This window comes from Sylvia atricapilla, chromosome 7 (genome assembly GCF_009819655.1).
Source record: "Sylvia atricapilla isolate bSylAtr1 chromosome 7, bSylAtr1.pri, whole genome shotgun sequence".
Classification (NCBI taxonomy): domain Eukaryota; kingdom Metazoa; phylum Chordata; class Aves; order Passeriformes; family Sylviidae; genus Sylvia; species Sylvia atricapilla.
In genome coordinates this window covers 24,074,319-24,210,851 of record NC_089146.1, presented here as the reverse complement: position 1 = coordinate 24,210,851, position 136,533 = coordinate 24,074,319, and the positions used below count along the sequence as shown (strand labels likewise).

General features: G+C 45.6%; 1 protein-coding gene across 1 annotated transcript; it reads right to left on the bottom strand.

The window, feature by feature from the left end:
* Window positions 1–25,512: 25,512 nt before the first annotated feature.
* Window positions 25,513–117,990, bottom strand: MARCHF4 (membrane associated ring-CH-type finger 4). Its single transcript, XM_066323009.1, has 4 exons — window positions 117,532–117,990; window positions 53,716–53,871; window positions 44,810–45,002; window positions 25,513–26,385 (listed from the first exon to the last, which is right to left on the bottom strand). The coding sequence occupies exons 1-4, from the start codon at window positions 117,988–117,990 to the stop codon at window positions 26,024–26,026; spliced, it is 1,170 nt and encodes a 389-aa protein (XP_066179106.1). The 3' UTR covers window positions 25,513–26,023.
* Between the last annotated feature and the right edge of the window lie 18,543 nt (window positions 117,991–136,533).

The window sequence follows — 136,533 nt, the reverse complement described above, 5'->3', positions numbered from 1 at the left end:
TGACTAAGACATAGTAAAATTAATTCTGTTCTTTGTGATGTCTCCCCATTACAAGTCTCAGGAGTTGACCATCAAAAGTACCTCTTTTGCCAGCAACCTGAAATACAGTACTTTTTGCTGTTACCAAATAATGAATTATGCCCCACCACTAAAAAGTACTCAGATTTGGTCACATATATATTTACTGGTATATTAATTCTTATGACCCCTCCATATGCACCAAGTCAGCTGTATGGACTGCAATGAAAGTTTGGGGAATCTATAATGGAATTAGTAGGTTGACCATGGAAATTTATTCACTGTTGCTTTAAATATATCAAACCAAAGGATTGTTTTCCTCATGGTCTCACTGAGTTCCAACTCTGTCTCATTCTTTCTTCCTATTTTAACGTGCAATAATAGGCAGTAATAACTGTCATTTTCTTTTCCTCCAGAAGGGAGTGAATCTTGCAGCTTTCAAGGTATTAACAGAAAACAGAAATACCTCCAATATAGGGTATAACTAGAAACATTTTCTGTCTGCTGTCTGAGACAATGCATAAAGGGAGCACAAGCCCCTGAGGAGACCAACTGTGGTGCAGATATTTTTGCCTGAAGCATGTGGATCAGACATAATGCTAGAAAAAGAAAGGTAAAATAGCTGTTAGTACCTGATTGTTAGAGTTTTATATGACTGGGATGTATCAGAATGCCTTCTCCAGCCTGCTAATGCAAGTAGTCAAATGACAAATGTTCTCGCCCCATGGAGTGAGTACATCCACAATGTGAAGAAATGGCGCCTATGCTGACTTCTCACAAGAGGTACAGGACCTGTATCAGAATGCTTAGGGACCCTTTACTTACTGAGAATGGAGGGAGTGGGGTGGAGAGAATATTTTTCTTTAGTCCCAAGCAGGCCAGCATTGAAGGCCCTGATCTGAATGGGTGAAAGCCAGCCAAGAGCATTTTCCTGTCATGCCTTAATACTGCACCTGTGAGTCCTGTGTAAATTTGATTTTCTAGTCCACTGTTGTCCTGAATGCTGAGAAAATGTAATTTCTCCTTTCAAAGGATAAAAAACGGCTCAGCAAAGGTGAGTTGAGCAATCATGTGATCTTTGTCTGGTGATTGTGATGTAAATTCCTCCCCATTGCTCCTTGGGGACTTTGAGTGGTTACCACCTGTGGAATCTCTACATTTCAGTTTAACACCAAGGTTTAGAAGGCTGAATGCTCTCCAAGAAGAGCATAGCATAAGTGATAGTAATCCACCTTTCACAAAACTGTGCTGCGTACTGTACAAATTTGTATATCATCTTAATCCCACCTTTAACTAATGTGATCTTCTAGCAGCTCAACCTGCTGATTTACTTCATTCTCTTGGGCAGGCTGGGGGGAATTGATCAAAGATAACATCAGCCAGCAAGTATATCCTCTTTCTCCCTGAGTAAGAGGAATAAAGATTTTGGGAAGGAAAGTGGGTTTGGTGATGGGGAAATTACATGTTTAATGAACTTGCTTTTGTTTTATGTGCTATCACTTAAAGTACCAGGGCTGTCAGTGTGTTTTGTAGCTATTAAGCCATTGCTTAATAGCAACAGTAACATTATCTTTGGGCAATGCACTTACTGCAGAAATGTCTTGAAGAGGCAGAGAGAGGGAAGGTTTCTAGTACTTTTAGTTTAGTACTTTTGCTGGCTAACAAACAAAACTGGGGAGCACCTGCACTTACAGGGACCATAATAAGCATGACTAAGCTGGGTGAGTTTGCTGCAGGTTGTTTGTAAGGGGTCTGGCTTTCCCACAAGGAGTGGCTCAAAACTGTGAGATCTGGTGGTCAGGCTTCTTGGAAGATAAAGGAGGTACTCTAGAAGAGGTCAGTTCTATAATAAGTTCTATAATAATCCTCAATGATTCCATCTAAATCAACCTATACATTAAACACTCAGGGAAACAGGCAGTGTCCTCCAGAGCTGAATTAAAATTTTCTCACTGTTTTAAGGTTGTAAGAGAGCTAATATGCTTCACTTGTTGAGGACAGCAACAGTAGGGTTTTATTCCTAGTTCTGTTGAAGGCTTATTAAGGGCCATTTATTCACAGTTTCACAGAATAGTCTGAGTTGGAAGGGACACACAAGGATGATCCAGTCCAGCTTCTAAGTGAATGGCCCATACAGGCATTGAATCCACAACCTTGGTGTTGTTAGCACCATGCTCTGACCAAAAACATCTCTGCCTGTTGAATTATTCTCCCTCTGCAACTGGGGAAAGTTATTTACTTATGATGTCTTCCAAGGAAGGCAGATGAAAGATTTTGATGGACTTTGGTTGGTTGAGAGTTCATTTACAGAGGGTATGTCAGTGCAGAAGTTTTATGACAAAAGATTTGGGGGGATGGGAATAAATGAAGAAAAAAATGCAAGTTACTGTGATGTTCCCTGGGCATGAGGAGAACACGATCATTAGTCTTGAGGAGAAATGGAATGGTGGGAGTTCCATTAAGTGTCCCACAGGCACCAGGAATGTATAAGAGGCTGACATTAAACAGACAAAGACTGAGGTATTCTGGAGAAATGGAGAAGCAGTTATTCCACTTAATGACTTTGAAAGGCAAGGAGAGGAAACAGATGAGGTTCCAAAGCTTATTATTGGAAAGAACAGCCTTTCTATATCTCTTTTCACATTCCAGAAAGAATGATCTGTTTTACATAATGAGCATTTACTTACAGTTCTCCTAGACACACACACTGACCTATTTAAAAATGCAAATGGTTGTGAAGTTCCCTTCGGGCAGCAGTGACAAAATCAATGTAGAAGGAATAGGGTTAGTCCAGCAAGACAATGTGTAATTGGGTTGTAGCTTGTCTGCAAGAGATTTCTCCGCAGTCCTCAGGAAATGGGAGCAATATAGGCTTTAGCATTCGAATGACTCACAGCTCGAGGTTTACACATGAGATTGTGTATAATCCCTGTTCACCTAAAGCTGATGATGATTCAGAAGTAAGAACTGTGATGAGACAGAGGACATGTGAAAAAGAACAAACATGGTGAGAGAAAAACATGCAGAAATGACCTTTTGCTACCAACAGGTCACTGTAACTTAAAATACAAGAATGACACATACCCAAAGGGCCCACTGGAAATCAAGGGAACCACATTATGGATATATGCACAGATTGAATGTGTGCTGGAAGGCAGGACCAGCTTTACCTTCTAGACAGCTGTGTACTCCTCAAGGGAAGATTATTCTGCAGAATCTAGTTATTCACAGAAGAGCTGTGGGCAGTTTCAGAGATTTGGGGTAGAGGGAATTGAAACGCCAAGTTGCAACTACGTAGAGAAAACATGTTATCCAAAGCAAAATAATTTCCTTCTCTGTAGTTTAACTGGTTTTGTGCAGGTATTTCCTTGTGATGGAATCTGGCTTTTAGGTTGCCAGTATCTGGTCTTAAAAAAGTACTCTCGGCCAGGCTGCAAATGATTTGTAACTGGTACAAAAACTCATCCTACGGGATGAGCAATACTGAGGAAAGTACAGTTCTATCATTCACTCAGTAGCTGCAAAATGGCAGGAATTGCTGGGATGTAATTCTATATTTTGTTAGGCTTTAAGTAATAGAATAGCTGTGGGTGGAAGGGCCCTTGAAAAGTCATCTAGTCCAGCCCCTCTACAGTGTTTCTTTAAAGAAACAATCAACCCCGCTTTCCAATTCCTACAAGAGCAAATGCATCTGAAGATAATGTACCCTTGGCTATAGTCAAAAAATTCCCAAAGTCTCTGAGGATTTCCTGTGTGCTTTCAGAGATAGCATGAAACCAGCCAGTGGGACAGAAGTTTGATGTCTTCATTGCACAGTTTTCCTCTGGGTCGCGTTGACTGCACAGATGATACTGAGGCAAAATCCCCAGGTACACCTAGAACTGGCAGCCTGGTTGATCAGGTTCTAAATGCTCTGGTGGCAGCTTGCACAACTGCTGTGAATGCTCTTCCTCTATGCTCTTTTGGGGATTTGTTTGGTACCCAACAAGCCAGGCATGCTTGTGGAGCACGAATTGTTCCCTGTATGAATTAAAGGCATCAAGGGAGCTGAGAAAGGAAAAGATGGGAAAGATAACTCAGCATATACAGTTTGAAGTCAGATATTAGCTGAAAAAACAGTTCTGCTAGGTTGCATCTCCAAGCCATGTGATTCCCCCTCCAGCCAGTTTTGCAGGTATCCTTCATTCCCAGGTCTTACCTTCATATAAAATCAGCAATGTGTGCTGCACTTCCAGCTTTGGGACTAAAAAACATTAATTGCAGGAAATTGCCATCTGATTCTGACTCTTGGGGATTGGAATGGGACCCCTCAAATCCTGTCTTAATGGCTTTTCAAAAGTCACCTCTCCAGAAGGGTACCAAGGCACCATTCTCTGGGGATATAACTATTTCTCCAATGCTGCATGATAGAGTTCTTGTCAATGAGTTGTACTAGGCTGCTCCATTATAGTTTTTCATCTTGTTCCTGCTGTACAACTAATCTCTGCTCTCTGATGCCAGTGTCAACCTGATGACCTATAATTATCTCTCCCTGAGTTTTCTTGTGATTACTAGTTCCTGAAAATCATTTTGGATGATAAGGTGAGAAAAACTCACATTGTGGTGCTGCTATATGAGCAGTTATGGTGTTAATCATATGTATTTAATTGATGTCCAGAAACTTCTCTGAGTAATGAACCAACATTCTAGTTTCCCTGCTGCTGAATTTCTAGCATGTACAGGTGGTAGGGGTTTTTTCAGTGAGAATCTGCTAAAAAGATTTCAGGACTTTTTGTGTTTATTAATAACTTAATGGCACAGAGAGTGCTGTAACAGCTTACTTTCATCCTGAAGTTTTCAAAAGAACATTAGGTGTTGCTCCTGTTTTTCAGCTGAGTGGTTTGTAATGTAGAGAGGCAGTATGCACACAGATAGGTCAGTATTGGTAGAAATGCAGATAGAAGCAGAGCAAGATTGTTCTTGTGGAGGATTTTGAAGATACCCATTTTGGGCTGGGGCACAGTCAGTGGCAAAGGCTGTGCTCTGCCTGCGTATTCTGTGTGCATGTTACAGTGTCCCAAGGCTTCATTGATTTCGTTGCAAAATTAACAAAGAAGCTGTTCTTTACCCACAGGCCTTGAGGGTAGGTGTCCTCAGATGATGTCTGCAAAAATAGGTTAGATTTGAAAAAAATCCAGTGGAGGCAAACTGGTTGTGCTGTTCCCTTAGCCCCTTTTTGTCTGTTCTACTCAAGAGGCTAAAGCATTTTCTAGCAATAACAGAGTTTCAAATTGAAATCCTTCGTCTACCTGATTCCTCTTGGCTGTTAGTATCTAGTCTGTGTCTTTATCACTGAAGTTCTGCTCTTGTATAAAGGTATATTCACAGGGTGACCAGCTGGAAGCTGCATCTGTGTGGTGACTCTGAAGTACTAATCTAGAGCTGCATTTTGTGGGACACTCTCAGCCTCCTTTGCAGGCCTCATCCCCTCTGGGCCACCAGCTGCTTAGAAAAAGAGGCCCTTTGCTCCAAGGACAGTTTCTGTTTGACCACACTTTATAAATAAACAAACCCTGTGTTTTGCACTTCAGGAGGGATATGTAGTAGGAAGGTGGAAGGAGGTGGACTAAATAAAGCAGGGCATTATTTTACAGTAAAAGAGAGCTAAGCTCTGCTCTGGGTTCTGCCACAGATACTCTGCACCTTACATTCACTGTACTCCTCATTTCCTCCCTGTACCTGATTGTAGAATGCCCATTTATCTGTGCGGTGGACGAATCCTCCATCTGAATCATGTAAGAAGTGCTGTGTTTATTTAGTGACAGCTCCTCTTCCAGCTGCTCTTTGGAGCTGAACTCTGCTCCGTGGGTTACAGTGAGTCATCTAGCTTGATGGCAGTTTTGACCATACAGTTTGTATGACAAAAGAGTTATTTTTATAGCTCAAATAAGACCAAGCATAGATGATCTTCTAATGAAGTGATCTTTGTGCCTGATTGCATTAACATCAGAGGGAGACAAATGAACCTGAGCAGCAAAGAGCCCCCCTGCAGCTATAATTAGATTAATAAAGAGGTTCATATTGATCTATACATTGGCATGAGGAAGGAAAGAGCATCACCCATATATGCTTTCAAGACCAAAAGCTGGTGCAGGCTGCAGAGATATCAACTTAAAATTGTGATCCTAAAGCAAAAGTTTCAACCTGCTTGTGTGACACTTCTTCACCTACTCTGCAAAAGCGATGGCCTGGAGCAGAGTCTGTCCCACTGGAACTTTTGGAGTCACTGTTGCCTGGGAGGAGCTGTGTTTTGTGTAGTGCAACTAAAAGAGGAGCTGCACTTGGTTGATCTAGCAATGAGCAAGATGGTCTGGTATCCTAAGAAAACCCATTGCAGGATTTTCTTTCTTTATTGGCACCAAGTTGGTTTGTGCACTACTCAGTGCCCAGTAGTTCCTGAGCACTGATCAGCACCTTCTGGCCAATTCCCCCAGTTTATATAATGAGCATGAGGTTCTGTGGTATGGAATATCCCTTCTGTCAGTTTGGGTCAGCTGTTCTGGCCATGCTTTCTCCTGGCTTCTTGTGCACCTGCTCGCTGGCAGAGCACCAGAAACTAAAAAGTCCTTGATTTAGGGTAAGTGCTACTTAGCAACAACTAAGACATCAGTGAGTTCTAAACATTATTCTTACAGTAAATCCAAAACACAGCCATGTACCAGCTACTAAGAAGAAAGTTAACTCTCTCCCAGCCAAAAGCAGGACACTGCTGTAGCCCAGTATGTAGGTGTTTGCTGTCTCATGCAGCTGCCTGAGCTGCTCACTCCAAAAGGAACATAATCCCTTTCAAGGGAGCCTTAACTCTCTTGATTGCTTTCTAAAATGTCTAAAAAACATTTTCAAAACTATCAAAGGAATTCAATAATCTGTTTATGTTTAATTCCTTGTGAGCTTTCAAGAGGGTTCCTGATATAATTGCTTCAATGCGGGGGGCTGTTCATGCACTCTCCTGTCTGCTGCGGTGTGGCTGATGGAGGAGAATGCAGGAATGTGTCATTGGAGTTGGTGTTGCTCTCTGCTTGGCAAAACAAAGCATATAAAAGCATTTCAAAGATCTTATGTGCTAGCAAATGTATTTTATGTTCTGATGGCTAATTGGTGATACTTGTGATTAAGGCTTATGGGATTTAGTTGTAATTTTGCTGAGTTTTCCCCTCAGGGAGGTGATTCAGGTCAATTCTCTGAGCAGAGCTTTGAACAGGACTTTTACATCAGTTTTCAGCGCTGCTCATCACATAAAATCGTCTTTCAGTGCTGGTACACCCTTTCGCTTGCTCAGTTTTTGTGCTGGAGGGACAATGCACTTTCAGTGCACTTTTGTTTGAGAGCAACTTACTGGACAGTTCTTGAAACCTTTGGTAGATTCAACAGATCTTTGACAGTTTCTTGGACAGCCATCCTTCCCCCTTCTGTGCCTCAGAAGGCATACCTGGCTCAGAGGCCTCCTGTGAAGGAACTGTGAAAATGCAGTGTTAAGTACATGAGATGGAAAGGGATGAGAAAAGTGTAATAATTTTATTAGAGAAGAAGATATTAAAAGCTGTATTATATACATGAGTGAGGGGGAAATCAGGTCAAGTTAGAGGCGAGCTTGAATCAAAATTTATTATCTTTAATTCGTTCAAATCTAAATGGTGTTTTTGTGTCTTCAATGGAGTTTTATCAGCTGAACCAGACCAAACTGCTCAACTCCAGCCATATGTGAATGGTCTGAGACATCATCTGTGATTGAAGATCTCAGATCAAGATAAAAATGCTAGAAGCGATGTCTTGCAGTTTGATTTTATTTTTGGTGGTTTGCATACCAATACAGTTTCATTGATTTCATCAGAGAGATGCTTGTTTTGTATATTCTTGTGAATAAAGTAAGTCACTCTGCATGTCCAGATGGATCTATGACAAAAATAAGGCAGCTACACTGCAGTAACTACGTAGTCAAGAACTACATTAATACTAGTAGTTAGTAGTTAGTCATTACTACATCAGAGAAGAGCTGGTTTTGTTTTCTCCTCTTCCTCCTCACACAGCTTCTAAAGATACAAATGAGACATTTTCCTGACATTGAGAACTGACAATGCAATTAACAAGTGTCTATTGTGCCAGTCTAATTAGTGCTTCTCTTGACTGTCCATGACAACAATGCTATGTAACTGGAGGTATTAACTGATTTATAAAACACGATTTAGAAAGTGAATTTTAATTTTTTTATTATTCTTCTACTACATGACTGCTTGTGGAAGAACAGGACAGAAGTGTAGTAGAGAATCACTAATTCGATATGACACTTGTTTTGCAGTGTGGCAGGTTACACCAAGTTCTTCTGTAGCACCTGGTCTATACAGTGGATAAAAATAACGTTGGGGCTTACCTCAAACTGACAGTGGTAAGTAAGAAATTTTAAGCTAATGTTATACTCACATCCCCATCTTACCTTGTAATGGCCAAATGCTTCAGGGAGCCTGGAACGATAGTTCTCCTTGCAGGGTGTGGTAAGGTTTTAATGTTGTTGTGAAAAGGTGTTTCTTCTAACATGATTTTTTTGGGGGGAACTAAAACTTTAACATTTAAAGTCAATGTGTGAAGTGGGCTTAAACCTAAAACTGGGACAAAGAAAAAAAATCACTGTCCTTGGAACATGGTTTCTCATACTTTTCCTGAATGTGCATACTTTTGGGACTGGACAACAAGGAAAGGGCTCTTGGAGAATTCGATGAGTTAAATATATAGTACTTGGAAGAGTTAGAAAGCAAAAAGATGTGAAAAACCCAAATCCCTGCCCCATCCTTCTCTTTGGTTTTTGGAGTGGTCTTTAGTTGAGCTGCAGGTGGAGTCAGAAAATCTGACCCAAATCTTAGGTTGAGTAATGGATTCAGTCCACGGTGGATGCACATGTCTGTACCTATCTGTCACGTCAGCTGATCTGCAGAGACATGCCACATTATCTGCTTCCTGAAGATGGCTTAAAATGCACTGGTGGAAGATTAACCTCCTCCTGCCCTTTGGGCTCGGGGGAGCACAGTGTTCTGAGGAGATACTTGCATAGCTCTGACCTAGCTGAGATGCCTAAGGCACTTCTGCATGCTTCTGTTCTGCATGATACAGACATACCTTGAGGCAGCTGGGGCTCACCTGAGCAAAAACAGCTCCTTGTGTGTTTCAGTTACTCTTCAGAAATTTTAATCCTTGAACATCTGGTCTGTTCTAGTTTCTCTTCCATTCTTCTCCTGAGAAATAGAGGTATGTATGTGGCATCTGTCTCTCACCCTCCTTTGCTTAGATAGAGATAAAGTGTTATTACTATTTGCAAATGGCCACAGCATCTGTTGGAAAGTGTCTTCTCCATTTCAGATCTGTTTCTTTCCTTGACTGTTTTCCTTTTTCTGTAACTGGAAAAGGGGCCTCTTGATACTCTACTTGTATGTTAGAAGTTCCTTTCTATATTGAAACCTTTTGAAAAACTGTAAGGACCAGGTACTGTAATTTGTCCTCTGCTAACCAGATTGTGTCTTACCCCTTGATACATGATTCCTTTTCAATTACTGAACTAAAGACCCAGCAGTAAGCATGAGCCATGCACCCTGGGTATAACCACCCTCTCTCTAATAGGGGGGTGGTGAGTCACTGGAACAGGTTGCCTCTTGTGGATGCCCCAACCCTTGGAAGGCAGGAAGGTTGAAACAAGATGATCTTTAAGGTGTCTTCCAACTCAAACTGTTCTATGATAATAAAGCAGTAGTCTCTGTATTTACTTCAGCATGTCTAAACTTGCTGTTTCTTGTGCCATTCCAGCCTGGGAAGCTATGGGAAGTTGCAGCTGCATCACGCTGAGCTGAACTGGTGCTGCAGAGGACTCTTGTCCTCAGGAGTGAGGCAATGTTTAATGAGAGCAGCTATCATGATCCAATGCACTGATGCCTCCAATTGACTGGCAGGCAGTGGGACTGTTGCCTTATGGCCATATTAACTAATCACTGCTGGTAATTGTTATTAAGCATTGTCTTGGATCTGTAGTATGAAAAAGCTTTAGCTCCTCAATTGTTACTGTTCCAGGTGAAATGCAAGAACTGCTTAACAATGCGAAAGTAGGATAAAAATGGAAGGGAAGGCTTTTTCTCTTCATCTCAGGGAAAAAGCAGTACCTTTTGCAAGGTGTCCAAACCACATGTGTGAGCTCTACTGGCTTTGAAGATGATGTGGTACCCTCTAGCTCTGTTTATTGCACAAGTGGTCTTTTGTGGTGTTCCCTCAAAATTCCATTGCGTTGTACTTGTGCTTAGTTTGTAAAACTTCTGCGCAGACAGAAGGCAAAAAGGGAAAAGCACTAATTCCTCCCCTCTGGCTGTGGGCATTTTCTCTGCAGTAGAGTGACACCTTCTTTTGGGTTTAATTGGTTGTGCATTAGGGCTTTCCTCTTTTCCCTTCTTTGAAAAGTGGTTCTGTAGTCTAGGATTTCTCACAATAGAAAGTACCTTGATCAGCTTCATCCTGTTGGATGAATGATCCTTATGGCTCTCTTCCATCTCAGGATGTTCTGTGGTTCTTTCATGCCCTGTCTTTGCTCTGATGTAATCAAGGCACATACTTTGTATCTGGTTTCTCAGATTTTCCTTGACCTGCCCACAGGTGCTCAGTTTACCCCCACTTTCTGAGCAACTGTTGCTGATTGTTGGCATTCTTTGATTGAGGAATACAGGAAGAATTGGAAGAGTTTGGCTTCCCATTGCATTTCTAAAATCCCTCTTTGTCAGGACTGGTTACAACTAGTCCAAGGAGAACAGACACTCAAGAGCAAAAAATGTAACCCACTCATTACAGCTTGGAGAATCTGGACAAAGGACAAAAAGGGCCAAAGCCCTTAATTTCCTCAGCAGTTCATGTCCTTTACTGGGACTGCCCCTTCTGATGTTCAGAGGAAATAAAAGGTGATTGAACAAGAAGTTGAAATTACTAGGCCCCAGCTCCCAGCGACACCGGAAGATTAATGTATGATATTGGGGATGCTTCAAACTCCATGATATGCTCTCCTGCCTGTGTTCTGGGACTGTTCAAAGTGGACTCTTCTGCCAGTTCAGTTAGTGATGCTGTTAGATTTATTGAGGACTTTGGCAATTAATTGCTTTCAGACCTGAGAAGGGCCTCATTGTTGTCCATCAGAGTTTTAATTAATCAAAGCGGCAGATGGGCAGTATCAGCCTCAGATGCTGGTGTAATTAACTCATTCATTATCATGTTCCCTGGCTCTGTGACGGTTTATAAAGGACATCTTTAATCTAGCTGTCATGATCCTGTCCCCATAGTAGGAGTTAAATGATTTTCATCAGTCTTTACCATAATTACCCTCTGTCCAGGATACCATTAGGGAAAATGCTGATTTTTGCCAATAAATATGGAGGCCCCCCTTGGCTTCAGACAGGTGAGTAGAATTTGACCTGCAAAGATGAGCAGGGCTGGTGAAATCAGAGATCCCTTTGAAAGTCTCTGGAATACACATTTTAGGCCCTCAAAACTGCATGTGCAAATTGCTTCAGGTGGGTTTTTTTTGCAGCTGACCCAGTCCCTGCTGGGATATAGTGCCAGTCTGGGAGGAGTTTCTTGGATCTTTCTGAATATGCCCTACCAAGGTCATTTGAGACATGTCCTCATCACAAATGGATGCCTAGGAAACACTCCCAGGCTCATCTTGGTAAGTTATTAACACAGCTTTTGACATGCTTTTGGCCCAAGCTGTCAGCATTAGGGTATCCATCAAAATTCAGGAGCAATAGACAGTTTGGATGTGGCCACCCTTTGGACTTTTTTGCCCTGAGGAATAAGAGTTTGGATTTGGCTGAGTCTGTACCAATTGACATTGGCACCAGAAAAAGGTTCTGAGCACACTAGAGTAAGTGTTGCTATAGATGTACTTATCATGCATGAAATGAAGGGTTTGAAGTAGAACCAGAAGCAAAAGAACAGAAAACTTAAAATTCTGTGTATCTGAAATATAACCAGTACTCCTCCTAAATCATTGTGAGATGCCTGAGAGGATTTCTGACTGTCTTGTGGCAGCAGCTGCTTCAGAAACTTTGGAGTGATCTGCACAACTGTCTGTACCCAAATGGCTGCTTGCAGCCTGATAGGGCTGAAATGGTATTTCCCAGATTGCCTGAAAGGTGGTGAAAAATCAGAGACTTTGGCCTACTGAGGAAACATTTGTCCTGGATGCTCTTCCTAAGAACTGGAGGGAAGGTCACAGCTTTATCTCAACTGTGGCCTCTTACATGAGGATGGAGGCAGCAGCCACTCCACAGCACTGTCCATCCCAGCTGTGAAGCCAGTGCTTCTCTCCAGCACTGAGGCATCTTAAATAGTGGGAGCATTCACCTTTAATGTGGCATCAAGAAGGCAAAGTAAAGAGTTCATATCTCTGACTGTTGTGTGAAGATTTTACTGCTTCCTGCATTGTTGCTTTCAAAACATTTGTTAGGAACAAAAAAGCCATTAAAATTTAGATAAAAATCCCCAGCCAAACCAATACTGTGACTTTATTAAGCACAAGGTTTTGGAAAAGAACAGCTTGGCTGTTCTTAATTAAGGTTGTCTTTCCCTGGCAGATTAATTACCCAGAATTCACTGCAGATTCCTGGCACCATGGATGTTATTGATCCAGTCAGGCTGATAGTTTGTGCTTGCAGGGATCTGTCTGTGATCCTCCTTCCATGGGAATTTGGGGAGAGAGAGAAGGAGGGAGCTGGCTGGTAGTTATTAATAGAATTTGGAGCAGGTTTTTTCCCCATGCTGATTAAATCAAAATGCTAGACAGTTGCATAATCTCGTGCATCTCAGTAACAGCAGCAATTACCACCACCACCACAGGGCAGAGAAAAGTGTGGAAGAAGTGTAGAGACAGATGCCAAAGGAAACAGTAGATTTTTTTTTTTTTCTGGAGAGGTAAAGTAATGGGATTTTTTAATATGTGTTCAGAAACAGAGTGCTGAGAGTGTATTATTAATGTTTCAAATACTTACTGGGCTGTAGTTTTAATGGAGTATGATGTGTTCAAATAAGTCCATGGCAAAGAAGAGGGTTGCTGGTACCCTTTGATGTGCAGGTCAGGGCTGATCCCACCAGTGCTTATGAGCTCAGCCTAAGCCCACTTGGTGGGGACAGGAAGTCAGTGACATCTGCTCCTGCCCTGCAGGAGAACAGCATGCCTTGGCTTTCCAGAATGGGAGGCTGAGACAAGCTGCAGGTCAAGTGATAAGAGAGGAGCATTGCTGTTTGGGTAGCTGAGAAAAGGAATGTCTCCTGGGTACAGAGCTCTCCCTGAAAACATCAGTTCTTTATTGTGTGAGATCATGACTGATTCCCTTTCATAGATTTGTTACTTTGGAAAATTTAATGGGCACTAGCAGTTGACTGGTTGAGCCTCTGATCTCCTTCAACCATGCAAATAGTATTTCAAAGCCTCAAAACACCTCCATGTGCCTCTTGTTTTCTTTGGCTGTCAGACAAATGCCTTAGTTGAACATTTTCAGGCATGGTTTCTAATCCCGAGGCTGTCCTTTAGCATGAGGCTCTGCTTTCCATCAGGCCAATTTGTTGGCTATGGTGGCTTTATTTGCTCCATTTTGTCTGGTACTCAGCCTCTTTCTACCTTTCCTTTTTTGTTTTCTCGGGATTTTTTGCAAGCTTTAAACAAGAAAAAAAAACTATTTTTTTGCAGGCATTAAACAAGAAAACAAACTATTCCCCAAAGCTCTGGAAGATGCTTCTGTTACAGGATGTGCTGTAATGATGAGAGTCACAAATGGTGACATAGGCATAGGACTAGCTGCCTTGCTGCTTAGAGAACCACTTTTTGCCAGGCTTCATCCACAGCCTTGAAGAATTTGCTGTTTAAAATATCCTGCATTTCCTCTGAGTGTTTAGAAATTCTGGCCTGAATTTTCAGGAGGTAACAGTAATTTGGGGCGCTAAATTGCCCTAGAAAGTGGTTCTTTTAGGAAAAGCTGAACAGCATTTTACTTTATGCTTTTTGTGAATTCAGTACCAAAGTTGAGAATAGGAAGCAGGTTTCAAGCAATAGATGCAATGATCTGTAGACCCTAAGCACAATTAACTGCAGGGCTGAGAGGTTTGGTAGTTGAAGTCTCATGCTGACTGTGGACAGTAGGAGAACCTTACAGTTGCCATAGGTTCCTTCTCCATTTTTCAGTAAGTGAAGAAACAATTGCTTTGGGGACCACATTTTATATTCAGCCAGGGCAGCCAAACTTGCTTTCTCTGATTAATGAAGTCAGGGAAAGATGACAGATGCAACTGCTGGATACATGGTATATGCAAAAGAGTGATGGGTGCTTTTTTCCTAATTTTACAGATAGGTGTCAATTTAAAATTGAGACAATGGAGGCCAGTCAAGTATCTCAAATCATACTAGACAACTGTGTGGGCAGTTTGGTGCTGAATACAATTGAGATGAATAATTCCTAGGAGGCACCTATTTTTCTCTGATGATTACTAAGGAAGCTTAGAATTTGACAAGTGGCCTTTAGATGTATAAATTTGGGTGAGCTGTAGCTGTGGATGACTGCATTAAATATGTACAAAGGCAGGTGGAAATAGATGGCCTTAAGCATTGCTCAGCTTGCAGAGGTGGTTTACTGGAGACTGAGGACAGAGAGGACTTCAAGGGTCACTCCACGTGCTGTGTGCAGACACAGCTCCAGATCTGGCATCTTTGACTACCAAGAAATCTTATCTGAATGGAAAAGACATGGATTGTATGTGAAAGTGGCATGCTAGTAAAATGACTTTTTCCTCCCCATACACCAGTTATAGATCTGACCTGAGACTACTCCAAAGTTTGATAAGGCTTTAGTGATGCAATAAAGTTGACAGTTGTCACAAGAGAAGGTTGGGCATTAAAAAAATAGTACATAAAATAAGTGAGTTTAGGGATGTCTGTTGTTATTTAATGCATTAAATAACCAGGGCACTGTTTACATTAAGTAATCAGTGCTTGTTGCTCCCAGCTAAACCTGAAATGACAGTGAATGAAATACTTTTATGATTCTCTGTAAGGTGTGCAACTCTGTCTTGCCTGGATGCATAGGGCTACTTTTGGCTCTTTCTAAGGATGGGAGGCCTCGTTTACAAACGTAACTGACCATTGTAAGAACTCGGAATATTTCAGCTCTGATCTACCACATCTGCCTGTGAACAGGCTCCTTCCCCCTGCAGGTACAGGTACCTAACTATGTTTCCACTTTGGCTGATGCCAGTTCATGGGGCAGTAAGACAATGCATGCCAGGAGTCATCACACTGACTTTGTGTGCTCCTGAGCAGTGCCACCTCACACAGGCACATATTTACACATGTAGGCATGACTGGATGTAGCTGTGTAGCTTCACACGAGGTTTTTTGCAAACATGATGCTTTAAAATTAAAGACTATTAATTCAATGGGAGACATGGTGGCGGGGAGGGGTGTGGAAGGGATTGGGGGCTGTGTGGTTAAAAAAGTAATTTTTTGAAATCCTGCAGCAAGACAAGCTCAGTTGACCTCACAGTGCTGGTCCACTTACTGCTCTCCTGTGCTCTTGCTTAAGGATTGCAAAACCAAAAAAGTACTGGGGAGCTGGGAGAACAAAATGCCCCAAGGGCACAGCCCTGATCTTATGTGCCCACTCAAGCCTGAGGAAAAATCCTGGTGATTTCAGTCAGGTTTATGTCAGCCCCTGAGGTGATCACATTCAAAATTAATGAACTGGTTGTCTGATAGACTTATATTACATTGGGAATTTTACCACTGTAATTGCAGACAGTTGTTTGCCATCTTCGTTAGAGAAGGACATCCTCTAGCCATTGAGTGGACAGCTGTTACATTGCCTTTAGAAGTGGCCAGTAACTTCTGGATGGGAGGCACTGACTTGCTGCTTGAAATTCTCAAACTAGATTATATTCCCTTTAAAATTCAGGTAAATATATTCCCATTCAGATTATACCTACATTCATTGTAGTTTAGGCTTTGAGATTTCCTCTCATTTCTAAACCAAAATACTTTTGTGTTTCCAGGGGTTAAAACATCTTCCTGCCACCACATTTGCCTCTAAAGCTTTTTACTCTCGAGCCTGTGATTTTTGCAATTCTGTGAATTTTGCAGCTTGAGCTCAGATCCCAATGTTTTGGCAACACTCCTTTCTGTGAGGGAATCCAGGCTGCAATATCACTCAAAACTCCTAGTTGTATAGACTATCTTACATCTCTGTAGAGCAACCCTATGTTTCAGTTCTCTTGAAATCCACTGGGGTGGCAAAGACCACAGTGTGTTACAGCTGCTACTATTCAGCAGAGCTGTGGTTAGCTGATGTAGGAAATTACTTTTGGTCTGAGCAGGTGCAGGGCACATGATGATTTTTAGCAATGGAGCTGTGTGCACTGAATAAAACTAGTCCTCGGAGGCCACCTTGAATTAGGAATAATACATTCTATAAAGAATAACTGGGTTAGAGGTATGATGATGTGTGCAGTAATTTGTGTTTGTCTAGCCTGGGTGATGCAGGTTTTTGTTAATCAGGGAAGAAGCAAGAAGTTTGTCAGGCTGCAGTCTGTGAAAGAACCAGTTTTGGTACTGGACTCATAGAAAGGCATTGGAAAGGGCTCCTTGAAGACAATTTGTCCATGTTTCATGGCTCCTTCCTCATTTCCCTGAGAACCCTCTAGGACCTCATCCTCTTTATTCCAAACCATCAGTGTTATCACTGCAGTACTTAATAGTTGCCACCAGCCTCTTCACCTATCTTCCTTCTCTCTACCTATCTTCTCTCTTCCCTCTCTGCTCCCATGTCATAGTCCTTCTTCTTTGTCCCTCATTTCTGATTAGCACAGCTTTTTCTTTATGGGCACCTCCTTGTCCTGCCTATTTCCTTTTCTCTATTTGTTCCTTTCTCCCCCTCTGTCTCTCTCTGCATTTCAATTGACTTACTGGAATAGACCTTTATTAAAACAACAACAACAGAAACAACAACAACCAAACCACAAACAAACACACACAAAGGGAGAGAAGAAAAGGACTTATCTGCTTCCAGGGGATGGATGAGGAACAGACTGCCTAACTATACAGAGAAGTATCCTCACATGTGCAAGCATGGGAAGATCTTTTGGCAGAAGTAGAGTTTTCAGAGCTCCTTGTGACCATCTTCTGGTGAAACGCTGCCCTTGCTTTTCTCCTGAGATAGGAAGGCTTGTGGCTGATGGCACTGGGCTTCTAGGCACATCACCTTGACAAGTGATGCTATAGGCATTCTGCAGGCACCTCAGAAACAAGGAGCAGCCTCAGAAGATGTCCTGGGGTACAGCTTGTCTGCCATGTGCACTCAGGAGAGGAGCTGTGGATCTAGCCCAGTTCTTTACCATCCCCTTCCAAACATGTCATTGGTGATTGCTTCCATTGTCCCCCCTTTCCCTGTGCATGCTTGCTCTGAGCATTCCCTGTGCCTTGGTGTTTCCACAGCAATCTGTGGAAGACACAGCCCTGGAGTAGAGGTTGACTCCAGCACTACTTGGACAGGAGATGTTTTCTGTTGAGGGCAGAACTGGGAAGGACACAGCACATCAGAGTGGGTACTCTGAAAATAGCTGCATGTACTTACCGTGACTGCCTGAAGCTTCTCTCTTCAACATAGGGAGAACACTACACAGGAGCCTTATGATGTGATGTTTGCTAAACAATTTTTGCTGTTTAACACCATAAATAAATGATAAGTCAGAGTGCTAACAAATTGTGCAATGCATGCTGAGTACTGTCCCTTTGTTCAAATCTGCTTATGTGAAGTCTTGGCCTCTGATGTGTAAAGAGAAGATAAAAGTTTACTGTGTAAGAAGGTCCTGAGTGGATTGTGATCAGAAAGAAAGAGTTTTTATTACAGCAAACAAATGAGAAAGGAGGTGAATTTCACAATGTGTTACAGGTGAAGAGAGGAAAGGAAAAGATTACCAAGAGTCATTAATTTTCTTTTTTATTATGTATATTTTCATTAGAAAACAATCTTGAACACCCAGGAATAGTTTTCTAATAAACGTAAGCTCATGAAGAGCACTTGGAAGTTTCCATTCTGGGTTCCGGAGAATGACAGGACAGTAACACAGTCGACATGGTCATTCCTCTTAGTCAGCCCCTCCCTTGTGGCTGATTTTTCCTCACACTGCAGCCTTCCCTTCCCCGTGCTTCCTGCCCTGGACAAAACCACCCCCTCCCTCCCAAACCCACAGACATCTCTGTAGTAGTCTCAAAGAGAGTATTTCTGCATGGACACACCATTGACTGACCTCAACCCTCAGTGAACATAGTGATTTCTTGCAGGCTTGAATGAGGATCCCAGCAACAGACCTGGGGGATCCATGCAGAGACACTGCTTTCTCTCCTGGGCAGACCCTGTAGTAGTGAAGAAGGCCTTAGGAGTGATATCAAAGGGGACTCACATGTAGAGATGCAAAATTTGCCCACTGGGGATGAAGATCCAGGGAAGTGTTCTTGCCAGCCCTGCTAGCTACCTCCATTCCTGCACTCAGCCTCTCAGGGGCAAAAGTCCTGAAAGGATTGATGCATAGCTATGGGCTGGTTGTGCTTCTGGAATGAAGAAGATTTCCTCCCTAGGCCTGGCCTGCATTGCCTACAAAAGGGTTTGTTTATAATGGAGAGCTGATGTAAATGAGCTAAAAACACAAGGGAACAAGGCCATTTTGATTTGCTACTGTATAAAGCTGACAAAGATTCTTGCTCTCCTGTCATCAGAACAAGCTTCACCCAGGTTTACCACCACCTAAAACAGAAGTGCTTTGTCCTTTGTTTTTGGCTCAGGTACATCATCCACTGTAGTTACCCTGAGGCTAAGAAAAAAAGATTCCCCATGCCATTATCCCACAGCAGTGAAGGAGATGCTCGAAAGCGGTTGCTCTTCTGGATCAAGAAGCGAAATTCCATGAAAAAGGGTTCTGCTGGCCGCATTAGTCTAGAGGGATGGGAGGAAGGTTTGTGTGCCTGTTAGCAAGGAGTAGAAGGGCTGTCCAGACTCCCATCTCAGAGAAGTGTTCTACCATTTGGTAGCAAAGAAATCACCCCTTTTCAAAGGAAAGTGAAGATTATGGAGTGGTGAGTGAAAGGGGAGGGGGAATATAATATCATAAGAACATAGGTACTGAGATGAGCTGGTCAGAGAACACTAATTTTGTCTCTCTAGCTGGAAAATAAGATCAGGTCGGTTAGAAGTCTGTTCATCCTTACAGGAAAAAGAATCTCTATAAAGTGTAGTAGAAAAGCTCCAAGAGAAGTGTGGCAGGCTGGATTTTTAAGGAAGGCTCTCCTGTGATGAAGACCAAAGAGCAGAGTAGCTCTCACCAAACTTGAGCTGTGACAGGATGAGACAGGTCACTTGCAGGGGCACGGTGGGCATGTGCAACTTCTGTGATTATTAACATCATAACCTGTATCAGTGGATTGAAACTGCCCAACAGTGATTTGCTAACAACAAATGGTGATCCTGCCTCAGGAGAGTGCAGCTAGAGGCAAACAGCCTGATACCACCTATCCTATCCAGATGGGAGCTCTGGGCCTCTGGAGAAGGCTACACTCTATGAAGTCTCCTTGAGCAAACTCGGTCACTGAGACTTTGAGCAATCAGGGAACTGAATGTGATGTCCTAATTCTGTTTGGCAAAGCACATCTTGATGCATTAAAATAGCATATAAAGGAGCATCTTCTCTTAGCACCTCTTCTCTACTGTTTCTTGCTTAAGACTTGGATATCAGAACCCTCCTTTTATTTTTTCCCCCTTTTTCAGTAAGAAATATGGGAAAAATACTGACAATGTGGCTTGGAAAAGAATTTTTGAGTTCTTGTCCCATTTAGAAATCCATCTCTCTTCAAGCAGTTGTGATGGCAGCTGTTTGTGCTTTTGCATCATTGTGCTTGTTTGAGTATGGCTCAAATAAGTTTGAGGGGCCTTTAGTCCATTTCCTGCTGCTGGAGCTGAGTGTCTGTTTTCCACATATTGTCTTAAATAAACGCTATACAATACTAAGCATGAACAACAGATAGGACAAGAGTACCATAAAAGTACCTCCCTCTTATGTCTTCTCTTTGCCTGAAGTCAAACCTTATGTCACATTTTTCACACAGCAGCTCCCTAGCTCCTGTCAAGACTTATTAAAAAATCAAGTATTGTTTTAGGTTTATTAAGGTTTTCTTATGTTTTCAGGATAACGTTTATTAATATATATGTATATGTTTAAGTATAGATTATCTTGCATTCCAGTTCTGGAAGTGAAAACATCATTCTTTCATCAAAGAAGAAGTTCACCCACTGACCTGGAGGTAATTTTAATAATGAACTAAGATAGTTTTTGATGTTTGTGTAAACAGCACAGAACTGTCAGATTCTGCTCTCTTTTTATCCGACATGATAGATGTGAGATCAAAGACTGCTGGCAGTAACTGCTGCATGTCAGACTTGCATTATTGAGGGAAATATTCCTAAAGCCACTGGTCCATTGCTGCCAAATGGAGGAAACCAATTGGTGTTTTCACCATATTTCCTTCAGCATGTAAGAAATGGTGAAGGTCAATGCAATAGGCTCCTACACTTGCCTGTCCTCTCATGATTCGAATGTCATTGTTTATCAATTGAATGAATTTGCCTGTCTGCAAACACGAAGGATGTAGAAGACTTAAAAACCAGTCTAGGAGGAATTCTGTGTCTGCTCATGAGATCTTCAGGGCTAGAGTATAGGGATGGCAGAGGGGATGAGGCATCTGTTGCCTCAGGAATAAGAAGGAGCAGTCACAGGGGAGGTGACAGTAGAGGGGAGATTGGGATGCTCAGCCAGTAGTCACTAAGGAAATTGTACTGCTGACTGTTTTCCTCCAAGTGCTTGACTCAAAAGAGTAAGAGGAAGGAGCAGCTCTTCTGACCATGCATTCTCACAAGGAGATGGGCAGGAATTCTGGTAGATGTACCACAGATTAGAAGTGCTAATGGTGCACCCTTATCCTACACTGAAGAGCATTAGTGCTTTCCTTAGTCAAAATAATTTTTCTCTCAAGGAAATTGAAGAGAGGATGCTTGAATGACTGACCACTAGATGTGGACAGAGGATGGTCTTTAGAACTGGAAAGTCTTCAGAAAGGTCCTCCAGCTAGAGCCACTGGCTCTAGTGTTTTACTTCTTCCAGATCAAGGGCTTTGAGAAGGGCCAGAGATCTGGCAGGCATGACTAGTATTTTCCTGTTTCCCTGAGTGAAAACAGGACAGCCGACACGTCTCTTGACTCAAATCTAAGCTGCTGACTTCCTCTTTCCTTGGGTTGCCCATTCCATCATAGTAAGGCAAAACAAGAACCTCTTCACCACCTTGCTTGGGAAACTACAACAGGGAACACCACCAGATTTGTTTGAAAAACAGCCCATAGTTTTTTACATTTACAATTGGAAATCAAGTATTAGGTGGGTATATGAGTTTGTTGCCAGCATTAGTAGCAACCAATTAACAGCAGGCACTGAGACTGGCAAAGTAAATATATATCAGACTGATGGTTATAGAGTTTGACTTATTGATACAGACTCTGAACAGTCCCTGTGTTCTCTGGTAACCCTTGTGTTAGTGCATGTGCTTTAACCCTTGCAGGCACAGAGGAAGAGGGTTTGAACTTGGCAGTGAGTATTTACCAAGAGATCAAATGGCAAGAATGGAAGAGCTGTGGAAACTGGAGGCCAGCACTGATGTTTCAGTAGGCAAGAACAGCATTGGCAACTGACACAGAGCAAAACACCTCTGAAGAGCATAACCAGAAAAGCATTACCAGAAAGACTTGTTAAAGCTGACAGAAAATCAGGGGACTGGCAGAAATCACAAGATTGAGCAGGACCATACACACACGATTTCTGATGATGGCTGAACACAGTCCTCCACACTGACCACCCCCAAACAATGCTGGAGGACCACAAAGCCCAAGAACTGAGGGGTCTCCACAGTGATAAGACCCAGAATTTTCTCCATTGGGAGAAACAGCTGCCAAACTCTGCAAGCTTTGTTTGTCAGTGGAAGGTGATCTGACAGCTTTGTAACAAAGTACAGGAAACTTCTCTTCAGGGACCCAGCAGACAAGACTAGAAGAAAGACATGGGAAAGAAGAGATGCCTCAGTAGCATAGCTCTGCCCCATCTTGTCTTATCTGCTAAAATCACCCAATACACAACTTATTTTTCATGTCTCAGGAGCGTACTGTCTCCATTTGCACCTTTGAAAGTCCTGCATAGTAGCACAAAGGGGGCGGCACAAGGGAGGTGAGAGAACTGTGCTATGGAAGGAAGAGATCCTCATCAGTATTTCTGCCATCAAAACTTTGAGGAGGAAAGAAAAAGGGAATTCAAAACCCCAACCCCCACACTAAATTTGCACTTGTTCTCTCAGGCTGGCAGCCTAGAAGTTTGTAAACTCAGAAGTACCTTGTTCTGGAGGAAACCGTTCTGAAAACAGTTTCCAATGGCTTCCCCCGAGTTTGCTTTGCTGGTGGCAGCCCTTCGGCTCCATGCTGGCACATGTATGAAGCTCTTTGAACAAGTTTTGACCTTCCTTTAGCCCCTCTGCCCATCAAGCCAGCTAATGACATGCTTTGTATTGCACAGAACACATACAATTGACAAATTCATAGTGTTGTTTAAATATTAAACAGTCTAGACAGGCTTTTGAGTCTTATGCCACTGTGAAAAGGCTCAGACCATGCCCATCTCTGAAACTGGGCTGCGGGATCATTTGCACAGTAAGACAGACAATAAGACTTGTATACATTGCCATGCAACAGAATAGACCCCAAACCGCCAGCCCTAAGTGGAAAGTTTATTTCTAAGCACAATATATGGAAAAAAACAAACCAACAAACCCCACAGATATAGAAAACGTTGTAGCAAATCCCTGGTCAAGTAGGACTTCATGTCTGTCACTACCCTGGCACCTCACAGCCGCTTAAAATGTCATGCAATGGAGGAGAGGGCACTCGGACGACAGCCCCCGCTTCAGGTCAAGGAGGGTCTCCCAGCAGGAGAAGGCCGGCGGGACTCCCGCTGTGGTTCAGACTGTAACCAGCAAAAGGGCAGCGCTGCTCACCCCCACCACACACCTCGTGACTACCGGGGGTAGACTTAGCACTTCAACAGGCTTTACCAACGTGGATTCTCACAACACCCCTGTGAGGTAGGTACGTATTGTTATTCCCCCTTTGGGTGGAGGGGGCACTGAGCCAAACAGCCCAAGGCTACAGAGTCAGTGGCAGAGCTGGAGTGAGAGTATGCAGAGTCCTGTGTGCTCAGAGTACACCACTCTTTCACAGCAAGTTGTGCTTCTGACCTCATCAAATTTTATCTGTTACCCAAATTAAAGGAATTTGACTTCTCCATATTAAATGAGTGGAGGGCAGGGAGGGAAATAACATCATGGGTAACAGCCGTCCCTTCACCTGTGTATGCTTCCCCCTTCCCAAAACCACTACAATTGCTCATCTCTTGGAATGAGGACAACTTCCAGAACAGGCATAGGGCTGAGAGGCTGCTGCATTTGCTTGCTTTGGCCAGGTTTCTCTCTACTGAAGCAGTTCTTCCAGAGATCATTCATTTCAACACCTTCCTTCTGGGGGATAGCTACTTTCAGAGATGATTGAAATTGCCCCTTCCCTCTCCCTCTGCCCACCACCTTCTTTTCTCTCCTCTGCCAAAAGCACTCTTTGGTAGATAGTAAATCTGGTCAGACAAAGGTACACTGGCCTCAGAAACCATGCTGTTTCACACTGGTCCTCAGTAAGCTGGCTTTCTTGGATGGTGTTCCACCTCCCACATTCTCTGCCAGAGAAGTAAGTACCTGTTCTGTTGCATTCTGATATTTAAAGGGACACTGTCAAGTAATCGAGGTGAAAAATAGGATCTTGCCATAAGCTGCTAATCTCCATCTTCAGTGTTGCAGAATGGCTGCTGTGTTCAAACACAGAGGCTGAAGTCTGACACCTTCTTCAGTCCAGAAACACCTGACCTTTGACAACCTGGCTGCCAAAGGAGCTCGTAGCCCACATTTGCCCTGTCTCCACAGAAGGTGTGAGAGGTGCTGGTATGGTGATGGAGGGCAGCTGCATTCAGCCATCGTGCAACCTTGCTTGGCACTGCTGCTAAATGGATGCAGTCTGGCTGAAGACATTATCTTGATTTTGGAGGGAGCTGGGTTCAGGCTTGATCTCTATAGGGTCATTGTTTTGTGATAGCTTTTGCTCCTCAGTTAGCTAATCTCTGTATTTTTAGGATTCCTGTTCTTATGCTTCCTCTGTGGCAGCTGCAAAATAACTCAGCCCTGTAGAGTTGAGACATACCCTCCACAGAATGAGGAAATCAGAAATATGGATTTCCTCCTGTTGCAGAAGAAAGGTGGGGAGGAGAAGGACAGGGATGGTGAAAGGAATGCGGTGAGTGGAGAGAACCATACATGCCCAAATGGAAAAGGACAAAATCATTAGGGAAAGAAATTTTATTTTCAAGCTTGTAAGAGAATATTACAAACAATGGAGAGTAAAAAAAGCCCAAACCCTAAAAACTATTTAAAAAGTACTTGACAGTGTCCCTTTAATATCCACAAATGATTCAGCCATTGTGCATTGAAAGAGAATGTTCCTGAAGAGCGACCAATACCTTCGAGGATATATCCCAGAGAAGGAGACTTATTAGATGTGCTACACAGTCAGTCAGCAACTGTGCTCCCTCTTCAGACTAACTCTCTTTTGGATGATTGAATGGAATAGACTGTAATAAACTAACAGACTGGATGTGAAAGGATCAGCCTACAAGACTGAGTGAGACTGTTGCAAATTGAGCAGCAGAGATACAGACACCAAAAAAAAAAAAGTACATCTCTAATGCATGAGTGTCTGAATCAGCAAGGGAGCAGAAACCCACCAGAGATGGGTCAGCTTCTTGTGATTAGAGTAAAATGGAAGGAAATTAACCTGGAATGTCTGCATGGCAAATGATGTGTGTGGGTGGCAAGGTCTGGATGCTGGATTTGGGGTTATGAAGGCATGAATCACACCAGTACTTGTGCTTGAAACACCTGCGGAACGTTTGTACAAAATTTGCCAAAAATGCCTATACGTCAAATAAAGGTCATGGAGCGCCCTCCCCCCTCCCAGTTCTACCCTCACAAACCCCTTGTCAGGAACATTATGAAAAAAACAGGCTTCTTGGTGAAATTTGGGTATGCCTGGATTTTGTTAAGATTTTCTTAGTGAGATGATTCAATCTCTCTTCTGTAAATCAATACTGAAAAATCCCCAGCTATTTCACTTCAGGTACCCCACTGTAAATCAAACAAGGCTCCAGTGACCCATGAAACAAAAACAACTCATAGCCCTGGTTAACTGGAGTCTGGAAAATAAAAACACTCCAAATATTTCATTCCCTTCCATGTTTTTATAAATCTCACACTACATGTGTGTTTGTGTGCGCGTGCGTGTGTGTACGGGGGCTGTGCACAGAGCGTTACCTATTCCAGGTAATAGGATTTGTAAGACATGCTAAACTGTCTGTTCCTCTGCTTCCCCAGAACTCTGCCTACTCAGTTTGTAGTCTGTATTGCACTTGTTTTGTTGGTTTTTTTTGTGATTTGTGTTATTCTTTTTTTTCTTTTTTTCTTTTTTTTTTTTCCTTTTTTTTAAACAGGCTGGAAAACATTAACCTCTTTAGCATGAGTGTGCAGCTCTCCCTCCACCTGCTTTTTTCCTTAGCTGGCCAGGTGCCGCCTCTTATATCTTGTGCAGTTACTGAAAGAAGAAAAGGAGAGAAGGAAAAAAAAAGAAAAAAGAAAAGGAAAGAGAAAGAAAAAGGCACACCATGCTCCTCTGCTTTACGAGTTCTTTGTCTCCTCCGCTTCGTGTTAAGGCCTCCTGAATTCCTCGGCTCAGACCGTCGTGACCCTCATGACGAGCTCTCTGTTACTACTAGACTGACTCCTCTGTTCGTGAGGCCTCAGGTGGCTGAGTATATGCAGGATGGTATAAGCACAGTGGTGGTCAGAGAGGGTGCCTGTGGCATGGCCGGCAGCCCGTGCCCCGCTGTCGGCTGGAGCGGAGTTAGTGGCTGTACCACCAGTGGAGGACGAGTGGGTGTTTTGGGAGGAGGGGCGCTGATTTGTCCTGGTCCCTGTTTTTTGCTCCTCCACGTCCTTTGTTTTGTCATAGTTCAGCACTTTCCACTGCTGATTGACCGCCTGCCACCGTTTAAAAATCCGGTAAACCGAGGGCCCTTCGTGTATTATTAGACCTGGAGGGAAGGTGGAAAGAAATAAACATAAAACACAAACAAAACTTTAGAAAGAACCATAAACCTTCCCCAGCACCTTCCCCCAGTTAGCTGGTTAAGCTCAGCTCTCCAGCCAGTCCTTTCTCAATGATAAATCCTGCATTTTAATTACCGACTGGTGATCCTCCTCTGCTGGATCCCTTTTCCCCCCTGAATTAAAGGGATTACAGTTTTATCTCAGCCATCAATAAACGGATAGTAAATGGAGTAAGTGTAAGAGTTATGCTCTTACAGCAAAAGAGTATCTGTTTACCAACAAATGCCCAAGGTTTATCTCTCACTGGGCTAATTTTGCATGCTGCATAGGCATGATTCACCAAGCTCAGGCGTGTGTTTGGAGGGGGTGTAACTGCAGCTGACGTGTCAATGACGGCTGCTGCACCACCGCCGTGTGTGTGCACAGCCCGTGTCTCTCCCCACACACACAGCAGCAGAGCAGACACACCTGTGGAGGCCAGAGGCAGCAACTGAGTCAAAAAAGAGGTCTGTCTATACCCATAAGTAGTTTGTTATCCAAGGCAAAGTTTTGCTCATCTGCAGAGCTGTACCTCGTTGAACGTCACCGCCTCCTTTCAAGGGGGAGCTCAGCACGCTTGACAAAAAGGGCAGAGGAGCTCCCAGTGTGTGCAGAGCATGCAGACAGTGCCTGTGTCCTGCTGCCCACCCACACACACAGGGCTGATGTCTGGGGATGGCTCTGGTCTGTAGGACCCCACACTGCTAATGGTCTCTGTGTTCATAAGAGAAGGAGCAGCTCAGGACCCTCAATAACCCAGCAGTTATCCCATCTCCCAGCTGTCTGCACCATCCTCCCCACCCTTGCATGAGGACTAAGGAATTAAATAATTTTAGTTACTTGAATGATGACAGTATTGAGTATTAAGCTCTGCTATTATTATGGAAGTTGCCAGACACTGATTAGACCCTGCGGAAGCATTAGGTCTAGCAGTCGCTGCAACACAGGTCTTCTTCTCCACTGAAACTGGAGGAAGCGGCAACATCTCCTGCAGACTGGCTTAGCTGGCACACTGTACTATATCTCACAAGCTTTGCTAGAGAATGGGATTTATATGGAATGAGGGGAGTCTGAGTGTCCCTGCTTTGAAGCCATCTGTCTCGTAGGAAAGTGCCTTTGTGTCCCAGGTAACTGAAGCCAGACCAGCAGGCAGGACCGGGTGAGTTAGCACATCGATGGCTTCATTGTCCTTGATGACGAAGGCTTCACCGTTCTGGGCCAGGATCAAGATTATCAAAAACCTTTCTAAGAAGAGTAGCTCTCTTGCCTTCCTGTTGCAAGCATAAAAATACAAGAACAAGACTCACAAGAATCAAACTCATGCCTAAACAAAGGGGCTGACTTGACCAACAATGTGTAGACAGATGATGGGTATCACAGAATAAAGTGGTTTGCAGCTATTCATGATTAATCAAATGTTACAGCTATACCCACTAACTACCTTTTCCAGATAGTTCTAGTTTGTGATCCACATCAGACCCCAAAATATCTGAAAGTCATCTTACCCTTAGGGCTGATCTCCCCATTACTCACTGATGGGATACATCCACTTGGTTTCTTAGATCTGATGTTAGAGAATTTAAATCACTGCTTCAGTACAGACTGAGTTTCTAGCCTCCCTGGTTCTAAGCATAACTAGGAGCCCTGCTGACTTGATCACATTAGTTTCAGGGGGACTGACATTCATTGAAATGGGATGCTGAGCCTCCTCACTGTACAAATCACTCCATTGGATAGCTTGTATGCAGATCTGGTTATTTTGGGACTGGGAATTGTGTAGGGCACTACAGTATGAGAGAGCTCTACCCTCTGGTTCCCACATGCCACTGAGATTGCACAGCCATAACGCTGCAGTGCTGCTGGCTTCTTATAACTAAACCCCATGATGTCATAACAGAAATATGTGGGGTTTCCTCCCTGCTTTGAAACATGGTTGAGAATTCTGACGTGGTTTGATCAAAGCATCAACCATAAAAAGCAGGACTTAGAGAAAGCCTGCAGATTTAACCAAGGAGACAGAGCTTTGAAGCATGCCTGAAGTGGATCAGCCCATGACAAGGGACATTAGACATACATTTAAATGAGCTGTCTGATCTCTAATGAATGAAATTCCACTCTGATCAATGTTTCTCAGTGTTTCTCAGAGACCACTTTAAGCCTGGGATAAAAGAGCCAAAATCAAATGTTTTCTCTTTGGCTGTAGAACATTCTCCATAGAATCAAATCCATTCTACAAAGTATTAAACACCGAGCCAGGATTGTAAATCTATTCTTAATTACCTTATCACAAATATTTAATGCGCAGCCTGATTCAAGAGGGCTGTTTATAAAATTCTTGTTTGTTTGCCTTCTAATTATAAATGTTTATGATCTTATGCAATTAACTGTGTGATACTGATGGATGGGTTGCTGAGTCAACTGAGCAGCTGTTTTCTTAGATAGTTTTGGTTTCCAAATATTTATAAAAGTACAAAATAACTTGTTTTCATCTGTATTTACTGGGCTCTAAATTACTTATCGATTTCCCAGTGTCAAGCTCAGGAAGCTGTAAAATTAAGAAGGAACCAAGTGGAGGGGTGGGCATGAAAGCGGAAGTAACAGTGATTCATTTACAAGAGGAAGTGCCAAGAGTAAGCTAGAGTCTGCCAGTTAATATCAAGCTGCAAGATGCTTAATGCTCTCATTGAAACAAACTTCGTCTGCCTCAGATAAATTAGGATTGGAATTCCTACACTGAGCTCTGTGCATCCCTTAACAAAAACTTCTCTCCCTCAATAATACTGACAGAGTGAAACATTCGATTTAAAGACCAGAATTCAGTGGGAAGTCCTTTAGGAAGGACTGTATTCAACTTGAGGTGTCCATTTAGAAGCAATTATTCCATAAGCCAAATTCTCTGTGTGTGTGAGACTGCAGGTCGGTGTAAATGTCTCTCTTTGTGCAGTTCTCAACACAGAAATGTCTATATCAGAGTTTCAGGTGGTTTCTGGTCCTTTTCTATTCCTCATTTTATCTTGCTCTCTTCTGCTTCACAAAATCTGTTCTCAGTGGATCCTCTGTGAAAACCAGCCTCTTTAGAAGGAAAATTTCTGTGAGTTGTACACAAAACTTGTTAGTCCAGATTGTTGCCTACATCATGAAATCCCTAGTTTGTAGTGCTGGTGAAGCGGAAGTCCCATGGAATGTGGGCACTCATGATGTGCTCCTCTCATTCCCGTTTTCTCATGTAGAGACCTGGCTGGACCAGCATTGGATGGAATTCCTTGTTCTAAAAACTGTTGAAAGCTGGACTCTCTTGGGATTAGATGAGACAGAGGTGCATTGGGTCAGTGGGCTTGTAAGAAAACTGATCAAGAGAAAGGTCCTCAGCCCAAGAGCCAGAAGGGCTGCTGGAAGAAGACTGGCAGATGTAACAAGGGAATTGTGTTTGTGTCTCTAGATGGGAAGTGGAGATCAGTTGCTGTACTACCATCCTGTGAGATTAACCCAGAGGGTTGTGAACCTCCAATTTAAAGTAACTTTGGAGCAGCAATTTCCCAGGAATGACATGCAGTGAACACTTGAAACATGGTCAGCCTCTGCCACCAAGTAATATTTTTCCCAGAACTTTCAGCCTCTAATTAACCTTCCTCTTATTCCAACACTTGCCATGCATTTTCTAGAAAGAAGCAGGTACATTTCAAGAAGCTTCTTGAAAGAAGCAGGGAGCAGGAACTGTTTCACCTGTTTGCCAGTAAAGAAAATCACCAAAACAGGGCTTCTGCTGACAGTGGGTGGCACATCGCCCCTGCACTGACACTCATATTATCTATAGGAGGAAAAATCACAGTCCATTCCAGCCAGTCATTTTCTCAAAAAGGCCCTGTCCTGTCACCTCTTGTTTCTACCTTCAGCAGGACTTTGCCTTTTTGTTTTCCTTTTCAAATGCAATTTCATCTCAGCTAGACAGCTGCCATGGTTCAGCCTGTTTCTGTTGCTTTCATTATTGGGTGTCAGGGGAAGATTATGGCAGCTGTGATCAAAGCTTAATGTTTGCCTCCACAGCAGTCATGACTCAGGCCAAGGTAAACCAAGATTTCTGGGAGATAACACTTTATTTGCCAGGTTTTCTCTCTACTGACATCATTGCATATACAAACCCTTCCCTGCCTTTCTGCGAATTCTTTAATCTTTTGTGACAATCTCAAATTTCTGCACTTTTGTTTCCAAAGCTCCACCAGCTGAGCCCTCACTTATCTTTTTGCCTTAATCTTGTCCTATTTGCTCTGTCCTTAGTTGCCTTTTATCTTGACCTAAGAACAGGAAAGAGGCTGATGATAAACCAGGGAAAGAGAGCCAGAAGGATCTGTTGCAGGAAATACAGGCTTGGAAAGGGGTATGAAGTATCTGGCATCCCTCACCATTGTGCCCAGGTCAGTTCCAGCTGAATACTGCAAGTTCTCTGAACAGCCTGGCATACTTAGATGCTCCTGTGGCTGATACTCAAGGCTGCAGAGCTGCGCTCTTCAGAAAACGGGGAAGAGGGTGAACCGAGGACCACGACAGGAGTTTTGTAAACAATGTCATGGCATCAATGTGACTCTGCACTTGGGCTGATTTGGAGGAGAGCTGTGAACCTTGGAGTTGACCAGGCTGGGAATGGGTTAATGTCCTTCTCCTCAATTCTGTTCATCGTCTGCAGGACCTCTTCATTTCATCCCCCTTTTTCTGCAAGTGAACTCTCCAGCAGGGTGCAGTCCCCAGAGCAGAGAGGGGCAGAATCAGTACTGTAACACCCTACCTGCCTTTCTATTCCCTGGTGAAATAAACTGGCATGTCACTGTCTTCAGCAGTGTGACTGGTCCAGCTTGCGTTTGGGATTCTGATTTCTCATTCCTAAGGGTAATGCTTTGCACTTCTCTTTATTCAATTACATCTTGTAGATTCCTCCAATTTTCCAAGATAATTTCAAATTTCGAGTGCTGATCTGATCCTCCAAAGTGCTTGCAGCCTTTCCAAGTTTGATGTCATCTGTGAATTTTATAACAGCACTATTTAATTATCTAAGTCATTAATAAAAATATTGAAGAGAGCAGAGTCCAAAAGACTCTCTACTTGAAATGTGTTTCCAGTTTACAGCACATCACTGAGAACTACTGAGGAAGCAGTTTCTCCATTGGCTGTACACCTGCATGATAGTTATTTAATCTAGAGCATGCTTCTCTGGTAGGAGAATCCAAAGGCAAAGCACCAGGAGCATTGCCCAAGTCGGAGCATATTAAACTAATGGCTTCCTCCTTAGCCACTAGTACAATTACCCTTCCAAATTACATCTGGTTATACTCCTGTGCTCACCAATTGGTTAGCTAAAAAATATTCAGTATCTTTCTGTGAATCAGTTAAGCTGATTTGCCCTTCATTTCCTTGATCCTCAGTGCCTACCTTCATTATCCAGTAGAGATTATATTTAAAGCTAGGTACTCTGCTTGCATTTCCCCAGCTGCCTGGCACCTCCTGCATCCTCCTCAACTTCCTGATGATGAAATGCTCATGGGTCAGCCACTGTTCCTGCAGCTTCCTCTGAAGTTCATTAGGACATGCTGGCAAGGACAGAGCTAACTCATTTGAATATGTTTGAGGCTGTTCTTTTCTGATTCTGCCCTGGGCTCCTTTCTCCTCATTAAAATTATTTTAGTTAAGTTTTGAGGACTGAAACAAAGGCAACATTTAACTATTTGGCCCTTTGTTATCAAATAGTTTTTGAGGTCTTAGACTTGCCTTGTTCTTCATGTATGCTTATGGATCCAGTTCTTTTTGCCTTTTGAATCTTGGGATGGTCATCTTGGGGCTCGACTCCAACAGCTCCCCAAGCCTGTGTGATTTCTAGAGACTTTTCATTAGTTGAAGGTTATTCTTTCTGCCTTTTGTGTGATTGCAGCTTCTGATTTTGGGTCCTCAAAGAGTTCCTGATGCAGCCTCTGTGCTCTCTTCCCACGCTTCTGAGCTTCCCCCTGCACAGGCACAGTTTGCTGCTGTGCCTTTAGTATCATCCCTTTTGGCAGCTGTGAGCTGTTCACAGCTCTTTTATCCTTCAGATTCTCTTCCCAAGAGACACTCGCTGCTCTGCTCCCCTGGGGCGGCTGCTGCTGCTTTTCTGGAGTCCATTATCCTCACATCTTACTTTTTTTCAGTTCTGGACTGCTTTCATTAAACAGTTGCTTCCCATACAAACTACTGATATATTCAAATTTTCACAGAGTCTTTGCTTTCTGGGGAAATCGAATAGGTAGTATAGATTCCTTCATTACTGTTACCTCACTCTCCAAAATAGATCTTTTGTCACAGAATGTTTCAAGAGCTGAACAGTCTACCATGCATACAGGAGTAGTTCATAATGGTTAGCCTGGAACATATGGTGCTGTCTTTTAGACATTTCTGGAAGCTGCAAGACACAGGACCAGGGATCAGGACTTCTCTAGTCCACATGACTTCTAGCAAAGGTCTGCTCTGAATAATGTTGGAACTGTACTAGAGGGTGAGAAACTTAGCAACTGCCAGCATTGAATGAGATAAACTGAAAATGTATTCATAATGATTAGAGCTTCAGCGAATGCTTAACATATGGAAAAATAATTAGCTGATTATAATCAGGCATTTTCTTATCAATCATTCTCAATGCACCTTTTTTTTTTAATGTCTAAAGAACTGACTATGTATGAATCTGAACTGTGTTTTGGCTCAGTGGAACAGGGATGTGTGCATGGCTGGAGTCCTGCTGAGTGCTGTTATCACTGGATGACATGGCCATCACAGAACCCATGGATCTGGGGAAGACAAAACAGTGCATTGACTGTAGTGAGGTTTCACTGTCACACAGCTTTCCCAGCAGTGGATGCCATGCTTGGATCTCCTAGGCCACAGGGCCATGACTCCAGCAAAACTCAATTGAGCCCCTCAGAGACTGATACTTCCATGGCCATGGAAGAGCTCCCACCAGTGTACACAGAGAAGCTGTTCCCATTCTTGAGGAAATATTTTATGGAGTTTTGGACTCTTCCGTTTTGGGTCACTACAGCAAAAACAAGCTGGCCCATAACCTTCAACTGCTACTAACCAGAAGACCTTGTGTTTATTACAGCTCATTTCTCCTCGTTCAAAGGCTGCTGTGCCTCAGCAGTTCCTTAGCCCTTGGTGGGCCAGGGCCTTCACCCCATCCCCCAAGTGCAGTGACAGCCCTTCTCCTTCCCTGCTTCTCCTAGTCCATCTGGCAGAGCCACGGGAGCAGCAGATCCCATTTGGGCAGGTCACTCTGCTGCATGCCAAGCTCTCTGCAGCCATTAACACCCAGCCCCAGAGGCAGCATGAGCGCTGCCAGGTGGGACATGGATCCAGTGTGCTGGCACCTCAGAGAGCCCCCACAGCTGCTCCACCAGCTGAGTGATCCTGGGGCAGTATGGGGGGCTGGGGAGAGGAGGCAGCTCTTTTATTACTGCTAGGAGTGCCTGGTGTGGCAGCTGGCAGCATCCCTCCCCCAGGAAGCACTGTGATTTTGCAGGATGCGGCTGAGCGACATGGCAAGAAACAATTTCCAGATTGTGACACTGCAGCATGTCACGAGTTCATGTGACACAAGTATGCGGCAGTGATTCCTGTGTGCACAGGGTGCCACAGCTTCCTCTTGGAAGTGGGAGCTGTCCACCCCACAGACATGGATTTGTAACTGTGGGAGGAGGAAGGCTTTATCCAGCAGGATGAATTGAGTTGACAGGTAGGACTGCCTGTCATGGAGCTTGTGGAGCTGGGGGCAGGGTGTTGTAGAAGCATTTGGGGAGCTTTTATGGCTGCAAAGTAATGCATCTTCTCTGTGAGGTGCTGTCTCCATCCCAGGGCAGCCCTGTTCAGCCATGCTCTCCACAACACATAGGCTGGACTCTGTAGGGCCAAGCTGGTAAGACCTAAAATGAGGAAACGCTGGCAAAACTAAGGAGCTGAGAAGAGGTGTCCACTGGAAAGGAAATTTCATTTTGTTCAGCACTCCCACATGGTTTGTTTGCAATGGGAAAATAACACCAGCTGTCCTGCAGAGATGTGACAGAGGAGCTGGGCTGACTGCTGGAGCTGCACACAGCAACACCATGGCCCTGGAGATGCCACAGTACTTCCAGCTGTAAACATACAACCTACCAACCACCACAACTTCCTCCTCCTGCACTGCCCAGACCAATACTTTTTTATCCCTTGCCTCAGAACAGTGATAAAAAACACCCTAAACCAAAACAAGAAATAACAGTGAAAATAGGTAAAATGATACCCAAAGAAATCCTTGCTCAGGCAAAGTACTGATACAAACCAAAGTACTCCTATAAACTCAGCTGGCTGTGGACAGCTACAGCAAAGTGGATGTTGTGCCCTAAAGGGCTCTCATTACTCCTGTGGTATTTAATTCACAGGGCATGATAAAGCAGAGGATTAAAGGGCAGTCTGTAGTTATGCAGTCAGCAATAAATGAGACTCTTCTTGGAAAAAGCAAATAAATAAACAGAGATGGGAGCTCCACCAACAGAACAACCCCTTACTTCTGAATCATGCCTCTCCAGCACCATTCCCCACTTATGTGTCTACCCATAACCATGCCAAAATAGGGCTTGGAGGCAGTAATCATAATACCCTCTTGCTCTCAAAGTTTCCCCTCCTTGCTTTGTAGCTAGGACCGTGTAGATCCTCTTGGAAACATTTTTTCCCTCGGAATTTAAAAAGGATGTAACAGCAACACCTCACATCTGGAAAAGGCATTGTTCAAGAGGTGAAAGACACTCATTCTGTGCATGACAGATACTGCAAGGAGTAAAAGAAGGGAGTAAATAATAATTTCAAGCTAGGTTGAACAGAGCACTGGTCTCTAGGTGATTTTATGGGTCTTTCCTACCTTCAGATTCCCAGATATTCCCTACAGAAGTCCCTGGAGCTCAATATTCATGGTGAGGAGAGAACAAGCATGTGGCTTCCACTTCATTCTGTTTGCACAATGGAAACCATTCCTCCATGTCTGGATCCTGAACCTTCCTATGCTATAGCTAATGTTACTCTGACCAAAGCACTGCCTGTGCAGTCGTGCTGATCCTCAGACATTCCAGGGACACTCCTTTAAAAGGAAAGCTGGACAACACCACTGTGCTGTGCAGGGCTTGGCAATCTGCCTTCACACTTGCTTGGAGTGAGACCTGAAAAAATCATATTGTTCCCCAGAATGGAAGAACACACGTGTATTTGCAGACAGGTTAAAATGTTTCATTTGGAATTGATTTTTTTTAAATGTTGTATTCCAAATTCTGACACTGAATTTGAAATACTCAGCATGAGCAGTCATCTCTAAATGTTAAAGCAAAATGCTTTGTTCAAGAATGATCAAAACATGACATTTGCTTATTGAAAGTAGAACTAATGCCTCCCTCTCTGCTTTTATTAGCAAATGAAATTCTGTAAGGAAAAATGAGAATAGCTTCACAATTTTTTCATATTCTAAGGGATGCAGGTCCTGTCTGAGCCAAATTCCTCCAGACTATTCCAGTTACCTTCCAATTGCTCTTTCACTAAGAGAAATACAAACCAATTAGGAGAGACACAAAGATGAGTACAGATCACCCTTGCCATCCCCCAGTGTAACTTAGGGCACATGAGCTGAGATGCCTCTGATGTCACCTGCTGGCATGTGCATTGTGATTGCTTCTACTGCCTCACTGGAATGAGGTGTGGGCATCTTTCCCCTTCAACATGCAGGGAGGCATCCCAAGGATGTAAGGCAGAAGGTGTTCATGATGCAATTCGGCCAGCCTTTTGTTGGGATAAATGTGTTCCTGGGACACACAACATATCCTGTGCAACCATATCCTGTGCTGCTTTGTTCTCCACAGCCATGAGAAGAAACAATCTTTCATTGCAAACCCAGGATTTCTGTGAGATTTCCAAGAGCCTTTCACCTTGGGTGCTGCAGCCTCTCTCTGCTCCCTGATGATGTCCCCACAGGTCTCGCCCCACCTTCTCCCCTGCAAAGGTCTTCACCTCTCCCACAGAAGCACTATTCAAAATTAATGAAGGTGGTAGAAGCCAAGAGGACATGGGTCTGTCGTTTCTGATCAGTTACTAGCTAAGATGTCTAGGAAGGCAAAACATGTTCCTTGCTTCTCTGCATATATAAGGGTCTTCCATCAGAGCTGAAGAACTTAATGGCTGCAATATCCAGATGAGTGAATGCTGACAGAGGCTGAGGGGCAGGTAAGGATTTACCTGCACCTTTGGGATGTGCCAATGCTGAGCTCATGAGTATGATAGCAGTGAAAGCAGCTGAGTGTGGCTAAACCTGCAGCAAAGAAGAGCTGGAGAAGAGCTTTGGAGAACACAGAAAGCAGAGTGAGTTGCCCCACCTGGTATAGGATGGATACTGTGGATCCAATCCTGCCATGGGGCAGAGGGGCTCAGGCTGTGGCTGTCATTTGTGGGCCCTGGTGCAGAAGAAAAGCACTGCTTCAGGGAGTAACTTTCAGGAAGAATTAAATTTAGCAAATTAGCCCATATGCCTGTTTGCAATAGTCTTCATTACAGCCTGTTGTATCTGGGTTGAAAGATGACTCTGCTGGTAGGTAGCTATCATCAATCAATCTCCAAGAGGTGATCCCAGAGCTTGATTAATGTGGCTTCATATGAATCTCTGCTTACCTCTGCTTCTGGCTCCCCACTGAGCTGGGGACACACCAGAAGCAGCCTCATCCACTGTGCATGGGGGGGTGACACGGTCTCATCTTTGACCATAGTGTTGAATTCTCTTGCTACAGCCACAACAGCTTGCCATGGACCACAGCTTCCACCTCCAGAAGTAATGTGTCTGGGGGATGCAGGCTGTAGTAGGAGGAGCGACAGGACAGAAGGCAGTTGGAAAAACACAGCCTGGCACAGAACTGAGGACTTTTTTCATCCCTTACTAGATAGCACAGTTTGTGCAGCTGGCATGGGAGATCCTCCCAGCTGCCTACAAGGGAATTTCCCGCCATAGTGAAGAGGTTGTGACAGGCAGGTGAGTGCTCCTGCCTCTGCCCACGGATGGAAACTTAACCCAGGAACACCAGGCACTTGATTTTGTCAAGGAGTTTAGTGACAGGAAAGCACCATTCTCATTGTAATGTATCACACTTGAAAGCACAAGATGCAGTTCACAAGGCAAAAGAATTCCTTTCTTCCTTCAAAAATGTTAATTATGTTGCCCTCATTAAATGCTAAACACATTGATCCACCGGAGCAGAGAGCACCATATGGTTATTCACGATAAGATACAACTCTGGAGCCCTGTTGCAACAGTGGGACCCTGCTGGAGATGGATGTGGGGAAGGAGCATGGAGCTGAATGCACACGTGGGAAAGCCCAGGTGCTGCTCAGATTGTGCTGGAAGCCAAGTTTGTTCCCTGCAAAGAGGGAGAGGGTTCAGAGCCAGGTCCAAAGCTGTGTCTCTTTGCTCAGCAGCGACGTGCTGGCTCTGTGGAGAGTGGCTGGAGCTCTGCTGGAGTCCTGTGGGCACACGGAGCCCCTGCAGCCCTGCCCACTGCTGGCAGCACACAATGCACACGTGCCGGCTGCCCTCTGCTCTCTTATGGAACAATCAATGCAACAGTGGATAAAAATAGGTCCCTTCTTTCAGGGGCAGAGGAGTGGCTTGTCTTGATTTTGCCTAGCAGCCACTGTTCCTGGATAGCAGCCAAGGAGTTGGTGGGCAGATCAGCTTTGCAGCGTTGCTTCTCCTGATGCTGGCCCAGCTACAGGGCCCACAGTGATGGCTCCCCAGAAAGGCCCTGCCCAGCTGGATTGAGAGCCCCATAACATGCCCTGTGGGGACTGTTCCTGTCTACACAGCCTTTGTACAGCTGGTAGATCAATGATTTGCTCAGTGGTTTTTAAAGCATGCACACTGTGGCTGAATGTATCCGAACTGGGGTTCATGGTGAAGAAAAGGTAACTTTGCTGCCTAGCTTTATCCCAACTGCCTGCTCTGAAAGTAGGATATGGATCTGCCACTCCAATTAGCTCCTGATAACTCCAGTTTACACGCAAATTGGGTAAGAAATACATGAAGAGCATGGCAAGCAGTGCATCAAGCTGAAAGGCACAAAAGACTTTGGTATATTCTTGGAGATCTCTTCCAGGTATGCCAAAGCTACACACATTTGCTGTGTGGGCTGCTGTCAGGTCTCTCCTCCAAAGACATTTGCTGAACTTCTCTGCCTTGTGCTCTGCCTTTAGGGTGTCATCAAGCCAACATGCAGGTTTGGTGCTTTCTCAAAACTGAGGAAGTAGTGATTCTTCCAGCTTTGTACCTTGGGGGACTGTGTAGACCTGAATGAAAACATCTGCTTGCCTTTTGAGAATGGGATTGATACAGATGAAGACCAAGATCCTGAAGACACCTCATTTCTCAGTTTCTTTTTATTTCATTGTGACTTTGACTCCTAAATCCTTTGAATGCTGAGGGCCCAAGGGACCTGGCTAGATAACACCCCAAGGCTACCTCAGCCCGGCAATTCCTCTAGAAAGCAAAGCTCATTTAAAACAAAACCCCATTAGTCTTGGCAGAAAGCTTGAATTGTCATTGTTTCAAGGAAGCTCCATTAATTACTGTTCCCACTGCACTATGAAAGATCAAATGCTGTGGATCAGTTTTAATTGGCTATTGATTTCTTATGTTATTACCTATGGTTGTGCTGAGATGCTGTCAGACGTACTGGATGCTTTTGATTATTCTTTCTGGCAGCTAGGATTAAAAACAGCAGGTAGACATTTCCTGATCTGTAATGGATTGCCATGGTGTGCCAACAAGAATCGTCAGCTGGATGAATGGTCCTCTGCCTATCCTGTGCTGCTGAACTGCAGTGCAGTTTTGAAGGCAAATACCATCAGGGACCAGCCAGGGTAACAGCAGGAAAAGCTTCAAAGAGCACAAGGATTTAGTGCTTGCAGAAGTACACTGCTGTCAGCACCAAGGCAGGGTGAGCCAGGGAGCAGGGCCTGGGCACAGACAAAGCAGAAGCGTCCATCAGTCAGTGATCCAGGGCAAGGCAGAGCAGATTACTTCTGCATTGCTGGGGATAACCCCTCAGCACACCAACCTCAGGGGCTGATCCCCCTGTGTGATCCCAAGCAGACCAGCCCACACAAAGTGTATCGCCACAGCCCTGTGCACACAGCCTGCTAATGGCCCTCCTGGGACACGCTTCTCCCTCAGAGCCCATCTGGGGATGCCTCAGCCTACTCTGTGACATGCTCTCATTAGCTGGCAGAGTTCCTCCTTGTTTAACAGGAGATGCTTTCCTGTCCTCCTGACCCCAAATGACACCTTATTCTACAAATGCCGGCTTCCCCTAATTGCACCTTGACAGAGAGAGAGGCAAACCCCTCCTTCCCCCACCAAGGACTGTCATTTAATTAACAGGCAGGTATCTCTCAAGACACACAGCCCAGCTCTAAGCTGCTACCCTCTCTACTCAGTAACTGAGGCCTGTGAAGGCTCATTCCATTTATCTGTGCATTTTGATAACTGCATTTCTGCTAATCTCTCGCTATGCCAGCTTCCTGGATTTACCTCTCATGGACCATGGAGAGAGCAGTTAGTCAAATGAACAGTCCCCATCTCACTGCTCATTCCTTTCCTGGTTCCTGATCTCAGACATCTGTGTTGTAGGTGACTTCATAGCAGAGCAATACCTATGCTGGCACCATCACCAGTTCCTATTTTAATCCAACTCTCATACCTGTCCTACAGACATGACCAGAGATAGAACAGATGAAAGAGAGATCAGAATCAAAGACATCGAGGCTGGCTGGATATCAAGAAGCATTTAATTTGTTCCTCCTTCACAAACTGGGATCATCTCTCTGCAACCTGTTCTTGACATATGTTTTCTAACAGGTTCTTAAAAAAAATCTAGTACTAGAGGTTCCCATAAATCCCAAGCAATCTTTTCCAGTGCTTCTTGCCCTCCTGTTAGATGTCTGAGAGCAAGGGGAGAAGAGTGTTGAAGGGCCATCTTGCACATCTTGCCCAAATTGACATAGCTTCTGGTGCTTGGAACCATACCATCTGTCCTGCTGGTCATAAGGAGCAGACTGGTTTTACTTTGGTTGTGGTTTGTGTTTTCATCATGGGTGTGGAGGCAGATGATGGTTCCTGTCCCTTCCAACTGTTTTTGTGGGGCCTGTTAGGATCTAGAAAGTCCGAAGAAAACTAGTATATTACTGAAGGTTAGTGACTGGGGGTCAAATCCAGACCCCTGAACTTTGTTCCATGGATCAACAGTCTCTGAGTAAACAGATGTATTTTTAAAGTTCAGCTTAGAGATGATCTGGCCATTTCAGAACAAATGGGGATAACAACAGCCAAATGATCTGTGCTGAGGGAGCTTATGTACAAGGAAGCACTCATGTCCTCACCTTTGACTCCACACTGGAAAGATCAATGCTGCCACGGGATTGCCCATGCAAATTGCCACAGATATCCCTACCTTGGCCAATTGCTACATAAATCCCTTACTCTCGTGGTAGAGAGGAGATCAAACAAAACAGCTGGGCAATTGCTGGCTGCCTGTCTGATTTTAGTCACACCTCTGCAGAGTTGGTGAAGCTGGACTTCTCCAGCTTTGAGACTCCACAGTGCCAGAGGAAGTGTCCTGCTGAGCACCTCCAGTGACAGGGTACATAAACTGGCCTCCTGGACGAGAGTCACTGGCTACCCAATGGATGAGCGACATCCAAGTACAACTGAAGTGGAAACTGGCAGGAACTACAAAGGAGTTCTGTTTCAGCATATCTGCTCTTCAGTAAGTACCTTGTCTTTCCAACCTCTGCTCCTCTGTTAGTGAAAGAAAAACTTGGGGGTCAAACTGGAGGAAGAAAGAACTGAAATTCATACAATTACTGTAAGACCTATGGTATCACATTCTGCTAGCTAAGGCTGCCCAGCCTGTTACAAAAAAATGTACAGACAGCAACTTACATTAGCTGGAAAAAACAAGATTGGTAGAACTCAGTGCACCTGATGTCCTGCCCTTTCCCCATGACTGAGAATTTCTTAAATTTCTTTCTTAAATCTTTCCTACCCACCCACAGGCTAGGTAACAAAAGAGGAAAAGGGCTCTATCACAAAGGAGGACGAGACTGAATTGCACAGACAACACTTCAGTATTTCAAGATCCATTGCCACTGTAATTATCCATGAGAGGTTTTATCCTGAACTTGCAGAAGTGGAACTAAAACCCAGGGATGAATAACGAGAGGCTCTGGCCCATGCTGGCAGTCAGGAGCAGAACTTTCAATCTCCAGAGCTGCCTTTGACCATTTGTGATCAAAACACCCCATATGAGGCAGCAAGGTTTGGAAGAAGGGGAGAAAAGCTGTTCCACAGTGAGGAACTCACTTCAAGCCTTCTAGGGAGACATTGCTGCATCCATCACAGTTGCACAAAGTTATAATGAATGAGGAATTCACCTCAGTTGGGGTGTTTATAGAATGGGTTGGGTTGGAAGGGACCTTAAAGATCATCTTGTTCCTACCTGTCTGCCTTTGGCAGGGGCACATCCCACTACTCCAGGTTTCTCAGAGCCCCATCCAGTGTGGCCTTGCACACTTCAGGGATTGGGCACCCACAACTTCTCTGCTCAAGTGCCTCACCACCCTCACAGTAAAGTATTTCTTGCTAATATCTAACCCTACTCTCTTTCAAATTAAATTAAATGGTCTTTCATGACCCATTTCCCATCACTACATGCCCCTGCCCTAAGTCCCTCTCCTGCTCTCTTGTAGGCCCCTTTACATACTGGAAAGCTGTATCCCCAGACCTTTCTCTTCTCCAGGCTGAAGATCATCTTGGCTTGTGTTCACAGGAAAGAATTCCCTTTGATCAGTCCCTTCCCCTGGCCTGACCTGGCCTTGCCTCCCAGTGGGGACAGACCTGCCTTTTGGCTAGTGCTAGTGCAGCCCCCTGAAATCTGCAGGGCTAAGGAGAAGTCACTGAGAAAAGAAAGATGACTACATCAACAGCCAGGGAGTCACAGCTCCTGCTGAAGATCTCATTTGTCACTGAGTTTGAACTGGGCAGAGGAGGAGGAGGAGGTGACAAGGAGAGTGAACACACACTCAGCTAGCACTGCTCAGAGCTCGTTTCTTCTCCACCACTGAGCTGGAAGCAGCAGCAGTTGCAACAGCTGCGATTGCAAAGAGAAAAAATGCACTATACAATCAAATTTTACACTGCAGGATGGCAGGAGCAGAGGGCTGGGAGCGTGCACATAGGAGCTTTTCTACAGGAATGGAGACAGAGCTCACGTGCTCCAGAACATCCCCTTTCCTGGATGAGCATGGGTGGGCTGCCTGGCAGCACAGGCAGACGTGCTGCACACAGCCCAAGTGGCGCCAGCTCTGGGTAGTTCCTGAGTGCTGGGCAAGGGAACCCACGTACAGACATGTTAACTCACTGCATCTGTAATGCTTCCCACTGGCTTTTGAGTCTGTGGGAAAGCCAGCATGCCTGGCACCCCAGGACTGCCAGCTGTGCAGGGAGGAACATGAGATAAGGGGATGCCACAAGTCACGACTCTGAAATGTTCCTGGGAATGGGATGTCTGCTTGCTCTTTGGCTGGAAAAAAAAAAATAAAAAAAAATCAAAGCTTCCAGCTTAGGGCATTATGCTTAACGGTGACATTAGTGGAGATGCAAATAAACTTATTTTTTCCTCAGAGAAGGTGGAAAAGAGAAATAGAGGCCAAAAAGAAAAATTAACAAAAACAAACACACAAACCAAAAAAAAAGAACCTAAAATCTGATCTGTCTGCCCAGTTCCCCTTCAGTTCAAGGCTAGCATGGTTTGTTCTCTGCTTATGTGGGAAGATTTAGTTCCTGTTAACAGATGAGCTAATCAGTTCCCCTCAGCTCTTGAAGCTTTATCAAAGCCAGTTAATCATGTTACTGATGTCTGCCCAGGCCAGAGCTCTCCACTTCTGTCCTCTGCCAACAAGGCAACACATGTGCACACCACACATGCATAGGGAAATTTCTTTTCCACTTTCAATTCCCCCAGCAAGAGGGCACCGCCTCTTGTGCCAACATATGGGTGCTGCCCATCTCTCTTTAACCCCCTTTGCCACACTTTGATCCTGGGGAGATGCGGTAGCTCCACCAGCATCTCATGAAGGAGCAGGATGATCTCTACAGAGCAAGCTCACATCTCACTGCTTGCACAGTGGTAGCAACAGTGAGAGGAACTGTCCTCAGCCTCAGCAGGCCCGAGTCCTGTGCTGGAAGGCTGCTGAGGCCAAGAGCCATCTGAATCTGGATATCAGGGTGTGCAGTCCAGCATTCTGTCCCTGCCACTGGGTCTGTTTTACTCCTGCACCCAAATTCCACCAGTTGCTGCTCTATCTTGCTTCTCCTGAGGGCTGGAACAGAGGGCTGTTCTTCTCTCTGGAATGGCTCTATTCACACATACAAGTATCCACCAAGTCAAGAGGACTGTCTTTCCCCATCCAGTTTAGGAGGTCGTCTTTTAACTTTATAACAGCAGGACCCAGACACGAAGAGCTCCTTTTTGCTTCCTATCAGGGTCACTTGAACTGACAAGTTGTCTCATGGCCTGTGCTTGGGTGGACACTGCTCAAGGATACATTTGGAGGTGGCCAGTGCTCACCAGAGTGTTTCAGGAGCTGCTGCAGGTATTGGCAGCTATGTCCCTCCATCCTGCAGACCAGCACTGGTCCCAGGTAGACTCTACTGGGGTCAGGCTGCCAGCAGCTGCTGTGCTCTCCAGGCTTGTGCAGGGTGAGTGAGGCAGCTGCATCCTCAAAGACCTGCTCTGTACCAGCTGCCTGACAAGGACCCCAGGCTGGCCCGGGACCTGGTTGGGACTCGCAGTTCCAAGGTGAGCCAAAGAAGGGAGAGCCACTCCTGCCTGGCAGAGAGACTGGGCTGGAGAGCCAAGGAGCTGCGTGTGGAGAAACCCTGCCATGCCCAGTGTGGGGCAGTCCCTAAATTAGCTATTCCAGGAGGAAGGGAGTTTCTCTAAAGCCTTACACTCCCCAGCCTCCCCCAGACCTCCCCACCCACTTCTTGTTCTGAAGAGACATCTGTTTCTCTCTGGCATTTTTGCAGGTCCCTCTGCCACCCCGGCCAAGGAAACACTCTGGGGCCGCCCAGATGAGCTGAGAGAACAGTGAAAAATGGGCCATAAAAGCAAAGAGGAGGAAAAGCTGTGGACACTCCACCCAAGCCACACTGCATGGCTGGCTCTCCACGCCATCTCCCACTCCTGTCCAAGGTGAGGAGCGGGCGGCTGTGGCGCGGTGTGCGAGGCGATCACCCACCTATACAGACAATGTCCATGAAGCCGTACATTCCATAGCAGATCTGGAAGAGCAGGTCCTGGCGCTGCCACTTGGCTGAAGGACTGAAGGTCGACCAGATGAGCCACGAGATACTGGCGATGAGGAAGAGGGAACCCAGGATGGCCGCTGCTATCTGAACCTTCTCAATGACTGTCAGAGAGATGGCCTGCCACTGTCCAGGGAGGGGACAAGAGGGAGGGAGGACAAAAGAGAAGAGATTAGTTACTTGGAGCATATCACTGTTTTACACCATTGTGGTGGCTTTGGAGATCTCAAAGGGCACCTATGGGCATAGGTGCTTTTACTCTGTCCAAATCTGGGATGGAGCATGGCCGTTGTTGAATAGCACCTTGGGTTTCTTGAGACCGCTGCTGAAGGAGCAATGGAAAGGAGTCCTGCACCTCACCAGCAAAGCACAGTGACCTGAACGAGGCAGGACAGATGAGGGCAAGACACCAAAAATAAGAACCCCACGACAGTAGATCTGTAATGGCCATCACAAACCAGCTTAATTGCTCCCTCAAATACAGGCCAGACAACATCCTCAGCCAGGGCATCCCAGTACCACAAGAGTAAGTATCTCAAAGAACCATGCTTTCTTTAGAAGGCCTCACATAAGCTGGCTCTGTGCCACTTTGTGAGACAGACATGATCACAACCCTAGGTAGGATCTCACAATGGCAATGCACAGAACTTGCTACAAACAACAAGTTGTTGTGGTCAGGACACCCTGCCTTTAGATGATGACATATGCAGGCTGTGTTCCAAGGTAAACATCAATGCTTCTTCCTCAGAAAAAAGAAAAAATAGAAATAACTCCTCCAAATTCATCCACTTTGTCAAATAGCTTTGTATAACCTATACTATAAATATTCTAAGCCTGGACTCCTCTCTGTCATCCAGCATAAAACCTCCCCACTCAGATTTACACTGCTGAGAGAACTCTCCTATAAAACCAAGAGCAGAAATTGGTGTCTTTAACAAGACTTGGGGATGTGGTCCATAGCATCCCCTGCAAATCAAAAGTCAAGTGTGTAAACAGGCTGAGGAGAGACAGTCTCTCCTGGCATTGAAGTATATAGGCCACCTCTAGCTGTGAGATACATGCCCTTGAAATCACATGGGACTGACAGGAGGATAAACAAAGATGGACTTCAACCTGACAGTCTTGTGAGATGTCAGTGCCCTGCATGCTTGTCAAGCATATCCTAGGACAGCAGGATCACCCAGAAAGCCTTGTCCCATCTTTCTGCAGTGCAAGAAGGGAGTTCAAGTACTGGATACCTCTTTAATGGCCAGGGAGTTAGCCAGGAGTTAATGTTTTTTGCACGGACTTTTGAAGGCTGACTGAAGGGCGAGAAGAACAAGAAAGGACTTGTGCTGGTACAGGCATGCATAGCACTGCTACCAGCCCAATGACCAAACCCCTGAACCTGCACTCCCCTGAAAAGACATTTGGAGAGAACAAATGAGAGCTTCAGCCGGAGGCTGAGGTCTGCAGGTTGCAACTGAAGGAGATTTCTCTGCCTCTGGCAGCCTTGCTCTTTGGCTTACATCCTGCAAGGGCAGACAGCCCTCAAATTGTCTACCATGGATGTGCAGCACCAGTGAGGTGGGCGGTACCAGCTTATTTGGTAGTTGGCCACAGAAATGGCCATAGAGCTGCTGAGCAGAGAGAGAGCTTGTTCCCCACTGAAACACGACTAAACCCAGTCTCCTCCCTGGGCTCGACTACTCCAGTCCCCTTCCTGCCATGTGCCCCAACAGCTGACCCAGCCAAAGGACACTGGGGACACTCAGTCATCTTTTCAACAGCCCATTCCCACTCTGCCACAGCCCGACCTGCTCCATGCCTCCACCAAATCTAGCCACATATCTGGCCCCTTTGGGCCACTGAGAAGGTTACAGAGTGAACAGCCTGGAAGCCCCAGTGCTGCAGGGGTGCTGGAGTCCACAGGAGAGGCACAGTGGTGCAAGTCCTCTCCTGACATAGAGTAGAGCAAAGGCCACCCAGCACCCATGACAAATCTGGCTTCTGAGAGTGGGATAAACAGCTCTACCATCCTCCCATCAGCTCTTCAGCTTTGTCCTCACCAGCACCATAAGCCAATGCAGGACAAATTTGCAAGTAATGCCATTGGCCCAGAGCTCCAGGACTAAATTCATGTGGTGGGGTGGGAGCTCAGCGATGTGCATGGGTTTGCAGTTTCACCTCTGCAGCTTTCCCCAGACCTCATCTCCCCTTCCACTGCCTGTGGCTGACTCGGGGGGACTGGTAGTGCTGGGAGCACAGCCTGGTGCTGCGTGTGAAGGCTTTACTGCAGGCCCCTCACACTGACCCGCATGCGCCTGTGCCAGCCAAATCATTCTGCATCATTTCTCTCTCTTGAGGAGGTAATGGACTGGCTCCTCACCATCTGCCTGGCACACTGCAAGGCCTCTGGTAGCAACAGGTTCTTCCAAGGTAGCAATTAGAGACAAAGGGAAGAGAAGAAGGAACTGTTTTCTACAACCAGAAGCCGTGTACAACCAACACCATGACTGTGCAGAGAAAGGGAGTAAGGTGTAGTACTAAAAACACTGTCAAAGGGGATGGGGCTCAAAGAACAGATGCGTTACACCTGAGTGCAAATCCCAAACCCTGCTCCCTTTGGCTGGGAACAGAGAGGCTGAAACACTGGCAGGGACAGTGCCTGACACTGCCCAGCTGGCAGTGGCTGCTGGGAGGTTCACTGTGGTGATAATGAAGAGCCTGGAGTCTGTTCAGCTGTGCCAGGGGGTAGGAGGCTCTCCCCCTGCATCTGGCACTAAGTGACAGTGACACACAGCAGCAGTCCTGACTCTGTTCAGAAGGTGGCACTGGGGTATGATTACCCTCTGGCAAGGAGGTAAATGGGTCAAAGCTGAGCATTGGGGAAAACAGCCAGCTTGCAGAAGAATCTAATATTTTCAAGTTAAAAAAAAAAAAAAAAAAAAAAAAAAAAAAAGTAATACATGTTGTATTTTCTCTCTGGCAACCCGGAGAGCTGCAATTTAGCATTCCACATCTAGCTTGAGCCACTAATAACTAGAGTAATTATTCTTCATCTTTTAATTCCATTTTGCTGCACACCTTAGCATATGAGATAGAAGATCTTAGTGTGAGACAGAAGATAGGGCCTGGTACTCCCATGAATGCTCACACAAAGAGATCCAAGAGCTTTTCAGAGGTGGAATGTACTGAGGAATTTCAGCTGCAGGAGCTGGGCTTGATGTGTCCCTGCACTGGTAGCCTTAGGAGCTCACCTCAATCACAGCACTGTGTCTTTCAGATTTCGTAACAGCCCTTAGAAAACCAGCCCTCTTCCCAAGCCCTCTCCACCCTCATTATGACCATCAGACTAGGGATTTGGCAGGTGACCCTATCATTCTTGGGTCACCACTAGAGCTGCAAAGAGAGGTCTCAGCAAATCTGGAATCTACAATACTGCTACATCTGAAACACCCAAATCTCTTTGTCTGAATGCCTGACAGCAGATACAGCCTCCTCCCTCCAAACGTCCAGCTCAAATGTTCAAGATCTATTAAGATCATAGTGTCAAGCAATCCCACCTTGTGGGGAGAGACCTAAAGCTGAGCCCTTTTCCCTCAGCTGATAATGACTCAAGCTCCTGGTAGTCACTGAGCTGCACTGAAGTGCACCTTTAACAACTCAGCTCAGCCAGGCTGTCAGTCAGGGACGTGACCTTTAGGCAGGTAGAAAGCTCTACAGATGCTCTGCCAGTGCTGAACAGGGCAGAACTAAGGACTCGGTGGTACCAAAAAGCTTTAAAGGCTCTTACAGGATAACAGGATCAGCTTTGTGAGCTCCAGATTCACAATGGCTTCAGAACATGCCCAAGCAGCTCTCTGTGATGGTCTGCCACCTGGACTGGAAAAGTGCTCAACCTCCCCAAACCATTCTGGAGAAGCTGCCTGGAGTGGTCTGTCTGTCCTCTGCTACCACTCCCCTGGGCCAAGGGCTTTGGCACATCATCCATGTCTGCAGGTGCAAAACACTATCTCAGACCAATACCCCCAAGCTTCCCCATTTTGCCCAAACTGCAACACTCTGCAACCTAGATGCCTCCGGAAGGGCTTCTTAGGAGCTCAGGTCTGACATTTGTGATAACTTTAGTCAGGGTCCAAGCTGGTACTGGTGCCTTTGAGTCATGTCACTGGTTCTCTTGCATTGTTTCATAACCTGCAAGTTGTACTTGATACAAACCTGTTTCCCTGTTTGCTCCAGTGCTTCTGCTTAGAGGCTTGTAAGCAAAAACCTGCTAATGTAGCACAGACGAGTAATGCCATTACTTCAATATTAAGTGCCTGATCTGTATTTCCTTTTCTTTGGCACTTGCAGTCTACAAAGTTTCCCAAGCACAAGCATGAGCATATCTGCCTGCAGAAGACATCTATGTCTTACTGCAGCAGCTTGCAAAGAAGTCTTGCTTGCTGGAAAAGCCTTCCTGCACTCCCCTGAGAGCTCCTCCATGCCTGCCTCAGGCAGTTCAGTTTATTTTTATTGCTGTATCTGACATGTCCCCTTAATACACATCATTAACATCCTGAGCTGTGCTAGTCAGCAATTTAATTGTCAGACCCAGGGTCTGACAAAGCAAGAGGAAGTTTTTCCTAGAAGGTTGGAGAAGATCATTTGCAGCACTGCATAGGTGTGGCTGTCCCCTTGGTGCTGTCCCAAGACCGTGGCCATTCTCCTCAATTATGTTCTGGAGGATGGCTATTTTTTTATAAATTCACCAAGCAAAAATAAGCCACTGCTGTGGCATAGCTTCCCTGCTGTACACTTACAGATGCTGTGGCTTATTCAGATACTAGAAAAGCAGTAAGGAGGAGGAAGGGCCCAGCAGGGCCATGTAATGGAAATGTGCAATGATGAAAACCCCCCTCCTCCTTGTGCCAGAGCATCTGGTAAGACTCAGGCTATAGCACTGGCATCCCCCAAAATTCCCATTATAACACACAGGCCCTGGAGTCAGTGACTGCACCCACTGCAGCTGAAGCTCAGCAGAGACGAGCAAAACTCATGCTCAACACAACTGGTTTAGCAGGCTGGGACAACTAGAAGATATCAATTAGCTTGCCTCAAGCTTTTTTAACTCAGAATCTCAGCCTGTGAGCTCAGCCATTCTTGCAGATGTGAATGTCCTGATTAAAAGGCCATGTAAGAGCACTCATCAGCTCCTAAAAAATCATCACCATGGACAAAATGGAGTTAGAGGAGAATAGAGACCAGATCCCAACCCCAGCACTGGATAACTGGGGATCTTTAGAGCTGAAACAGCCCTCAGCACAGAGTAAGAGATAACAGTAAATCAGAGTTGAACTCCTCAAGACTGCAGAGAGTTGTTGGGAAGGTTGGTTCAAACAGATTTTCTCTTTGCTAAAATCAGAACGTCAGAGTGGATGTGGCTCAGGAGTGACTACAAAGAAGCTGTAATACACTTCAAGGGGTCCACTGAGGCAGATACCTACTCCACTCTGTATCAGCACCAGGGTGCAGGCAGTACTATCATGTGCTTCTAAACCCTTGTGTCTTCAGGGTGTTTTTAAAATCATGGGCTTTACACAGGTATTGCCATGGACAGAGGCATTTAAACCCTCTAAGTCCGTGATTCCTGTCTTGGTGACTGGCAAACTGGAGAGCAGGAGGATGGATGGATGGATGGATGGATGGATGGATGGATGGATGGATGGATGGATGGATGGACATAAGCTCTGGATATCCTGGTTGTTCACAGCTGATGGAATATTTTTGCTCATTCACTGCCTGACTACTGCTTGGCAGGACACCTGCTATGTTGTCCAACAACTTTAATCCCCCAGCCTCAGCAGGTTAGCAGTGTTGCTGCTTTAAGACCTTTGCTCTTAAATGCCTGCAATCCACGGAGTGGGGAGTAGGGTGGGTTAATTTATGGAGAATAATTCTGCCAAAATAGCAGACTAAAGGTCTCTCTCTGGTATGAAACATCACAATAGCCTGGAGGCTGGAAGGAGCCTGTGTTAATTATGCATGAACCCGACTGTAACTTCTCTGCCCACACCATGAGTCTCCAGACACATCTGGCCCATGCTGTGCTTCTAAGCACTCCAAAAAATGTGCAGCAGATGTCAAAATGGGCAGAGAAACATGCAGGTCCCAGGGAACACGTGGTGCTCTGCTTGGACCAACTGGACATGCTTCAGGGAGCCCAGGATCTGCCAGCTGCCTGGATTTGGCTTCCCAGCAGTCTATCACATGAGAGGGCACAGGAGAGAGATAGGCCATGTTCTGGTTAGAATGTACCCAGGCTCAGCAAATTAGGTACATAACACCCAAATAGGTTATATTTGACAAAAACATGAGTCTTGTTTGGTCCTCACCTGTATTATGACTGGTCTGGAAAAAAAAGTTGACCTTGACTTCCTAAAGTATTTGGCCTCCAAAAACTGTGCTTGAGAAATTCAGTGATTTCTTCTAAGAACAAAGCTGGGCCCAAGTTCCAGCAGACCCTGAGAAGAAAGGTCAGGGACTCTGAGATATGCCTGTATGTCCAGCTGGCCTGTGTTATCCACAGGTGGAGTGCAGACCAAGTAGAAAGGATGCTCCTACCATCTGCACATGTTCTGGGATACAGAGTTGGGGCATGGTAACTCCTGTGCCTTCTCTGCCTCCTTTTCCCAGCATCTTACCAGATGGTGAGAGCCACTGAGAAATGAGGCATTCACAGAGATGGGTTATAGGGGGCCCAAGCTCTTAGTCCTGGTAGGAAGTCCTGGCCTGGTGCATCAGCCACTTCCCACAAGATTCTGCAAATTAATGTCAGTGTAGCATCTGCTTCCCAGCAGTGCCTTTGTGCTGGCACCAGACAGGGCACCCAGGCACGCAGCTGTAACTCTGCACTCTGCATTTATTCCAGGCCAAGTGGCTTTTCATTCCAGTTGCTTCTTCCCATCCTCCAAATTTCCCAGTGCTTCTGTAAGCAGTGCTGTGAAGTCTAAGCCAGCAACGTGAAGGCAGTGAGCCCCGTCCTCTGGGACCCTTGCTCCTGGAGCTGAGCACTCTAACTCAGCTGTTTCTGCCACTCAGTTTTTGTGTTCATGGCAAAGGTCAGCAGATCAGGCCACTTTCTGTCAGAGGAACCCAGAGAGAGAAGCTTTGCACAGGCTCTGAAATATGTGTGTGTGTGAGGTAGGAGCTTGTCCATGAGCAGCTCCAACAAATTTTAGCTTAGTGAGGAACAGGACGAAAGTCACTGACCCATTGCCCTGAGCCACCTGAAAGTGCCGAGCATTTGGAAGTCATTCATTAAAGGCAGTTCTGGAGATGCAAATGCTCACAAATTTGTACTCACAAACCTTCAAAGCTGCTCAGCATTGCATCCCCAATCTGAGACTCAGGAAGCATTAGGGCACTCATGGAGCAGCTTTCCAGAAATAAACAAAAGCTGCTTTGTCCACATCTCCCCTCCTGTGTTTCAATCTGCTCGGAGTTACTATAGCCAAGAAATTAAAATATTTTGGATCTGAGGCTTGGGATGAAACTACTGATGTGTCCAGCCCATGGATCATGGAAAACTGAATCAGAAGCTGTAGGGATTCTTAAGAGGGCAGGCAGGTTTTTCCTTCCCCTCTGTGAAGTTTCCCCACGATGACCCCCTTAATTTCACTACTTCATTTAAGTCTGGAGTCCTAAAGGGTTGTCCCTTTTTCTTCAATGTGGTAAGTGACCTCAGGCTTAGAAAAAATCATACAGAGACAGCAGTTTAAAAGAGAGAGCAGGAGTTTGCATTCCCCCACTCCCCCGTACAACTGGGCACCATCACCAGCACTGTCTTTGCCTCCTGGCAGAGAGCAACCTGCAGAGGGCCAGGCACAGAATAGACCGAAATCCCTACAGACATGAGCCTGGTCTCTAAACCACTGTAATGCCTCTCCATGCTGATTAAGCAGTAGTGCCTGGATGTAATGTGCTTCCTTATGGTGCTCAGCAAAGGCATGCAGCAATTAATGCATCTTCAGGCATTGCCCCCACTATAAATCAATAGTTATTAAGGATAATTTATCCCATTTTCAATAGTCACACATGTTTCTCACTCTGAATCCTGATTTTAAATCACCAGTCTGTACTGTGACTTATTCAACTACAATGCTTTTCAGATAAGAAAAAACGTGGGTCCTTGGATGACTTTCAGACACTCATACCAAGATGTGCTTTACCTGTTGTGTGCATGCCTGCAAAAATCTATCAAGAATCAGGCTTGAAGAGAACAGAGTATCAGAGTCAACACCTCTTGTGCCATGCCATGATTGTGGGAGAGCAATAAAATGAAAAAGGTGGTGAGATCAGAGAGGAGAGCTCTAAGAACCCTCCATCTGCCTCCTCCATCCCTCACGTCAACACAGCGGAGTCTCAGCAGGGGGAGATCAGGATTAATGGCACAACCATAAACACGTGGAGTCTCAGCCACTCAGTCACAGACTGTGTGCTCTGTTGCAATAAATCCCACAATGGTGCTGTCCTTGCCTGGCCCTGGAGACAGGCACACCTGTGGTCTCCAGTGGATGAACACATTTGAATGGCTGTGAGGTGTTATAGCACTACTGTGGAATTTTCAACAGGAGGCAAGTGAATATAGGAATTGCCAAGGACAGAAAGATCAGACTCCTGAGGGATGCTGCCAGAACCACTGAGCAGAACATGGGGCCTCTTTGGACCAGCTCCTGGTAATCCTTTCTAAGTGTCTCAGACATATGAATCCCTGTGCGCAGGGAAGCAAAACCCACACAGGTAAAATCCACTTGCTCCAGAAACAAAAACTGAAACAAGAATAAATAGACTTTGAAATGTCTTCTAGTACCTTTACCTGCAGAGGGTTCTTTGTGCTTATGGCAATGACGTGGTACTTGTAGTAACACAGCTCACAGCTCCAGCAGCCTCTCTCGCTAATCCATTTGATCAGACATGGCTGGTGCGTGCACTTCACAGATCCATCACATCGACACGGGCTCAGCAACTCCCCCTGAAAGAGACAGACAGCGTCAGAGAGGCTTCCCTCCTTCCACAGTCATGGCACAGCATGGAACACATGGAGTGGCATGGTAGAAACTCCCTCATCCACCCTTTGAACTTGCCCTTTTTACCTGGTTTGGCTCAGGCAGTCGTGCTGCTTCCATCCCTCTTCCCTCTAATAATGCTTGGCTGATGTGAACTGGGACTCTCAGGGATATAATGGTCTCAAATACTGAGGTCCTACATGCCTTGTCACCACTGAAGGAAAAGCTAAATGAGCACAACTCTTACCAGACTCCAGAGGATCTACACTGACCCCGACCAGTGGACACAACTCTGTTGGCAACCAGATGCCATTGCTCAGGTTTTTTGTGTCTCTGCTACGTATTTTACAATGTGAGGTTGGTGGTGGTGAGATAGCTTCTGCTGCAGACTGATGTCCTACTCAGACCAGGGCACCTTCCTCAAGTCCAGGCAGGCAACAGGTCCTGAAATTTCTCTCCCACACCATCCACTTTCCCCAGACAGGCATACTGGTGAACTACAGGGCTGGCTATTTGTACCCTAGAAGCAAAAAAGATGGAGAACAAATTGTGTCCTGGCTTGTGACCCATACAGTTATGAGTGGTGGCCTGGCTTGCTCCCTTGTTTCTGGTGTAGTTTTTAACAGGGTATCCACAAAAACCCCGTATTATTCTGATCCATCTGCTATCATCCTGTTCACCATGGGACTAAACTCCTCTCTGCACACAAGCTCAGAAGCTCCTTACAGTTGTTTGCCATTGCTTATTTAGGTTAGGAGAGAGCCATTTTGCTCCTCACTGTTTAGTGTTTAAAAGCCATAGTAGGGACTCCAGTAGTGTATTTAGCTGAGCTCCAAGATTAAAAAGCTTTTAAAGGCAGAATAAGTATCTATGGGACAGGGATGGTTGGAGCATACTTTCAGCATTGGGGAGATGATATTGGCTCTTACAGCCCAGATCAGTCTCACCACTAGCCTGATGGAGCACCAGCATAACAGATATCATTGCTAGATTCCAACTGCCTCAGGTTATGAACCAGATCCTGCTCTTGCTAACCCTGGTGTGAAAGCGTCTCAGCTTCTAGGTCACTACATCAGGTCTCAGGACCTGAGGAACTGAGGACAACACTGGGCAAGAGTGATACTTCTTTTTACAAAACCTAATGCAAACATGTTAATCGTTTCATTTGTTACAGCTAGGTGACCTAAAAATGTCATCTTTCATGAAATTTTAGCAAAACTGTAAATAACTGTTTATGTTAAAAACCCAGCCTTGGCTCTGCTTGCTACTGGTTTTCATTGCATATTGGAGGGGATACAAAGGGAGAGGGGGAGCAAGGAGATTTGTAGGCTTCATGAACCTTTTCCACCAGGAACAGGGTGACATGAAAAACCAGAAGGGAAGCCGGGAAGGATTAGATGGGAGAAAGGTGTACGTGGGAATGAGCACTGACATTTGGCACTCAAACTCCCCATGTGAGGTCCAATTTGAGTGGCACAGGTTCGGCTGTGCATGTTTGTGCCCTTGCCTGAGACTGAGGTGAGACAGTGTGATAAGGAACCAGGAGGAGGAGGTAACTGCCAGACAGGATGTAAAAGAGGAGGGACCAGAACTTGGCACAACTCCTTCGCTTCCCTGCTTTGCCAAACCTCCCCCACACCAAGAGCCAGCCTGGTACAAGGACCATTGCTTTGTGCCTCTGGTTTGCCCTTCTCATCTGATTCCCTGATGCCTTATTTTCTCAACAGCCTCACTCCTCAGCACACAAGTGCAGCCCCAGCACTAAGGAGGTCACACAGAAATCTCCCAGATCTGCAGCATCCCTGCCTTTCCACCTCACTGCACAGCAGGGTCTCTCACAAGGCTCAAAATGGTGAGTGCAGGACCCAGGCTTTGTCTAACGAGCAGCTGGAGGCATCAATGATGAGGGATCAGGAATGGAGCAGAATGGAGCAGGAACTAAGAGCAACAACCTCCAGGCAAAGGCAGAGGGGAAAAGCTGTAGCTGCAGCCTGGACTCATGTTGGCTTCTGGGGCTCTGTAATAAATGAGTCTGTGAAATCTGAGCGTCTCTCTTCAGAGCCAAGAGACAGAGTTCATGGATGTCCTACAGCACCATGGGGACCCAGTCTCTCTCCCTAACTGGGATGCTCAAACACAGAGTCCTGCCAGCTCCTACAACCTCAGGATTCAACTGTGGAGACGAATCCCCCAGTAACTTGATTTTAGCAAATCTAGCAAAAAGTCAATTCATCACATTTTCTCCAGCCGTCTGAAATATTACATCCTTGTATGTGGCACACAGCTATTTTTGCATACTGTGAAGCCCAATTCTGTCCACAGCAGGCATTTGTAAAACACTGCCACATGCACACACGCACACATGCACTCCTGTACCAGCAGAAAAACAAACACCAGGGGCATATTAAAGAAATAAATCCTTTATTCCTTTAATAATACAGCAAAAAAGGAGTGTCACTGCTGGCTGTATAGAGAGCTCAGGAACAGACCATTGCCTGTGATACACAGGAAGGTTTTGCTGTACAGACTCTTCTGCTGCTAAGAGCTACAGGAACACAAAAGAAAACCCAAAGTGAGACACAAATCACAACAATCAGAGATGGAAATTAAATCCCTAACACCCATTTTTGCAGGTTTGTAGAAGATGGGTCTTAACAACATATTCTCCAGTGCTCAAACAGCAGCATTGCCCCCAATTCCCTTTGGGGACTGCTCTCCAAAAGCCCTTTTAAGGATCTACTTCCCTACTTCACAACACTTATTTTTGCAACTTCCCACTGTAGTTATATCCCATCATTGGGATGAGTCAAGCAGCATTTTTCCTTTGTCAGTAACTAGAGGAGAAATGCTCCCCAGCTGCAAGCTTCCTCCTCAGCTTGCTCACTACCATCTTGTTATTTTGAAATACACAAGTGAGCTTTGGAGTCAGGGCACCTGCCTTTTTGTTTTGCTGTTATCCAAGTCTAAATTAGAAAAAAACAGAGTTAACAAAAAGGGAAGGGTGTTCTGGCTAAGCCACAACCATTTCAACATATTGATGAAATACTCTTCCTACTTCTGGAAGGAGTAAAATACTAAGCAATTATATATAATACTCTTCCCCATTTCTCACTGTGACAGGAGCTTGTCTCGAGGAGTAGCAAGGACAGGGCCAGGTTGAACTGGCTTTACCCTGAGGAGGACAGTACTGCTGGAGATGAAACACTAGTGCAGGTCTGCTCCAGCTCTGTCCTTTCTGTCTGGATTCCCAATCTGTAACCCACTGCAATATGTCAAAGTGGTTAATGATTATCTGGCCCCTGCTATTTAAAGCCTACTGGGAGGAGTGCTGAGAAAGGATGGGAAAAAAAAAAAAAAAAAAAAAAAAAAAGAGTTATTGCTGGTGTGTGCTTGTGGTGCTTGGTATATCCAGGAAGAAAATAACCACCCCAGGAGCAGCGTCACCCCAGGAGCAGCGTCACCCCTGTTGAGTGTTGGTGGCAGTGTTTTGCCTGGCTTTTATCTGTCATTTATCAGTGCTTGGGAGCCCATCCACACATTGCTACCACAGCTGCAGCTGCTCTCCCACCAGCAGGCAGACATGGGATGTGCTTCCCAGGCCTGTTCTTTTAACTGCAAATTAAGCACAGCAAATTTGCCCACCCAGTCTCCTTTAAAAAGGGCAGAGCTGGGGATGATGGTGTCACTGGGCCAGGATGTGGTTGGTCTTCTGGGTTGGCTCAGCTGTGCTAACCTATGGTGCCTGGGCTGCTCCTGAGCACCAGTTCTGCTGGAAAGAGCCATGTGCAGTGCCTGGGCCAGAGCAGGTCAATGAGAAGATGTTGAAGGAGTTGTCCCATCACAAGGCCTGCCATCTCTCTCTGGGGGTGTACATGCATCTGACTGCTAGCATTTAACTGAGTTTGTCTTGTTTGCAAAACAAGGAAGCCAGGGTCATTTAATTTCAGGTCTTCAGCTGTGTCTCCTAAATATACTTAAATCTTCACACTGAGTTTAAATGCAATGAGAAATTTTACTACAGCAAATAAATGCCAAATGATTTCTATATTAGGAACATAATTACAAACAAATTAAGTCCAATGGCAAAGAGAAGCCCATTGTTACAGAGCTGGTAAACTTCAATAACCATGTACTAATGACCACTCTGTCTTCACACACTTACAAGAGTTGCCCTTCTACCCTTCTGAACAAAACATGTGTTATTACCAGCATCTCAAATGCCTCCCCATGCATGCAAGCACTGTGCTAGCCAGCAACAGGCAACCAGGGACAAGGAACAGGTATCTATGTGTACATGTGTGTATATGTACGTATTATATTGTATTAAATTCTTCAGCACTGGGGGAACTTGACAAAGAGCGTAGACCCAGACAGGAGTGGGCCTAGGTCTCCTGTGGTGTCAGGACAGCATAGGACACGGTTATGTATGGGGCTCTGGTGAAATGGCATTTCCTCAGGCACCTCAGCAGAGCTGGGTGCTGATCCCAATCTTCCATTCTGGCAGAAATCAGCTGAGGGACTTTTCTTGACCCAGCTGGGGGAATACCCCAACTGGGCACTTCCCTAAAACCTGGAGAGCCTACACGAAAATCTATGCAAGTGATTAGAAGAAGAAATCATCCAGACTGCCATCTCTGACCAGAACTGGCTCATCACACAGCTCCCCCACAAGACCTGATATCCCTGTGGCATGCAGAGACAGCACTGCCCATGGCAGGCAAGATCTGTGTGCCCTGGGCTGCTATGATACCCCCATCTCAACAGCAAAAGAAAATGCAGCCCCATAAAGGAGAAAAATCCAGCTCTGGACAATTGTTTCTGTTGCTCAGCTGTGATTTTGAGCCTGTGACTGCCCGGCTGAAGTGTGTGCTCTGGTGTGTGCTCTTGGCCCGGCAGCTCCCTGGGTCAGGATCATGTCTCTGCAGGGCTCAGCTATGGTAGAGGTGTGGGCCCCTCTCTTGGATTCCTCAGCCTGTCCGCAGTAGGAACGAGCAGCCACAGCCAGGTGTGTCTCAGGCTGAGGGCTCTGAGATAGGTGTGGTGGGGGCACAGCTCTGCTCTTTCATGGTTTTCTGCAGTTTTCAATGAGTATTAGCTGTTTGGCAGTCTGGTGAATGGGGCAATTATCTTTCACAGGGCGATGAGAAATCCAGCAACAAGCCTCAGGCATCTCTGCCAACAGGCTGGGTGTGAGCAGACAGGGATCTCAGCTTTAGTGCACCCAGCAAAACCATCATACACCCCTCTGGGACCATCAGGAGTGTTTTGGTGATGTCTGGGAGTGTGGGCGCCTGTTGGGAAAGGGATGTGTCTCACAAGGTCCTGAGCTGAAACCCAACATTTGTTCCACAGTGAGTCTTGTCTGAAAACCCATCATTTCTGCAGAGCTCCCGATGCTCCAAAAACAAAAAATTGCCTTTCCACCCACAGAGGCTGCTGCTGCAGCACCTGCGAGGAGCGCTGGGGCTGCCAGGCTGCTCAGGCTTTTTCTGCACCTCTCTGATAAAAACGTGGAAGGTTGCAGCCACAGCTGCGAGGAGGGCAGGGTGGGACCTGCTTCACATCCTCCTTCTGCTGGAAAACTCATCCCACCACTATCACAAGAGGCACGACTTCCCAGCTGAGCAGCTGATGGCCACAGCCTCCGGCTTTACCATGGGCCAGGGAGATTTTAAGTTTCCTCTGCTCTTTCCAGTCTGCAGTGTTTTGTGCCTGTCACCACTGCTGAGACAGACAATGACAGAGGTGTCAGCTCAGAATTTGGGAGTGGGATGGAGAAGTGGGAAGGGAGACTTTCCATTTTCTGAGCATTACCATTCCCCTTGGGGACTCTTCTGTCACTGCAGTGCTGAGGGACCATCACCTCATTTGGCTGCTCATCAGGGTAGGAACGAAGCTTGCCCATGTTTTAAGACAAAACATGTTTTTCTGGTTGAAGCAGACGACTCAAGAGTCTCAGCTGTGATGGAGGCAGACAGTGGGTCAAATCCCTGTACCCTCATGCCCAACAACATCCCAAGTGCAGGGATGTGGGGGAGAAGCATCTGACCGGTCCCTTCTCAAGCCTGTTCAGCAGAGAACAGGAAAGTCCAAGGGCCCTGAGCTCCACCACTGCACTGGTTGCCTTCTTCAACAAAATCGTCCTGCTCCTGCTCAGAAACCTCTGAGCAGGATGTTCCAAAGCAAGTCCCCTCCTGGCACTGTCTGTGTGCCCCCAGGGGACCCCCATTACTTATTAGCAGGGATGGGTGCCACATCAGAGAGGTCTGAGGGCAACCTCCACACTCCACCTTCCCACAGGGTAAGCAATGGTGCCAGACTCAGCCAGGCAGGAGCCTGGATGAGTTTCCTCTGCACACAGATCATCTCTCAGCTCTGCCAAGGAGCAGGAAAGAGGATGCTTTTTCCTCCCTTAATTGCTAAAACCTTAAAGAGCTCTGTAGGGCAGGAGGGTGGAAGAGACATATGAAGACACGGAATAAAATCTCATGAAGAAAAGAAAGACAGATGAAGAGGCTTGAGAAGTCCTGTGTGCAGAAAGCCCAACGCATTAGAGAGGCGGCTCTGGCTCCCTCAGACAGGAGCTTTGCTGTGGTGACTCATCCTGGGAGCAGTATGGAGTGGTGGCTCTGCCCTCACTCCTTCACTGATTTCCAAGGGAAGGTGATTGAACACAGCTCCACTGAGTTTAATGTGAACTGTCAGGGAGCTGGGACACATTTGCCTTGGTAACAGAAGAGAAAACAGCAAAGTTGCAGAGCTTAATATAAAATATTTGGACATGACCCAATCCCTTTTCACCATAAAAAAGGAAAAAAAAGGACTTAATCTAGGCTAGGGCTGTTTCAGTATTTATCTGACAGCAACTTGGTCATGTGTTTGCCCATGGCCTGCTACTATCCAACAGCTCTGGGCACTTCTTTGCCACCACTGGTACAGACCAAAGGGAGTTGGTTCAGGAAGGGCTGGGTGTCTCATGGCTTAACACCAGTTTCCTCCAAAGGACCAAAAAAAAAAGCATTTTTGTGAGAAACAGAGAATCATAGGGCATTTTATGTGCAATGAGCTATGGAGTACATTAACACCTGGTTTCAGACCAGTGAAAATTGAAGGGCAGAGAGTGATTCCATGGAAGTCTTGCTTGGCCAGGGAAGGGAGACAGCATGGAAGGGGATGCTGGGGATTGGCTCTCACCTGAGCCAACCACTGCAGGGGAAGTGAGAGAGAAGGACAGTCACTAAGGGTCCCCTTAACTGAGAGGAAAGATGCTGTGCGCACATCTTGCCAACAGACAGGTCCCTCTCAGAGGAAATTCCTCTGAACAGGAATATCGACCCATCAGTTTTCCTCAGTGCAAACGAGAGCAAACCAGAACAAGTCAGTCCTCAGAGCAAATCAGTTCCTCAGCAAACACAGGGACCTGCACGCACTCCCGCCATGTTGCTGTTGTCATCAGAGAACCCATGACAAAGTAGCTGAAACTGATCCTGAAAAACTGTTCCACTAGAACCAAGTCAAACCTTACCTGAAATATAGAATAAGGAATCAGGAATTAATTATCAATATCCCAAGGAGCAGAGAAGTCACCATATATGATATTTATTTGCTTTTCTCTCTACAGAAGGATTTTCACAAGAAAAATTACTTGACTTATGTGTTCTACAGCCCACTTCATCCTAATGTCATTGAACATGTTTTTGATTGGCTGATTTAAGTAATTCTTACTAAATGTTGCTTGGTTGCAAGGAGTCAAAAGACAAGTGTCTCAAATATCACCTGCTGTGCCTCATCAGGTGTGATAATAGCACCGATTAAGAGAAGAGCCTTCAGTGCATGGGAATCACAGGGCTGCACATGTGAAATCAAGATACCTGAACAGCCCTGAGCACTTGTGTGTTGCAGCAAGTTCAGCTCCACACTTGTCCTGAATACAGAGTGGAACTGTTTCAGCATCCCAGAGAAGAAATGTCATAGTCTGTACCTCCTGGGCTTTCACCCACAGTGCTGAGGGCTTTAAGCTCCTAGAAATTTACTGTAGACCCCAACCCTTCCATGAGCTAGAACACTCTAGTTACTTCTGAAAAAGAAATCCACTGTTGTTTCACTCTGGCTCTTCTTAATTAAAGTATTTCAGACAATACTTAGATTGATTCTGTGTGAGATACAAGAGTGAACTCAATTTTGCTCCCTAGTATGTAGTGCTGGAATAAATCTGATGTGATACCATGAAGTCAAACAACTCTTCAGCACAAATCAAGTACCCTTAAGTTATGGCTTCTTGTAATAAATCTTCAGCCAATTAAAGAGATTTTCTTTTTCCTTTTTTTTCCCCTACAAATGGCTTTTTTAGTAGAGGAAGCCTCATATAAATAAAATTTTTCTAAATATCCTTTTTTTTTTCATGAAAAAAAAGATAGAAATTATTCCTTATTATTTCTAAGTTGAAAGTATAAAAATAATGCTTTCAGAAAGCAAGTACCATACAATGCAACTCTTATCTGAGATGTGTTCATAATTCAGCAAATTGAACTTTGCAGCTACTTCCCTGGGAAGCTGTTCATAAAGATACTCAGCTAATGGCCATTTCAGGAAACATTATGCCATCAGCTGCTGAGGAGCAGCCATGGAAAATCCATAGAAATGGATGCTGGTTTGACTCTCCAGATGATAAACCCCACTTTTAAAGACAGTGAAACAAACAGACCGATAGGCTTTTTGTATTTTTTTTTTTTCTCTCTGAGAAAGCTGAAAAACTCTTCAACATTAAAGCTGAGAAACTCTTTACTCTGTAATATTTGCCTAATCTTCCTGGGTTCTTCAGGAATGAGAAAATGGCCAGGTGCTACTGGCAGCCCTACAGCAATGAGATGCTCCTTCCAAAAGTGCAGCAACTGCTTAGGAGGTGCTTCACCCTGGTACCAGCAGCTCATCAGTGGAGGGGAGCAGAAGATAATGGCAGCCAGGATTTGGGAGCTGTCATTTGCCATAAAACCCTCAAGTGAACCCCAGTCAGGACTGAGGGGACCACAGTGGGCAACTGGGGGGGGCATGTGCACGTTCAGTAAGTAGAAGCCAATAAAAAGGTACAAACACAAGTAAAGAGCAAATTTCCACTACTCGAAGGAGGTGTTTCCCAGCTAGGAGTGGAGATGAGGACATGACAGGAGGATGGGAATGGTTATGCAGGAGCTTTTTCCTGCTCCATTTGGAATGGTCAAGACTGGCAGCTCATAGATGGAAACCCTCCAAAGCGATGTCTGTCTCCAAAGCTGTTTGTGTCTCTGGCGTGAGGTAGAGCTCGAATGGGGGCTGCTGGCCTTGGGTGCACCTGGGGTGAAGGCTGAGGACAGCCTGGCAGGGGGCTGAAGCAGAAGTGAGGTAGGAGACAACAGAGACATGGCTGCTGCAGCGGCCAGGGAGCTGTGATATAAAATAATGAGCATGGTTTGTTTACTTTTGGCTTCACTAGCACTGCAGGACTGAGCTGTTTCATTAAGACGTGTCCTGATCCGCTTTTCCTTTCTGCCTCCCAGACTCAAGGAGAAGAATATGCAATTACAAAGTTCACTCATGTAGAGCCCTTCAATTACTGGGTAACTCTGTTATGGCTTTTCCAAATGTTACAAGACTCGTGCAATAGGACATGACATCTCAAGTAATTCATTTTTCATCTGCTGATTAGCAGAAATTAAAATGGTTCTCAAAACATCCCAATTTATGTGAGATCAAGTTCCTTATCATCTTAGTGGTGAAGGCGTTTCTTTTTAATGTCTCAGGCAACTCTGCAAGCAGAGATGCTGAACAAAAATACATGAAGGAGGCAGCAGAGGGGTGGATAAAGGCCCACAGGGTCTACAGGATGATGGAGCTCCAGAGCCTTGCCTTCCAATCCTGCCATAAGGTCACTTAAATGTTTGGCAGAAAGTCAAAATGCTTTCTGGCACATATGTGCACTGGAGGCAGAAGCACCTCCTTTCGAAATGATGCAGCTACAAAGTGAAGCTAACTGCCTTTACTGGCAGTGAGCTAAAAACCAGCCATAAATATAAAGGGTTTCTTGTGCAGGTGTCTGCCAGCAGCAGCAGAGCAGCTGCCTGCAGGATGCACTTGTGCCATAATGATGGATACCACTCAGGATCCCAACAGGCAAAACTGCCAGCAGTGCCTCTCCAGTGGGATCCAGGGAAGTAGTCATGGAGCTGTGGTGGGGGGATGTCTGCAGGGCTGGCAGCTCAGGGTCACTCTGGCTGACTCAGGGGGCTGCCAGTCAGATGGAAGAGCGAATGGCAGCATGCAGCAGCCTGAATAAGTAACGGGATAAGAGAGAGGATGAAAGCAGGGGGTCTGGCACCATTTGGTCATGGCAAGAGTGGTCACATTGCCCTTGCATTTGCTTTCTATTTTCAAGGCATCCTGGGAGAGTAGGTGAAGTCCCCTGCAGAATAGCTGGGATTAGCAGGCAGGGGAGAACACTCTTGCTGACTCTCAGAACCATCCTCCCTGCCACCATAGGAGCCTGCTCCAGAGCTCATAAACCCACAGGCCCACTTAGCTGAAGTGCAGAAAAAATACACTGTGGGAAAAGAGAACAGGCAGCTTAATCCCTAAATCCTTTTGCCTAGTGTGACAACTTTCCAGTCAAGAGCGGCCCAATAGGGTAGAGCCAGAGGTACCAGTGGCACCGGCTGCACTGTCCCCAGGGGAAGCTGCACAACATTAATTATGATTTTTTCAGTGTTGCCCTGGCAAAAGGCCTCCGGTATATAAAGCTGCATAAATCCATGTGTTTCAGTCTTTGCCTGCATACATCTCCTGGAAAGCCTTCTTGGGTTTTCCTGCTTCAGCTGGGGAATCCAGCTTTCCCATTCACAGGCAGAGAGCATGAAACAGAAAGGAAAGAATATAGAAATAAATGTAAGAATAGCTGTAACATTAGTCAAGTGGGTTACAGAGGCCACTTTCTTTTTTTTATCAGTCTTTTGCACAAGTTGAAGACCAGATTTACTGGTGTGTGTAAAAGTGAAATACACACACACACAGATGGGCATGTAACAGTACAGTACCAAGGCTTTGAGGTTTCAGCACTATCAGTACACAGATATTAAGCAATACATAGGGCTGACTTATCATCTGACTCTGCAAATAATCTGAAGATACACTGATTGGCAATTTACATACTAACAAATACATCAACACTGAGGAAATGTCAGATGCTATGCACAGCTATGCTCCACTCCAGAGGTGGCTGAATTTCAAACAGGAGTCAAATTATTTGTATCCCTCAGCATGAAAGATGCCCTATTGTAATATGAATTATCTCTGTTATTGGTCTTTATTGTGCTTTGGTTCTCCTGCTCTTTCCCCATGGGAATTGCTGCATCAGATACAGAACCTGTTTGTGCCAAGGAAGATTCCTCCTACCACACCTGGATTAGTTTAGCTCAGTGAACTACATCCAGTCAGACTGGGCTGTGCCCTCTTTAGCTACAGGTTAGGCTGCCTTTCTCCAAAACAACACATCTCCTCTGTAACAACTTACAGTTCTCCCAGTAAGTTGTGTTTCCCCACAGGAAGGGTCAAATACCTGCTCCTGAGTTCCAGTGGTGGAGATTTTATTGTCTGTCTAACCTGCACTCAGCTCTTAGGATGGGATTGTCCTTTACAACCACTCAGCTGCTCTACTCCACTTTATGGTGCACCAAGCCAGGAAAAACATGAAAATGCCCAGCCCACTTCCCTGACAGTGACCTGCTGTATTCTGGCAAGATTCATCACTCCTTCACTATTGTTCATGCTGCAAGCAGCTGGGATGGAAGATCGATGGAGAGAGAAGAGGAAAGAGGGAAGCTGTTCTCATTGCTTTGCCCTGGATGTCACGAGTACAAAGGGGGGAGAGGGCTGCAAGTCCCAAGAGCTGAGTTCTTTTAGTACAACACTCCTGGGCTTTCTTATGCCAGAAAGATTTTAAGAGATTTTTGAAAGCTCCTAGGGTTTTTTCCTTTCCTTTGCAGAACTGGGGTTGGTAAAGAGATGAGCATAGAAATGATCATTATCCACATCTGTGTATTACCTGGAAGAAGTCCCACTAACTGTTCAGGGCAGGGTAGTGTGTAATCAGCTACTCATCTGCTCTCTGGTGTCAAATGCTGAGAAGTTGTGTCTGCAGAGCCAAGAGCATTCAAGCAAGACTAAAGAAACTCATTACCCAGCTATCACCCTCCACGGTGATGCTCCAGGAATGGGAAATAGCTGCAGCAGCCAGAGATGCTCCTCATGGGCTGCAGTGTGATGGGAGCACATCTGTCTGGGCATGGCATGGGCAGAGCAGTGCTGGCCCCAGCTCTCCCTCCAACAGCTCTGCTGATGTCCTGCTGCTGCATTCGGGGAAATCTCCATGTTGTGATCCTTGCTCTGGGTACTGGACTCTTAACCACCACCCAGAGACAACTGTAGACTTCATCTATCTACATGTGTCCACAGTGCTTAAAGATCTTGAAAAAACAATACTATTGAAGAGAAAATCATTAAGCATGGCTGGCCACATGTCTGCATGGACATCGATCTTCAGTGGTGTGTCTTTGTTGCTCTGGCAGTCAGAGCATGTCCAGCCAGAAGCATTGGGGCAGCCAGTTCTGCTCTGCAGGCAGGTCCCACCCCTGCAGCAGCCCTGGTCACCTGCAGAGGTGCTTAAGTGGAAGCTGTTTTTCACAGGCTCTGCCAGTCAGTGTTCTGTGACAGCAAATTGAAACTTTAAGGAAAAAGAAACTACCTTACTACTGCACAGCCTCCTGGTAAGGAGGCTTCTCCTCTTCAATATGCTTACACACAAATTCTCAATCTGACTTCTGCATCTTGGGTGAAATGAATGGGCAGCTGCACATGATTTTTTGTTTCCAAAACAAGTACCCCCAGCTACCATGCCAACCTGTGAAGGGCCAGTGCTCAGAGGTCCCTCGCTGCAAGGATGGCAGAGCAGGGTCAAGATGCCCTGGCAGAGATACAACACCTGCATCCAAAGCTCTTGCCCAAGCCACGTCTGCCTTCATCTCTTGTATCCACACATTTCCACAGGTAAATACATTCTTGAGGTTTTCCTTTTGAGGGGTAGTAAGTATGAAATGAAAGCAGTGCTGCCTCCCAGCAAGGGTACAGCAATCATCCCAAGAAGCTGGAAGACTTCTGACAGCCTCAAGGCCTGGAGGGTGACAACACTCTGTGTCCTCCAGACCCTTTCCTTGTGCTTGGCCACATTCCTGGTCTCTGGTAGCTGTCATGGAAGCTGAACAAGATCTCTAGATGGGACCTCAATCCTGAGCTTCACAGTTCAGGATCTCCAGCTATTTTGTCCTCCTGCTGCTGGGAGGAGAGCAACGGGTTTTGAATTTTTAATTTAATTCCTTCTCTTTATTTCTTTGGAGATAACGGAGATGAAAGTCTGCCTGGTAACAGTGCTGAGGAACACAAGCACACAGGGGGCAGGTCTTGAAACGTGCTCTGCTGCACTGCCACGTGTTTTAGGGCTGGCTGCATTACAAACTGAAAGCAGGGTGTCCAGGTTCCTCCTGACCAGTTTGTTTTCTGGTTAAATTCATTGCTTAATAGGAAAAAAGTTATAATCCAAGCCCACAGCTATTAGACTTGCCCATTGTTACAGAGGGGAGCTTGCCTCCCTCTCTACCTTATTGCATTTCGAGGAAACAGGGACATAAGCTGAATGAGAGTTTCCCCAAGGTGAGCCAAAAATACGGGCACGTTTCCCACCGCAGGAATGGTTTCATTCGCACAGCCTGCAGATAACTCGGGCACGTGGAGGCAAGGCTCAGTGTTTGGGCTGGAGCACAGGCAGAGGGAAGGCGGAGGGGAAGCGATCACCTCGGAGCAATGTGATGAAAGGGAGCGGGGTGTGAAGCTGCAGAGGATCAGACGCGGGAGCTCGCTGCGAGCAGTGAGCCCGGCCGGGCTGCGGCACTCCAGAGCGGCCGGCTGCGCACCGAGAGCCGGCGGGAGCCTGCGGGGATTTGTGATTTGCTTTTCCCTGCGAGGCGGGGACAAACCACTGCTGGGAGCGGACGTGTTAGAGTCACCCCACCTCGAGAGGGACGGCAGATGCAGCCCTGCCTTAGCCGGGGTGATGCTTCTCTGCTTCGCGCCTTGGGATTTGGGGCAGAGGGATCTCCGGGTTCACTCATCGGCCCAGGGCACAAGCCTTTCAGAGCAGGGCTGTCCCAGGCTTTGCACAGATCCTTGCACATTATTTTCCAGAAGCAAACCCAGTGCACTCCCTGCATTAACTATGAGCCAAACTCAGACATGCACAAGCAGTCACTCAAGCCAACCTCACTCTGTCATAGCCTTCCCTTTCCTCCCTGTGTGTGCTTTACATCACCTCTCTACAGGCATGAATTACTTCTTTTTCATTCCAGACTGTCAGGAGGAGATGGCAGCAGACAGCTGCTTATCCTATGTCATGTCCACCTGCAGTGTCGTCTCAGGAGGAACATCACATATTACAGCTGTGAAAGATGATGGGACAATACCTTGGGACAGACACAGGGAGTGAGGGCCTACAAGGGAAATGCCATAATTCATCACTGGTGTGGGTGTAGTCAGGCTTTTTACACATTGGTAGTCAGTTATGGATATTGTCACACATAGAAAAGCTTCCCAGTTCCCACTAGGCAGCAGAGGGAGGATCCTTAAGTGCCCTAGAATGTGAAACAGTCCTACTACAGTCTTTAAGTATCAGTATAACCCTAAAAGCATCCTGTCTAAAGGAGAAAATATTTCCAGGTGCCTAACTTCCAAAAGTACAGTCCAAGGAGACCCCAGGGCTCCCCCAGCTCAGACCTCTCCTGCAAGGACCACACAGCATCTTCACAGCCCACCTGCAGCTGCTGCAGCATCCCACCTTGCCAAGACTGACCCAGGAGAAAGCCCCTTTGGCTTATTTCCACAGTCCTGAAGGCATTATCAACACACGAGTGTCCTGTGCACACTCCTCTCCTTGTCTCCACGGACATGCAGTGCCTCTGCATGTGCTCTGTGAACTCATTTCCAGGCATGGATTGGAAGCTTTTGACAATTAAATGCAATCTAGTTTTATTACTAAAACACAGCTATATTCATGTAGAAGAAAAAAAAGAAGAAAACAATCAATAATAATAGTAATAATAATAATAAATCCTCTGGCAGCCTGTGGTGACCAGAAAAAACACTTAAACCCACCTCTCATTGAGGAATTTTCCCCTGTCCCAGTCTGGGCAGCCCCTAGGGAACTGATTTGTCCTCAGTGCAGTCAGGTACAAATGGAAGCATGAGCTCTGAACTGAGCTGACTGAGACTCCTCCTGCATTTGCCTTTATTTACTCTGGATGTTTCTCATATACAGAATTTCTCAAGAACAGATTAATGGCTGAATGTGAGTAGGGAGCTGACATGGGCCTTTTATCCTGATGCTAAATACACTTCATCTTTAAGCATCTGTGGTTCAGAAGCCCCTAACAGTACTCCAGTCCCTAGAGAAGACTTTCAGCTGTGCACAGTGCAGACTAGAAAATGAGACTGCTGTAGATGTAAAGATTGTAGGTTATGTCCAACATACCAAATCCTTGCTGTGTTTTACGCTCCAGACTTGTTTCCTCTACCATGAACCTGAATACAAACCCTCAGCCAATGGGGAAGGAATGTTTTTCACCAGAGGTCTGATCCAGTTCTGATTTTTTTTTTTCCCTTTCTTGAACCTCAAGAGTTTGGTATGGTCTTGGGGCTAAAAATGAGTTTTCTGTCCATGAATGACTGCTTCTTTCACGTTTAAGGACTGGAACAATGTGTCTGCTCACATAGTTTTTTGCTATTTTGGTTTTTATTTTTCCTGTGGGTCAGGCCAATTTTTTACTTTTATCAGGTCAGCTGATGAAAGCTCTCTGCAAACCTTGCTGTGGACTATGGGATTGCACCTACACCTCCCTGGCCTATCCCCAGGCTCACACAAACATGTCATTGCAACCCAGCAGCTTTTCAGGTAGGCGTTTACTTATTTCTGGGATTTTGCTGTAATTCTGTGGGTTTGTGAGTTGTGAAGTGGTTGTTGGGAGTGCTGTCAGTGCTCCTTGTGTTGCTGTGAACCTGTGATCAGGCATCACTCACCTCTAACCTGTTGTCTTGGGCTCCCTGCAAATGCAGGGAGCAATAATCCATCCACCATATTATGTCTTTAACAATCATTTTTGCAACTGTGACAGGATAAGGTACTGTGAAATTGAGGACTGAGACTCTTGGGAACAATTATGAAGCCCATATCCTAAAGACGCTCATTTCCTTCTTGCAATTTTGTGTTTTCATTTATACTTTAAGAAAACTCTTGTAGCTTGTATTTTCTGAGAGACAAGCACTGCCAGCAGCAGACTGGAGATGCTGTTGAGTTCTTTGGGATGCTTTTCCTCAGGGCAAAGACTTTTTTTTTTTTCCTCTATTCTACTGAATGGCTCATTAGATCCTATTTAGGTGGAAACAGCACTTATTTCACTTGGGAGATACTCAGAGCTGTGTACCAGGCAAGCTCTCTCTACCTGGAATTATTTTGAAGGATGCTCCTCTGCAATACTACAGTAATTGTAAAAAGATCACTCAGGTGTATTAGCAAACTGGGAGCTTTGAGTGATAATGTTAAATGAGTGATAAGCTGTTTACTAATTTGAGGTTTATTTGTTCCCTCATGTGTGTGAGTTTGGAGCTGGTGGCTTTCAGTAATCATGGTTGGTTTCAGAATTGTTTTTCCTGATTTAGATTTGCAACACCCAGAGGGGGTTTAGCACAGGGGAATACCCATGCTAGGAACAGCAAAAAAAAAAAGGTTGGAGAAGCACAGGTAGCCCTGCTGTGTGTGGGGCCTCATGGAAGCTGGAAGGTCAAGGAGGGGGATTGATTATTTAGCAAAGTTCAAAGAGAAGCAATGGGAGAAAGTGAACAAAAATCCCCTATGTGGCAAGGGTCCACTCTAGCCAGAATGATGATCTTCTGGGCTGGGAAGGGTTTTCCCCTCACATTGACTCTGGTCCAGCCTCCATGGGTCATGAACCATGATGCTTCTACTGTTTCTGTGTGTATTAGGAATAAAACGCCTTAATCCTTGCAGTCAGAGAAAAAAAAAAAAAAAAAAAAAAAAAAAAAAAAAAAAAAAAAAAAAAAAAAAAAAAAGCTTAAATGTATTCAAAAGAGGCTCTTCCAGAAAGAGAGCCCAGTTGGGTTTGACTTCAGAGAAGTTTTTGGTGCTGAGATTTTGTTGCCTTGCACAGTAGCCTGACAGTATCTCCTTAGGGAGAGCAGAGCATGGAGTGTGGGGAGAGGCCCTGGTGCTGGTGGCCACCCACACATCTGCCCTTGCTAACTGAAGTGAATGCTTCTGTGTTCAGAAATTGCAGCCTGCTTTCAGCAGAAAGATTTAAGATTGAAGAGATCACTTCAGCCACCAGCTCCAGCCTCCTGTTATTGCATGTCATAAATTTGCTCTCAAACGTGCTCAGTAAAATCAGTTCAGTTTAATGACCCAGCTCCTTCTGGAATATTCCTCCAATAGCTCCCTACTTGGTCAGTTGGAAACGTGCAAGTTTCACCCTAAATTCCTTCAAGCTCTATCTATATTAAATATTCCTGTTGCAGAATAATTTGGTGGGCTTGAACTGCAGTGAGAGAAATTGAACAAATCTTTTCTCTCCTGTGTATTTACAGGGACAAATCAGGTCAGCAGTTTCTTTGTCCCTGGGTTCCCAAGCTCCTGCTCAGGAGACCACCTTGGGTTTGTGTGCAGCCTGTTTCTGCACTGGTGGATTGAAATAGCCCCCCAAGCATGATGTGCTCCCTGTGCTACCCTGGCCCAGCCTTGCCTGCAGCCAGACACAGCTATCAGTAATGCAGAGAACAGTAGGGAGACCCTGTTTTCTACAGTGTTGCAGGATCACATTTGTCTTTTTCAGCCCAGAAGCACTCTGGTCACTCAAAATTACTGATCCCAGTCTTCCTCAAGGAGCTCAGTTACCTGCTCTCTTTTCCAGGGTTAGAGATATCAGACACAAGAAACCATCCTCTTTCTGCTTTTGATGTGTGCAGGACTTCACAGTAGCAGGAATATTGTTTGTACCAGAAGGCATATACTGGAGCCTTGTGAGACTTGCCTGTTTGAGGAGGAAGCCTCACAAGTTACTCCTAAAGCCAAAGGATCTTTAAATGATGGGAACCCCTAGCTACAGAAAGCCAAAAATATGAAAGAAAAACATGAAGGAGCACAGTAGCAAAAGTCCAGATGAGCTGAAGATTTCCTTCAGCAAAGCAGAGCCCTTGGTGTCCCTCTTGTCTGTGTTTCCCTCCAAGGCACACAGTGATGCTCTAAGCCACGAAGCTGGCATGGGGGAGAGCTGGGGAGATTTCCACTTCTCTTTAAGGGCAGAATTCCTATGCTTCCTGCTCATCAGTTTAAATGTTGCACTGTCCAAACAATTCATTATGAAAGGGAATTAAACAAACATCTTTCTTTTTCCACAATAATAGTTTTATTCCCGGGAAACCTTGTTTGCTGCATAACAATTTAATGGGTGTAAGACAAATATACTGATTAACTGTTTTTAAATTTACTCAGTGCAACAAAAGGGAGCTTCATCTTGGAATAAAGTGATTTGAATGATGGGTACCCTTTGAGAGGCAGGTCAGAATATGAGGTCAAATAAGGAGCTATCCTGGGGAAATCTGCTGCTCTATTCCTCTGCGCCTCCAGCTGTTCCTGCATGTGGGGCAGAGCACTGAACTGGAGGCAGAGGTTCAGACTTTTAAAATACTCTCAGTGACATTCAGTACAAGGTAGTCCTTCTCCCAGGTGTGCTCAGGCTGGCTGTGCCAATGGCAGTGTCATACCATGACCTCAGGTTCAAAGGATGCAAAAGGGGGAAGTCTGGAGTATGTTATTTCCTACTTGTCATCTTTTGAAGTCTATGGCTATTTTCAGACCTCTTCCTGTGAAGCCAGTGGGAGGTTGCAGGCAGAGATCTTGAAGTGCTTTCTGGACCCCTCTGGTGTATCATCCCCCTAAGCACATGAGCAACAGTGCTCAAATAATAGTGCTAGAAAGCAATGAGGTGGTGAATGCATTTCCTAGCACCTTTCTTCTGCTGTTTTTGCACAGGAAGGACAAAGTCCCCAGCTGATGTTTCAAACCCCCCATGAGATGGTGAATTTGGCCTTTGGGTTTCAGGGTAGCCCATTAATGTGGCTGGTGGCCAGTTTGATGGCATATTCTGCAGTGAGTCATCTTCTATGTCCCAGCAAGGGAAAACCCTGAGTCATGGTGGTGCCTCATTCAGCTCTGATGTCTGGACTGGATTAATAACCTGGTCAGCTTCACACAATTGTAAAGAGGGAGGACAAAATCCAAGAGGCTGCCACTAAAGCTAGTTCATTCAGGCCTGCAGCCAACATGCCAGATGTTCTGAATCTTTTGGGACATGTGGCAGAAAGGATAAAATCAAAACAAAAAAAACCAACCAACTCAGCTCTTTAACACTTAATTCACATAAATTTTTATGCTTTTTCTTATCCATGTGTCTATGGCTTGTGAGAGTATGAAGGCACTCTAGGGATGCAAGCAAAAAATTTAAGCCATAATCCCTTCAATTTCAGACATTAAAAAAATATAAATGCACCACAAGAGTAACTGCTTCTCCTGGGTCTAAGAGATGTTAGTAGTATGTGAAAGGGAAGGTCAGAAAGGACAAAAGAAGACTCAATCTTGTTCTCCAGCAAATTCAACAGGAAACCTCTTTTTGACTCTGCTGAAATTGGGACCTTGAAGAAAGTGTCTCCTGCTGAAACATGCTGAGGATATTTTAAAACGAGATTAATAAATAATTGGACCATCTGCATCAGAGTCTGTAAGTGGAGTGACACATGGAGGGTGTCTGTAAATGGAACAGCTTCAAATATGCAGAGTAAAATACACAGTGGAATGGATTATATTTTTCCAGAATAGACATAATTATTGCCCATTTGCGTCTCAATGGCAAGCACAATGAGAGGCACTGCCTTAGAGATGGGCTGATTTCTCCTAAGAATGGAATAGATAGATAGTAAAAGATTGTGCCTGCCCTGCAGAGGTGACAATCATATTACTGAGACAGAGCCGAGTCAGGAGCAATACCAAGGAAATGGTTTTCCTGAGGCTGTGGAGCAGAGCAGCTTCCCATTTCCAAGAGTCCAGCTGGGTCCCTTTGCTGACAGAAGATGATATTGCCTCTAAGGTCACCAATATCTGTTGAATCACCTCCCATCCCTCCTGGGCACTGTTTGTCCTGCACTGGACAAGTGTTTTAATTAGTGCTCCTCTTGGGGCTGCAGCAGTGGTTGGGGTTAATGCTTCCCAGCCACAGCCTTCATAAGAACAGGGTCAGACCAGAGCTCATTGAAAGAATCTGCTTCTGTACCACTGACTTTAACAATTCCTAACCCCTCTTTCAGGTGTTTTATTCTCTTTTTTTTTTCTCCTGCAACATCCCAAGGAAGTGAGCTGCCCAGCTGATGCATTGTGCTTCCTTGTGCTGCTTTTCAATCTGGTAACTGGGCATTGGATCATGTACTGGAAGAAGTGATGAATAATTAACTGTTCCTTGTTCTTAATGCTGGATTTTATAGCCTTCTACCCTGAAGTCTCCACTACCATTCAATTGCTGAGCCAAGGTGAACTAGTTATTTAGCTTCTTGCTTTCTAGAAACACAACGAAGGAAGGTGATGTATTTTTTGGAGAAAAATGTCTCATTTGCATAACCTATAGATAGTAGCAACATCAGCCTTTTTTAAAACCTGAAATGAAGAGGAACATTGAGAGAGGCAATGACAGCAAGAGAAACAGTTTGACTGAGAGACAGAGTGTGGGATTTATCACATCTAGTGTGCAGTGCTCCTGTGCAGACTCTCCATCTGAGCTTGGCTCCCTGAGCTCCTGGTTTAGGGACAAGTCAAGACAGGTAAGAGAGGACCATTACCCATCCACAGCAAATGAATTAGTCTTGACACTTCCTTGCTGGGCCACATCTGTTATTGATCCACGTGGACAGTGCTTGGTTTCTAGATGTTTCTGAAGGTATTTGGGGTGCAGTGTGCTCACCTTCCCTTGAACACCTGGAAATCTCTGATCTCAAAGGCAGGAATTATGCTTCAGAAAATCTGAGATGTGGTATTTTTAGTCCTTTTGCTGCACAACCACGCTGACTAGAATTTAAATTTTTTATAAATGCAAACATGTTTTTGATCAGTTGATGTCTCGTTTACACTTAATAGAATTAGCTTTTATAGGAATAACTCCTTATTTTTAAATTGTAGCTAAAATTGCATTATATGTATGTAGAGGGAAGACAGTCTTTTCTGTTTTGGTTGATTGAAATATATCTTTACTGTGAATAATGCACGTCGTATTTTTAGAGAACAAAAAAAGAAAAACCTATATGTCACTTCAGCTCCTTTAGTGTCCTCATGAGCAAAGAAAACAGCAGCATTAGCATGAAGCAGATGCTAAATACATGCCAATGACTTAGAAAAGGGTCCTTACTCACGCTAGCAATGGAGTTAATCTCTAAAAAATATATATAAAGGAGTAGAAATAATTACATAGATATAAAGACATAAATAAAACTACAGAGCAGTAAAGCATTCCCTTGAAAAAAAGGAAAGTTCCACCTGCATGGTAGAACAGGTAAGGCTTCCAAGAACAGTCAGGCCATAACTTTAGATAGTATGTGACCTAAAGAATGGGACAATACCAGGATGTACCCATGAGTGCAGAACTGCAGGGGCACCAGGAGAAACAAAGTCTGCAGTTTCTCCCTCCAGGCACTGCCCTGCAACCAAAGCAAGGCCATGACTGAGGACCTCACCTGTGCAGGCACTTAAGGGGTGATGGGAACTCAAAATGTGGGACAGCATGGAGGAGTGAAAATAGCAGGTGCTGCCATGTGGATCCCACGCTCTCCCATGCCTCTGTTTTCCCTAACGTGAATGTCAAAGCAAAATGAGGAACAGAGATGAATCAAAAGAGCTGTTTTGGCCAGGATGGACATGACACATCCATGCTGCACCATCAGAATTACCCATGTTCCCTGCTTCCATCTGAGGCAGTATGAGGCCAGTTCCTGCTGGCATCATTGGGTGCTTGAGAACAGCTCTACACTCAGCCCCACCAGCCCTGAGCATGTAAGATCCTCCAGTGGAGTCTTGAGTCATACTGTAACCAGAGCCTTCAACTGATGGCCTGGCAAGACAATATTTGTGAAATCATAGCTGCCTGTTATGCTCTGTGGTCTTATAGTCTTAACACTCAAGGGTAGGAAGTTGGTTTCCATGGCTAAACCCAAACCAGCTGACCATTCCCTGCTGAAATCCATGACTATGGGTCAGGGCAAGATGGCTGTCAGTAGGAGATTTGAGACAGGAAACACAAAGGTAGCTCCAGTTTGCCACTGCTGGCAAGTTTGATAATGGTTTAATCCTTGTGCAGTGTCTCCTCTCTGCATCCAGGCATTCAGTAAATGTAAAGCAGAAATAAAAGAATTGCCTTATTAAAATCCGGTCACAGAGCTGGAGATAATATCCCTGTTTTTGTCAGATATGAAGTCACACAAGCTCCAGCAAAGAAGGGAAATGATGGATGGAGTAGAATGTACCTCCTGTCCCCCAGACACCCCTGCTCCTTTGCAGCCCCATCAGCAGCTGCAGTGAGCACGTAACATCCCCGGCAGTGATGAATGACTGGCAGCACTGCACGGATCCCTGTCAGTCAGAGGCTCCTGGGAGGAAAGAGTGAGGAAATGGGAGGATCCTGATGGAAGAAATAACCCCTGATGCAAATGTCCAGTGACTAAACTCCCCACCCTCACTGGAGGATCCAGATGCAACTCTGAGGGCTGATGTCTGAGTTGTGTCAATGTGGCTCCTTCTTCCCTGCTCAGCACTGATACCCCAATCCTTTTGGCTTTATCGCTCCAAACTCCTGGTTGAAGACCAGTTCCCTTGTTCCTGACCTTTCCTTGAGCATGGCCCAAGGAAAGGAGAGCCACCTACCCCTTGTTTCCCTTTAACCAAAACTCCCTGACTCCAACCCAGCTCTAACAACATATAGCTGTGAGGACATCTCGGCATCTTGCTCCTGCAAAACCACATCATTTGGGACTATGGCCCAGAAACAAAATTCAACTCTTCTCCTGACAGGTCCATCCTACATGGGCATTCACTGACCAGGATTTAGATCAGTGAGCTAGAAAGGAAAAAGCACTATTTTTCCCTGATTCCAGTCCCCTGAGCACTTGGACGCTGTGAATGCTCTGGTTTTTCAGAAAGGAAAACCACACTGGGATAAACTCCCACAGAAGTCGGGCAGCAGTGAAGCTTCAGATCTGAAGAAAGAGAAGGGACACAATATAAATCTAGATCTTAGAAAAACCTTTTAAAATAGCCTCTGAAAAGGCCCTCTCCCCCAAGATTTAGTTAGTACTTTTAAATGCACTGAACTCTAGAGATGTGCCCTGGGCAGTGCCATTAGAAGAAGTGGAAGATTGGAGCTGATCTGAACTGAAGTGACCCAAAAGCTGCTGAATTCAGGTCTAAAACCTCCCCTGGAGGGTTGCCCTCATTAGATTAGTCTGACTCTCAGACTTCAGTCTCTTGTGGAGTTGCAGATAGGCACAAGAAGATGAGATTCCACCTGGAGTACTGCATCCAGCTCTGGGGTCCCCACCACTTGAAGGACATGGATGTACTGTAACAAGTCCAGAGGAGCTCCCTGAGGATGATCAGAGGGCTGGAACACCACTCCTATGAAGACAGGCTGAGAGCTGAGGTTGCTCAGCCTGGAGAACACTCCAGAAAGACCAGACTGCAGCCTTCCAGTATTTGGAGGAAGTCTTTAAGAAAAACTGAGAGCTTTTAGCAGGGCCTATTGTGACAGAAGAAAGGCTAATGGTTTCAAACTAAAGAAGAGACAGTTTATACTAGATGCAAGGAAGCAGTTTTTATGGTGAGGGTGGTAAAACACTCAAGCTGCCCAAAAAGGTGATGGATGCTCCATCTCTGGAAATGTTCAAGGTCAGGTGAGATGAGGCTGAACAACCTGAGGTGGGTGAAGATGTCCTTGCTCGTTGCAGGGGGGTTGGACTAGCTGACCTTTAAAGGTTCCTTCCAATCCAATGGCTGGAACCTTTAAAGGATGTCTGTGACATCCCCAGCCTGGTCCCAGCTGCCTGTGAAGGTTGGCCCATCACTGCCATTGGGATGTCCCCTCCTGCACCACTGTGTGTGTGACATGTGAGGACACCTTCTCCCTGTCACGGCTGGGGAGAAGGATGAAGTGGGGATGCTGCACAGCTGGATGGGGATGTCTTTGGGGGGCATAACCTGGTGGTCCATGAAGCTGCTCCAGAAACCCCATCTCATGTTTCTGCACTGAGCAGTTGCTTTCAAACACCCCCTGCAGCAGTGCTGACTGCAGACTGTGAAGCCCTGAGCACCCAGTATGTGAGTACTGGAGGTGCTCACCTCAGCACTGCTCCCCACAGAAAAAGGCAGGGGGCTTAGGAAAGCAGGCAATCAAATTTTTTCCCCCAAATTTGCACAGTGTTGTGTCAATTCCAGCTGGCTCTGAGTGATTCACCAAAATCCCACCAGAGATCTCTGGCAAAATCTGGGTTCTACTCCCATTTCCTCTTAAAAAGAGAACCATGAATGAATGACATCGTATTTTTCCTGAGCAACACACAGATTTTGGTACAGGCCAGTCAACAGATTTTCAGACAATTCCAGAAAAGAATTAATGTTAACATCAGACAATCGCCTCCAAAACTGACCAGTGCAGAGTTAGGAACAAGAAAAATAATACAAAATCAATTTATTTGTGTGCCATAAACTGGATTCAGTCTGTGGTAACAGGACTAGGATGCAGGTCATGCAAATGAGGTCATTGCATGGATCTGGAGCTGAAATGTTGCAGATCTCTAAACAGGGGCTGGTTTTCCATCTTGACAGGTTTTCAAAGACCCCAGTGTCGGCTGGACTTGACAATTCACTCACAGCAGCAACCTCCTGTCACCAAACAGGTCACAGAACTGCTCAGACACAGTGTCTTAGATTGCAGCATCTCTTTGGTCGACTGGCAAAAAGAGAACATGCACTTGGTGGAAAACATAGTGTACTGTGACTGTAAATACTACGTGAATTATTAATTTGCTGTTTACTGACTTCAATATTTTTCTATTCAATTATTCTCTATAGATAGAGCAAAGGACTGCTCAGATTTTTAAATAATACGCAAATTATTTTTTGCACATATTTACAGGAAGAATTTTTGCACATCTTTTTATTTGAATAGATTTTGAATTATTTGTTGCATGTTTTATTAAAGCAGCTCTTCAATAATTAAGGAGAGTGTATAATTATATGTAAGGCTACCGAATGATTCGTATTGCAGTATTTATTAGCAACACACTGAGAGTATAACCCCTCTCATATGAGCTGTTTTTCGGGATTCATAGGCAAGGAGACCACTGTCTCCAATTTACTGCTGGGGAAACTGAGGCACGGGAAGGGCAGATGGTTCAGGGAATTAAATGTGAACTTAAGAGTTAAACCCAGGACTCAGGACCCACTACAGAGCTCCAGCCATCACACACTGCATCTTCCTGGCATACTTTGCATTTCCCAGTAAGACCTCCAACCACACTTCTGTTAACAAAGCAATAATCTCCCTGTAAAAGGAGCGAGTGTGAATAACTAAAATCCGTATTGCTCTGTGGGCATTCTATAGGCAGTGATTAACCTCAGCATTCAAAAGAGAGGGTCCCAGGTCCTCTGTGCAGATGACATTTAAACATTAATGGCCTTAAAAGGTAGTTGGGAGAACTTGCTGACTCAGGGAAAGGAGGGCTCATGTTTCGGCTGGAGCCAATTACACACACTGTGATGTAATTTATTCTTCACAATACACAACTCATTTAAGGGCCTGCAAGCTGTGAACCATTTAAAGCAGCAAGAGAGTGACTTTGAATGCTGTTACTGAAACACGGTGAAAAACCCTTCAGCTTAAGGGTCAGGGAGTTTGGAGATGTCCTCTTCCTTTCCAGCTATCAGAAAATTAGTCCAAAAGGGAGTGTCTTTCTATTTAAATGCAGGGATTCCAGCCTAGGTTTCCACTTATTTATTAATTATTTGCAGCAGTAACCCCCAGACACAGAATAGGACTGGGCAGAGGTATAAATCTAGCTGGAAAAGCCCACATAAAACTGTAACAACTGATTTCAGAATCACAGAATATTCTGAGTTGGAGGGGACCCACAAGGATCATCTAGTTCAACTCTTAAGTGAACGGCTCATATGAGGATCAAACCCATAACTTTGGTGTTATTAACATCATGCTTTGACCAACTCATCCAAGGCAACATTGGCTTCTAATTCCTCCTTTTCATTAAGTGTAGTCCCAGCCCTTCAGCTGAGAGCTATGAATCAGGGGTGCCCACCAGCACGTCGTAAACATGACATAAGAGGTCCAGGTTGGAACGGTGAAGGAGCAGCAACTGCACAGACCAGTCCTGGCTGTGGGCAGAGATTTTACGAGCAGCCTAGCAGGAAGGTGGGCATGTCAGGAGCTGGAAGTTTGCTTTCCAACCTTCCTTGACAATAGGGAATAAACCCCCAGTAATGAACTGCTCACCTGTGTTGTTTGTGTTTTTTCTGTGAGGCCTTCGTGTTGGCTGTCCTTGCTATGAGTTTCAGAGTCAGCAAAGACAAAATTCTCTCCTAAACTGGATTTGACACATGGACCATGGAATCACCATGCCTTGCGGACAGGGCAGTGGCAGAGGTGGGCAGATGTCTGGGGCACTGGTCCCAGCCCTGTGCAGGGAGCCCTGTCAATTCACCACACTGCGGTCCCTGCTCTGCAGAGCTTCTTGCATGTCACACAGTCTTACTGCACCAGATGCACAAACTGGCAGAGCACATGGCTCCACTAAGTTTCTCCCCTCCCCTCTGATCTCCTTCTCCTCTGTCCTCAGTAAGAAGCTCAGCAAAGCCAGTTACCACAGTTTGGGGATAAATACTGGGGTGGTCACTTGAAGCCCTGTGATGTTCATAGTGACAGTGATGTCCATTTTGGTTGTGGACTCCAATCCCCACCTTTGACTACTCAGGTTTCCTCAGGAACCTAAGTAACAACTGTTCCTTAAAATAATGCTATTCCCAAACTGTAGCTCATTTCTTCCTCATCCCAGAGAGATGCTGTGGGGTGGGCTGGATACGGCACTCCAACTCTCAAAGCTGTGCCTTCCCTGTCAGCTGAGAGAACTTATAATTACAATTCCCATTATTGTAAGTTGTGCACACAGTCTTGTAAAACATGACACTTTAAGCTTATTAATTGCCATGTTTTGAATTCTTGCCAGCAATTTACTCTCCCCCACCCCCAAAGACCCAACCCCCCAAAAGAAATTATTCAATCAAATCTGTGGCACAACACCACAGCTACAAGAGAACCCAGACTGCTGCGGCTGGATTTGGGGCTCCCAAAGAGCTGTTGTGAGACATGGTTCACATGGGGCTGTAAGGTCCCTCCTGCAGCTGCTGGCAAGGTCTGCTCTTCCCGTGGGATTAGTACCTCCAAGAACCTGGTATAATGCAGGCTCATGGATGTCAGCTGCTTCTCCCACTCCCCAAGAGGATGATTGAGCTTAATTAGTTCAACCCCTTGATCTTAGACCCTTTTTTGGTCCCAAATGCTCAGCTCTACATCATGACATCAATCCAGACTCTGCAGGCTGCCAGGAAAGAGTAAGCTAGCTTGCCAGGAAAGCTGGGGTTCAGCATCCACACAGTAACATCCAAAATAGCCTAAAACCTCTCTATGTGAAGTTTACAGCCATAGGTGAGTTAGTTCCTGTTTCCTGCCCAAATTTCATCTTTCTTCCTACGAAGAAGTCCCTGTTCTTCAGCTCAGCCTTTTCCAGAGCACTTTGAATATCTGGCCCCATGTAAGCTGCTGCACCTTTGGTGGCAGTGACTTTCTTCCCCTCCCACCATGAGTTCCAGCAGCAGGATCCCAAGCCTTGCCTTTGCACACCACTTTGGAGGCCTTTAAGTGAAAATAATGTCGCAGAAGCAGAAGACCTGTATGCAGCAAAGACTGTGTGGATTTAAAATACTAATACTTTTTCTGTCTGGAGCATATGTGGGGACCTCAAAGGGTTTTGGAAGAAAAGGTGAGACTCAGATCATGCTGTCTGTGGGAAGGCAAAGAAACCATGTGCAGTCAGAAATGAAAGCAAATGGAGATGGTGAAGAGCCAAAAAGTAGATGGGGATCCTGCTTGCCTTTGGCTTCTCCTACATATGGGACATCTCACTGGGTTCAGAGGGGAGAAAAAGGAGCACCGGGGCCCCAACTCCCCTTTAAGGGAGCTATTCTCCAACCAGACAAGAAAGAGCAGAGTGGAGCACACAAAAGCACAACATGGAGATCTTCGTCAGAGCCAGGCTCTAGCACAAGAGCCCCAAGAGCTGCATCTGGCTCTTTTCTAATCCCTCACCAAGTGGACTTTCATCATACTTATAATTAGGGATAATAATTTAAAGAGATAGTTGAATAACCAAATCTGCTAATCCTTTAGTGGAGCCTCTACTCTTTAATCTCTCTCTGGTTCACTAATGCATAAAAATGTAGCCAGGCACCCCCTGCCCTCATTAGAGGGAAACTTTACCCTCCTCCTCCCAGCCTCTAAGGCCTGCCAGCAGTGAATGGAGGGCACAAAGGCAGCCCTCTGACTGCTTGAGACATGCAGGAACTTTGAAAACATCAGCCTGAGCTTGTTTTAAGACTGATGTCACAACAGTGGCTGGTTGTCATGGAAACAGGTTATCAGCTATCAAAAACCATCCATGAGGAACTGTCACAAGGAGAGACGGCAACTGGGGCTGCGAGGCCCTGCATATGGGCAACTGTGACTTCTCCAAGCCCCTTGCTCTGTCTGACCAGATGAACATCCTCCCCTTTGCTGTAATTTCTGCTGTCACAAGCCACCCTTCTCTCCCTGTGACAAAGCTTGGTTTGCCACCAACAGGGTGGCAGTGGCTTTTGTGCATCCCCTCCAGCCCTCTTGTTTGTACCCTGGCCCCTGTGCTGCCGTGGTGGGCAGTGGGGAGCCCAGTGTGGGGACCAGCAATACCAGTGGCAGCATCTGCAGGGTAAGAGCTGACGCACTTGCTGGGCGAGGAGCAGTCGCAAGTGGGAAGCCATTGTTAATTAATCAGATATGCCATGTAATGGCATTAATCACTGTCAATATATTAGATAGGGATGATGAAGATGCTGTGCAATCTCTGTCAGATAGCAAATACACCCACACATTCCAGCACAGCCACACACAGTTCTTGGGATGTCCATGCTCTTCTCCTGATCCTCCTGGCTTGATGACAGCATCAAACTGTCTTTTTGCCTCTGCTTCTAGGATCCTACCACTCTCCTCTCCCCTGCCTGCCTCGGGTCTCACCCTTCCAGTCTGCCTGCCTCCCTCTTCCCTCTGTCCTGCCTGTATTCCTTGTTTTTCTCCCAAGATGTAATTTGGAGAGCTGCTCTGAGACGCACCATCTCATCCACACACGCCTCCATCTCCAGAGCTGGCAAAGACTTTGGGAAAGGATGGGATTGAGACCTTGATGTGCTGTTGTGTAGGTGGGCAGTGCAGGCTGTGCTGCTCCTCTTGGAGGCCTCTGCTCCACCAGAAAAGCATGTTAGCCTTCACCAGAGCTGAGTGACAGCAGAGTCTGCCTAAAAATGCAACATGCTCACACCATTTATCTCAATTGCTCTTCCCCATGTTTTCCTGAGGAACAGACCCCATCTTCTCTTCTGGTGTCCCTCACCCCAGGAGCAGAATTTTTGTGATGGAAGGGCATCTGCACTTGGGTAAAGGGTCTTTCCAGAAAAAAACACTCCTTCCTTCCCACACACAGAGCCACCACCTCACTGCACAAGCTGGAAGAGTACTGCATTTTCTCTGGCAGCTGCCACCACAGACGTAAGAGGCATGTTTGAGATAACAAGACTTCATTTCAAACAGGAATGGTTTTCATGGCAGGCACAGTGAATAAATGTAAGACATCTATTCTTGCTTCACGTCCTGCTCTCCCTAACACATGTGGAAAAGAAAGCCCAGACATACCAAAAACTTTGAAAAAGCTAATCAACAGCCTATTTAAAAACTGAAAATGCCATAATATTAGGGTAAAAAAAAAGAGAAAGAACAAAACTAAATGAAATCCATTAAAAGCAGATGAGAGGATATGAAAAACACTTTTGGAAGTTAAATAATAATAAAAACATTTTAAACCCCCCAACAAATTGGCAGAAAAGCCCAGTGAGTCATTTAATGCTATCTGTGCAGGCAGCATTAATGGCCGGGTAATTTATGCTTCTTCACAGCATGGTCTTGGGGCGGGTCAATCAGGGAGGGTGTGCTCAAACCCAGCATGTTTTTGGCTCTGAAGAACTAAAGGCCCTTTCCTGGGCTCACTCAGACTGGAAGGAGATTTCCTCCATGCTCTGGGACTATGCAAAGCAGGTTGAGAACTGGTTTTTTGATGTGGAACAAAGAAACTTGTGCATGAGGTCTGCTGTTACCCAGGAAGGTAGTGCCAGCAGGGCAGGAGCAGTCTGGAGAGCCCCAGCAGGAACTGAAAGTCTTAAGCACAGTCCCTTATGACCAGGAGAATGGATGTCACACAAGAATAGTGAGTGGGGAGCATTTGAAGAGTCCTACCACATGTGAAGGCTGAAGGAATAATTGTATACAAAATCAGCTTTGGGGCTGATGAAGGCCAGCGGCCTCTTCTGAGTGAAGGAGAAATGCGAAGCAGTCGCTCTGGGATGGATCAGCAAGCACTGCCAGACTCCTGCTTGCTCAGCTGCCCTCCTATACTTCCTTTTTCAGACCCTGATTTGTGGGGCTGAAGACATTTCTGGGTGAAGTCTGACAAATAGTGTAGGGCAACAGAGGACAGTTTTTCACAGAGACCACTCACCCCAATGACTGTCTTACCTTTTACTTTCCATGTTTTCCTGAGATTTCAGGAAAGCTGAAGTTATCCGTTTAAAGTGGACCTTGTGATTTCTCAGTGGAAAAATACAGTTGCTTCAAGTCCTCTGAGAACCAGCTGGAAAGCCTGCTGTCCCTGGGTCAGGCTCAGGAGAGCCTGATTCCCAGCTGCCCTTGCTGGGAAGAGCCTTTTGCTAGCTGGCATTAGGTATATTGGTGCTGGAGAGGTTGCCTGGCACAGATGGCTCAGATATGATGGGACTGTCAGCGCCTCTGAGGAGCCTGTGCTGGCTACAGGGGATGAGCTACAGCCAGAGCCAATCCCAGCTGCCTGCTGACCAGCTGGACTTGTCCTCACACAGCCACATTGGACAGCCACCAGTTGGACAGTGAGTGGAAGTCTGAATACTGACTTGAACGATTGACATCTTCTCTCTCCTCTTGCCACACAGCCATGGGAGATGAGACAAAGCCAAGACAAGGTCAGGATGCCTGTGCTTGCAGCTTATGAGAGCAGGAGCTGGACTAGAGCAAATATCCTGTCTCTGCCTCCTGACAGCTGACCTGGTTACTTAGGTGGGATGAAGAATGTGTGTGGAGATTTAGACCTTGCCTAAATTTGATATTCTGAGTTCATAGGAGGCTTTAATCTGACTAAGACCCACTTCATCAACTAGATGAAGATTAAAAGACAAACTGTCTGATTTACAGCTCTAGTTTTTGAGCAAGGAGAAAAAAACAGAGATGATGAAATAGTCATAAGTTTGAAGTTATTTTTAGTTTGCTAGTGAATTAGTCTCAAATTACTAAAACAAACAAATCCAGCTGGGAAAAACAAACTGTACATATAGAATTGTATACCTACTGTTGGAATCTCAAGTCCTCTTCTTCCAGCTAAAGTTTCATGCCACCTTCTTCTCACCTTAGCAGCCTAATTTATTATTTTTGGCAAATAAGTTTTGGGTGCATGAAGAATAGCAGGGTTACAGATCCTGGGATATAAAATGGTGATTGATTTACACAAGACTTTTCTGAACTGACTATTTTCATGGGGGAGATTTTTAACTTGGATAGATCAAGCTGCATCCCAAGACAAGCATCACTCCCACGTAAAGGACCCAAGCTTTTAGAAGTAGTTTTTCTCTGTGTCATTCCCCTTGAGGCTGTTTCTGAATTTTTCTCCTTTAAGAACCATGCTGACTGCTAGTGGACATTGCTTCTTCATGCTGTGGTCTCCCATATCCCATCTAGCAGAGCTAGAATAGCCCAGCATCCCTCCTTCAGACTTCGCTGTCCTAAGCTAGACACATGGCTGGTGTCCTCCTCTTGTCCAATGGATCTCCATGCTTGTGACCATGTCAGAAATCCTCCTCTCCCCAGGCCTCTCCAGGGGAACATGACAATGCCATGGTCAGGATTCTCCTGTCTCTGCATGAAACAGGAGTCTCCTTAAAGTCCTTTTCAGTATTCATAAGGATTAATTATTTTTAGACTGAGCATTGTAACTGAGTGTATCTGCTACCTAAGTCTTTCACGGGAAAGAAAGGGAACTGGGTCCCTATTAATTTCACAGTTAACATGTACCCTTATCTGCTAAGCTTTATCTGCCTGACCACCTCCATATCACCTTCCTGGGAAATCAGATTCTTCCTCAGGACAAGTCCTGTTGCTATGGAAAGTCTGGTGCCACAAAAAGGCATCAGTTGTATTGCTCAATGCCCAACTAACCTACTTGACACATGGAGTGGAGGTGTCTGTATAGGTAACTGGAAATGCGGGAGATTAGAGTCCAGAGCAGGGAGACTGCCACTAAAAGTAGTAATTTACCATCAATGCCACTGGTGCTGGCAGGCCTACCACAATTTCGTAATTCTGAGGAGAGACCCAGGCAGATGACAGAAGCAGTAATTTTACCAGCCTGGCGAGTACCAGTGACACTTGTTTGGATGCCTTTTCACCAGGACTTGTTTGGATGGCCTTTCCAAAAGCATCATGAGAACTTTCATTCCCACCCCTGGGAACAGTCACTGCCATTTTGACTGAAAGCAAGCTTCTTGAGACAAACACAAGCTTTTCCATCACTCTGGGGACCAGAGTTCCTTAACTCAGTAACACTGCTCCACGCAGTCTGTTGGGTCTGGAAGAGTCCCCAAGCAGCAGGGACTCTGTGGTGACACTGGGGTTATTTTCCAATGATTACTTTTCTTTCTACTGCCCCTAAAGCTTGGAGCTCTTTTCTCCTTAGTCTTGTTGCACACTTAAATCTTTCTGTGCCCCACTGAGGATTTCTGAGTCTTGAGGACTCTTCAATCCTTGGCAAAGCTGGACATCCCTTTCCTTATTCCACAAACCAGAGAAAAGAGGACAGGAAAGGCTTTGGGGACTTGATACAAAACAATTTGAGCACATTAAGCCAAATCAGCTGCTAAGGAATTCATGTTTCACACACAACATCATGCAAAATATCATGCAAAGACACATGATTGAACATCTTTCAATCCCAAACTCAGAGGCCTAGCCCACCTACTGCTCCTGAGTGACAGCAATGATGGAATGTCCTCAGACTGCCAGGATGAGAAACTGTGCATTTACATTGAGGGAGACCCCTGTGACTGAGGAGTGTGGCTTGGCCAGAAATGCAGAGGAAGAAATCCTCTTCAAGACTTGGCAAGTCTGGTCAGGCACAACATCTTGGCTTTAGAGCAGTTCTGTTACGTGGAACCCAGGTCCCAGTTTTTGCAAGGTAAGACATCATGAAAACAGCAATGGGAACAGTTACGTGAAGCTGCTCAAACTTACAAACTTCCAGTAAGTTTCAGGCTGAGCTTTGGATCAATTCTTATTCCTTCCAGATTGCTTCACTCATCCCTCCTGGGTATTCTTGATCAAATCACAAAAATGCTGAGCAGATTCTTACAGCGTACTTTCTAATAAACCATTTAGGAAAGCAGAGTTGACAGCATCTTACAGTTTTTTCTTCTTTCTTCTTTTTTAAGCTAGCTCCACAGCCTCTGCCAAATTCAAGGATGCCAAATATGATCAGGCTGTGGATGGCACGATTCGTTTGTGTCAATCCTCTTCATACTAGATAAGCAGACAGGACATATGGGCCTACCCTTAACGAAGTGCACACAAGAAGTAAATGGGAAATTTCTGCAAATCGGCAAACTTCTAAGTGCAAGATTAACCCAAAGACTGCCAGATGCAGAGAGGAGCTGCTCTAAATTGAGGAAGTTGAGAAATGTTCTTTCACCTTCAATTCCTGTAAATACATCCTGGAAGAAGATATAGTGGAGAGGTCTCCAAGACTATACAGTACTGTGCTTCATCTCCATGGACCACAGTCTGGCAAATCAGCACCTCACAGTGAGTTCAGCCTCTCAAACACAGCCTACACCTTATCCTCATGTCTTGAGGTTAGTCTGGTCATCTGAACCATCTGGAGCGTACCCTGACTCCGCACAAACATCCTACAATTTCAGAGGTGAAAAGCAGAACTGTGACTCTGTGTTTGGGAAAACCTGTCTCTCTAGTGAGTAGAGAGAGAAGCTTAATCTGCTTAGCTTAATGAAGAGAAGGTGAAGACGTGACGTGACTGTAATCTGTTAAGTACTACCACTGAGAGAAGGCTTTTAACAGTGGAGGGCTTTTTAATCCAGTAGACAGGCAGAATGAGATCCAGTAGATGGAAGATGAAGGTGAACAGATACAGTCTAGAAACAAAGTGCATTTTTTTTGAAGCAGTGAAAGCAATTAGTTCTTAAAGAACTTACAGAGAGATGCGCTAAGTCCCCCAACTCCTGAAGTCTTAAACAAAACCTAGTTATGTTTGAAATTATAAGTGTCACTAGGTCTGAAATGAGGGAAATCTGACAGAATTCAACAGCACAGAGAAACCAGGAGTGTTGTTTTATTAAAGAGCTGCTTAAAGAAATCCATTAATTTGCCTTAGTTTCCTAAAGGCTTCTGCATGTCTGTTTAATAACTGTCACCTTCCAGCCACGAGCTGTGCATTGAGCAGTTACACACATTCTCCATGGGAGAAGGTTGATCAGGCTCTTGATCACTTGCACACAGCCTTCCCCTCCCACTTCCATTTCCAAGTGTTCTAAGGTACCCATAACCACAGCTCCATGACTATGTATGACCAGAATAACCTTCCTCCTCTTGCAGCCCACTCCCCTGCTCTCTTCTTCTATTACTTTCTCCCTGAATCTCTGAGGCACAAGAATTCCCAATCTCTTCCCTCGATGTTCACAGAGGCCGCAAATGCATCTCAACCCAGCCACAACATCTGGCTCCCAGTTTGGAATCCATTTCTCCCTGTTTTTGTGCTTGCTGGGACATGAGGAGGATCTCTATGCTGCTCAGGCTCACACTGAGTCCCAGATGCCTCTCCATCCCCCACGTGGATGCAGTCTTTCTGGCCAAGCAGCTACACTCTGAATAACAGAAAAAGTTCCACATGCTACAAGGTCTTACTGGCATCCATCTGGAGACCAAAGGGCCACATGGGCACTGTCAAGAAAATCAAGGACTTTCTCTCCCAGGTACTGCAGTTATGGCAATGACCTGTCCCACGGGCTCTTTCCATTCTCATTGGCACACTGAGTTCTTGCCAGAGACCTTCTCATCCAAACACTTTGGCAGTCCAGCCCTGAAGCCCTTCCCTGGGGCACAATGTGCTTGTGCTCTAATGCTGGCAGAAATGCTCACACCAGTTTATACCTGCCCCAGACTTCTCAGGGACTCCCAACAGTCTGTCCAGTTCTCCAGCTCAAACTGTGAAATACACAATCATGTAGCACGGAGGCATTCAAAACTCAGCCACACCTGAAGTATCAACCTTTGTCCAGAACTGCAGTTTTTTTGTATCATCCCAGGACATGTCAAATATATCCGAATGCTTTAGCAGCACTGCTGAGTGTACTTCTTTCCTCTCTCCTGCAGTCAGAGCTACCTCACCTCTGCCATCACTGCTATCTCCATAGTATTGCATCTTCCCCCACCATGACTAGTCACACCAGGTTTTGCTCTTCCCTTTTTTAGCATAGCTTGTAATGGGAATGACGCTTGCAATACTGCATAGTTGGTAATACACAGACCTGAGTAAAACCCCCAATAAATAATTTTTTAGTTGTTGGCCACTTTCAGCCAAACTTGGCAAGGATAAGAGAGTTCTGAGATAAATTGCTTATGTGTCTTGAAAATAAGGGAATGCATAGAAGAGAGAAACCTTATTACAAACTGTCAGCGTAGGAAAATCAATGCACTGAGCTGAATTCCTTATTAGTCTCTAGAGTATCCACATAAAATGAGAGAATGCAAAGACAGGGTCAGAAATGCCTTGGTATCCTGGAAATTGCTTTAAGTTCACATGGTTAGGCACCAGAGAATTTGAGTGCAAAGCACAGAGGAAAGCAGTCTTCATCAGCGCTGATCCACCTTTTCTTCAAGACCTCCCTGAAGATCCCAGATCCTTACTCCTGGAAACCTGAGCTAGGACCAGCGACCAGCATGGGAGACAGTGTTTGCCAAGGCTGTTGTTGGAGGATCCTTCCCTCCTGAAGACATCTAACAGGAAGGAAGGCCACATTTTCCAGGCATCTCTGGAATTCCCTCTCTGCCTGCAAAGCAGCTATGTCACTCAGTGTGACTGGGTGATGTGCTGAGGAGCAGAGAAAGCAGAGACTTCACCAAAAATGGCCTGGGAATTTTCCCTCCCCAGGGGGCTGATAGGTGTTTGGTGGTTCTACTGTATGAGAAAAGTCCAGCAGCCAAGAGCAGAGGGAAATCCAAGACTGGGGATTCCTGTCTTGTACAGTGCAGCTCCAGCAGGACAGCACTCTGAGGGCAGAGCTGGAGAGCTGAGCAATGGGTCCAGCAATAGCTAATAGAGCCCCTGGGACCTAGAAGTCACGCCAAGAGGGTCACTGCTCTGGCACTAGATGAGATGTGACTGTCCCATGCCCCGAACCTCAGTGGGATGCCAAGAGCACAGAGTGCTCTGAGACACACAGCTCCTGCTGAGTGCAAACATGCTCGACACAGCTTGGGCAGCCTCAGGGGTCCTGCTCCTTCCTAATGACCTGGTGTTATGTGTGGCTGTGACACAGCTTCTGGCCACATACTGTCCCTGCTCGAGGCCAGTCCTTGGAATCCCCCTTGGATTTATCCAGATGTCCAGTAATTCACTTGTCTTGGCTGCTCCTGGGATGGTGTGCTCTGTGCTGCCATGCCCTCCCAGTGCTACTCCAGTGGTTGTCAGCCACACTTGCATTTAATCTATGCAAAGTTGGGGCATGCTGAACAGTAAAGCAGTGCCAAAGACACTGCAGGTGACACCCATCGAGGAGGAGAGGAAAATAAACATGTGTGAGAGCAAGAAAATTAAAGGGCTGGAAGCACTGGACATTGCTGCATAAAGCCCACTTCTGCTGCCTCCTCCCCTCAGTGTGACAGCCTGTCCAGGGACTCTCTCACCAATATTCCCATCCTGTGCTGGAGCAACACCAGCCTTGATACTGCAATGTCCCTATCCTTCAGATGAGCTTTGCCTGGGGGCTATCAAATCTGCTGGTGCTGACACCTCTTAACAGCAATAGCACAGCTGGGCACTGCTGGGATATAAATCCAGTGATGGGAGTGCATTGGCAGTCAGCACTGCCGTGTGGGAGGGGTCGGTGTGTGAGGCTGCAATGATGTGCATTTTGCTGGCACAGGCAAACTCCCTGCTCAGAAAGCAGCTGAGCACTGGGCCTGGTGCGTGAACCAGAAATCACCCAGCTGCCTTTAGCTCTGCTGAAAACCTATGTTCCCTTCTGTTAAAGACTGCCACTGACTCCAGATACAGCCAGAGCCTTTGTCTCAACCGGTAGATACCGCAGCAGAGTCTGGGAGAAGCACTGGTGCACAACCTGGTGTGTGGAACCACCAGACAGAGACTGAGAGTCACTGTGGCAGCAAGAAAACGTCACTGCTTGATCCCCAGGGCCTTTGAACTCCATTGTCAATCCCTGCTCTGCATCCTCCTGCTCACAGAAAGAGCATCAGAAGGTGTAGATGGTTATGTAGGCAGAGGAGGAGGAAGGGCTGAGAAGCAGAGAGCGCTGAGGCTCCCAGCACAGCAGGAGGAACGGGGAGGGGGATGCTGGGGACATAAACAGCAATGACTCTCAAAGGGGAAAGTGGCAGGGTATTGTGCATGACTTTCCAGTTTTTCTTACCTCTCCCTGTTCACTCAGTGACACTTAAAGCAGTCTCCTGGAAAGACATTTTTGCACAGAGTGCTGCTGCCTTTCATGTCTCCCAGGGCTGTGGCAGCTGCAGTGGGAACAGGAGGGAAGGAGAGCCACAACCAGGTCAGTGCTGGGTCCTCCTCAATGCCCCAGGCACAAGCAGTGGGGAGAGGACAGAGGTTTCTTTTGGTTCTCCTGATTAAACTCCAGCTGGCTTTACTTCCCATTACATTGTTCCTCTGAAATGCCAGGCTGCACACATGAATTTGCTACTGTGTGGCTACTGCTCCCGAAGAGGTTGCTGCAGAAACACATTTATTTTAATGAGAAACCAAATGCTATGAAAGGATTTGTTCTGAAATGCAGGGACATACAGGAGCTGGTCAAAGAGGTATGCCATAAATGAGTTCTATCCATCCCCAGTCGCCAGTGGGTTTGAGATTCAGCTGCTGGGCTCTGCCTGCTTTTTCAGACCAGGAGCTGGGTCTTCAGGGTTGCTTCTCCTGGTTTCCAGCTCTGGTTCTATAAGACACCTTACTGTAACCAGGTGCTGTCAAAAAACAGGCATGAATGAACTTGTGGGCATCCATGCTTATTTGAAGATAATTGGCGGAATAAAGCTCCTGGACACAATGAAAAGTCAATGCCAAGAAGATTATGATCTATTGGACAGCGAGGCTCATTAAAGGGAAGAGATGGCAAGACAGGAAGAGTGAAAAACTGTGTTTCCTGAAGCTGAACTTCCTAAAAAGACCTACATCTGAAGGCAGCACATCTTACTTTGACAGCCCTTATAGGCTGGGATGTAAAGCAGAGGATAGGGGTGACCTTTTTTCCTCACAGGAAATAAGGAAACTGAGGCACAGGCAGCCAATTAAATGGAGATAATCAGTGCATTTCTGAGAGCTAACGTGGAGACACCCAAACTTCTCTTCCAGGCCATAAACATCTGTAGTTAATGACAAAATGTTAATTACTGGCAATCAGCTAATGAGGGTAAAAGCTGAACTAATTTTCTGCTGCCTGTAATGCTACTCTAGACCGTGTTTTGCCCATCAGCTGAACTGCTATTTAAAAAGAGGATGAAAAGGAAAAGGAAAAAAAAAACATTTTGGCACCTCGCTCTGCCTCCTCTGCCAGACCAGATTAGTGCAGGGGGGAAATTCTCTGGTGCAGACAAGCCCTAGTTCATTCTCACATGTCAGGCAGGGAATCAGCTACAAGCTGAAGACAGGGCCCTGCTACCCAGCCCTTCTTCCTACTGCAATCAGCTCAAATGACTCTATGGACACGTAGAAATTCTGTTTCTTCGTGATGCTAAGAAAAGACTCTGCACAACTCTGTTCCCCATAGTGGGACAGGCACAATGTGCTGCCCCTCTTTTTGCCCATCTAGAGTAGCAGCCCCACTCAGCCACAGCATGGGCCAAATCACCCCCTTCTTGCATTTTGAAGAGGCAGCTGGAGATGACCCTCCTGGAACAGTAAGCCAGCATGTATTCCTGCTGTGCATGAGTAACCAGCGGCCATTCCGGAGGAGGCTGTGCACTACTGCTGGGCAGAATGATTCATTTCTCTGTCACGGATATGGTAGCAATAGCCCTGTAACAAAAGGCACAGCCATGGGGTAATTTGTCATTATGGTGACTACCAGCCTTGGACTGATGAGCCTGGGTGCTCACACCTCTGATGCCTGCAGTAAAATCTCTCCACGGCACCAGGGAGGGAAAGACACCAAGCTGGACTCTAGTGGAGACTCTAAATTGTACAAAGTGGGTTTGGAGTTATGAAGATGAGCTACAGGGCTGGAGATTAGGTGTCAGTGTTGCTTACAACACAGTAAAACAAACATTGACTGCCACTGTGCTTTACCCTGCCATGGCACAGCAGGTGCATGGTAGCTCCATGCTTGGGAAGCAGAAATGCCAGGCTGAATCTTATGCAGGATGAACAGTTAAATGTCCCTTAACCCTGACTAAGTTGTCAGGGACAGCTACCTCTGAAAATTGCTAGCTCGAAAATTCACTTTTAAATTTGGTATTTCAGATCAGTCCCAAGCCCACATGCCAGGGATTTGTCTGTGGCCACTTTCCTAACGGTGGAAACACAGTTTCTCATGCAACACATCCCAACTGGTGTCCTCTGAGTCCTTCTCCACACCCCTGGAGAGCCTGGGCTGACACACAGGTGGCTCCTCCAACCTGGTGAATGCCTTCAGGCACTAATGCCAACAGATATGTTTTCTGTCCAACTACCAGCTGAAGAAAACTCCTCCTGATTAAGCTGATTCCAAGCTTTTTGATAAAGCTCCCCCTCTGCAGACTCACCTCCCCGCTGCCACGATGCTGACTGCCAATCAACTGCTACTGCTGCTGCAATTAATTCCATCTCCCTTTGCAGCCCCAGTTGACTGCATGCAGGGACAGCGATCACATTTCATGCTCTAAAGTGCTTAACACCCCACTACACACACATACATCCGCACACTAGCAGGGTGGCCGGGAGGGTGACTGGAAACAGACTAAAGGAATTGGAGACCTCAGAGACGAGGCCACCCTAAATCAGATTTGGGGTGTGAGAGGACAAAGCAAATGTTCCTGGGCAGAGTGGCACATGCCCTCCGTAACATAAGCCTCTTACCTGAGTCAGGGTTGCATCCATCCCACAACACGGTGGGTTAGGGTCACCTGATCTCTGCATCATCTCACTTGGAATGCAGCAGTGTCCTGGTAGTGCTTTCCCCAGTTAAAAGCTACCTGCCTTGCAAAGTGGCCAGGTGGAGAGGTAACTGGAGGACAGCAAATATGTTTAGTGTTGAGCTCCATGCAGAGCATCCCCTGCCTTGGCAGTCAGGCTGAGCTGAGCTGGGCCAGGACAGACACATCCCATTGTGCAGCATTTTCACAGAGGGCAGGCCCAGCCCCGAGCCCAGGAAACTACATTGAATCCAGGGATGGCTTAACAGGGGAGACCATTTTGCTACATAGCCTGGTACTGGGAGCTAGCAGTACCGAAAGTCCAAACACCAATTCCTCTCCATCTCCTGCAATATGCTTCCAACCAGCTCCAAAGCTCACAAAATTCAGCACATTTCCCAGCAATGCCACCATCCTCTGGGCTGATGCCATGGAAAAATACTTTTGGATTACTGCTGCCAACAGCTCTCCAGTTGACTGTAGTGTGAAAATCCTACAGGTCACTTTAGCTTATGATATTCAGGCTACATTTTACAAACGTGCTCTCTTCTGGCTCTGCTGGGCGAGAGCAAATGAGCTGTGTGAGACTGGTGTGTGGGGGTTCTGCACCTCTCTCTTCTCCTGCAACAGCACAACATGGCTGGTTGATGCTGCAAGATTGAGTCGATAACTACTACTGTTATTATCTTTATAATCAATAATAATGTCCTTATCTCCTCCTGTAGGGCTTCCCAGTGCATCCTTGCTTATATATTCTCTGTCTTATTTCCATCCCGAGCTTACAATCAGATCGGGGTGAGCGGCTGCCAGCACTGGCCCAGCTGCCAAGGAGGTGGCACTTCTTGTGAAGTCCCTTTCAGAGCAGGGACAATTCAACTGACTTCAACCAGCCTCCTTGCAGGGAGGGAGCCTCATGGAGCCGGGGCCAAAGCCGTCAGCTCCTGTAGGCAGCTCTGTCTGAGCTAAAAGGGCTGTAAGTACCTAACATCCCTCCAGGGAGACACCGAGACATCTGCGGCAGCTGTAAAAATATATAAAACGAGGCAAGGTTAATAGTGGTTATCTCGGGCACGTGAGCCTGTGTCTCCTCCTTTCATACTGTCTGAAGGTGTATAATTGTTGATGCCTTCCCCCTGATGGTCTCCCTGGGGAAAAGGGACAGCTCAGTGTCCCCCGTGCCCAGGCTGAGGCAGGTGTGTGGGCAGAGGCTCGCTGGAGGACACGCTGGCAGTGCGGAGATCTATGCCACAGCCTTCCAAATACCAGGTAAGAGGTTTCGTATTGGCACTATCCTTCCTTCCTTTATGCCTGTATGCCCCTCCCTGGCTTCGCATTCAGCCCCTTTCTAAGGAAACCAGCCGGTCCTACCCTGCCTGGCAACACCCCTTCAAAAGCCACGGCACATTCCGGAGATAAGCCACGTTATAGCAGTGAGAAGCGACTGCTCCCATGAGAGAGCTCTTGCTCTTTGGGAGAACAAAACTCGTTCTGCTTAATTGCTCCTGGCAGCTCACTCTGCCATAATGAAGGTGGGAGCAGGGTGGCAGGGAAAGGCAGCGCTACTTCTTTGAACTGAGCCTCAAAATCCGTCCTTTTGTGCTAAAAGCACAATGCGAGACTGGGTTCACTCCTTCAAGTCACTCCTGCTGGGGAAAGCAGCGTCTGCATTGAGCCCAAATCCTCCCTGCACACATCCCCAGCTCCGAGCGCTGGGAGGAGGCTCGTCTTGCTTTATTTTTAATCCCACGAAAAACCTAAAATACGTCACGAGTGAGAATCTGCATTGTGGAAAGGCTTTTTCACAGACCTTTTGGACTCTGCTTCATGCGCCCAGAGGGCTTTGCAATAGTTAATTTTGCCTCCCGAGCTCCCGGGAGGAAGGGAGGGATGGAGGGAGGTGTTACTATTTGCGGTTTGCTAAGAGGACTGTGAGGTGGATGGCTGAGAAATAAAGTCTGTGGCCTGATGGTGCTTCTCGAAAGCATTAACACACTTTCTTCCTTCTCACCCAAGGCACAGTGACGTTTCACACTTCTGCTGGGGTCTCTGGAGACCTGATAGATGTTCCCTAATGCCTCTCCTTTCACAGCAGCTTAAATAAGAGTCAGAGCCAGTGCCACAAGCAGGAAAATGGCTCCTCTGCAAACCAGCAATGTGGTACCAAGCCCTATGCCTAGGGAAAGCCTCCCCTGTCCAGTTGTGGCACCTAATCCTAACTCATTGTAGGAGAACAGGATAGTAATTTTTAAAAGAGGAAATCATTAACTATTTAAAGGAATAGTAATCAATTATTTCACTTTTTTGGAGGCCTGATTTTAGTTAAATAAAGAATTTTGTGGGCATAAAACCAAACAGCTCTCAAATAGCCTGGACTTGTGGGCAGGCTAGAAATTGGCCAAGATTTCCTGGCCATCCCCAGTGCAGGGACTCTCTGGGTCAGTGCCCAGCAAAAGCAGGTAGGGAAGAAAGTCTCTTCCTGCTGGTGCTGGGTATACTCAGGGACACAGGCAGCCAGACCTGGCCAGCTGAGCCCATCTACCTGTCCAGAGCTCCGTCTTTGCCCAGCTCCTCCAGTGGGGCAGGCTGCATTTTATCATCACTTTCTCCCTTGGCGGAGCAGCACCAGATTTAAACCTTTCATCTACTTCCTTCAGGGAGAAAATGAGCAGCATTTCAATGTACGTGTCAGGTGACCACACTTATGCCTTTTGATAACTGAATCCCACAGACAGAAACAAGCATCCAGAGGCAAACAGGGAAGGTATCTTCCCTTGAAAGAAGGTGCTGTAGTGAGGCAGAGATATTTCTCTTTTTTTTTTCTTTCTTTGAACGTCATAAATGAAATCCATTAAGGAGGAAGGAGCAGACGGCACTGAAAACAAACACCAAATTAAGCACTCCCACTCTAAGGGAGAGGTTTTGCCTGCCTTCTCCTCCCACACTCCTGCCAGGGAGGAAGGTGAGGATGAAGGAAGGGCACCTGGAAGGACCACTTCTGGGGGCTGAGCTGGGAGAGCTACTGGAAGAGGGAAGTGGGGATGTGCCATAGGAGAAAGAGCCTTGTGTGAAGATAGTCATGAGTGTGATGACTTTGCAAGTACTGAGCTTGGAAGGCTCTAGGAAGTGGAGGTGTAAAAGAGGTGCTCCTAACTGGGGATCTGAGGTGATAGTCACTGGAAATATGCTACTGGGGTGGCTCAGCAAGATGGGTGGAGAATAATATTGAAAGCAAAGAGGTTGGTATCTGGGGAGCAGGAATCTGATGTTACACTTGGAGGGCCTGACATAACCTACAGTAAACCATGTTGACGATATGGGAGGTTGGGGGTTATGCAGGTGGTGGGCACAGGCAGCACATCTATCCAGTCTTTTCCAGCCCAAATTTTCCCTAGTTAGACATTAATTTGAACTCAAAGTGCAGCTGGTGAAGGATGGCATTACCAGCCCCCACAAGATAAGTGGGGAGCACAGGCACCTCCTGGGCATCAGTCACGGACTGACTGCCACCAGTTCAAGAGGCCATAGCTTGGCTGTGCTCATTAGGACAGGCTCTCATGCTGGGCCTGCTCATTTGTTCAAAGGTCACTCAGACATAAGTTGGGACACACTGAGATGGCTGCAGGCACAGTCGTGTCTGAAGGCAGGCAAGTGGGTGGGCTCACATCTCTTCGTGCTTAAGAATCTTCTCCCTGCAACACCATTCTCCAGAACGAGGAGACTAAAACCTGTGACCAGTGACATTGCAGCAACTTCTCAGTCCCTTCAGCCCCTGGTTTTTTTTAAGGTCACAGAATTTAGGTTGGGAGGTCCCTGGAATTCTTTTGTCCAACCTTCTGCTCAAACCTGGGCTAGCTTCAAGGTTGCTCAAGGCTTCATTTTGCTGAATTGCCAAGATGTCAGAGGACTGAGATTCTACCACGTCTGGGTTCTTGTCTCAGTGCTGCTCAACTCTCACTGCGAAAGTTCGTATATCCAATGAGCACCTCCCTTGCTGCAACTTGTGCCATTGCCTATAGACCTTTTTTTTTGTCCCTCTGGCTCCGTCGTCTCTGGCTCTGTGGTTTTTATGCTCCTCTGAGTTCAAGCAGAAAAAGGCAGATCTCCCCTTCCATCTTCTTGTTGCCAGACTGGACAAGTCCAAATCCCTCCACCTCTCCTCAGACATAATGTGCTGCTGTCCCTTTAGCATTTCAGCATCCCCCACTAGACTAGCCCAGATTGTCAAGCTCTCTTTTCTGCTGCGGGAGTATTTGGGCACTAAGAAAGACATCTCAGAAACTGTGGCTTGCAGCCACCTCATACAGCCCTTCTTCCCAGGATGGCCAGAAGACATTGCCTCCCTGAGCTGGAAACAACTTCAGTGTCACTTGAGGAAAAACTACCAAGTGTGTAAGAACAAAAATGGCATGGCTCCATGCCTAAAAGTGTCACTGGCTTTTTTTTTTCCATTTACAGAGGTAAAAGGGACTCCCTCCTGAGACAGATATTCAGATGTCAGGCTAGGCAAGGAGCTTGTTTTCTTGAAGAGCTGAGCTTGAAGTTTGCTTTATCTCTGGGCTGAATATAGAATAATCCCCTTGAAATTGCTGCAGAGTATCTTCAAATGCCTTATACTTCATTGTTGCTAGAAGGGAGTTCCTAAGTTCTTGGTATTGGGATGCAATTCTAAGCAAGTTTATGCCTAAGTCTGTGCTGCCACCTCCCCCTTCTCACTGCACTCCCAGGTGTGCTGCCCTGCCCCAGTGCTGTGTTGGTGACCAGGTCCTCAGACAGAGGAACTGATTCAACAAAAAACTAATCAGAATTTAAACAGTTTTTTGGGATCAAGTTCCTGGCTGCATGGTCACAGTGCTAGAGCTTGGAAAAGGTGGAAATGCAGAGCTGAGGTTGCTGCTCATTATAGCTGCAAAGTCTTGGACTGGCTCAGCTGTTCATGAACACACATCACCAAGACACTGGACAGTCACCTTTACCCTGAAGAAAGATCTGTAGATAAGACTTTACCTTCTTTCAGTGACACTGACTTCTCTTTCAACTTCAGTGACACCTCTTTCTTTCCCTTGGGAATGTCCCTGCTGCTCCTGTCTGAATGCTGTGCAGAGAGATACCATGTTGGGAAGATACAGTTTCTGAACTGACTTTAGCCTGACTGTGCTCACCCGTGGATATTCTGCCTTCCAGCCTTGCTTGTCTTTTTTACCCAGTGCAACTCCTTTGTGCCAACCACCCCCCTCCTCATCCATCCCCCAGCAAGGTGCCAGTCTTCATTAGCAGAGGAGTGTGGGGTTTTGCTGATGTAGTTTCCCAAGTGTCTGCCTGAATACACAGCTGTAGTGGAGCAAAGGTACTCCAGGCCTTTGCTCACTGTTGTGAGCTGGGGCACTGGTGCTGGCATTGCCAATTTAAGCTGGGGTAGGGGCTGTTCACTGAGGTCTGGGCTCCTGAGAATTTTCCCTCAGGACAGATGCACAGAAATACCTATGTCCATACTATGATCTGTCTCAGCTCCTGCTCTAGAGAGGAATCACTGATTTAGAAGCTTCAAGGACATTAGCTCTTCTTTATTATAAATATTCAGACATATCAGTGTCACAGGGAGACGCATCTCTCTTAATCATTCCCAACACTATTAACTAGACAAATAATTAAGAAATTAATTAAGCAAAAGAAAAAAACAGACTGAATACCTGGGAAAGTGTCTTGACACTGAGTTGCCTTATGATAATGTCCTAGGGACTTGGGGGAGGCTGTGGTACTCCTGGCATATAGAAAAAGGTGTAGAAAAGCAACAAGAGAAAGCAGTGGGAGCAATGTGTAGGTGCTGCAAGGTAGGAACAAGGAAGGAAACAACAAGCCTTTGATATCTATGACACAGCTGGAAGACTGATAGATTCAGCCAGCTCAGATTTTTAAAAATCCCAATAATGTAAATTCCTTAAGTACAAGCCAAGCCTATGAATAAGATAAATCTCTTAGTCACTTTGCCAGTGATATCCTTCTAATCTCATCCTTCCTCAACGATGCTGCTCAGAGAGCGAAACACTTTGCATAAACGGGTTTGCTGCTCAGAGCAATCACTCATGCTTCCCATTCTGACCCCAGGATTAGAGAAGTCCCCTGGATTAAGGCTGTTACTATTTAGAGTCAAGGGTGAGCCAGCTAAGCGAGGGCTCAAGGGAACTTTCAAGTGATTGCAAGAGAGTGACAAAAAGAGAAGTGAACAGGAGGCCACCACCGTCTTAGGGAATTGCATGTCCCACGCTGGTGTTGAACTGTACTTAAACTGCTTTACAAAGAAAAATGACCCAATAACAAGGAATTATCAACATGTACATGGGAAAATAATGAACAGCAACTCAAGGGCCAACCAAGTCACCTTTTTCTTTAAAAAATAAAGATGCCATTGAACTGATGGTGCTGTTTGCAGAGATGCTGAGTGCCCTGCTTCCCATCAGACATCTCTGTCTGCTGAACAGGCCCAGCAGCTTGAAATTCTGGGCCAAGATCCGCTGACCTGTCCCTCCCAAAACAGAGACCATAAATGACCTGCTGAAGGATAAAAAGTTATCTGAGGACCAGAGACACATCACCTGTGCCCCCATGCCCAAGAAGCATGGTGGACCATGTACACCCAAATGATAAGAGCCTCAGCACCACCACATTTCAGACTGACTTAGGCCACTTTATGAAGGTGAAAAGATCATTCTGGATTCCAAAAATAGGAAAACCATATTGGTTCATCCAAATTCCACCTAAGACCACCATAAACCATTTGCCTTTTGATTACTGTTCCCCTGTAGCACAGACATGTGAGAACTGTTCCCAGTACTACTTAGGTAGCATATACTGTAATAAAGTATGTAATCCTTTAATATACAAGAGCTTTCCTTATAATCCATGCTTGTGTAAACCCAGACAAATATTTAATACATTCTTATCACACCAACAGGATAAGTTTCATCAGTTTTGACAGACACATGAGTTTTCAGAAGTACCTGTCACACATTGACTGCATCATTCCCCAAGAATTGCTCCCTTTCACTGTTTCCCTGTGGACACCCTTTCTGCTGATGCTCTCCCCACCCCATAGGAGAGTTTCCAGCAGCAATTCCAGTTGGATACCATAAAATGGAAAACAGTGACTTTTCAGAAGCCAAAGGATTTTTGCGGTTAGCAACATCAGACTGGATTTTCAGTGTTTTGCCAAGAGAAGGGTGTCCTCATGCAGCTTCTGCCTGGGTTTGCAGAGCAGCTTTTCTGCGCTTTGGTTAATTAAAATAAGCACGTCTTGCACAACTTTTGAACTCTGCTTCTGTAAAAGATATGTGAGGCTGCAGGCTGTTTGTCACATTATGCATGTCCCCCATGCCAAGACTGTAGCTTTCTATTTGACTGTAAGTCATCCATTAGATGTAAGACAATTATTGTTTTTTAGTGAGTCATTTTTCTCTCAGTAATTAGCAGTTGTCAGTTCAAGTCAGCCCAGTGCTGGTGTCACTCAGTGACTTCAAGGCTGCATTTAAAATCTCTTTTCTCCCACACAACAGCTCACCACAAACAGTATCACTTTTCCTGCCTTGTCCACTGGAGCCATTTTGCACCATGATTATCCTGATTAGCCAGGCCAACAATGAGGAGCACTTGCTGCTTGAGCACAGAAGGGACTACCCAACAGAAGAAGAGCTTGGCCAAGGAAAGGCAGCTCACCTTCCTGACCCCATTTCATTGCTATATGCTTCAAATCCTGGCTGCGTCTGTCCCGCTATAAAAATGTCAGACTGCCTCTAACACTTTTTTTTGCTCATCACTTCAGCGTGGCCTTACTTGGCAACTTCTCCCATCTGTTTACTTCTCTTCAATGTTGTGCACGCATTTCTGAATTGCTGTTTACTTATAATAATGTGAACACTCAGCATTTGCAGAGCACCTAGGCTGAAGAGGTTTCAGGGTTTTGTAGCTGAGCAAAGATCCCTTAAAGCATTCCTAGAAGTGAAGGTTTCCAGTCTGCTTTAAGGAGGCATGAAAGCATCCTATGTACTCTATGCAGATGCAGCAGCTCTGTGTGCACTGGATGCCCTTGTTCCTGTATAATCAATGGAAGTCTTGTCAATGTTGACAGCAGAGCCCTGGGAGTGAGTCAGCTGAGCAAATGTAGGTGTCTGGCTCTACAGCTCCACTGCCTGCATTCACTAGGGGCACAATTACCTATCGCAAGATGTTTTCCACTAAGAAATCATTGCGTGGGCATGACTCGAGCTCTTGATTTTTCACTGCCTAGACACCCAGTCCACATCCAGACACCTACATTGTGACACTCATATTGAGGTGTCTGCAATTCAGAGCTGAGTCCCACCTTGGTGATGTGCCCAGAATCACAACTTGTTTACAAAGCTCAGAGGAGAAGCTGAGATCCATGCTTGCTGCTCATCCACTTTCATTCACTTGAACTGGAAGAGGAACCTCCTCTAGTCAAGCTATCCCAATGGTGTAAATACTCTAAATGTGTCCTCTCAGAGCCAGAGACCAACCGTCTACCTGGGCTGGGACCTGTTAGCCAGTGACCCAGCTGCCACCCTGACTCTAAAATTTGGAGTTTGCTAATTCTGATCTCCTAGGGTAACTCTCATCTGAGAGGACTGTGTTTGCTGCTCAGTTCCTCACACCTATTAGTCTACTTCTCTTTCTTTAGCAGAAAGGCAAACCCTAGCTTTGCAGAAAGCAGAGGTGCCCTCTCCAGGCACTCATGGGGGCAGGCCATGTGGTTTTCCTCCATATCACAGTGTGCCGTGTGCTTAGAGATCTTCTGACACGGCCAGGAAGTTTTCTTTACCACTTGTATTATCCAGCAAGGGCTCGCTGCTGTTTCACGGTCACAGCCCTGACACCCCATTGTCAGAAAGTACTCAAGCCTAAATCAAGTTCTGAACCATCTTCATATCTTGGAATTTTCCAGGTCAGCAGCCTGCTTTCATGACCTGGTGAACTTACAGCTGACCAGTCAGATGGAAAGATCTTTTTCAGTGGATGGAAACAGAACACTGGTAAGTAGATTGAAAAAACACAAGACATGGAGGCCTGATCTGCAAGCCATTGTGATTCAGCACAGTTGTGATACACTGCAAATCACCACACTGCACTAGCCATGCCAAGCACACACTACTAGAGAAACAGGCAAAGGGCAGATCTCTCACTACAAATGTACCAGTAACAGCAGAGAGCAGCTCTCCCCAGCTGGGAGAGCTCTTGGCTGGTGTGTTGTGTTCTCAGCCCCGTAGCACATTCATCAGAGTCCTCCAGGACAGTGCCTCAGCAGCTGAAACTGCTGCATCTGCTCCACAGCCCAGATGTGCATCATAGCATCAATCTGCCCTCTGCAGGAAAACGTGACCCACAAATGACCATTTAATCTCCTCAATCCAATTTGGCTCAGCCACGTGGCATCTGCCTTCTTCCACACTGCCACAAACACACACGTACAGCCAGTCCCTGCTCTGTGGTGAGCGCTGGATCAGCACACGCTGCGGCTGGGAGTCACACACAGCCCCTGAGGACAGAGAGGTCATGGAGTGCCTTAGTGGGAACCCAGGTTCCTGACCCCCATGGCCCTCTGACCATCTCAGGAGAGCCCCAAAGGCTGTGCCATCCAGAAGCAGAGCCGTGCACTGCAGATACCAACACCGATGCCACTGTGCACAATTCAGGAGGGAAGAAAAAAAGCTCAAGGCAATGTAGACACAGTGATTTAAAGGGAAACAGATTAAAGACAGTCACGTGAGTGCAGCTGTGTCCCAGCAGTTATGCCATATGCATTTATAGGTAGATGGATATCTGGCAAAACTCCCCGTCTCTCTCTTGAAAGGATATAAATCACATGAAGGGCTGTTATTCATGCTGCAACCCACTCATGGCAGGTAAAACTGTGTCAGAGGGTAACAAACAGTATTGACCAGGCGGACTGAGCAGTCTGAGAAAGGGGCCTTGGGCTGAACATTTGTTCCAAACATGTATAGGGCATGCCAAATGGGGGAAATCCTCATGGTTTTCCCTATCTTCATGGATTTGTACAGTCTCTTTTTCGCTCATCAGTATCTCTGGGATACAAATAGCTAACAACCTTGAGAGCATTTACATAGGGGTAAAAACCTTGGCCTGTACTGATGGTTGTACAAAAATGCAAAACAGTTGTCAGTCAAAGTGAGTTTTGAACTCTAAGTCATTTCATTTCCAGATGAGCAAATTTTCTCTTATTTTACAGGATACAGAGAGAACATACTCTCCTGTGCCTAAGCACCACTCCTCGTCTCTGCAATACAACAGAACAAATAGCCTAATCAGGCCAAAATGCAGAGCATGCTGAAAACTGGGAACATTCAGGATGTAGTTAGAAAAGGTGAAAACCTCCCCTGTAGCCTAGAAGGGCTGGTACTGCTGCTCCAGTCACAGTGCTTAGGGGCAAAAGATTATCTGGTAAGAGAAGACAGTGTTACATTGCCCTGTTGGAGAGACACCACCTGGAGAAGGATGAAGTTATAAATCCTATGGAGGGAAACACACAAATGGGGCAATGCAGAACTGGGATGCAAAGCAACAATGAATGCCATTAGGCTTTTTTGGTGGCAGTAGGATTGCAGGAATGAATGAATGAATGAATGAGGCTCCATCAGGTGCAACAGAACCTTGTGCTGATTAGAGAAGCAGAGCACGTTTTCCAGCTTTCATCTGTCCCAAGATCATCCCCCTCCATCTTCTGTTTCATCACAGAAACCCAATCTCAGAGGCCTTATCACATCTATTATAGGAAAAAATAACTGGATCCAACACAAACAGAAAGCAGAGCCATGCTAGAAAACCTCCTGCCACCTTCAGGGATTGCAGCATTTACCCCCTATGGTTCTGGTCCTCCTAAACACAGGCAGAGCAGCTCAGTTTCACACACACATTTTTGTATGCCTTGCATTTGCAGATAATCTCTGATGTGGAACTTCTTGGAGTCCTCCGTAGAAATCCATATGCAGTTTCTGCATCCCCTTTGGCTTACTATAGCATTAAGAACTTCTGAAAAGTCCCTGCAGCTTAGTTTGCTTTCCTACTGACAGATGCACTTTGGATGCCTCTGATCAAAGTTCCTTCTCTTATTAAGTTGTATAGAATTATTTTTTATATTCTCCCTGCCATTCACTATCACTTAACTACAATCCTTCCCCTGATCACCTGGTTCTCCACTTCAGCTGAGTTTTCTACAGTGATGGAGTGACACATAGAGTTCTGCAGGCTTAAGGAAGAGCTGCTGCCGTCAGCCATCTACCAAAGGTGTTTCTTCAGGTTTTTCAGTCAGTCTTAAGTAGGGCTGCATCAACATTCTCCCTTTTTGTGCTGTCTGAAAGACAAGTCCCACCATTTGGTGTGACCACCCTGTTGTGAAGTGCCCTTGAAAGAGGCCAACTGAAATAACAGATCCTGGACTGGGGTCAGTGGAGAAGCCTCTATAACTTTTACTATACAGTTCCCTAGGTTTCCTAAACGTACAGTTTTCTGAAATGCTCCAGTATTGACTTCAAACTTGCTAGTTCCACTTCTGCTGGCAGATGGATCTTCTTCTTGCTTTTTTGTAAAGACAATTAAAAGCAAAGACAACAGTAGAACCAGAAGATCTCAGAGCAATGGAGACAAACATTATGTATGTTCCCCCTGAACTGTACCTGGTAGTAAGGTGCCTTTTCTGATGCCAAGTAGGGGTGGGCCTCCTATGACAGCTCCCCTCCATGGCATCACAAACCCAGTGTGGAGAGTATGTCCCACTTGGCAACACATTTTCAGGCAACTCTTAAGGGCTTAAGAGTTCTGCAGCGCTTATTTATCAAAGCTGGCTGGGTTTGGCAGAGAAGTTTAAATGTCACTGAGTGTATCTCATGAACTTATAAACAGAACCAACTTAGTTAAGTACTGATGCTTAGAGAAGCAAGTAAGAAAGAGAGAGTATTTTTCATTTGTATTAAAACATATCTTGGAACAGGTTTTGAGCAGCTTTCCAGGCAAATAAATTGAAGGCAGAAAGCAAAAACAGCCTATAGAAGGGAGAATTACTGTAAGATTCCAGAAACCAGCAATTGTAACAGAATGCTTCTGTTTGTTATAAAGAGACTAATGGATGTTTTGGTAGTAATAAGACAATGTATAATAAATTTCTGCTATATTGCATATTTTTAGAGATTCCTAATTTTTCAAAATTTGCTTCTGTAAAGTTGAAAACCTTAGTCATAGATCTCTTTTTACTCATCTTTCTGTTCAATTTAAACAAAAATGGTTTTTGCTCAATCAAGGTTTTCTACAACCAGTATTTCTATAAGACTCAGATTTGAAATAGAATCACCTCCTTGAGGTTTAGTGATTATTGGATCAAGAAGTTTCATAGCTTTGACAAAGAGAAATAACTGAGTTTTTGCTATTATTAGCAATGTTTGTTCTCATTCTTCAAGCTATAGATGGGCAGGTATTTTCCCTTGGTATTTATCTGACTACCATTACACAAATCTCAGCCCTTGTCCGAATCCACACTGGGGATTTAGAGCAGACATTTAATCCTTTCTTTTGCACAACTCCTCCTAAAATCATTGTAAACGCTAAGCGGAGATCTTACTGCTGTCTTCAGCCACCTCATGGTACAGGCAAGAAAGCCAGACTCTTCTTGAAGGTTTATGGTTAAAAGAGGAAACAGATACAATTTGAAACACAAGAAATTATGATTACAAATAAAAAATAATGCCCCAACATTTTTACCACAAGGGAGGTAACGTATTAAATATGGTGTCCAGAGACATGAGTGGAATAACTGTTCTTGGAGTTATTCAGCTCTGGATATTTGGAAGTCTGATTTGGTCAGATCTGCTTGAGTAGAAGTTGAACAAGATGATCTCTTGAGGTTCCCTAAAATATTCTGAGGTTGTGTGATTTTGTTTGACCTGAGTTATAACTCAGATTTGTCACCATCACCTGACATTTGCACTGAATGCCTAAGCACACCTTCAAAGAGATGAAGCTCCTGCCTGCCATCACCAAGAAAAAGATGAGAGAGGAAATCTCATGAATAGCTGCAGGATGGGAAGGCCAAGAACTCTCCTGCAGGTTTCACATGTCTGCAATAAGGGCAAGAAATAAATCACCAGGAGTGGGAAAGGGAATAACAATGGCAGCTGGGCTGGGTCATGACAGTTTAGCAAGCTGGACTTTATGAAGGAGCCCTCACTTCAGGCTATAGGGGCTCTAAAAATGTTTTTCTTAGAAATTATGTAGGCATCCTCTCTATGAAGAAAATTTTCCAGATGTGGGTTAAATGTAGGTGACAGCACTTCTGCTCTCATATGTCAGAGGAGGCTATGAACTGTTTCTTTCCTAACTAGCTGAATCCCATGAGTGTTTTTCCAGGCTGAAAGTTTCTTGCTTTTAATCTGATGTGGAATAAAACTGCCTTCGAACACAGAACTTTTTCCATGAGGGAAATCTTCTCTGCCAGCTAGCCCAAGGGTTTTTGAAGCTGGTTTCTAAGGATGCGCACAGTACACAGTTCTTTCTGTGACAGACAAGACAAAAGTTGATATGCAAAGACAGTTTCAGTCCTCTGTTTCCCCCATATTTTCTCCTGGGCACTGCAACAATTTCCCATTGTTGTAAATCTGAAAATCAAGAAGGGATATTTCTTCTCCAGTCCTTGCACAACTATTAAACTTCAAGCATTTCTTTGAGGGAACTTATTTCACTGCTATTACAGAGAGGTTCAGACTAGACCAACCCAGTAACTCCCTCTGGCCTTAAATCTTCTAAGAATGCCTGCCTTTTCAATGTTAAGGAAATGTTGGGGTGTTATGTCCTAAAATGCAAACTCTGTAGGGCAAGAAAAGTCTTGTCTTCACTTCTTGGTGTGATGCTTGACATATTGACATCCTGTAAAGGTTACCATGGTATTAAAATAAAGAATGGTCAGGAGGCCAGAAGCACCCATAACTCTCCTTCTGCCTCTTGTGGAAACCCTCTCTTTAATTACTTAACTGCTATTTCTCTCTGATGTAGTATTTTATTATTACCTACTTTTCTTGAATGCTCATCTGATCTGTCTTAATGTTCTTTTAATATCACTTGGAATGGAATAATAATATTCTTGTACTTCTCCGGTACCTTAAGCCCTGAAAGGTCCTAGTGTACTTAACGAGGAGAAAAAGAAAAGAGAAGTGCTTAATTCATCACACAGTGCAAGGTCACGCAAGACATCAGAGAAGAAGACCTTCTCCTGATAAAACTAAAAGCACTGGGATGTTTGGAGGGGCAGGTTTAGCCCATGGCCCTGTACTTGCAGGAAGTGCAAACCATCCATTGAGCTTTAGTACAGCACTTGCAGGAAATTGCCAGGGTAGGTGCTGATGTGATGTGGGTGAAGTGCCAGCAGGATTCCTGCACGCTGATGCTGTGTGTTATGTCTTCAACAGATCCCTCCACATGGCTTTTTTTAGCTCTCCCAAACACTGAGAATTGGAGTAAAAAACTACACAGGATCTATCTGGGTAAGGGCAGGGAACACTGAAGCATGTGGAGAGGCACATGGAAGTTGTTGGAAAACCACTTCTTTCATCAAGATACCAGTCAAAGAAGTGAGCTTCTTGGTGTTGACTCCACTGAAGCAGGACAATGGCTGTGCTGGGAAATTGGAGAGGAAGGGATCACGGTAATGGAAAGCAAGAAACGAGGATCTGAGCAAGTCTATGCAACCCCAGAGAAAGCAAATGAACTCAACTTTAATACTCAGCTGGGATATGGGAGCAAATAAGCTCAAGTTGAACGTAGGGTTAATGCCCCAAGTGACAGTGCTAGCACAAGAAGGTGCTAGGAGGAAATGTGAGCCACCCCATCCATAAAGTGATTGAAGAAGCAGGAGGGAAGTAGGTGGTGTGGGCAACATTTCAAGCAGGACCGGCTAGAGGCCCAAATCTGTCAGGATAATCATATTCAGCCTTGCTGAGAGTGGCTTTAATTGGGGCAGAGCAGACACCTGATCTGAAGTAATGAGGATCCACTTGCTCTTCCTGCACACGGCTATAAGTGGGCAGTGACAGGACCAGCCCCAGCCATAAGTCTTACCTATGGCAGTCATGGGATCCTTAAAGCAAAGCACAACTGCTCCTCCATTCTTTTCCTTCCAGCTTTCCTTCCTTCAGGAGGCAAGGCAGAAGAGCTCAAGCCACTAAAGATCTGAAGATTCAACAGAGTTAATGCTTACTGCATCTGCAAGCCCTCCTGTAAGGGGCTCCTACTGGGGAAAAAAGGATGCAATTCAGTAAGGCCAAATGCAGCTCTTCCTCCAGTGCAGTAATGCCAACTGCACAAAGCCAGGGTGGAGGACTGGCCAAGAAACAGCTCTGAAGGACATGGAGATCATGAGCTGAGTAACAATCAATAATCATCTGCTGTTCCCTAAATAAATGAATAAATAAAGAAGGTGAATATTAGCCTGGAATGAATGACTTCTGCTACCTGCTAAACAGGATTCAAAACCTTTCTGACTGCCTGGCACTGAGAAAGATTCAGCCGGATAATTGTTTCCAGTGCATTTATAGCAAAATATGGACCATTTGGCAAGGGTAACACCAAGGATGATTAGTAGTCTAGAAAACACATCATAAAAGCAAAGGCAGGATTGGGATTGTTTGGCCTTGAGAAGAAGAAGGAGTGTTATGGCTTCAGTTGTCACTTAAACTTGTAAAATCCTGAAAGGATGAATTTTCACTATATTTACATACAACTACTGGAAAATACCTTCAGTTACTTACTTCTTGGGAGAAAAGGAAAGGGCAAGAAGAAATTAGTGTCAGCAGGAAATATGGGTTCTGCAACTATGCCCATCCTTAAGAACTGGTTAGATCAGCCTCTGTCAGGATTTTGGACAGGTAGATCACTTGAGGACTGGGCACTGCCCCATACTTGGGCATGGTCAGTGGACACATCAGTAAACACAAGCCTACACAGTCCCAGAGGTTACAATGGCATTGCCAGGCAATAACTTGACAGAGGCTGCAGCCACAAGACTGACTGCAAATAGTGGGGGCAAGCACCTCCAAATGCTTAGTGCACTACAGGCCTTAGAGGTGCCTCTAGCACTCTTGGCTAATGGCACATACTTTTTGTATGGGAAAGGTGACCTCATGGCCTTACCTTAAACATGAACACACTGTCAATTAAGCAGTCTTTGATTAACTTCTGCCAAGAGCAACATGGCAAAGGAACCACAAAAACTATAGCAGTCCTTGACCTCTAAACTGGTTGAATACCAAGTTTATTTTCTGCGAAGATGTTTTGCATTATGTCTCTGACTGCATGGAAAAAAGTATGTCTGACAGTCCAGTTCTCCAACCAAAGTGGACGTTCCCTACAAAGTTATTCTACAGAGGAGACAAAACTTTCTCAGGGATGATCCCTTCAAGACAGAACTACCCCATCCTCTGTGGGGTTTACACAGTTTTCCCCAAGAACAGCCTGGTTCCTATGACAAACACAAGGCACCAGATGTAGGAAATAATAATAATAATATGTAAACCCTTTTTTCTTTTTAATCATTGTCCCATTCTGTACCATCCCATCCCCTCCTTCCCCACCTTGTGTAACTGTTGGGAGTGATGTCGCCAGTGTTCCAAGCTGCACAGAGAGGAGGCTTAGATTTGATGGTACACAGGCTACAGGAGAACCCGTGCAGATAAACCCAGATTGGATGGATGGGACCAAACTCTGATGTGTCCGTTGGCTTTGGCCAAGAAGAAAAGAAGGAAGAGGAGGTGAGAGAAAACCACTTCAGAGTGTAAAGAACAAGAAATGACAAGACAGAAGATGTGTGAGAATTTCAGTACAGGGGCCTTGTCATTGGAACCAGTCTGCCCACCATGATTTTGCCTTATCTCATAATTTTGACAGAGAGGACAATCCATTTATTATCTACATAGGCTTCTAGGTCCTGTTGTTACTTTCTTCACCAGAAGAATGTCATCACTCATCACTCTCCACTGCCAACAGTGTAATCTGTTCTACTGTAACCAGTGATAAATCAGAAAAGGATAAAAGGTAGGTTGTGAAAAGATGGGGGAAGATAAAGTCTTCAGCATCAAGATATTCATTTTAGGTAAGCAATTCTGATTAACAAAGGAAAAGGAGAAAGATAAAAAGTTAACAAGCTATTCTGTAAGTCTGGTTTCCTATGGAAACCATACCATGATAGGGTTATTCTTTTTTTGTCTAATGGGATACACATTCCTATTACAGCTGCTGTTCCACCTGAAGCTCTGTCCTCCATGGACTCTACGGTGTCTAGCACAGACAATCCTGTAATCTCTCCCCCAGCAGGACATTTCTAGCTGTCCTTTTCTTCATCCAGCTAGTTTTCATGAAGCGTACAGGAATTTAATGCCTTTCAGATCTCTACTCTCTGCCAGATGTGGCTGACATTAGAAGAGGGCAGATGAACGTAACCTGTAACAGCTAACACCATCACATGGCTTTATTCCTTTAACAACCAGGTAATAAAAGGATGGGATGATCACAGGTATGGACCACTAACGATTACAGTATATCTTATTATCTATCTACAGACCTAGGAGGAATGGAGACATGCAGCAGGCACACAGGACACACAGTATCACAGATTTTTGGCACAGCCATTTCTGACTTCCAGACTGGGCCAGCCTTGAGTGGAAAAACACCAATGTGAGCAAAAGGCTGCCACAGAGGAGGCCCTTGCTGGGATTGAATTTTTGCTTGAAAGACAACCTGAATGCAATTCAGTTTTGTATGAACAGAGCCGCCCTTCCAGAGGCAAGTGTTGCCTTTGTGGAAATAACAGTGGCTCTACAGATGCAAACAATGGAGCTACATGTTTTTGCATTGCTTGTTCTGTCAGTAACTGACATCAGCCACTGTTAATCATGGCCTGAAATGTATATTTAAGAAACAGTGACACAAACGTAGACAGGTTCCTTCACGAAGCCTTTTATACAGGGAAAAGTGAAAGAAAAGAAAAACTGCTGCTCAGGCTAGCTAGTGGCACTGAAATAAATGGGTCAGGCATCAGAGTTTCAGCAGGCACAAAAGGTGAAAACCTTGTCTTCTGGAGCAATTAAAAGTCAATGGGATTAGTGGCTTTCACTATTATTTATAGAAACCCTGCTGTGTGCACAACATTACTGAAATACAGGGGTCAGGTCCCTGCTACTGGATGCCTACACTTTTGCTGTTGAAGTTAATGGGAGCTTTGCCAATCAACTCTGTGGCAACAGCAACTAAATCTAAAATAGATGACATCCTGGGCTCCATTCAGTTGATGGCTCAAGCAAAGCTTTTGCCAAAGCCAAGAATGTTCTGCCCGCACAGTACAGATTTCATCCTGGGCCAGGTGAAACAGGAGAGACAGCTATAGAGGTGTTAAGATTCAAAGATGGGAAGGCAGAGAGATGGACTGAATATCACAGGAAGCAGCCTCTCTTTCTTTCTACTGTAAATTACAATATACAGATTGAAATCTAAACAGCTGCATTCCAGCATCTCTTATTATTCACTTTTAGCAGGACTGGCTGTTTTCTAATGAATGATTCTCCTTCTAACAGCAAGTACATGAGTCCTTTGGATTGGGAACACACTTATGAAAAGGACATGGATGGGAAGCCTGCACTGTCATGTGAGTCAACATGTTTGAAAACAATTTTCTTGAAGGTCTCTTAAGGAGCTGGTGTCCCAAAAGTCTAGCAGGAAATTTGGTGGGAAGAATAGTCTTCATCCAAGCATTTTTATTGAGTACTGAGCTAAGTCCAAGCTATCAGCCTGCAGGTATGAGTCCACCATGTGTTCTCTCTCTATGACCCTCCACAGCCAACCAAATTTACCACTACTGACTTTTCAAATCTCCATCTTTCCACCATCTTTCCCCAAGAAAGAGAAAGAGAGATGCAGACTGAAAATTGTAGGTAAGAAAAGATGGGCACACACTGACAATATAACAAGCAAACCTTGAAACATATGGCTTTCCAAATTATCTCTGTTTCATTTAAGAATGTTTTTCTATTTATTTTCAGCACAGCTAGCACCACTTCTGAGAGCTTCCACAGTACTGCTAACTCCTTGTGACGTGGGCAAACAGTTTATCCCCTAATGTGAAGGGATTCTTCACCCATGTCTTTTTCTGCTAAACCCCATGACTTGCTTTCAGCTTGGAACCATACCAAATACTGTAGAACATTTGTGAGAGAGGAACTCATCTTAGTTCCTTTCTCTTGCAGAACATTGTCAGAGATCCAGGAATGCAGACAAAATTCTGCAAACACTAAGCATTAACCAAAACAGAAGAAAATACTCCAGCATTTTTCTTCCTCACTTTCTCCCCAGAGCTTTGCCGCTCAATCCAGGGTCTCAGAATTTGCTGACACAATGGTGCAGGACGTTCAGTCATTGAAACCTTTGAAAATGCCGAGCAAGTCCCCGAAAGGAAATGCCATTGCCAAGAGCTGAGTTCAGTCCCTCAGCGTCAATGATGTTTAGCTCTCATTTTCAATGAAGCAGCTGGTTTTTTCAACTGTCAGGCCTGAGCAGAGTTTGCTCTTCATGCCCTCAAAACACGAGCCCAGATGCTGCGATCCCCTGGTCATCAGATCCACTCTTTTCTTGCCTGGATCCCTGGTTTCTCTTGACTAACATGCAAGGATCAGAACAGTATCACAATAATGAGCTTTCCTCCTTCCTATGGTCCTCAGCACATTTTTAAATGAAAGAATCAGCTTACCCATAAGAGCCACAAACCAACATGAGGAGCTTAAGATATAAGCAATTCAGTAGCCTAAAGTATCATGCATGTTGGGCAATCATAACTTAAAGCAAAAATCCCAACCAATTTTATTTTGCATTAGATATTAAATAAAACCTACTTGTGCAGCCAGATTACTAAAAAACCTTTTTGGCTGTTGTTTTGGTTGGGATGTTTTTTGCATCAAAACAGGATTAAAACATCTTTTGGAGACTCACTGTCATTTTATCTGAGTAAATAAGCTTAGAGCGCCTAACAGTCAATTTATAATGAAGGCTTTTGTTCTTGTTACTGTGATGCAGCCCTGCAAATTTGCCCACAGCTGCAGCAAATTCAGATGGTTTTGACAGGTAAATAAAATACTGTTTAAATCTGTCATTGTTATTAATCTGCAGAGTAAAGAACTAGCAATTATATTTTGTTTCCAAGCAGAAAAAAATTCATGAAAATCTTGGCAGGGGTGGTATAGAATAATGTGCATCTATGATTTTACAGTTGTGAGGGTCCAAAATAAGAAGATTCTTTGGTCAGCTGTTGAGTTATAAAACAAAAGGGGAAATAAAGGCTAAGCCAGTAATAAACACCATAACAAAAAGGAACAAGGAATGTGGGATTTAGCCCTGTTGGAGTTTTATTGACATAAGCACCAAATAAACCAGACTGCAGGTCTTGGCATCAGCTGCACCAATTCAGTGCTCAGTTATTCTGAACTGTATTTCCAGGAAGCTGTGTCAGGATCTGGCTGTGCTTTAAAACCCCACAGTTTGGGCCCCCATAATTACTTGTGCTTCCCAGCTGCCGCAGGGGCAAAAGGTCTCAAATACTCCTCAAGCTATGCCAGTGAACAAAAAATTATTTCTGCAATAAGGTGCTGCTCAAGGACAAGTAGCAGAATCCAGCTGCAGATATCTTATTGTATTGGTCAGAAACTGTGAGAATAAAAAAAGAGAAATCCTGGTGAAAGCCTTAGGAGATGCCAGTCACGTCTGCTCAGCTCCTCGCTCAGGTAGGCTGGCAGATGGTCAGCAAATAAGTCTCACTTTTACAATGCAACCTACACTGGTTTTCAGCGTGAAAATTAGCATCCAATTATTTTCAAGCATTTATGTTCTCCAAGGAAGCAAGCTACCTCTATTTTAATTCTGCTTAGGCTCTATTTGCTCTGACACGTAAGCCAATCTCGCAGGTGCTACGTCTTGTGTACACAGGCAGAATGGCAAGCCAGGGAAGAGTACTAGAAATGTGGAATAATGCAAATTCCCAGGAAGTGAATTGCATGGCTTCCAACTTTTAGAAGAGATAGGAACAAGACAAGCAAGAGAAGAAGGTATACAGTATCTGCAAAAAAGAATTATTTCCTCCACATCTGAAAGCCTATGGTGAAAACTGTTTCACAGCTATCTGCCAACAGCATAAACCATTAGAGAAGGCTACAGTCCATTGAGCACTGAGCTGTGACCTATGGAACCCCTGGTATGACACATCCAGCAGGGCTGTGGATATTGGGATCAGTTGGGGGCAGACCCCACTTCTCCCAAGGAAGAATGGAAGCCCATTCCCCACTTTCCAGCACCCATCATCACCCTGCTCAAACCAACGTAAGAGAAGGCACAGTCACTGCATTACAGATGTAGGCAACTTTGGGAAAGGCAGGACGTGTGCCAGAGCATGGCCACTTTCAAATGAAGACTGGTTTTCTCCTTAGCAGAGCACACAGGTCCATGAAGGGGAAAGAACACCTGGGGTAAAACCCATTTCACGTGAGATTTCAACATATCAGCTTATGTGCCAGAATCTGTGCCCAATACAAAAATAAAGAAGTTGAACTTTGCAACCCTTTCTCATACAAGGATCCCCTATTAAGACAGGTAATGGAATTACCCAGAGTAATAATGGTTATCTGCACATGAGTTTGATCCCACGAGCAGAGGTCTGCAGCCTTCCTTGCACCTAGAAACTGTTGTCATGTTAGGTACAAATGTAGCTGTAAAGAAGTTGTCAGCCTGAAAATATATGAGATGCTTTTAATTGTCATTAAATATGGAGAATGATGTTCCGGGGTGGCATCTTATATTCTAGCATGGTTGCATTTGTTCCATTTTCCCATGTGGTGAAGAGAAACTTCACTGGCCTAGCCTCAGTCTGTACCACGGAGCATGTCAGGGCTGCAGCTTCAGCAGGTAAAATTGTGGCTAGCCATGCTTCTCCTGCAGATAGTGCAAATGGGAGCAGTGGAGCACCTGCACAGTTCCCACTAACCATCCCCTGGGAAACACTGAACTGGGGTTGTGTCCTGCCACGTGTTTTATACAGACTGAAGTTGTATTTTTAAAAGCAAGGAGCACATTAAACTCCTCCTTTACATCACTTTTGGAATCATCGCAGATGATTACCCACAAAGCACCAAACAGCCTCCCTTGCTGAGATGTGCTCTGCTCCACGAAGCTGTCAGCATGTCCCTCCTCCCATGCCACAGCTGTACGGCTCTGAGGCTGGGCATGAGTGCCCGGGGCAAGGCCGCCGGCAAGCAGAAAATGATGGAGCACGCCTCCACCCCACAACCTCTCCGCGAAACACTACCGAGGTGCAAAATCTGGAGCCCGGGGCCTGGGCAGAAGGCAGAGTCCCTACGGGTTTCGGGTCCCGTGCCGGGCAACAGGGACGCCCCTGAAGCAGCAGGCCCCGGGGTCCCTGAGGCTGGAGCATCGCTGCCACCGGGCCCGTGGCGGCCCCTACCCCAGCGCCCACCGCCCGCGGTCGCTCACCTGCTCGGGCCCCTGGAAGCAGATCCTGCAGAGCGGGGTGCGGATGCCGCTGTCGACGCTGCTGCCCAGCGAGTAGCGGTCCTCGGCCTTGCCCTTGCCGAAGTCATCCGAGGAGGTGCTGCTGGGCAGGGAGGCGGGCGGCTCCCCGGCGGGGCTGCCCCACTCCTCGGCGGCCGGGCTGCCCGCGCCGCCGCCGCCGCCCGCCGCCCGCCAGCCGGGCCCGCGCCCCCCGGGCGGTGCGGCCCCCGCCGCCGCCTCTGCGCCGCCGGGCATGGGGAGCGGCGGCGGCGGGGAGGGCGGCGGCGGCGCGGGGGGTCTCCGCAGCAGGAAGACCTTCAGGTCATTGAAGAGCATGCGGCAGCGGCACTTGAGGAGGCCTTGGTTTCGCAACATCTGTCTCGGACGGAGGAGCCCGCAGCAGCAGTAGCAGAAAATGCCCGCGCCGGGTGGTATTAACATGTGCCTTTCCTTGGCAGGCGGGCACGGGGGAAAGAAAAGGGCAGGAGCCGGGCGGCCCGCGGCCGGGGGGGGCTCCGCGGCGGCCGCAGTGCCGGGGGTGCTGCGCTGGCCGCCGGGGAACGCACAAAAGCAGAGCCGGAGGGCGAGGGGGAGAAGTCCCCGGCAGCCCGCTGCAACCCGGCGGGGACGGCAACTGAAGAAACAACAACAAAAAAAATCCACACCAGAAAAAAACCCGACTCTGTGCTGCCGAGGGATCCTTTCCCCCCCTCCACAAGTTTGCTTAGAAATCAGCGGGAGGAGGAAATAATCTCCCACGCCCGAGGGTCCAGGGGCGCAGGCGGCGGTCTCGGGAGAAAGCCCCCGATCAGCTCTCGCAACTCCTAAGCCTGTAAAAAAGAAGGGTCCACGTCTCCGGTGGGTGTGGGGAGGAGGGAGAATATGGTTCTCTCGACAGTATTTGGCATCTCAAGTAATTTTCCTTTTTCTTCTATTTTATAATATTTTTTTCAATTAAAAAATAAACCCCGATCACACGAACCCCGGTGTGCATCCAGACAAAATAGCAGCTGGTCTGGCTATCAAAATGCAAAATTGGTAGCTGTTGTTATTATCAAAATTGCCTCTTTGACAAAAAAGACCTTCACATTGTTTGTGGGAAAACACCCTACGTTTTCAACACTGTACTCCCAGGTGGCTTCAGATTTTACCGTTGCCTTTAAAAGATTTCATTGTAAATATTAAAAGTCCAGAAAGAAATAATTAGCAATTAGCTTAATCCCAGATGTACTGAGACAAATATATTTTTATATATATAATATATATATCATATATATTTTATATATATTTATATATTCTGACCTTCTCTATTCCAGCAGCTGTCTGGACCACACCAGAAAAAAAATCAGAGCGAAATTGATGAGGGAAGGCGGCTGTATTATTCACCTAAGCTGTTACCATCCTGGACCAAAAACCCACGTCGAAATCGGATCTATTCTTCGCATGTAATTGACCGGGGAAACGTGGATCTTACATGGTCACGTTTCCTTTCCTCCTTTCACAAAACAGGAACGTCATCAAACGCATTGGCAGCTTGTACAGACCATTGTGGATGGCGAGGCGGTCAGGGCTCTATCAGCAATTGCAGGGACCTCCTTTTGATGCATTGGACGAGGCTCCTTCTTTCTCTCCACCACCGTCCCCACCTTCATTTTCCTCCCCTTCTGTCCTCCTCCTCCTGCTCTGACTGTTGCTCTCTCTCACAGGCATTGACATTCAACCATCGCAAGTCTGTCGCACTCTAGCTGGCGGGGGAAAAAAATCGGAGCAGATAATTCTCTTCTTCCTCCTAAAAGGCTCGGATGGAGCACAATGCGCCAGACACATGGGGCAGCATGGCTTATTTTTCGTGCGGATCCTACCGCTTTGGCAACATAGAGCTGGTGTGTGCGTGTGTGCCTTCCTCCTTCAGCAGCAGCCTCCTCTCCGCTCTTCCATCCTGCTTGCCGTGATGATGTTGCTGTTGCTATCTCCCTTGGATGCAGCGGGGAAGGCAGATTGTTTGCAGTGCGAGCGGGGATTTGCAGGAAGGGAGGGGTGGGACGTGGCCGCGCTCTTCTCCCTCCCCCGGCTCAGGGGAAAAAATAAAAAAAATAAAAAAAAAAAAAAAAAAAAAAAGGAAAAAAAAGAAAAAAAAGAGAGAGAGAGAGAAAGACGAAGCAAAAAGGCGGGGTGCGAGGGGGAGAATCAAAGTGAGGAACGGAGCCCTTCCCAACCTTTGATGCCCCGGGCTGCCGGCTGCCTGCGAGAGCCCACGCCGGGGAGGAAGGGAGGAGGGGCGGGGAAGGGGCTGGGCGGGCGCTGCGGCTTCAGCACCACGGGGCGCGGACAGCTCCGGCGGGCGGGGCGGGGCGGGGCGCGGAGGCTCCGCCCGCTCCCGGTGCGCTCCCGGCCCGGCCCGGCCCGGCCCTGCGGGACGCCGCCCCGCCGCCCAGGGCACCCGCAAGGCGGAGAAGCCTCCGCGCCCCGCCGTGTGGCGGGCGGGTTTCCGCCTCCCACCGGCCGCTGCGGGGACCTGTGACACACGGGAACTTCCAGGGGAAGGAGGCAGAGGCCGCGAGTGCGGCGGTGTCTCGGGCAGCGGTGCAGGTTTTACGGATTCCCAGCAGGAAGCCGAAGTCCCACCAACAAACTTTTGCCTAGCAGATTAATTTGTTGCAGAGAATTTCACGGTCTAACAGCTATGATATTATTATTACATTTTACTCCAGCAGCGGTTTTTTTGCTGATAGATTTGTTTTGTTTCAGTAGCATGTATTTAAGTAGAAATACAGGTTCCTTGTAGCCCAGTGGACGGTAAATATGACTGAACACTATTGCTTAATTAGAGTTTTGCTGCAAATAATGAATGGATGCCAAGGCCAATAGTTTTTACTCTCTCAGCCTGTTTGAAAATTTTAAGTAGCAGCTGCTGGAGGCCATTAGCTTTTCTCTGCAATCATCAGCAGAAGTGACTTTCCCCACCCAATCCTGCTCTGTGTGTCCCTGCAGACCCATGCAGCCTCTGAATGCAAAGGGGAGCTTAGGTCTCCACTGAGACTTGCCATTTGCCATTCCAGCTGGAACAGCTGACAAAGGTGCTGAGTTTTATGTGGACCAAAATATTACTGATACAGTATATGCAGTAATGGCTAATGTCAGTGCAATGTCTCAGCTCAGCAACCAGTGAATACCTGCAAGATGGGACACACCTCTTGGTGCCTCGGTCTGACATCATGTCAATGCCATTGAAATTTCAGGCACCTTAATTTGGTTTCTTCCTTAATTTTTCCTTCAGGAGGCCATTGCACGCACCAGTGCCCAGTCTGGGTTCTCTAGCTGATCTTGTGTACAAGGTCTTCATTGGCAGTGACCTAGGCAATACCACTGATAAATAATCTCGTGTTGTACTGAAAAGTTGTACTGAAACCTAGACAATGATTTGAAATTGTTTCACAGAGAAAAAGACATTATGTGCATAAACCACCATGTCATGATTAGAAGAGGAATCTATGTTGTTACCTAATTAAAAAGGAGCTGAGTATTTGCTACAGGAAAATGAAACCAGCATAAGCAATTAATTTCCAAGAAATAAATTACACATTGGGATGCTTTAAAACAGTCATCAATGCAACCTGTCATTCCTCAGAAAAGCTGGGCAGATTCGCCAGTGCGGCTGTATTCAACATATTTAAGGCTTCTCAGAATTTCATACATGTCTAATGGGGTCATTAGAGAAATAGTAATGGAAAAAGCATTTTAGAGACTTCCTGTGTGTGAGACAGGCTGGCTAGAGGCTGAGTCTCTGTGTCCATGCTCCAGAATGGCTTTCTAACACCACCTCCCATGCTTTTTATTGCTCCCATCTTCTTGTTTGGTGTCACCAACATTTTCAGAATAGCTCCATCAATAACAGAATTAGAGAAAAATATATTGTTGTCATCCTTTGCTTGTGTAAAGCATCTTTCATCCTTCCCTCCTGCCCATGCTTCCTGGTTTTACAGAAAGGATATTCTCATGGTAGAGGAGATCTTTGTGTTATACTCTGGGTTTTAGTGTATGGACTGTGTGCCCAGAGAGCTGAATGGCTGATAAATGTGACAAAATAAATAAAACAAATAATAAATCGGAGGTGCTCTATATGCTTCCCAGAGGTGAGTGGGTACTATTATTCCTGTTTTGGTAAATGGAACAGCTGCCAATGATTCCACACTTGGATGCTGCATTCAGGCCCCTTGGTATGGATCAAAGATGTCTTGTTTAAAATGCTTGCACTGGAAAGAGCTGGCCCAAGGCACTTTGGTGAGATCCCAGTGAGAGTCAGGAGCTGTTAGGAGGCCAGTTCAGCCTTCCTAATTTTTCTTAGGAAGCAACGTGCAGCAAATGATATGCAGCACCTTCTTTTGCAGAAGGGCCTGTTTCTGGGAGTTTTGATCCATTTTCTCCTGAGTCCACTAACAGGCAAGAGGTTAACAAAGGGAGGATAAGTATAGGAGGCATCAGCTCTGGCAGACTTAGCTCTGCACTTCTCAGGTACAGAAAGAGGAAGAAAAAGCAAGTGACTCAATCAGCTAAGAGTGGAGAACTGGTTCCTCTTGGTTCCTTACATCCAAGCTACTGACTGGGAAATTAGACTGGGGAGATGTCCAGGCATCTTGGTGTAGACTTGCAGGCCTGGTGTTATAGAAGGATTCAGGTGTCAGGCTGCAGGTTGGTCTCACAGCAGACACTCTAACACTGGTTATCTAAAGCACAGTGTGGGCCCATTTGCCCTTAGCTACTCCCTCAACAAGGACAAAAAAAGTATAGCTATTCATGTGCCTCCTCTTCACCTCTCTGTGCAAGCCACCACTCAGTGCAGAGGGGGTGGAGGAAGGAAGAAAAAGAGTGGCTAGAGCTGCATCAATACTTGATCTGCCTGTGTGGCAGCCTGACATAAAATCATATCAGCAAAAATTTATGTATTTTTTTAATGTTGTTAGTTCAGGGACTTTTTAAAAAATGACAGAGATAGTGGGAGGGCAAATGCAAGCAGGAAAGCATTATGTGGACTGCAGCTGAATGCTTGAACTCAGCACACCAGTCATTGTGCACAAGCATGTGAGAGACAGACTATATAAATGCTGATGTGGACAGAGAGGATCAGGGAGCCAGAAAGCTGCCAGAGAAACATTCCTTTGTGTTTTCCATCTCTCAGGAAGTAAACAGTTACCTAAACCCATTTTCATGCCCACCTACTCGGTCAATAGCTGCACTGCGCCTCCTGCTCCACTTACAGCTCCTTAATGGTGCAGAGGAGCTTTGATTGCCGTGGCGTGGGCCCCATCCCTCTGGCAAACCATTACTTAAATCCAATACATTGAAGTGTCCTACTGCTCTCTCAGTGATGGGGAGCTGCTCATCAGCTGAGTGCCCTCTGATTGCTTGTCACAGCCAGACTTCCTAGTTCTTTTTCCCAGACGGAGATATTAAATAAATCTCAAGTGATGTAATTACCATAACTCAGTTGGGGAAGCTTGTGGGCAGATGCAGCCAGGGGCCAGACGGAGCTCTGTCACTTTTTTTTTTCTTTTTTTTTTTTGGTCTTTCTTTCTTGGGCAGTTGCAAATGTGCTGATACAAAGGATGTTGCTGTTGGAAAGCTAGGCTGAGCAGGTGGAGGTTATGCATCTTCTAAACATTCAGAAATAATCCATATATTATTGGAATAATCTTCTCAGAGGAGATCACAAATAATTTCTGGAGTTTTGTGCCTTGGTGTATCTGCTGTCTTGGACTAGAGCAAAAGTCATTGCACCCTGCATGCAGGGAGTTCCTGTGCTATTGCTTTCTCCCCAGGCAGGGACTGAACTCTCACTTGCTCTCTTCCTGCAAAAATCATGGTCTATCTCTGAGTTCATACAGAGCAAATTTTTCTATTTCCATGGCAGCTTGCTCTGCAAAGGGGAGAGAAAAGGATTGCTTCTTTTTTGAAAAATCAGCCATGTCCAGCAACAGGACCCCAAGCAAAGCAAAGTACAACTGCACATCTTTTTCCCTGGGTTCAGGAAGAAATCCATGTCTTTGTTTTATTGAGCTTTCTCTACAAGCAGGCTTGAGGCCAGTCAATGTGCAGGAGAATGTGGGTGAGAAGATACTATTGCTGATGAGGACAGCCCCCACCTTTCCTCCTTTAGGCTCTGGATTTAAAATTCAAACTTGCAGTGCCACAGCACTTCTCTTCAGGACTAGACAACTTCAAACATGGAGCTTTCCTGGTAACAAGTCCTACACTACCTCCTACAAAAGGAATTCCTTGTCCCCTTGGATGACTAGTCAGAACTGTGACTGGAATAGAGCAGCTGCAATAGATGGTGTGTTTCAGGATGTCTTCAGAAGGCATTCAGCCAAATGCTGAGTGGATTTAACTATCCAGGAATGTAGTAATTGTCATGAAATCTCAAGCCTAAAAGGACCTGAAAATTAGACATTAAAAAAAAGAAAGTAAATAATCAAAGGTCCCTTGGATATTTCCACTATTCTCCTAAGTAAAGTCAAATTTGTTTCAAGTGTCTAATTACATTCTCAGATGTATGTTATTTTAGTGACACACAACAGTCCTAGAACTAACTTCCATTTTTCTGATGGGATTTAGAAAAAAACCACATTGTTGTTAAACAAGCCCCTTAGGGGCTGATCCTGAGAGATATTCCATGCTCTCCAAATCCAGGTGAACAGAAAGGATCTAGCATGTCACCCAGCATTTGCTTAGTTACCAGGATTCATCAGCAGACACGGTAGCACTGAGGATATTCCCCCTAGGATAATCATCTGGCACAACACTACCATACCCAAGAAAAAAGCAACAGTTTTGTATGGGAAGATTGAATGTCTGTCCTGAGGACTCATACCTACATTAAGGGGTAGAGCATGGAGACACCACACCAGGATGTCCAGGAGATTAATCCTATGAATCCAGTGAATTGTGTGTTGAGCTAACATCCTTTTGAGCTGCAGTTCTCCTTCAGTATAATGAACAATTGGGATATTTGAGACTGTTTCCCCAAATTCTTACCAATTTGTACCTTAGGATTTAACATCTTAGGCTGCCCAGATAACTTCCTCATCTACAGCAGCTTGTTTTTGGATGAGCAGGCAGATACACAAATACTTCCTAAGTACAGTGCAGGTAGTGAAGTTGCTTACAAGTCAGATAATCTGCTTAGTTTCATCAGTGGTAGGTGAGTTTCCATGTTGGCAGAGGCCAAGACCCAGATAAGAGAAGAAGACCTTTTTAGGTGTCTCCTAAGCAATTTTCATTGCATTAAGTGGGTCTTGAGAAGAGCGGGGACACTGGAGATCAGAGAAAGGTACACTGAAGGGTATTGCAGGGCATCCTAGTGTCTCCCTGTGCTGAAGACATGCACCAGCTCCACATCATTTTCACAGAAGAAGGCAGTAGGCTTCCACATATGCCTGGATCTTCCAGCTGGTCGAGGGGTCCGCCGCTTGGGACCCAGAGAGCCACAACCACCCCAAAAGATGTCTCGCTAGAAACAGCTTCTTGGGGGGTCAGGGCGCTCCTCAGCTGGCAGAGGGGCTTCTCAGCAGGAGGGCAGAGCAGTGATTGCAGCTCAGTGCTCTCAGCTCCTGCCCTTGTGAGTTTGCCGGCCATGATGAGAGAGAGAGGTCTGGTGTGGAATTTCCGCAGATGGTAACTTTATTGCAAAGGTACCAGCGAATAGGGGTCCAGGGATGAGGTACCTCTGCCAACCAGAGGAAACTCAGGGGTTTTTATGGGACACCAGGGTGGGAGGAAAAGAGTACAAAACCAATCAGTTGTAACAGATCTACATAAGATCCCGAGGGGGCTTGTGGGTCTCCGGACAGGTCGCCGTGACTAAAAAGTTTGTCTTTTGCCTTAGGGGCTCTGGGTGAAGTTGCAAAATTCTTTCTTAACTCCTCAGCTTGGCTCTCTCCAGGGCAAAGCAGCTGGGGCTCCGCCCACCCCATCACCTGGAAATGTCAGGCACAAAACACTGGGCTGACCCATAACCAGCTAAGATACTGTGTTGTCTCCCTCTCTTGCCCTGAATACACGTCAGAATATACACATCCCTCCAACGCACATCAGAAACACAGGAAAGCTCACAACTGTCACTAATAAGTGCACAAAGGTTCCACTGGCAGGTATCACTCTCCTTGGTGACTTCTCCCTGCACCTTTGCAAGGGACAAGTGCAGTGTCTGTCAATGAATGAACTGAAGGCTCCTGGGGAAAAGAGGAGTGTGGATTTAAACACAGAGCTGTTGGAGGTGGCATGGTGAAGACAATGAAAGCAGAGGGAAATAGAAGAGTGGTAAATGGGAAAAGGTAGTGGATTTACACCCATGGAAACAGGAATTGATTTTTGACCATTTCATTTCAAAGGAACATCCCCCAATACTACCTCAGAATGTAAACTTTGTTCTGAAAAGGAGTCCTTGGCCTTGCATGTGGCCCAGACATAGTATTTGAAAGGGAGCTTAAACATTGCATTGACACTCTCCCAGGGCCTCAGGAGCACATAAAATGAGAGACTGTTACATCCAAGTGATGGCCCAGATCTACTGCTTCCTAATGCACTTTATGTTAATTAAAGGGAGATTTCAAAACCATACACATTTTCTTGCCAAGATAATTAATTTAGAAGCTTATGTAGTTAAGGAGTTTTGTAATTACATTTTATTGTGGGGGAGCGTTTTAGGGATGGATGCTGCCACAAGCTGAACATCTCCATAAAGGTGGTGAGTTTCCCTGTGGGATGAACCCTCAGAGCTGATGAGCTGGCAGTCTCTAGTCTGTGGGGTCATGCAGCTCCTAATGACTTGGTCCCAGTAGATGGAAATATTCAGTCTCACAGACCCTAAAAGGAAACCCTGGTTTCTGATCCAGTGTCTACCTGTAGGCAGCACTTCGATGCACTTCCTTCCAACAGGCTTGGGCTCTCTCTGGTGATGTTTTTTAAACCTCAGGTCATAATGCAGATTACTGTGGTGATGGGCTCTAATATCAGCCCTTTCCACCTTAAGACTAGTGGTCTCTATGGATCTTCCTCCCAGACAAATGGGCTCTCATTCAAGAAGAGGGGGGAAACACAAGCTGTCAGCCCCAGGAAACACTTCTCTCCCTGCATCATCCCCAAGCTCACAACCCTGCCTTCCTGACCTGCCCTGTAAGGACATAAATTGATTCCTGCCCTGAAAGCACTTAAGCTAGATGGGAAGAGCTACAACTCCTTTGATTTATATTGGGAAACTGAGGCACAGGCAAGAGAATTCCCCCTTGAAGTCAACAGCAAAGTGCTGTGTAGGGAACTATTCTACCTCATAGCATGGCTCTCTTCAAGAGCAATTTGTACATCCTTGTGTGATGTGCAAGCAAGAACTCATGCAATATATCTCTGTTTTTCTTCCTTCTTTTTATGACTGAGTAATCACACAATCTTTCTTCCATGGAAGCTTGAATGCTGCTGTTTATTGCCCCCTGGAAACGGGATGACAACAGCTCATGGCTCCTCCGCAGAAACTTGCAAAGGTCTCCTAAGCAGAGAATTATGCCCTTTGGAGGCAGTAAACAGCAGGAACAGTAGAGTGACTAAGCACCAGAGATCCTGCATTTGTGTAGAAACTAGCAATGAAAAGGAGACAAGGATGCCCTGGAGAATGGTGCCTTAGGAAAAATGTTTCCAGCATTTTCTAAAAATGTTTCCAGCATTTTCTAAAAATGAAGGTTTTCGTGCATAAAACAAAGGCCAAATTTGAACCTCATTCCACTGCTGAACCTGCCTGCAATCCTGGGTATGACTTCCATGCTAAGCATCAAGACTTAGGGAAAAACTAGTAAATCACAGGAGAATTGTCCCAGAGTACACTGCGATGTATTCTCCTGCTCTCCCTGAAGTTTTTTGTTTATGTGGAGATTCTGTTAGAGCCTCCTGGGTATCAGGAGAATGTGCAAACAGAGATGGAGACTTTTCTATCTAAAGCCATCATGTGTTGAGACTCTGCTGCTGAGCCAACCCCAGACTGGCTCTGATGCCATTTGGGGAACTCTCATTTAGGCAGCAAAGGATCAAAACTTCAAGGGATCTCAGCACAGGATACTGCCCACAAGGTCTCTTTTATCCGAAGAAAAGCTGCACCTGCAGTAGCACTGTCACCACATGATCCTGTAAAATCACTGTCCCAATGAAATCCTGATGTACAATGGAAAAACAATTAATCTCCTTTTTTTTTTCTCTTCCCTGACCACCTCCTTCCTACATTTTTCTTCTTGATTCATTTTTATGTTCAGTGATATAAATTTTCCAGGTCAGTGCTAAGTCCCTTGGTTGTGTGATCTTTACATACCAGCAGACATATGCAGAGAGATGAGAGGAGACCAAGTGCAAATCAATCCACCCTGCTGACACTTTTATTTATCTATTTTCTTTTCCCATCTGCCACTGCTCAAGTGCCTCTGTGTGTGTTTGAAAGAGGGATGGGGAAAGGGGTTGGGATACTAGTAGAGCCACTGAAGAGCTCTTTACTTGCAACTGTAGCTGTCACCTTTCCTTCCTACTATCCTGCTATCCATTGCTCCCCATATTCATTCTGCTTTGTGGAAATTAAAAACAAAACAAAACAAAAAACCACATCAAATAAAAATAACACAAAGCTTTTTAGTGCTGATACAAGATGCCAGGGTGACAGTCAGGAAGCCAAGCCCAGACTCGACATGGTGGCAAAGCTGCCTTGCTGCTGAGCACACTGAGGGCTCCCGAGAAAAAAGCACCAGTGTCTGCAGCCTGAACTGAGTTTCACAGCTGAAATCAAAGACAGATGTACATTACCTGTGGACCAGGCAGAGAGGACTCTTTAACACACACTGACTATTATATTTCATGGTTGTGACATCCAGCAGCCACACTGAGAGAAGAGACAGGAGTTGGTACTTTTAGGTTTGCATTTAACCATGCCTTCCCACTGAAATGTGCAGGCCTAGGTTAATCACGGAACACAGTGTACTTCTTTGCTCACCAGGCTTGGGCCAAGACCTGGATTTTTTTCAGGCAGTCTGTATCACCTGTAATAATTTCTACTCTATTGTAATCCAAGATGGCTCTGAACCATCAACTAGAGCAGGGTCCAGTGTCTATTAGGCTTCCTACATATGAAATCATTCACAGAATCTCCATCTAGCGTATTTAACTTTTTCAGCAATACTGTTTTCTATCCTAGGAGCTAAGCCTCAAGAACTCATGACCAACCAGGTATTTGCAGAGAGGCATGCATTCAAAATGCAATTCTTTTATAGCAGTGGTGTTACCACATAGTGAACTTGTTCCTGGAATGAGCATTGCTTAGGAGTTGTCAATACTTTAATCTGATTTATACAAGCTGTGTTCTCCCTCTCTCTCCCTCTTCCCTCAAATAAACACTAATAAGTTCTCAACCTGGACAAATCCCAGGTAGTGGGATCAGTACCTGGCAATATATCAGCTTTGTTGCTGAAATCAGGGATGAAGCAGGGACAACTGAAAATGTTTTTTCTAGTTGTTTTTAATTCAGCTTGCAAATAGCTTGATGCCTGTCTAAAGTATGACTGCCCTATAGGATACACTTCAATTCTTATGCTACTGTGTGCCAATTAAGTAATTAATGAAAGTGTGGAAAATCTATAAAAAAAAATGTTGGTTGCATCCACAAGGAACATTAATACTGCAAGGTGTCATGCCCATGGATAAAACCTGACAGCATCTGCACATTCAGAAGGAACTACCTTTTCTGCTGTTAAGAGATCAAGTTCAGGCTGCTGATCAGAAGATTTTCAAGACCTGGTCTTTACCTTTTTTGTGGACTGGTAAGTATTTGCAGGGCACACGGGGGTTAGTCTTTGTCCTCCAGGACTCAGTTGTCACTTTACAAGCATATGATGTATTAGACATCGCAGGACATGAGTGTCATTGCTTTTAGCCTCAAATTCTGTCAGCATGATATTGTGCCATGATGCAATCTCATTCAGCATCTTGAATGGACTTGTGCATTGCTTCACAATTTGCTCCAGGAGGACTTACGGTCCAATTCTGCAAACAGCTCTGCAAATGAGAAGTCATACCCACTACTGCTCACAGACCTTGACGTCCAGCAGTGCTCTTGGGACATGGAGCAGCACCCGCCCATCCTGGCAAAATTACCTGGAAATGGTGGCCATTCCAAACTTCACTTGACCTTGGTGGCAGTGCTTGATTTCTCTGTGTTACAGTGAATCCAGATGGACAACAGGGAAAGAATAGAGGGACTTGCTGAAAACCCAGATGCTGCTTCTGAGCTTAGATCTTCCAGGCCAATACATTTCAATTTTTTTCCACTGAAAGAGAGAAGAGAAAACCTCACTCTTCCACACTCAGTCTTCAATCAACCTCAAGATAATCTTAAAAGGAATTTCTTTCCTGTAAAAAGAAGAGAGCCACTCCCAACCTACACTTCTGCACTGACTGTCTTTGATTCCATAAACTCAGTGTTTGTACTGTCTCTGTATGTGTACATCCTCGCTAAGAGATCCATTCAGACAACTCTTGTACTTTTCTCCTTTCTATGGAGCAATATGAATAGTTGCTCTGTGGAGCAACTTTGGAATATGAAAGATGGAAATCAGTTATCAGTTATATATATCAGTTATCAGAAATAACTGTTAAAACATATGATCAGCAAGGGAAATGTATTGCATCAATATATCTAGGATCAAAATGTGCATTTTAGAGTAGACAGCTATGTGATAATCACATGATCTGTCATGGGTCTGATCCCTGGTACAGACAAAAGGAAGGATTCAGTGGACAGCCATGCTGAATGGGAGAAGTAGTTCCTTTATTCTTGTATAATGAAGCTGATGCTCCTGATCTTGTTATTGTTGTCATTCTTATGCTTTGTAATCCTTTTTACTGGACATAAATATTCCAAACAACAGTAGTTTCTTGGGCTTCAGAAGTTGAGCTTAGACAAACTTCTGCAATTCTCAAACCAGGTTATGAGCAAACTTTCTGTGGATCCTTTGTGAACCTTTCTCAATGTTGGGAAAAAATCAGTATGTTACATAAAACATCAAATAAGAGCTTGTAGTTGAATTCTGACATATTTGACTACATGACAAACTGTAAATTAATTTCTTACTGCACAATGCATAACATCTATGTTTATTTATAGCCCCACGAAGGAAAGTACAACTTTGTTCAACTCACTTGTGAAGAACCCTGCATACCTGTGCCACCACAGGAATAAAAAATATTGCATTACCAGTCCATTGAGCTATTCATGCCACTCCTCCCTCACCACCCTGTATTAAGCCTTTTAAAGCCAAAAGTGGTGTAAGTCTTTCTAAATTCCAGAGGACCATTTTGCTAAAACACTATCCATCTTAACAGCATATTAGATTTCTGAATGGGAACGACTTCTTTGGTGGGAACAGGCCTATAACTTATACTGCTTCTCATTTCCTGAAGCACTGGAATTGTGCTGCTCCCTAATGTTATTATATTAAGATGCGATTTGTCATCATATTGCTGAAAACAAGATAAAATGCTGGCTAATTAAATACCTTATTTAACTTGATGAGCATCTGCTTTCTGTAGTCACATTCTTTTAAACAGAACCTTTATGGCTCTTTCTCAGGATCTGGCTATTATGGTTTTTACTATGATCAGAAAAGGGAAATGCCCTCCCCAAGCAAAGCATGTACACTCCCATTGCCCATGACCCATGTCATTTAGAATAAGAGATGTATGGGCAGATTCCAGCAGTACCTTACAAGCACACTGCCCTGACACTTCAAGAGTACTCCCTGTTGTGGAATAATTGCTATCCCATGGAGCTCAGTGGAAATCACTGAGACAAGCTGGTAGCAAAATACTGCAGCTGACAGCAAGTGTTTTCTAGATCAGGCTGCTATAGAAAATATAACAAACAAATCACCTTGTGACTTCCCCCTTCTGTAGCATATGAGACTCCCAACACAAAGGAAAATCTTTTCTGTTGAAGGAGCAGGCTTAACAAGCTTAAGCACACACTTCAAGTTGAGCATGTGCTTAAGCGTGCTGTTTGTCAAGGCCAGATTCTGGCTCACTTTCCAAGAACTGCACTCACAGAGGTTTCTAAGATGAGAGCAACCTTCCTGCATCATTGGTTGAGTTAAGACTGGGGTAGAAGAGAGTCCTCTGCTGAGTCCACATTCCTAATTCAAGGAGCAGTCTGACATTGCTCTCATCTAAGCCACAGAGAGCATGGCAAACAATTGTATCACAGCCCACTGTAAGCTCAGGGCTTTTAGGAAAGTCTTGAGCATGCTACAGGTCTGGGTCTGTCTCTTGGAAGACTCCTTGGCATCAGACCATGCATCCCACAGAACTCCAGAGGTGCTTTGCCAACTCCTTTTGGTCTGGATTATCCTTTGAGATCCTCCAAGGAAAGATGCTGCTCCTATGAAAGAGCAAAGGACCATTAATATTACATTTGTGTAATATCGCACCAGTGACCTCTGATTCTACTGCTTAAAGGATATCTCCATACCTCTGGGTCTCTTAAGCACCAGGAAAAAGAGCAGAGAACTGTGGCTAGCTTTAATAAACAGGATCTCAATACTTGGCTTCATATAAATACAAGGCCATAGGATTAGTTGCCTATTCTGAGCCTGAAAACCAGGTCCTTAATTTAAGCTCCAGAATGGAACTAGGAATGCAACTTTCATTTGTTTAACCTCATTTCCTAAAGAAATAAAGCTTATGCAGTCAAATTGTCTCTGTGTGCACACAAGCCTTTCCTGCTAACCTTAGACCTTTCTGCCAGTTCAACTATGTTTCACAAAGAGAAAGTTCTGCTGAGTATCTGAACAAAAAAATCCCAACCAGTTTCACAGAGCAGAGGGGTGTGCTCTGCTCCAATCTTAAGCATAAGATACTGGAGAGTCTACATTGCCAGTGCCCTCACCCCAGCTGGATCATAGCTCATATTGTGTTAAATGCTGGTGACACAGGAGCTTTGGAAACACTGTTTGAATCTCAATGTAGGATGTGGGGGTTTTTCTCTTTTAAGTTTTTGTTCTGGGTGCCAGTGAGCTGCCCTCTACACCTGGGCTGCATCACACAGAAGATCAGGAGTAGACACAGCTTTGCAGCAGCTCTGTGAGGCAGTGGCCTGCCAGTGAGGCAGGGGCCATGTGCTGTGCAGACCATTGCTCTGGACTGGAGCTGTGGAGGGGAATCGAGCCAAGAAGGACAGAAGGCAGAAAAGAGACCCTGCAATCTGTTGGAGGGGTTGTACTATAAACAAGAGCAGGAAGGCTTCAGCATGCCAGGGAAGAACAAGCTGTGTAGATAAAAGAGGTTGCTTCAAAAGAATGGAGGGTGACTAATTTTTCTTGCACCGAGTGGCCAAAAAGCAGGGAAAAAGAAGTGGTCTTCACTGAGCTGGCAGTCAGAGGAGGGGAGGAACTTTCTCATGCTAGAAAAACTTCCAGAAAAGCCTCTGCAGATGCCCTTTCATCACAATTTCAAGGACAGTAGGATTTAGCAAACTCCAAATTTTGTCTTTAGTCGTACAAAGATGCTCAGGGAAAGGGCCTGAGCTACCAAATTGGCTAAGAGGCCATGGTCCTCGATGTACCTCAATGCAGAGGGAAAGCAGAGGGAATGAACAGCTCTCTAGGAAAAGAAATCCAGGGAATGGTAGGGGATACAGGGTCAGCACCTCCCCAAACCCAAGCACACCCTGGCCCTCCAAGCCCAGGGCTTGAATTCCCCATTAGGCAGCTTTGACCTCCTTGAGGATCCAAATCAGAGCAGAGGAAGCACAACCCCAAAGCCCTACAGAGAACAGGTCTCGTAAAGAGTATTCAGGTCAGAGCCTAGCAGCCCAAAGGAAAGGTTTCTCCAACTGGAACAAGCTCTTGACAATCCAGAGACCTTTCTCTGCCCCTCCTGCACCACAACCTTCTTTTACAAGCTGATCTGCATGCCCCCAGTCCAACCACTTGACTGGCCTTAGCTGAGTAGGAACTGATAACATGGGATCAATTTAATTTAGAAGGTGCAACTAAAAGTTCTCCATGGCTGGTCAAAGATTGGTGCAATTGGACATTGGTTATGGTGTCTCTGAGCTCAGTGTGGGCTACCAAAACCCTCCCAGAAGCTGGGGCATCTCAGGATCTTTAGCCTGGGCTGATTTCCAGTTCTCTGTTGGACAGCTTTGCTACACACAGCAGCCCTGCATGCATTTCAGCCCCAACAGAGAGTGCAGGCTGGCCATACATCCAGGAGGAAGGAAGCCAGGTCTGTTCGTGTGGAGAAACACCAAAGTGTGTTGGCAAAGTGGTGAAATGGGGCAAAAATGTTCAATATGACAGTTGTAGGACCTCTAAGAGCAACCCAAGACCCTTCAAAGGATAATCCGTGAGATTTCAGAATGGCTCTGGAGTTTTGGGAGACTCGTAATTCAGATAATAGCTGCTGCTCATATAAGATGTACAATACAGGCAGTTCTGGCTCATCTGGATCCAGCAGTCAGCCAGCCCAGTCCATGAGAGGAGGTTTATAGCATGTTCCAAATGATCCTGTTAGAAATAACACTGAGAACTCCATTTCTTTAATTTTTTCACTGATGGGAGCATTTCTTTGGAAGCATGTGAACTATTTCCTCTACAGCAGTACTGGGGTACACTATCCCTCCCAGTCCTCCCAGGATTTTCACTCTGCATCTCTGCCCCTGACCCAGTATGTGGAGGGTGAGTCCAAGCCACTGCTGGAAGCATGTTCTGACTGAAAGGACACCTGGAGTGCACCAGCAAACTGCTTGCAAGCAGCCTCTCGTTTTGTAGGTCTGTTCTCTGCATGGCCGGGCTGTTCCTTGTGTCTCGCTGAACTTGTGCCATATGGAGCAAATGCTTCAACGTCTGTCTGTGTCTGCCTGACCGTGCAACTCAAGAGCTCTCTGCAAATGATGCTCTGCTCTCAACATTTGCATGAGCTGGGGACAGTCCCGGAATGGGGCTTTTCTAACTCTTACCAAGTTTTTTGGTTTGCTTTCCCCCACCCCCCCACGATCTCTCAAAGCATAAGGAGCCAGCACCAAAGACCTGGAACAGCATAGCTGCTGGCAGGGAGAAGGTGGCTGGAAACAGTTGCAGAGTTATGCTCTGCATGATCCCTCTCTCTCTCATCCATATGTGACACTGGGATCTGGTTTAGCTCTGGGCAGTGAAAAGTGTGATAAGAAAGGGAGAAAGATTTCTCTTCCGCTCCTTTCTCTCTCTGCTGTGCAGCCACCTGGATTCTGCTGGCTTGCAGAGGAAGAAAGGACAAAGGCAGAAGATCTGGACAGAGACCATGGGGCTGTGCATCCCTTCCAAGCAAACACACTCTGAAGCGAGAGGACCTAGAATGTGCAAAAATGTTCTTCTTCTTTTGCTTGAGAGAAGCTGGGACAAAACCCTGGACCCAGACGTCTCCTTAGGCTGACGTTTTTTTAAAAGCAATGTGTTTGCAAGTGCATGTGTACATGTGGTGTGCTCATGTCTGTGTGATTCCCAGGTGAGGAACAGCACTCCCAGGGTTGTGGTATGTGTTGAGTTGCACCTCACTCTTCCTGCCGGCCTTGTTTATCTCGGGCTGACAAGCTTCTGACTAATGGCAGTCACTGCTGCTTAATCAGGAAGCAATTTAATGATAACCTTTTCTAATTAACCAGCAGAGAGAAGAATGAATAAACTGTGAAACAGCCAGCTGGCTTCAGCGTCCCGAGCCAAAGGGCCTGTCAGGTGGGAGAAAATGGTGTCTGGGAACAAAGGATGGCAGCTCTGGGCCTGCCACTGGGCAGGGTAGTAAAATTCTGAGATAGGAGGGGGTTATGGTGTTCCCCAGGGCCTTTCCTCTGCTTTCTCCCCAGTTACTGCTCTGGTCACCCACATGGTGAACGTGACTGTTCAAAAAAGGCATCTTGATGTGTATAATCCAGCTCCATGTACAATTAACACCCTGGGGGGCCCTTTTCTTTTATTTTAACTGATGTAGATATGCGTAATCGCAATTTTTCAAAGATGTTCACAAAATCAAAAACGAGGCCAAATTGTAAAGCAGCTCGAAAGACTATCTGATCTAACCCCTTGTGAGAAAGGGAGCCTAGATGAGGTTATTTATCACCCTGTCCAATTGTCCAATTCATATCAAGATGAAATATCTTCAGGTGTAATTTCTTGAACAGCATAGGACCCAGTATTGCTCCCTGAGGGACAGCACTTGTGACAGGCTGCCAGCCTGCATAAAACCCATTGATTGCTGCCTTCTGCTGTGGACTGGGAGCCAATTTCCTACCAATTTTACAGGTAACCCCCTCCAGTGTATCTGGTCAACTCATCCATGAGGAGGCCATGGGAAAAATGATCAAATATTCTGCTGAAGTCCAGGTTAACAACCATCACTACTCTCCCCATGCAGACAGAAAATGTCATTTGGCTGTAGAAGGTGATCAGGTTAATCCGCCATGATTTGCCTCTAGTAAATCTGTGCTGGCTTTCCCAATCACCTGCTTCATTTGCTTTGTGATAGTTTCTTGGAAGACTACACTACTTTCTAAGGACCTGGAGTAATACTAATGGGCCCATAGTTTCCTGTGTCCTCTTCTGTGTTCTGCTTGTAGAAAGCCCTGACATCTGTCCTCTTCCAGCCTCCAGACACATCCCCTCATCTGTCTGGTCACTAGTAGTGTCCCCAGGGATCAGTGTTGGGTGGGCCCAGTCCTGTTTACTGGAAATCTGGATTAAAGGATTGAGCTTACCACAAAGTTTAGCATATGTGTGGATGACACCAGGCTGGGCTGGATTGTCAGTCTGCAGAGAAAGCTGGACAAGCTGGATGAATGGGCTGAGACACATGTCAGGGTATGACATTCAACATGACCAAGTGCCAGGCCCTGCACTTCACCCACAACAACCCCAGGAAGTGCTACAGGATGGGAGCAGA

Bases quoted from the DNA above. Each gene is read 5' to 3' on its own strand.
- MARCHF4 (XM_066323009.1), bottom strand. From the start codon at position 117,990: ATGTTAATACCACCCGGCGCGGGCATTTTCTGCTACTGCTGCTGCGGG. The intron at 53,872-117,531 runs GTGAGCGACCGC...TGTCTCTTTCAG, and splicing joins GCTTCCAGGGGCCCGAGCAG to GGGGAGTTGCTGAGCCCGTG. The intron at 26,386-44,809 runs GTGGGTGATCGC...CCTTCCCTCCAG, and splicing joins CATGGACATTGTCTGTATAG to GTCTAATAATACACGAAGGG.